The sequence below is a fragment of the Neolamprologus brichardi genome, chromosome 6 (assembly GCF_056152115.1).
Source record: "Neolamprologus brichardi isolate AB-2024 chromosome 6, ASM5615211v1, whole genome shotgun sequence".
Lineage (NCBI taxonomy): Eukaryota > Metazoa > Chordata > Actinopteri > Cichliformes > Cichlidae > Neolamprologus > Neolamprologus brichardi.
In genome coordinates, this window is record NC_142109.1 from 24384708 (window position 1) to 24528886 (window position 144179).

Genomic DNA, 144179 nt, shown 5'->3' on the forward strand with positions numbered 1-144179 from the left:
GAACACACTTCTAACAGCGAAAGTAAACTTCAATGCTTCATCCGAGGATGCTACCCTCGACACGGGTGCTTACTTCTCAGCTGTACGAGCAGATCTCATTCAAGTCATTGACTCCTACCCTGAAAACACAAGTTTGTGGAATGTTCCTGCAGTTAACCTCACCAATAATGCTCCTTGCATCCCTGAGGGTGTCACTTGGCTCAATATTGAATTCATGAACAAGAACTTTTACCAGCATTTTGCAATAATACCAGATTTGTCTAATCAATGGGAAGACTGAGAAGACAAATTTTATGGCAAGAGCTTCTGTGTCTATTCACATTCCCACTAGAACAGTCTACATTGAGGACACCCCCTTCTCCCTGCTAAGAAATGTGTGATTGAAGAACAGGTGCAACATCATAGAACCTTCCACAAGCCCTTGGGTGTCTCCTGTAGTCATTGTCAATAGAGCGGCCGCAGAACCAAGGTTTTGTGTGGACTTACGAGGGCTCAACCAAGTTACCCGAAAAGATTTTTACTCCTTGCCTAGTGTAGATGAGTCTTTGGACTTTCTGGCAAGGGGAAAGTTTGTTTCAACATTCTACTTAGCACGAGGCTATTGGCAGGTTGCTGTAGCAGAGGACTCAAAGCCTAAAACTGCATCTCTCACTTTGGTCTTTTCCAGTTTCAGGTGCAGTCCTTTGGGCTCTGCAATGCACCTTAAACTTTTCAGAGACTAATGAACTCTGTGCTGGCTGGCCTCATTTACAAAACATGCGCAGTCTACCTGGATGACATTGTTATCGCCTCAACTACCTTTGAACAGCCTCAATGAATTCACCTTCCTTCGGTACTGCATCACATCATCATGTTACTATGTTTGCTGACCACAACAGTCTCAGGTGGCTCATGTCTCATCAAAACCCAACACTCCGACTCAACCGCTGGTCACTTCGCCTGCAGGCCTTTGATTTCACAATAGTGCACAAACCTGGCGCACATAACAAAGTTCCAGATGCGCTGTTCCGTAATCCTTTACCTCTGACTTGTGAGAGGCCGACAGAACACGCTGTCATGGGCAGTCTGGACATTCGTGCTCTGCCCCCCGTCATTCTGGCTGATTGTACACAATTGCGACAGCTGTAGTTAGACGATCATCTCATCATCTCACAGGCCCACTCCTCAGAGACATTGAAGTGGACTTTCTGAACAGCTAAGACAGTGCTACCTTGTTACAGTATGTTGTGTATTGTAACAGTTGCTGTTGTAATGCAGTGTATCACCACATGGCAGCGCCTCCTGTCTCATGACTGGTGTGTCACCCCCTTTTTGTTCTTCTTCGCACTGTCCCTGTAATGGATGCTCTTGTGTGAGTGCTCTTGAGTAATGTGTGGTAGAGGTAGCACTTTTATTTTTGATATTTTAAATAAATCACTACTTGTGGAAAGTCAGAAGCTGTTGCTCATTCGCTATCCACCTGCACACCTCCGCGGCTGACTTCCTCTCCACCGCACGTTACAGTATGACTCTCTTTTGTATCACAGAGACCCCAAGTCCACATGTGCTTCGCACCCTTTGAAAGAGCTGAAACTGTTTGCCCCTACTTTACCCCACAACAGGTCACCTGGGTGTTTCTAGGACACTGGCTAGACTGCGCTTTAGGTTTTTCTGGCCCAAAATGGCAGCTGATGTGAAGCACCATGTGACTTCATGCTCAGTGTGCCAACTCACTAAGCAAAATCAGAAAAAAGCAGCAGGTCTTATGGTTCCCATTGTCCCCCAGAAACCCTGAGAGTATGTGGGTGTGGATTTTGTTGGGCCAGTGCCCTGCACCCCCGCTGGTAATGCATATTTGATCGTGTTTATTGACTATTTAAATAAGTGGGTTGAAGCCAGTGCTGTCAAAGAAGCTACATCTCAGGTAGCAGCTGGTAGATTTGTCACTGACATTTTTGCTAGACACGGTACACCCACTTACCTGATTTCTGACAGACGGTCTCTTTTTATGAGCGAGCTTTTTGAACAGGTTGTTTCTGCTTTTGACTCTGTGCACAGACTTACATCAGCATATCTCCCTCAGACAAATGCTACTGAACGTTTCAACTGGACTCTGAAGACTGCAGTCTGCGCTTATGTAGGTGATAAGTAGGGATGGGTATCGTTTAGGTTTTATCCAATACCAGTGCCAAACCAGTACTTTTGAAACGGTGCCGGTGCTTAAACGGTGCTCGAACCGGTGCTTAAAGAATAGAGAACACAAACTTTGTCCAAAAACCTCATGTTTAGCTGCTTTTTTGTAAAAAGATAACAATGCTAGCCTTTTCTGCAGCTATAGGGCATATATGGTATCGCTCTTGGCTGGAAACAGTGCTTAAACAATGGAAAAAACACAAACTTTGTCCAAAAACCTCTCATGTTTAGCTGTTTTCCACTTTTTCCACTTGTCATTTTATCCTTTTTGGCCAGGGTGAAGGGAGTATCTGCCATCAAACAAGAAGACAGCCGCATGTAACTACGACGGTGTTTGCTAGTTCACCTTACGTGCATTAATTTAATAACGTGGTTAGCCTACTCAACATAAATTACACACGAACAACATTATGCTACTCACGCAGAGAAGAACACCTGCTGCTGCCACATTTCGTGTTGGTGATCTTGTTAGAGTTAGGACACACGCAAGGTCAGACGCTCAGTCTAACTTTACTGTTAAACTTGTGTAGCCGGATGGGCTACTCGCCCTTCTTTTTCTCTCTTTCTCGCTCGCTCTACCACCCTCGCTCTCTTTCCGCTGCACTCGCTCCTTGTATCATGTGATTGGGTTAATTAGGAACCCACCTGCATATTGATTACAGGGTGGTGTTTACCTGTATAAAGGGAAGCCGGGTTTTTGTTGGATCATTCCTCCCGAGCTTCTGGTGCGATACAGCAGTAAATGCTGGCCTATTGGTTAATTTACCGATACGATCGGATTGTGTGACTGCTACAGGTAGGCCTCCTTTTGACCTCTGATTTCTCTCAAAAGTCAGTAACTAATAGTCATAATAGTGGAGAGACGCGTGAGTTGCGTCCACTGTACAGTACAGCGTCTCCAGTGTTGGGGTAAGCCGCTTATATTATAGCTGCTAGTATTTGTAAATTAGAGAAGATTTAGGTTATCTTTGCCCTTTTTTTTGTTTGTAGGGTTTGATTGCTGCCGCACCCTCTCAGGGACCAACTGCCTGATTTTAAGCAAAGAGTTGAGACGCCTGCCTAGCTGCTGTCTTGTCTTGCCCTGTTTTATCTTGTGTTCCGATCTGTTGGCCGTCCAGTTTTGTTCCTGTTGCTGGCCTCGCCCCGCCCCTGGGGGCTTTGGGTCTCACGCTAAGCCCCTTTTTGGACTATCGTTTCACTCCAGCTTTCGCGGCTGGTTGGGGCGATCTTCAGCTGCATATTGGGCTGGTGTTACAAAAACTGGTACTGCCTCTCCCTTTCCCTCTCCCAGTTGTGGAGAGCTGCGCGAGACTGAGTAGGGCTACGAACAATCGGAACCAGCACCAGCTGTGGGCTGGCTCGCAGAGTACGAGTATTTCCAATCTGTGCTCTGTGGTGTGTATGTGGGTGTGTTTTATTGCAGATCTCCGTTTTTCTTTTAATTTCTTTTTTTAGTATATAGAGAGCCTTTTTATGTCCCATGTTTTTATCCTTTTTAATGTGTATATCTTGTGCTTTTATTTCAGCGAACTGAGGATCTACCAGCGGCCGTGGGACCTTAGGTGGCGGGTCGTTTTCCACTTCTTTTGTTGTACAGCACCAGGTGAATAGACAATACTGGGTTTTGTGTGGTTTTCTTTTGGTCCACCGCTGCTGGTAAGTCCCAGTTGTATGTTTATTTTTTTGGTAATTTGGGACACCATTTTAGACATTTAGTGCGCTGTCCTTGTTGCTTTGTTTTGATTTTTTTTAATAAATAAAATTGTGTTAATATTTGAGCCGGACTCAGTGTGCATCCCTGAACCTGTGCAAACGTTGTTTTAATTACATTTCATTTCTAAAGTTCATATTTCCTGGGGGCTAGAATTCCCCCCCAGGTGGCGTTGTCATTTTATTATTTCTTTTATAACCCCGCCGACCACTTGGTCACACTTGCACCATTGTTTGAGGGACCATTGTGTGTATCTTAGAGACTCAGTTACGTTAACTACAGGCTCACTTGGGTGGACTCCGGTGTGGATGCAGGTATACCTGGGACTCTCTCACTTCCAAAGAACATTCTGTTTCATCTCCTGCTGAGAGAGAGACCACAAAGGATCTGGACACTGACCCTCAGGCCCACCCTGCCCCCAAAAGATGGACAATTGATTTTCACATGACAAGGCTTGATTTGAAGTGAAATATTTTGATTAAACCTATTTCATGTTGACCTGGTGCATTGCGATTTTGAGTCATGAAGGTGTAGAATTTTCTGTTCACTCTACTTAATCCAGTTGTATGGCTTTTTAGTGTGTTAAGGTTCCTCTTCTTTGACATTTAAAAAAAAAAAAGAAGAGAAAAACAAAGAAAACAGATTTTGCACTCTACATATTCATTTCATTTTATTTTTGCCAAATTCATTTTTAAATGGTCTTTTACCCTGTGTGTGTGGCGATCTTAGCTGTGACCCCTACTGTTAGGTGTGGTGTGTGGGACTATGTAACAGTTGCTGTTGTAATGCAGTGTATTGCTGCATGGGGGTGCCTCCTGTCTCATGACTGGTGGGTCACCCCCCTTTTGTTCTTCTTTGTAACATCTTTTTAATGGATTCTTCCATGTGTACGCGGACGAGTGCGTTCAAGTAATGTGTGGTAGAGGTAGCACTTTTATTTTTGATATTTAAAATAAATGAGTACTTGTGGAAGTTGTTGCTTATTCTCTAAACCACTTAAAAATAACGGAGCACACTCTTCTAACAAAGATTAAATTGTGTTTTTCTTTATTGCATATTTTTCTTTGTTGTATAATCTCAGTGCTTTCAGTTGCCAAGTAGTTCCTGGAAAGCCAAACTGCAGAAGCAAAAGTATCAAAGGGATAAACTCAACATAGTGCTTGAGGCAGGTTTAATCATGTGGCAAACTGAAACTGCAAGAAAAATATTAAATTCAGTCACCTCATACTGTAATAGCCTATAAGTATAGCACATGATGGTAATCTCTTTAGGAATGAGACAATAAAATGAGACAGTTATAAACTGATGAAATCACATTTATATATTGCTTAAACACATTAAAATTGTTTTGTGATTCTCCCAAAATTCTTATATATAAATTATATATTAATAGCCTGTTGTAAATCTTCAACAGTAGCATAAAAAGGCATCCAAGCTGTCTCACTCACCAGTCCAGACAAGTGATGTCTGGACTGGTGGCATTTCAGGATGTTCCAAATTGAGTTTTGTTTCTAAAAGTTCTCTAAATCATCATTCCCTTAGCAGATAATAGTTGCTGTTTACATTATACTGAAAAATGAAATGCAGCTTTGGAAACTAACAAATTGCTACTTTATGTGCACAGGTTAAAAGGAATCAAATACTTTACAATTTCATCAATGAAAAGATTAACTATAACTATGTAAGAGAGGATATTAATGTTGATTTAGTGAATTCAATATATATGTTTACTTGGATCTTTTTTTAGCAGGCAATGAAAAACTCAACAAACAAAATGTACGTTATTATACCACTTTCCCATTTTCACCCAATAAATAAAAAAAAAATAAAAATATGAGATGCTCAATTACACCTTTACAAAAATGCAGTGGCTCATATTTTATATTATAAGTATTTTTTTTCTGATTTTGATTCAGTTCTAGTTAAATTTCTGTTTATATACCTTACTTAAAAATCAGAGAAAAAGCAATGCTGATCCAGACATAATGTGTTACACTCATTGTATGACCTCTAGTGGATGCTGTGTTAGCTGCAGCAGTAGTCACCGAGGGAGTCACTGCAGTGGTTGTAGCGACAGGAGTAGTTGTAGGTACTGGTGTAGTTGTAGGTACTGGTGTAGTTGTAGTCAGAGAAGAAGTTGTAGGTACTGGTGTAGTTGTAGGTACTGGGGTAGTTGTAGTCAGAGAAGTAGTTGTAGGTATTGGGGTAGTTGTAGGTACTGGTGTAGTTGTAGTCAGAGAAGTAGTTGTAGATACTGGTGTCATTGTAGTCAGAGAAGTAGTTGTAGGTACTGGGGTAGTTGTAGTCAGAGAAGTAGTTGTAGGTACTGGTGTAGTTGTAGTCAGAGAAGTAGTTGTAGGTACTGGTATAGTTGTAGGTACTGGTGTAGTTGTAGTCAGAGAAGTAGTTGTAGGTACTGGTATAGTTGTAGGTACTGGTGTAGTTGTAGTCAGAGAAGTAGTTGTAGTCAGAGAAGTAGTTGTAGGTACTGGTGTAGTTGTAGGTACAGGTGTAGTTGTAGTCAGAGAAGTAGTTGTAGGTACTGGTGTAGTTGTAGGTACTGGTGTAGTTGTAGTCAGAGAAGTAGTTGTAGTCAGAGAAGTAGTTGTAGGTACTGGTGTAGTTGTAGGTACTGGGGTAGTTGTAGTCAGAGAAGTAGTTGTAGTCAGAGAAGTAGTTGTAGTCAGAGAAGTAGTTGTAGGTACTGGTGTAGTTGTAGGTACAGGTGTAGTTGTAGTCAGAGAAGTAGTTGTAGGTACTGGTGTAGTTGTAGTCAGAGAAGTAGTTGTAGGTACTGGTATAGTTGTAGGTACTGGTGTAGTTGTAGTCAGAGAAGTAGTTGTAGTCAGAGAAGTAGTTGTAGGTACTGGCGTAGTTGTAGTCAGAGAAGTAGTTGTAGGTACTGGTGTAGTTGTAGGTACAGGTGTAGTTGTAGTCAGAGAAGTAGTTGTAGGTACTGGTTTAGTTGTAGTCAGAGAAGTAGTTGTAGCTACTGGTATAGTTGTAGGTACTGGTGTAGTTGTAGTCAGAGAAGTAGTTGTAGGTACTGGTGTAGTTGTAGTCAAAGAAGTAGTTGTAGCTACTGGTATAGTTGTAGGTACTGGTGTAGTTGTAGTCAGAGAAGTAGTTGTAGTCAGAGAAGTAGTTGTAGGTACTGGTGTAGTTGTAGGAACTGGTGTAGTTGTAGTCAGAGAAGAAGTTGTAGTCAGAGAAGTAGTTGTAGGTACTGGTGTAGTTGTAGGTACAGGTGTAGTTGTAGTCAGAGAAGTAGTTGTAGGTACTGGTGTAGTTGTAGTCAGAGAAGTAGTTGTAGGTACTGGTGTAGTTGTAGTCAGAGAAGTAGTTGTAGTCAGAGAAGTAGTTGTAGGTACTGGTGTAGTTGTAGGTACTGGTGTAGTTGTAGTCAGAGAAGAAGTTGTAGTCAGAGAAGTAGTTGTAGGTACTGGTGTAGTTGTAGGTACAGGTGTAGTTGTAGTCAGAGAAGTAGTTGTAGGTACTGGTGTAGTTGTAGTCAGAGAAGTAGTTGTAGGTACTGGTGTAGTTGTAGGTACTGGGGTAGTTGTAGTCAGAGAAGTAGTTGTAGGCATTGGGGTAGTTGTAGGTACTGGTGTAGTTGTAGTTGTAGTCGGAGAAGTAGTTGTAGTTACTGGGGTAGTTGTAGTCGGAGAAGTAGTTGTAGGTACTGGTGTAGTTGTGGTCGGAGAAGTAGTTGTAGGTACTGGTGTAGTTGTAGTCGGAGAAGTAGTTGTAGTTACTGGGGTAGTTGTAGTCAGAGAAGTAGTTGTAGGTACTGGCGTAGTTGTAGGTACTGGTGTAGTTGTAGGTACTGGTGTAGTTGTAGTCAGAGAAGTAGTTGTAGGTACTGGCGTAGTTGTAGTCAGAGAAGTAGTTGTAGGTACTGGTGTAGTTGTAGTCAGAGAAGTAGTTGTAGGTACTGGGGTAGTTGTAGTCAGAGAAGTAGTTGTAGGTACTGGTGTAGTTGTAGTCAGAGAAGTAGTTGTAGGTACTGGTGTAGTTGTAGTCAGAGAAGTAGTTGTAGGTACTGGTGTAGTTGTAGGTACTGGGGTAGTTGTAGTCAGAGAAGTAGTTGTAGGTACTGGGGTAGTTGTAGTCAGAGAAGTAGTTGTAGGTACTGGGGTAGTTGTAGTCAGAGAAGTAGTTGTAGGTACTGGTGTAGTTGTAGGTACTGGTGTAGTTGTAGTCAGAGAAGTAGTTGTAGGTACTGGTGTAGTTGTAGGTACTGGGGTAGTTGTAGTCAGAGAAGTGGTTGTAGGTACTGGTGTAGTTGTAGTCAGAGAAGTAGTTGTAGGTACTGGTGTAGTTGTTGGCACTGGTGTAGTTGTAGTCAAAGAAGTAGTTGTAGGTACTGGTGTAGTTGTAGGTACTGGTGTAGTTGTAGTCAGAGAAGTAGTTGTAGGTACTGGTGTAGTTGTAATCAGAGAAGTAGTTGTAGGTACTGGGGTAGTTGTAGGTACTGGTGTAGTTGTAGTCAGAGAAGAAGTTGTAGTCAGAGAAGTAGTTGTAGGTACTGGTGTAGTTGTAGGTACAGGTGTAGTTGTAGTCAGAGAAGTAGTTGTAGGTACTGGTGTAGTTGTAGTCAGAGAAGTAGTTGTAGGTACTGGTGTAGTTGTAGTCAGAGAAGTAGTTGTAGTCAGAGAAGTAGTTGTAGGTACTGGTGTAGTTGTAGGTACTGGTGTAGTTGTAGTCAGAGAAGAAGTTGTAGTCAGAGAAGTATTTGTAGGTACTGGTGTAGTTGTAGGTACAGGTGTAGTTGTAGTCAGAGAAGTAGTTGTAGGTACTGGTGTAGTTGTAGTCAGAGAAGTAGTTGTAGGTACTGGTGTAGTTGTAGGTACTGGGGTAGTTGTAGTCAGAGAAGTAGTTGTAGGCATTGGGGTAGTTGTAGGTACTGGTGTAGTTGTAGTTGTAGTCGGAGAAGTAGTTGTAGTTACTGGGGTAGTTGTAGTCGGAGAAGTAGTTGTAGGTACTGGTGTAGTTGTGGTCAGAGAAGTAGTTGTAGGTACTGGTGTAGTTGTAGTCGGAGAAGTAGTTGTAGTTACTGGGGTAGTTGTAGTCAGAGAAGTAGTTGTAGGTACTGGCGTAGTTGTAGGTACTGGTGTAGTTGTAGGTACTGGTGTAGTTGTAGTCAGAGAAGTAGTTGTAGGTACTGGCGTAGTTGTAGTCAGAGAAGTAGTTGTAGGTACTGGTGTAGTTGTAGTCAGAGAAGTAGTTGTAGGTACTGGGGTAGTTGTAGTCAGAGAAGTAGTTGTAGGTACTGGTGTAGTTGTAGTCAGAGAAGTAGTTGTAGGTACTGGTGTAGTTGTAGTCAGAGAAGTAGTTGTAGGTACTGGTGTAGTTGTAGGTACTGGGGTAGTTGTAGTCAGAGAAGTAGTTGTAGGTACTGGGGTAGTTGTAGTCAGAGAAGTAGTTGTAGGTACTGGGGTAGTTGTAGTCAGAGAAGTAGTTGTAGGTACTGGTGTAGTTGTAGGTACTGGTGTAGTTGTAGTCAGAGAAGTAGTTGTAGGTACTGGTGTAGTTGTAGGTACTGGGGTAGTTGTAGTCAGAGAAGTGGTTGTAGGTACTGGTGTAGTTGTAGTCAGAGAAGTAGTTGTAGGTACTGGTGTAGTTGTTGGCACTGGTGTAGTTGTAGTCAAAGAAGTAGTTGTAGGTACTGGTGTAGTTGTAGGTACTGGTGTAGTTGTAGTCAGAGAAGTAGTTGTAGGTACTGGTGTAGTTGTAATCAGAGAAGTAGTTGTAGGTACTGGGGTAGTTGTAGGTACTGGTGTAGTTGTAGTCAGAGAAGTAGTTGTAGGTACTGGGGTAGTTGTAGTCAGAGAAGTAATTGTAGGTACTGGTGTAGTTGTAGTCAAAGAAGTAGTTGTAGGTACTGGTGTAGTTGTAGGTACTGGTGTAGTTGTTGTCAGAGAAGTAGTTGTAGGTACTGGGGTAGTTGTAGTCAGAGAAGTAGTTGTAGGTACTGGGGTAGTTGTAGTCAGAGAAGTGGTTGTAGGTACTGGTGTAGTTGTAGTCAGAGAAGTAGTTGCAGGTACTGGGGTAGTTGTAGTCAGAGAAGTAGTTGTAGGTACTGGTGTAGTTGTAGTCAGAGAAGTAGTTGCAGGTACTGGGGTAGTTGTAGTTATTGGAGCAGGCGTGGCAAGTACTCTAGCTTGCCCCATACATGTCCCCACGTTTCCTGCCCTGTCCACAGCAGCTAGAACCACATTCTGTGAACAGCAGGAGGCAGTGTAGGTCACCAGTGTGATATTCTCACCCCCTGCTCCAACCGCTGTGCTAGTATCAAGGGTACCATTCCCTTCGCGGAGGGTGATGCTTGCGATGCCAGTTCCATTGATGCCGTCAGTGAGATTAGCAATGAACTCCCACTGAGATGATGCACAGAGGATGGAAGAGACATTACAGATACCTGATATATTAACTACCTGGCACACTGGACTGGAGAAATCTGTTGCCTGAAAAAAGAGAGAGAAAGGAGATCAAGTAGTCAGAAAGGCAAAAGAACAGCAACAAAAAAAATCTGGTATAGATGCTACCTTATATCTCTGTTCTTTCATACTTTCAGAGCTTTCTTTTGTTTTTGAATATTACTTATTAAGAATGTGTATGAAACTAGTGACTACTGATGGGAATTCCGGCTCTTTTGAGAGAACCGGCTTATCGGGGGGGGGGGGGGGGGGGGAACCTTGGTTCAGGTGGTTGGGAAGCTCATTTGTAACTGGAAGGTTGCCGGTTTGATCCCCCAGCTCTCTCTGTCCTGGTCGTTGTGTCCTTGGGCAAGACAATTTACCCTACCGCCTACTGGTGTTGGCCAGAGGGGCCGATGGCCCGATATGGCAGCCTTGCTTCCGTCAGTCTGCCCCAGGGCAGCTGTGGCTACAAATGTGGCGGCAGCTCTATATGATAGTTTTTTCCTGCAGACTCTACACTCTGCCTTTGTATTGTCAATAAAATTGAAATGGTTCCAGATTTTGCTTTTTTCTTGGTGTCACTCATTTTCTTTACCATACCTTTCTAATGTGACGATGTTGTCTCTTGTTGTTGCCCCAGGTGTTCTGGGAATCCATCCTACCTGACAAACCATCCTACCCGTTGTTTCTGTGCATGCGCACAACACAAAATTAAGTGGCGAACCATCCTAACTTTGTGAATATTAGCTAGAAAAATACTCTGACGGGTAAAATTAAGTGCCAAACCATCCTACCTTTGTGAATATGAGCTAGAAGCATACTTTAACAGTTAAAATTAAGTGGAAAATCATCCTACCTTTGTTAATAAGATCTAGAATGTCATGGTCCTGGGTCGGTGACCCAGTGTTTTTGGTTGTGTACTTTTACTTTTGATAGTTGTTTTGTATTATGACTGTTGTTTTGGGTTTCCCAGGGTTTAGTTGTGTTCCCTCTGTTTGGTGTCATCCCTGCTTGTGTATCCTCTTTAGTGTCCGCGTCTCTGAGTCTGTGTCATTACGTGTATGTGTTTCCTGTTTTACTTTGAAGGTCTCTGTCTGATGTCAGTGTGTTCTGTTTACGTTTCCCCCGCCTCGTCAGCTGTTGTGTCTCCCAGGTGTGTTTCCCTCCTGTTTCAGATCCCCTGATTACTGGTGTGTGTATTTATAGTGTGTGTTCCCTTGTCCTCGTTGCTGGTTCGCCTGCTTCTCTCCGTCCGTCTTCCATGTATTTCCTCGTACCTACCTGCATATCTGTTTCTGGTTAGTTTCTGTTAGTTTTTCTCAGTTTAGGTTTCCTTAGTTTCATGTTCACCCTCGCCATCCCTTTTGTATGTTCTTTTGGTTTAATAAACTCACTTGCACCAGAGCTGCCGCATTTTGGGTCCTAAATAATTCTCACATGGCTTGCCCCGGCAACCCGTGACATAGAAGGATACTCTGTTGGGTAAAATGAAGTGCCAAACCATGCTACCTTTGTGAATGTTACCTACAAGCATACTCTGATGGGCAAAGTTAAGTGGCAAACCATCATTCCTACTTAAATTTGTGCTGGAATTACTCTGTGACAGCAAAAATGTGCATAAACTTCTTAAGGTAGGACATTTTGCCAAAGTAGGATGGTTTGTCAGAACACCGGCTCTCTTTCTCTCTCTCGCCCTTCTGCTCTTTTCGTGTGCTACTGCTTTTGTGAGTGTAACTACCGCCCCGCCCCCTCTGCTCAGGGGCGCAAACAGAGCCTTGCGTTTTGCCCCTCCCGTCTCTGCTCAGCGTAAACACAAAGGTGACGTGCAGCATGAAGCGAAAAAAAGTGAAAGAGAGGGCAAGACAAAGAAAAAAACCCCACGGCTCCCAATAAGGAGCCAGCTCGCATCGTTCACTTCAAATAGTCGGCTCTAAGAGCGACAGAAAGTTAACAGATTAATCAATGGATTTCTTGGATGAAATTTGTAGCATGACCCCTTACATTGTCCTCGCAGTGAATCATGTTTTTTTTTCTTATTTTGAACTAGGACATATGTAGTACTAATTCATCACTGAGCTGATTCTTTTAAAAGCTCTCCTCAGATCACAGTTGAAGTATTATATAAACTGAAACATTTGGCATTTGACAATACAGAACAGTGATACATTTAGTTTGGATTATTAGTTTTTTAAAATGTAAAACACTGTTTTTAGTCCCATTTCACCTAAAGTCTTTTTTCTTTTACCTTGGCAGCCACAGAAAATCGGAGGACAGCATAGTTGATGTCAGTGGCAGCAGCGTTTTGTGCCTGAATGGTGAGGGTCACGTCTGTTCCTGATTTAGTGCTGGCTGGAACACTTAAGGTTATTGTCCCATTGGCTTTGCCTCCATCGCTTGGACCAATATTGACATTTCCAGGTGAGGTGAAGCCAAAGCTGCGATCATTGCTGACTTGCACTGTGAATGTCCCAGTTACATCTGAAGACACTGTAAATGGAATGGTGATGCTAGTGCCTGGCTCTATGTTGATACTGTCAGCTTGTGCCTGGAAAAGTAGCGATAGAAGAGGGCAGGAAATTTGAAGTTAAACAATCACTCCTTTCTTTTATACAATGACATAGAAAATAACATGACAGTGGTTGTTGAGTTTATCCAGGCAGATAAGATGTTTATAAACTGGCTCTAGAAATTCAAAAAACAACATATGACTCTACTACTCACAGAAACAGAGAGACTAGCTGTTGTGATCCGGGTGGAGGCTTGTCTCTGGAAGGGATCTGAGGTAGACCGGGATGTGGTGCTGGTGTCCTCACCTTGCAGTCGAACTACATAGTCTCCTGCTGGGACTTCACTGAATGTTACCAGAAAGTTGCTGTTTTCTAATGACTGTGCAAAACAGAAAGATAGCAACTGAGAGCACCTTATGCATGTTTAAGTTAGTTGTTGCAACAGTCAGTAATCAGAGTAAACAAGCAGCCACCAAAGACCAATGTTATTTATGTATCTTTTACTTCTTGGTGTTTTCTTAAGCTGTTGTAGAACTACAAAAGTTATGTTTATAACACTATGTTTGACAGTGCAGTTAGCATTGAGTAAAACTGACTAATCTCTAGGAATGCTTGCTGTGGTCAGTTGTAATTTTGACCTTTTACATTTATCAGGTGTAAAATATGACATGCCTGTATTGATCCAATCAACTCCTTTGGCCCTGAACTGTCGAAGAGCGTGACCTTTGTGACTGTTACTGTATCACTTCCTGTCACAGTGACCAGGAGAGTGACATTACCACCTGAAAATGATAGCAAGCCACAAAAAGAGTATTATTACAACAGATCCTTAGACTGTACGTGAACATGTAAAAATGCTGTTATGTTGTTAGAAATGGATAGGGTAGATAACGTTGCCTTTATTGGATTTGATCGAGGGCTGTAATAATGCTAACAGTACAGAAATCATATCAATGTTTATGTATATGGATGGACACCAATTGCCTTTCTGCAGTTAGTCATTCGAAAGTACTGAAATTATGCCTGCACCACATGTGTTTTTAAGACCTCTGAGGGGAAATCTTCTTTAAACTTGAAAGTTTATGTTTATCTAAACAAAAAAGTTGGAAGTTTTCTACCCAGAAACATGAATCAATGTAATAATTTTTCATGACTATTTAGGTCATCTCAGTTTCCCACAAACCAAATGATACATTTTTGTTTAGTCAACCTGTAGCAGGACGGCCTTCCTTGGGTCTGATGCCACCTTCCTTTTGTAATTCCACAATGCTATAGATGAAGTTCACTGAACTTTGACCTTACGCACACAGAAACCACATCTAAGTCAGAAATATTATACCACTGAAAACATTTTCTACAGACTATTTCCTAATTATATTACAGACCTGTGACTTTAATAGAGTAGGGACTGTTAGAGTTGATGTGGATTTGCCAAAAAGCCGTTTGATTTCCAGCATTGAGTCTTATTCTGCGTAGGTTTCCCACTGTTGTTAAGGATGCCAGAGGACCACTAGTCTGACTTGACTCCTGAGACACTCCTGAAAAGAGGAAAGTGGCTGAATTATTTACCAGCATGACAATGAAATTTTCTTCCTCCTCCTAAATTTGTAATTATTATTGTGACTGTTGTTGTTTTTATTACTATTGTGCTATTACTGCAATTCATGGGTGTGAGACACTTGCAAATCACTCCACTTCTGTAATAGGCAAATGAATTCCAATCCACCTGCACAGTTACTACTAAATAAGAAAGTAAAATTATGACTAGTACCACTACTATACATTCTTAACCTTCACCTGACTGCCCAAACAACAGCATTGCACAGGAGAAATCAAAAGGCAAAAAGCAGAGACCAGAGATCAGGTCAGATGAGGAACTTCCAGAGAGCCAAAAAAATAAAGCAAAGCTGACACAAGGTGGGAAGTGCCTTGTCTTTGTGAAATATTATGTTTTAGAAAACTGATGTCCAAAAAATATCGTTGAACTGAACCTGCTGAGCTGGTGAGTGTGAAGGTGAGAGATGAAACTCCGGTGATGTAAATGATGACGTTGCTTACTGATGAATCAACAGTAAAATTAAAATTATCAGGTCGCCCCGGATCCATTACTACCTGGAAAACTGTCACCTGAAAGACAAAGAAACAGAAGCTCCAGTGAGAAAGCAATTTTGAAAGAAAATCTGTTAAATATCTGGCCCCAACTTATCAAAATGTAGTCCTTCACAATTTGCAAACATTTTAAGTAATTCCTGTTAATGCTCAGTGTCTCACCACAGCACCAGCTGATGAATCTTTTATAACAGTAGTGGCCAAGGAAAGATCTGACTTCCTGACTTCAATAGCCTGACCTCCAGAAGCTTGGGCCAGGTCTCTGTATAGCTGGACATTTGATAGCCTCACTGCACGAGGTGAAAAATTTTGACCATCAATACTGCGGCGCCGCCGACTGAAAAAAATGTTTGTCAACAGGAAAGACACCTGAAAGTGTAGGGATATAAAAATGCATCAGTATCACGCTCAGTGGAAACTGGATAAGTTCTATCTAAAGTATCAAAGAGACCTAAAATGACCATTCAGTACATGGATAAATGAAACTATTTACTGAGGTGTTTTGCTCTAGAATTGGACTAGCTTGAGTAAAACGGACTTTTTTGAAAAAAAAAAAAAAGCTTTTGTAAAATTTGATAATGGACTGGCATTTATGTTGCTATATTGCTATATTGACCCTTTTCACCAGTAATTATTTAGCAGCTATCTACGTTTCACTCATATCTACAGCCAATTCAAAAAATATTAATTAATTCACCATGCAGAATTTTGTATACAATTGTGCAAACACACAGGCGGTGAAAGAACATGTAAACTCCAAACAGGCCTGGATACCCAGTGTTTAAAACCTAGAACCTCCTTACTGTGATGCTACGGTAATAAACACGGCACCACTGCGCCACACTGTACTTTGCTCCGCCAGAGTATTAACCTTTTTTTCTGTTTTTGTTGTTTTTGGTTTTTTTTACACATTTTTGTAAGCTGGAATTACAATTCAGGATTTATTTATTTTTACATTTCAACATAGAATACTTTTTCCTTTCTGCATGTTTTTATTTGGCAATTTCTTCATCAGCTGAACTAACATCTAAAGTGCAACAATAATAAGAATGCAACTTATCCTCACACATACCTCAGTCTTGGTTCTCTCTATAAGGGCAATGTTGGTGCTTTTTAGATGGGAATCTTTGGCTGAAGCATCAGTGAAGACATAGATTTTAGAGGAAGGTGGAGCTGATGTCAGCGCAAGCTGTCAGTTATACAAATGACAGAAGAATTAAACATTATTTGTTGTGATTTACCAGATGTGCAAAACTGTAATTCAGAAAGTGATTAAAAAGTAACAAAAAAGCAAGTTCTGATAATGCATGCACACAGTCATTCTGTTATTACATAATAGGACACAATAAGTTCATATTAATTTCCATAATTTCCTAACGATGTCCTTTGCACTAACTGCAAATACCCCATTTCTTCATCCTAAAAGCTCATAATTCACATCACACAAATTACTGTGTAAGCAGATGCATGATATGATAGAACACAAGTACACTCACTCGCAGTCCAGACATGCTCATCTCTGGTTCATCCCCTCCTCCGAATGCAGTGAGCTTATTGATTTCCTTTTTGAAGTAGTTTTTGTCAGTTGTCTTTATCACAGGTCCAAATTCTTTTTGGGGGACAGAGAAATACATGAACTTGCAGATTTTTGTAGATGTGCTTTGTTTGTTGGCTCTCTTTGGCAACATGGGGAATATCCATAAAAGTGGAAGTACCTGGGTCATTGAAAGGTACCAGTATGTACTGAGAGGGTTCCTGTAGCGTTCCTGCGTTACTGTCAATTATGTTAAAGGCAACTTGTTTTGCTGCATTGATGTCATTAGCCATACTGCCTGTGGTGTCAATGACAAAACACAGCGCATAGGACTGGGAGAAGCCCATCAACCTGGAGGAACATAAGTGACAAAACAAAATCATCCCTTTGTTATTCTGTAAGGAACCCAATTTCTCTACATTCAGAATGATGCAGAGGTATCTTTGCAGAAACATGTGCATCATAAAAAGCATCACTTTTGTTACATAGTATCTTCTGTGAGGAAGGCTTTTTACTATTTTTTTCTAGAAAGCTGTGTCATGAAAATAAATATGAACTGTTTCAATTTCAAATTTATTAGAGTTCTAGTAACCATTTCATGAGTGCAAGAATGTCTCTGATCAATTTTTCCTGTACCGCAGGAAGTTCCTGTCTCCAGCAGCTAGTCTGATGTCCTCCAGCAGCTCCATGGTAGCATCCACTGCCAGATTAGCTGCTTTTTTGTGCAACGTGCCATGATCTGATGTTGAAGAATCCTTATTGATGCCCCCAACTGGGTCCCTTTTTCTTGTCTTGTCACGTAGACCACCATGGCTACATTTACCTGGCCAAAAAAATAACAAATTACATTTAATTATACCTAGATAAATAGCTGAATAAATGATCAATAAGACAAAAACATCCAAAGAGTTTTATAGTTGGGGTATGGCAATGAATAGGTGAGTTTAGGTAATCTTTAAATTAAATTCAAGGTGGGACAACACATCTATTTGTTGTAATATTTAAATTTGTAGCTTGTGGGCATTCATTACTGTGAGATGCTGTTTACATTTTCTAATCAAAAAACAAATACCAAAAACAAACAAAACTACAGTAGTCAATTTAGTTTCAGTGTTGATTACAATTTACCCATTCTGCTGGTTTGATAAGCAGTCCATTTGCTATGAAGCAAGCAAACAAAAGAAAATAATAATACAAATCCTAATAGTTTGCTGTTATACACAAATGAATGTGATTGTTACCAGTAGGCTTTAAAGTAGAGAATGTGCTAAAGTAGCCTGAGGTCAGGAGCCCCTGTGTCAGCACTTCAGGCAAAATGTTATCAGCACAGGCATCTCCTGTACAGCTCTTACAAGTTGGAGTAGATGGATCTGGAGCAAAGCAAGAGAAAAGTTAGCCATAAAACCATCTGGAAACAGGTTGTGACATACAGTATTTAAAGGTGGGCCATCTATGCTTTGGCGATATTCAAGACTTGGTTTGAACTGTGCTTTTGTAAAATGATTTTGGCTATTATTTCTTTCCTATTTATCCCCTTTATCTCCCTTATTGCAAGTGTGTGTGTGTACACGCCCCACCAGGTAAATTAATTAAAACAAGTTGAGACAAATGTGCTTTCTTACTGTGATTAAAGTTGCTGGAAGGCTTTTACCTGCTAGGTTCTGCAGTGGTTGATCTGGTCTGATCAGAGCGGAGTAAGGAGTGGTTTTCCCCAACTCCACCCAGTTACTGTGGCTGTAAAAGTCCTTAATGTTGGGAAAATCTAACATTATTTCCAATCCTATCACTGATTCCTCCTTCCAAAATCTTAACATCATCAGGTTTAAATAAAAACAATAATTATTACTCTCACCTGAATTATGTGACAAATTTGTCCAAGTACCTCTCTTGCAGCAACAAAATTCTCCGACTTCACACTAGCCTTCACGGCAGACATATCTCAAACAAAACATATAACCTTAAGAATCCAGTATAAGTGAAACCTAATGAAGCAAAATTCTGATTTTTGTTGCACTTATCATTTAAATGTTTTTTAATTGGTGTATAGGAATAGAAATTAATTAAAAAAATCAAAATAATCTACTATCTGTGTTGTACTGAACGTAAACACGTTTAATTTTGAGGACTTTAAAGTGTACCTCTTGTGATGATGTCCCGTCCTCTCAAGAAGGTCTCACTGTGAAAATGGTACTCTGGTAAGTTGTCCAATGAGAAATACACTTTTTCATTGCTACCGTAGATCTCATTAAGGGCAGTTTGGAAAATGTCAGTAGAGAGCGGAGCAGTGGAGGTAGATGAGGAGAAACAGGCCTTTTGCACCTCCTGAACTGACAAGTTGTCATCAATCTGGAGACAAAGAAATGCCAAGTGCTTAACTGGACATTTGGAAAAATCTCAAAAAGTTATACTTCACAGTTATGTTAGACTAAACATGAATGCATAAACAGTGACCCCATTTTAAATGATAATGAGCCCACTTTCAAGTTGAAGTCTCTTCCATCAACGGCGGCAAGGTCTCGGCAAACCTCAGCTGTCTTTCTGAGAACTGCCTTTCTGGTGATGTTACGATGAGTTTCATCAACAGAGAAGGATGGTTGAAATCCATGGGTTAGACCTGGTAGGTAGAGACAAACTGCCACCAGGAGCATGACTGTGTGTTTGACAGCCATGATGGACAGTGTTGTACTAAAGGAACAAGAGAAAGGTAAAGTCAAAAAATGTACAGAACAGAGGTTCATGTTTGACACAGCAAGCAAAATTATCATAGGAAAAAATACAAATGATTTAAGATAAAAACTAAATGGCAAAAGTATAATAAATAAAAAATAGAATAAAAAAATAAAAATGGCAAAAGACTAATAATAAGTAGAAAAATAAAAAGTAAAAATAATGATAGTAGTGAGGGTAAGAGAGAACGAAAGAAAGGCAGGAAGGAGGAATCAGCAGTTTGAGGACATATTTCCATGACCTAAGTTGCAGAAATGCAATTGTTGTACAACAGTCAATCAGTGGTTAAAAAATTATTTGATAAGCAAAAGAGGCCAAACGAATTGTCCTCAATTGAGTTAAAGGGCAAAGCTAAAGCTCAGCCTTTTTAATGTAAAGTTTATTTGATGAATTCTACCCAAATCCATACATAATTATATCCGGAAAATGATCTTAAGTGATCTAACAAATCCATTAAGGGATAGTAACATCATATAATTATATTATTCATCATTGCCAACAAGCTAGCTACATACTTCAGAAACATCAATATCATCATTAGTGTTTCTATTTTTCTTCCCATTGTTTTTCCTTTAAAAAAAAAATTAATTAAAAAAAATCATTATTATGTCTTTATCCTGTTTTCCTTCTCTCACCCCAACCGGTCCCGGCAGATGGCCGCCCCTCCCTGAGCCTGGTTCTGCCAGGCGTTTCTTCCTGTTAAAAGGCAGTTTTCCTTTCTACTGTCGCCAAAGTGCTTGCTCATAGGGGGTCATATGATTGTTGGGTTTTACTCTGTATCTATAAAGCGCCTTAAGGCAATTTTTGTTGTGATTTGGCGCTATATAAATAAAATTGAATTTAATTAAATTATACAATTGCTGTCACTTTACCCAACACATATGTACATGTAAATAGCATCATGTCTAACACTGATACCATTTCAATATTATTTTTTCTTTATTATTAAGATGCAGTTCTTTGTGTGGTGCTAATGTTACTGTATGGTAGTCCCAATGTACAGGTCATGGATCATAAATCATTAAGAACAATTTATGCCATAATATTGAGATAACACTATTTTTACGATAAGGTTACTTTCACATTGCTTTATATGCAAAAAGTAAGAAACAGGCATTTGCTGTCTTAAAATTAAAATAACTTTATATCCACACAGAGGATCTACTCAAGTTATCTAGTTACTGATAAAGTTAACATTGTCCACAGTATCATTGAAGTCGGTCCTCTGTGAAAATGCAACCAAGCAACGCTATATGTAACTGAAACAAAAGACAAACTGCATGCTCAAAGTTAACAAATATATATTTAAAATGTTCAATCTGAAACTGAGTGGCCGCTTAAACCAACATCTCACCTTAAAAGTCACTGCTAGCTGCTGGTTTAAAACTTTATGAGTAAAAAGTAAAAGTTAACCAAATTTAGGAACACTCTGATCTATTAAAAAACCAAACCAACAACATCTTTATAGTCACTAGCCTTTATTCATCTCAGCTAAGGAACCATTTTCTTTCTTATCTTATTCCATCCACCTATTCTCAGTTTTAATCTGCTCCCTCTCTTTCTATTTGCATGTACTAATTTGTGAAGTAACTGACTAATAGGTTAGTTAATTAATTAGTTTATTACCTTAATGAGTCACTGTCATGCATGAATGTATCATTGCCTTTTTTAAAATTAATTATCCATAAGGACAAAGAAAAATATTATAAAGTATATGTAATTGGAAGGCTTTAGGACCCAGGGGACCCAAGGGAGGGTATAAAAGAGGAAGTAGCAGCGGGTGCTCTTCTTCTCTCATTTGTACTGACAAGCAGCTGTGAACAATGGTTGTGTGAGTAGGTGAAAAGCCTGAGAAGCTTTGTCTTCTACACAAATGGTTGTTTTAAACTTCTACAGCAGAGGTTCGAGGTATAGGCTGTTTTTCTTTTAGTGCTTTTTTAAATTCGTTGAAATGTATTTGATGTTTATTGTATTTTATGTTTCTAGTAGTGATTTTAGAAGACAAGCCAGGTGTGCAGCAAACACAGTTGTCTGCTGGAGGTATGTTAACTTAATATATTTGACATTTAAAAATAATATATTTATGCACTACAATCTAATTTATATCGTATTGCCTCCTGCAGGAAAGGCTGCACATGTGAATTTGTCACAGTTTTTTCCTCCTTCTCATTGTCGTTGTGTTTTTCTCCCAAGTTGGTTTGAGACTAGGGTCACCTTTTAAAACTGTTTTTTTTATGCCGGGTTTGTTTTTATTTCAACTGGGCTGGTGCAATATTAGTCTGGCAATCCCTGAGCTGGGCTCTTACCTACGGGGAATTAGGTCGTTTAGAGGTGCTCCGTGTGGATTTGCAGTGAATAAGTTTTATTAAGAGTGATTTTAGTGCCACCGATTATTGCCTGAACTAAAACACTTAGTGCATAAGTGTTCTGTTGGGCTCGTATTTATTTGGGGTGGATTTGTTTCTTTTAAAGCAACGAGCATCTGGGACCGCTGAGGGAGGGCAAGCCCTCAGGTGATAGTTGCATTGCTGGCAGGTTGCACCAATAAGACTATATTGTGGTCGTTAATGACCTTTTCCATTTTGATGTTTTAGGCCTTTTGCAAACCCTTTGTTTTCTTTTAAAATAATAAATTTTAACGTATCTGACTGATATTGACCCTCTTGTCCCGTTTATTCTGGGCTCGTTCCTGTAAGAGCTTTGGGCCTGAAAGTTTGCACAAGTAGTATAGAGGCCCTTAGCGGTTACTCGGTGGCTTTTACTCGCTACATATAGTAACAAAAAAAGTCATGGAGGAACCAGGCAAAAAAAGGAAAAAGAAAAGGAAGACAAATGAAATAAAATAACCCAAGACACTGAATAGAGACACAGAAGACATATGCAAACAAATAGACAACAATAAAAAGAGAAAGAAGATCTTAAACTTAACCTTCACCAAGTTTTATCAGAAATCTAGTTTCCCAAATGTTCACCTAGAGCGCTTAAGGTTCAAACAACAGTTAGCCAGCAGTAATTGTGCCAGGTCTTTACTCTAAGACTACTCTAAGATGCCCAATACAAGTCAGTAATAGTTTGGCCAAATTCACCATTTTCCCACATTTAATCTCTTATTTACCATGGATTATTAATTATCATTTTTTTTAATATTACAGTACCAATAAATGTTTTTTATATACAAAAGAATACTGTTAAACACATACCACAGTGATTGTTTTGGTAGCAGCCAGTCCAGTTTCTTGAATAAGACTGTAGCAGACGTTTTAGTGTGCAGTGTGCATCAGTGTGTGTTTGTCTTTGATGGCTTTCTTTTATGAGGAACACTTCTATATCCTCATTCTTTCCCTAAAGTATTTGACTGTGTTTGATCATTTGCTTACGTGATGTAGAGGTTATTTACAGTTGACTGTGCTGATTGCATGTTTGGCATGTGTTTTTGCTGTAAATCACTGTAATTCCTTTGCTTATTTATGGGATGTGTCTATAGGGATGGGTATTGATAAGATTTTCACGATTCCGATTCCATTTTCGATTCTGTTTAACGATTCGATTCTTTATCAATTCTCTTATCGATTCTTTTTTTTTTTTTTTTTTTTTTAAAAGGAGAACACTAAGGTCGATTAGCTTAGAACTTTGTTTTATATCTTCTCTTTGAACAAGATTTAGGAGTAACATGGCCTTACAAACCCAACAGTGAGATCTTAAGAGATCCTTAAGAGATCCAGCCTATGGCTCTTCCATGGGGTGTCACAAGGTCCCCGGGGAAAAAAATTGTAAATGTAAAATAAATATTCTTCTGTAGCAATAACATAAATTATTCTGTAGCAATTACACAAGAATATCCAATAATGTCCCTGCCTACAATTAAACACATTCACTTACCGAAAATCGGGGGCATCTGCTGTGGCAAATGGGTGCAAGCCTTTTACCACAAACTTAGTCACTGCTCGGTGACATTCGTCTATCCTGGCCTGAAAGTAGATGCTACCGGTAGACTGCAGCGAGAACTGCCAGCATCTGAGCCAGACTCTGTCTCATCATGGTCACCTAAATGCACAGTAATGGCAGGTTTTGTAATAAGGCAGATCGCGCTACCATAATAAGCACTGTTAGTTGATTATTTACCTGCCGCATTAACGGGAGAGGACCGGAGCAGAATTAAAATCACGACATTCATTTAAGGTTATCGCGTGTTTTGTGAGCAAATGCTTTTGCATATTCGTAGTGTTTCTTCCCTTAAATGAAATATCTACTTTGCAAGTATTGCAAGTTGCCCTGTTATCCGTTCTCGTAAAGTATAACCAAACTTTTGAGCATTTGAGCCGCTTAGGCACCGTGTTTCCTGCCAGGTAAATGACGCTCCGCAACGTGGTGTCATCATTCGGGGTGACTGGAATCGATAAGGGAATCGTTTGCAAAAATGGCAAACAATTCCAAGGAATTGAAACCGTAGGAACCGGTTCTCAACAAGAACCGGTTTTCGATACCCATCCCTATGTGTCCATGTCCCCATTCTTCCCTTGAGGCTCTTTGACTCTTTAAACTCATGACATTGGCATAGTTGGAATGTTTTACTTCTGTGAATTAAAAAAAACTAAAAAACAAGAAACAAGAAAAGACTGTTCAAGTAGGAAGAATGCATTATTAGCATAATCTTTGGAAAAAGGCTCTCTGAATCATAAGACACGTTGCAGCTTCTCGAGGGCGATCGTGGCTCAAGAGTAGGCAGTTTGTCTTGTAATCGGAAGGTTGCCGGTTCAAGCCCCGGCTCGGACAGTCTCTGTTATTGTGTCCCTTGGCAAGACACTTCACCGGTTGCCTACTGGTGGTGGTCAGAGGGCCTGGTGGCGCCAGTGTCCGGCAGCCTCGCCTCTGTCAGTGCGCCCCAGGATGGCTGAGGCTACAATGTATCTTTCCATCACCAGTGTGTGAATGTGTGGATGACTGAGTGTGTGAAGCGCTTTGGGGTCCTTAGGGACTAACAGTTAAGTAAAGGAAATTATTTGTGTGAATTTTAGCAAGTGATTAAAACTATAACACCACTGCTGATGTAGACATTCTTCATATCCCTTGTTTCTGTTTGCAAGACCTTATGTCTACAGTCTTGATGTAGCACACCACAAACAATATCTTAAACTGCTACTACTCATTATTATTTACAACTTGATAAATTTAAGGAGCTTGGAAAGAAAGTATCATGCGCGCTAGAAAGATGCCTCTCGTTCTAAGATCCTTAAACTACAATGACCTGGTTGACTGAGAACCTTCACAGACAACTTGATAAATTAACACTAATGAAAGCGATTGTTCTTTTTTTTTTTTTTTTATTATTTCAGATTATTTTAGAAACTCAACATTTAAAAGGTAATCAAATTTGCTATGTTGAGACTGTATGGACACACTTCTATACGATTTAACTGACAATGCTTGCAGTGTAAACAAATAGTTTCATAACTGTCATTAGGCTGCTAAGGCAGTCAGCTAACTGCGAGACACACACCCAGGCCTGATCAACATGTGGTGGGCTGGCCTCAGCAGAGGGTGTCAAAAGGGTAGAAAAACTAACACCAGAATTTTTACAGTGAAAAACCAGAACCCTGGTTCACTGATACAGCTGTCTCAGGGTCTCCTGGGGACTGTGCAGCTAACCTCATGATAGTGAAACCTAACAGCAGAATGTAAAAATGCAACGGGGAGGTAGAGCTTACAGCCCGATCTGGTGGGGAGGTGTGGGATGCCAGATCAGATGCCCCCCTTCTGGCTCTCCTCTCTCTTGTCTCTTTTCTCTCTTGCTTCTGTCTATCACCTTTTCTATCGCTTTGAAGTAGAAAACAAAAGACAAATATAAAAGGAAATTAAAAAAGGAATAAGTTTAATACTAATACCTAAATTTCAAATTGTTTTATCACTAAAGTATGGATGGAAATTGATAAGAATATTTTACATATGCCAGAGACAAACTGCAGAGTCTGATCAACCTCGACAGGGTTATCTTTGGATGAGGGTGTCTAGTGATAATGGCCGAAACACCCAATGTGCAGGGGCTGGGTCTGTGACCCAGCATTTTGTGTTCATTTTTGTATTTGTGATTTCTTATGTGAAAGGATGTTAAGGCTAGAACTTGAGTTTAGTTTGTTTCCCCTAGGTCTTCTGTGTCAGGTCATAGATTTCCTATCGGTGTGTTTCCTGCGAAGTAGTCAGACTCGAACGTCAAGGAAGGTGGTAGGGAAGCAGACTATGCAGACATTTCAGATTTCCAGAGGTGAGCAATTTATTTACAGTGAACTTAATTTAATGTGTAACTTAACAAAACTCCCCCCAATCAACTCAATTAACAAACCTCAACAGAACATGGATCTGGTAACGGAGCTCACCTCTCCTCTCTGCTGCATCTGGTAGAGACTGGCTTTAAATAGGGCCATCAATTTCCCTCCAATTGCCCAGCCAGTACCACTCACTCAAACTGAGGGATCTAAAACTCTACACAGATGATCTAAAACCACAAAACCTCTACACACTTCTAATATGCACATTTACACAACTAAACGGTAGTATCAACGAAAGGAAAAACATTCAACAAATCCCTTTAAACCTTAACACAAACAAAAGGAAGCATCTCTATGGAAAAAACCCCTCCACTTGGTTTGACCTGCTGATGTCATATGTGAGATCATCAGGACTTTAAAATGAGGAAATGCTAGGCGGGCGTTTCCCCACACCTGACCCTCATGAAGACTGAAAAGACAAACAAAGTATGAACAAATGACTTAATCTGTAACATAATAAAATATAAAGAAACATGTAACTGAGTATTTGCCTTAATTTGCAGAATGTTTGATTTGCCGGCAACAAGACGCTTACACAAACAAACCTGGGATAGTGAGTGAAGCAATGTTACTTGACAAATAGCAAATCATAGCAAATACATAGAAAAAGAATGTGTACAATGTGCAAAAAAAAAAAAAAAGGTAAACACATGTCACATTTCCATGTTGTCAAACCTGGGTCATGTCTACGTCTCTCCTTGTTTCCTGCTTTATTTCGAAGAGGTCTTGTGTTCTATGTTTATTGTTTTAGTTTCCCGGTCCCCGTGGTGTCATGACATTCATTTGTGTCTGCTGTTTTCCCGTGTGTTTCCACTCCCCCTGATCACCTCCTGTGTGTGTGTATTTAGTATATGTGTTGTCACTCAGTCGTTGTCAGGAATTCTGTTCTTCTCACCCAGTTTTGGTACCTCTCGTCTTAGCTCTCATAGTTTCATAGTTATCGTCATAGCCTCATAGTTATCATGGCAATCTTACTTGTTTCACAGTCTCACTCTAGTCACTGCTTTGTCAGGTATTTGGTTTTGCCCAGCTTATGTTTAGTTTAGTTTCGCCCCACGGGTATCTCACATTGTTTTTGTTTGTTTCAGCCCAATAAAGGCTTGCTTTTTGTTTGTTCAAATTCTGTTCTCCTGTGTCTGCTTTCATTTCTTCAAATCACGCTCCATACAGTCTGGCTGTGACACAATGAATCCAAGGTCCACTACTGATGTGTCTTCAAAAGTTTTATATTTGTATTAAATATTATAATCTCGATCAGATTTCTAATCCCAAAACCTAACCAAGGAATTTAACAAGGGAAAAAAAAGAAAAGAAAAATTGGTAGAATAATTTGTGATAAAAGGCCAAAACACCCTGTGAAGTTTAGGCACACAACTGATGTGTCCTGCTGGTAAAGCTTCCGGGCTTCCTTTTCTCATTGTAGCCATCCCTCAAGACTTTCTCCATTTGATGCAATGCAATATCAGGGATTATAAAATCTAGTCCTTTTGTTGAATTCGATTCTGTTTTAATTGTGATCAATAAAGTGATCAATGAAATGATTGATGCATCATTAAGTAGGACAACGTGCGGTAGTGCCATTAAATTAAATTGTTTAGTTGTTCCAAAGTTCAGATAAGAACAAGCATCCAGTAAATTTCTAGGCATCTCAGAAAGAAAAACATGGCGTCAACTTTTATGACTGCATACCATTATAAACTAATAAGAAAATAGCAGAAAAACACTCCAATAAAATAACAACCTGTTTGGTAGAATGTTGAACACCTGTGCTAAACCACATCACAACAATAAGGTTACTGAGAAAATGGCCTCTAATAACCATAGGAGTATAAGTCAGGTTGAGAAGAAACAATGTACATAGTATTAAGCTAAATAAGTTAATCATAAAATATTTCATGTTTTGTGTTGGGAAAACACTGCAGAAACAGATGCAGAAAACATGCATATGGCTAAGGTGTGCAAAACCTTTGGCAGTTTTTGAAAGGTGCAATTATGAGCAAAACATGCCAACAGAAAAGAAACAATAAGCTTGGAATCACATGTCGTAAAGAACTGACAGTAAAATGTAAAGTAAATACCAGGGGAAAAAAGAAGCCATAATCACTGTTAAAAAAAGATGTATGTATCTTATGTAAGAAATTTTTACTTTTAATATCTGTTAATGTGTTTGGCCATTAATTTGAGTGAAATAGCATTTGAGTGACAATGCCACGACATTGGCATGTGCTGATTTTTCCTGTAAGGGTAAGCTGATCTTTTCTGGTAAAATTAAATGAAACTAAAGGAATATAACTAAAAAACAACAAAAAATAACTAAAAACCTGTTCAATGATGCCTTCTTGTTCAATATCTCTGTCTGACCTCACAAATGCACTTCTGGAAGAATGATCAAAAATTCCCACAGACACACCCCTAAACTTTGTGCAAGGCCTTTCCAGACGATCGGAAGCTGTGATAGATTAAAAGGCTGTGCCAATATCATTTTTCCACAATAAAATCGCCATTATCTTGTGAAACCATCAATATGTTCTCTTTTCCTTACCATTATATTGTAAAACAACCATTATATAATGGTTCCACAGTAAAAAAGAAAAAACACAAACAAAAAAATGGTATTTGTGATTAACAACAAAAGTTGTTTTTTTTTTTTTTAATTTAAAGTAATTTTATTGCTGTGTCTGGTTTTATTACTATGTGCATATTTGTATTGTACAGCACTTTGGTCTACCAGGTGTGTTTTTAAAGTGCTATATAAATAAATGATGATGATGATCTGGGCAATGATAATTGATTGTTAAAATCCATTTTTATGGTAGTGTTTTAAACACTAAAGTAACTATATAAAAATGGTTTAATGGATTTTCTATTCATCATGCTTTTTTTTATGTGCCTCCCATTTCTATTCATGGTACAAATATGCAGAAGAGTTGCATTGTTTGGTGTGTGATGTGCAGAACAGATGTCAGTTGTGGGAAGAAATGTTCAGTAGTAACACCTTTCTCATAAATGCTACAGGAAGTAATTAAAATGGCCAGGAATGCAGTTTCAAAAGTGAAACAACAATCTGAACTAGAAGGCTAACCTCCCAATTAACCTTTAATTTAAATTATAAAAAAGTAGAACTGAATTAATAACCAGAATTATACATATAATAGACATGTATGATCTTATTTAATAGCGAAACCACATCACAACAATAAGGTTACTGGCTGATCTGGGCAATGATAATTGATTGCTAAAATCCATTTTTATGGTAGTGTTTTAAACACTAAAGTAACTAGGGATGGGTACCGGTATCAGGTGCCATGATGGCACCGGTTCTGACATAAACGGTAGTAACCAGACTGAAAAGCAGCGCACATTTCGGTGCTTTATTTCGGTGCTTTTTTTTCCCTGAGATGTCATACACTTTGAATTCTAGCCAATCATTTTACGTTTCCGAGGATAGTAGGCGGGCCCAGGTACGTACGTACTTTTAGAGCAGAGCTACAGATTAAAAATGCCCAAGGCTAAGCGGTCAAAAGTCTGGCTGTACTTCACAGCAAAATATGCAAACTCAGCAGCCTGCAACAAGTGCTTTAAGCTGATACTGTGCAAAGGAGGTAACACCTCAAATCCGATGAAACACCTGGCGACCAGTGTTGCCAACTTAGCGACTTTGTCGCTATATTTAGCGAGTTTTCAGACCCCCTAGCGACTTTTTTTCTAAAAAAAAGTCGCTAAAAAAAGACGTGAAAGCGCATATCGCTTTTACTCTCAACAAGCAGCGGGTGCTGTAACGCAGTCAATTCTTCTTTTACTCTTTTACTCTTATGCTGTTTTGTGGATCACAAGGTTTTAAACTACTTATAAACACACACACACACACAAAGTAACTCCACCAGAGTGCCTATTTTGGGTCACTTTTGCCGGTCCAAGCCCGGGTAAAAGAGCAGGGTTGGAATTGTGACATTAAAAAAACAATAATTGCTAAAATAAATTTAATTTGTTGTTCTAAATAAATTCTAAATGCATTTAGGACGTTTTTTACTCACTTTGTCTCTTCCACGATGTTATTTCTCTCTCCAACAACATAGATTACAATTACATTAGCATGACCAATTATGCAAATTAGGTGATGACGTCAGTTAGCGACTTCTAGCGACTTTTAGGACAGCCAATGGCGATTTTCCTTACTGAGGAGTTGGCAACTGCTGGCGACGCATAGCGTTTTTTTTAAGAGCAGAAAAATGCGCCGTATTTGATAGCTTGCTGCGAGACCTCACACCGAGCGCATCTACTGCGGGTGTGGTGGTGACGGATGATGATGGCAGTGGCAGCCGTTCTTCTCTGCGTGAGTAGCTTCATGTTGTTTGTGTGTAATTTACGTTGAGTAGGCTAACCACGTTATTACATTAATGCATGTAAGGTGAACTAGCAAACACTGTCGTAGTTACATGCAGCTGTCTTCTTGTTTGATGGCAGATACTCCCGTCACCCTGGCCAAAAAGGCTAAAATGACCAAAGAAAAAGTGGAAAACAGTTAAACATGAGAGGTTTTTGGACAAAGTTTGTTCTTTCCATTGTTTAAGCACTGCTTCCAGCCAAGAGTGATATCATATATGCCCTATAGCTGCAGAAAAGGCTAACATTGTTATCTTTTTACAAAAAAAACAGCTGAACATGAGAGGTTTTTGGACCAATTTTGTGTTCTCCATTCTTTAAGCACCGGTTTGAGCACCGTTTAAGCACCGGCACCGTTTCAAAAGTACCAGTTTGGCACCTGTATCGGATAAAACCTAAACGATACCCATCCCTAAAAGTAACTATATAAAAATGGTTTAATGGATTTTCTATTCATCATATGCTTTTTTATGTGCCTCCCATTTCTATTCATGGTACAAATATGCAGAAGAGTTGCATTGTTTGGTGTGTGATGTGCAGAACGGATAAGATATGTCAGTTGTGGGAAAAAATGTTCAGTAGTAACACCTCTCTCATAAATGCTACAGGAAGTAATTAAAACTACGGTGGCCCCTAGAGACAAAGCGCTTGCAAATGCTCCAGGACGCTAGGGGCAGTGTTGAGCTCGACTTGCAAAATAAACGGCAAGTTTGTATGGGACAGTCTAGTCTCCGTTGCGCTTCCCAGGTTGCCTAGCAACCATGATACTAACCGCTGGAAACGTGTCGTACAACTTTGTTTGACAGAAATGAAGGAAAACATATTTTGTTCATTTGTTTGTTTGTTTCTACAAGAGCTTTGTGTGATTTAATAAGTATCTGAGGTTGAGACCACAGGACAGTAAAACATGATTTTTGGGCTTCATTTCTGTACTGAACAGTCATTTAAGATTAGTTAGTAAATAACAATTAGCTAATGTTGTTCATGAGACTAAAGTCATATCACTTTGGTAATGTAAATATAATATGGCCAATATTATAGTTATTATATTAATCATTATTAGCTATTACAGCAGTGAACATGAACTCTGTGTCAAATACTGAGCCTCAGTACAGATTCAAGTTGCAGTTATTTATGTCTTATCACCTTAAATCTTCACTCAAAGACAAGTATCTTTGACAGTGCATATATAGGTGTATCATATATAAGAGAGAAATGTTGTTCCTTCAGTATGTTGGCATTACTAAATTTGGCTCATTGCTTACATACATGTGTAAAAAGAAATTGTATGAGCTGTGATAACTGTTTCTGATCGAATAAAGAGTAGACTGATATATTGAATATTCCTTTATTGGGTGAGAAAATCAGATCAGACCATGTCATAACTGCTTTAAGGCATACAGAATAGATATCAGAGCCTTAAACAGGCTGACTTCTGCTAAATGGGTCAAACTGGGCAGAAAGTATACAAACACATAACATCACTATAGAATATGATGTAACACTATAGATCAACTTACCTCAGAATATATAAAGCATATAAACAATTACAGCAATATGATGCAACAAACACAGCAGTGCTACTAATCCAAAATACTCAAAGCTTCATAGAACTGAAACAAACATTTATTTTTAGCTCCATTCAGCTGCTGATACATACTTTAGATTTCTGAATATTAAACTTGTTTCTGCCTTTCATTGTTTTTAACTTAAAGGCCCTGAGTACTTTCTCCCACACTGAAAACACTGGAATGATAAAATTATTTGAACATTACCTAATAAGACTGATTCAGGACAATTAGTTATGTTAAACTTTCCTAGCAGTCCTTCACAAACAGGGAACAGTCTGTCTATTCTCTCCATCTGTCAGCTGCTGCTGGCTCTTCCTCCTCCTCTTCCTCACACACTGCTGAGTTTGTCCTGGTGGATCATCAGGGGTGCAAAGCCTCACAGATGATGTGCAGCAGTGGGTCCCTCAGTCTGTCCTCACTCTGAACACTTGCAGTTGTCACACATGGAAATCAAATGTGTGATAAGCTGCAGGATTCAAACACAAGTGTAACTTATAAATACATGTTCATCCTTTTATTCCACAATCGGAGAGAAAGAAACAGAGAGAGTGTGCAGGACAGACAGGTGACAGTCTCAGGTGTATACACTGCTACAAAACAGCACAAAAGAAAGAGGATTGTGTTATTACAAGAAGAGTTCCCAGATGGTACAGTGGACACATGTGTGACTGCTGTGATTAAAGCATCTTTCTTTCAGCTTAACGAGTGAACCGTCAGCTCGTTCAAACACACGTTAAAGTCCGTTTGGCTCGACACCACCGAACAAAGGCAGCAATATAACACAGCTAACATTAACAGTGCAGTGAATCCTGCTTGTGCCGTGATATTCAGGACTGCAAACCGAGCAGCATCACTGACTTTCAGCTTGTTGTGTTTGTGGATACATGACTGACTTTAATTATCCATAAAATCATCACATTCTCTGTAAGATTAAAGTCAACTATTGAACGGTGTATATTTTGAAGTAAAGGCTTTAAAACCAAGTTAGTACAAACATCACTAATGTCACATAACTTTCCTGACATGTGGCCAACAGTAATGTTTTAATGTTCTTCATTATAAAAACATTTGCGCATAAATAAGTGACATAATATTCAGTACTTACTTCTTTACTCTTCGGCGGCTCCGCTTCCCCCGTTTTTTTCGGCAAAATTATCCACACCTCCGCTGCGCTATGAAATCTAGGATATGTTGGGCCATGAAGGCTACACCGACCCATCCTTAAAATTCAGGGAAATTAAGGACGCATTTGAGGGCCGCATTTCGAGCAGCCTTTGAATTGGCAGCCTTCGTCGTGTCGCTGTGACGTAATCGGCCTTAAAATGCAGCGTTTAAGGCTGCAGACCCCAAATCCGGTCATTGGTACTTCCTGGCTTGTGTAGTTACTAGGTAACAAAAGCTCAACACTGCCCCTAGCGTCCTGGAGCACTTCCGTTGTGTTTTGGAGTTTGCAAGTGTTTTGGAGTTTGCAAGTGTTTTGGAGTTTGCAAGTGTTTTGGAGTTTGCAAGTGCTTTGTCTCTAGGGGCCACCGTATGAATTGGCCAGGAATGCAGTTTCAAAAGTGAAACAACAATCTGAACTAGAAGGCTAACCTCCCAATTAACCTTTAATTTCAACTATAAAATTGTATAACTGAACTAATAACCAGAATTATACATATAATAGACATGTATTATCTTATTTAATAGCCCTAACTGAGGGAAACAGAAAAAGCACGAGTTTCTTCAAAAAACGTAAGCATATGATTTAAAACAAAAACAATCTGAATTCATGTTGTGTCTCAAAATAAAATTAATACATTTCTAATGATGATAACGTAAACGGAGTAACGATAGCTATTATTGTTATTACAGGTATTTTTTCATTCAGCATTTAAAAGGTAAACAAATGACCTCAAGATTGTTTGAGGTCATGAGTTTACTGAAAGTGGGTTGCAGCATAACAAAATAGCTTCACAACTGTAATCAGACTCTGTTTTAAATGCTGCTACAGTGATCGATGAAATGACTGATGCATCCTTTTAATTATTTAGTTGTTCTGACCTTTATGTAAGAACAGCTGACATCTTAGGTATTTTCATATTTGGCATCTCAAAGGTGCAGAAAATTTACACAGAAAAACATAACATCAACTTTTTTAACAGCACCCCATTATAAACTAGAAAGACGTGAGGAGACACAAACAAATACAAAAATACTGGTGGCCGGCAGTGCTACACCTCAAAGATTCTACTTCTGCTGGCAGAAGAATCTTAATAGAGCATCTTTTCAAGAGCTTGAATCACATAACGAGACAGTATCGTCGTTTCAGAGAGTCGGGGCCTCGTTTGTATTTGGTCAGGTGACATTCTGAAGAACCATATGGGCCTTGACACAGGCTTCATGTGGACATGTCCCCTTTGCTTGACACTGAAGCCCCGACAGGACTTGGAGCTTCAGACGTAACATAACTAGCTGTGATATATTCTCTCTCAGTGCAGGTACCATACCTGCTCTTTCTCATTGTGTTGCTTCATAGCCTGTTCAACTTACTAATCAAAGTTAAGGTATTTGATTCATGTGTCACAGATTCATTATCATAATATAATTTCTGTTTGTTCTCTGTTACTTACAAGGTGCAGAAAACACAACACTGATCCAAAGAATGATTAATATGTACAAAGTGTACTCTCCAGTGGATGTTGTCTTAACTACAGAACTAGTAACAGGAGGTGGTTTAGTGACAGTGTCAAGCAATCTAGCCTGCTGCACAAATGTCCCCACATTTCCTACACCATCTAAAGCAGTCAGCTCCACTATGTGTGACCAGCAGGAGGCAGTGTAGGTAACCACTGTAATATTGTCACCCCCTGCCCCAATTGCTGTGGTGATATTCAGAGTACCATTCCCTTGGCGAATGGTGACCCTATCAATGCCAGTTCCATTGATGCCATCAGTGAAATTAGCGATTAACTCCCACTGGGAGGAAGCACAAAGAACTATTTTTAACAAAAATAATATGACGCAGTTGTTTTCTTATCAGTCCCTCATAGCTCCGTGAAGGAATTTTGCCTGTCTAAAGAATGTTGTTTGAGAAATCTTGTGGTTTGTTCAGATGCAACTTTGCAGATCTAATCTGTGCTGACATGTTCTTTTTAGAGATCAGATGCTTTCTCTGTCTTGAACTTTAGCATTTAACATGCATAATTAGGCCTGTAGAGTCTGAGGTTTAGAACTCGCATTATTTGCAGTTTTAGTCAGACCTTGAGGTGAATTTGCTTGTTTATTTGCTACTAGGAAGACTCTAATTGCACTGACACACAATTGAATGTTCCAGACCAGCCAACTGCCAAACCTTCCGCTTGTATAGATGGGGTTACAACTGCTGATTAATCTTGTGCATTTGTACAGTTGTACCTGGTTGGAATTTAATTCCTCTTAATTCCTTTGGAAGCAGTAAGGGTGTACTCAGTTTGTCACAGGACTGCATAGAGACCTGTGAAAACTTTGTTTTTCACATGATACATCATATACACAACAATGACAGTATTAATATAACAAATTCTCACTGTAACTTAATTTATTCATGTATTACTTTTGGCATACTTGCAACGATCCTTTGACCTCTGTGGAACCCGAGTTGTCAAGTGACAACTCAGTGACCTTTACTGTGTCACTTGCTGTCATAGTGATCAAGATGCTGGTATTACCATCTGAAAGAGCGGTGAAGTAAGAAAGGTAATCTACATGAATATCAGTGTGACATGTCCACTGCTAAATATAATTGTTTAAAATATGTCTGTGAGACCAAAGTAAGTGAGGAAAACTGATTACCACAAGAGAACTTTACAAACTATAAAAATGAACAAACAATCGCCATAAAAGTACCCTGACCTGAGAGAGGATGTCCTTCCTTAAGACTAAAGTCCCCATGGGCTCCGACAGACTCTTCAACAAGGTTATAAATGAAGTTCACTGAACTTTGACCTGAGTATGAAAGCACAACAGTAGACACAGACAAATAAAATCTTTGAAAAACATCTCATATAACTCAGTGGTTAAAAGTTAACAATAATAATACTGACCTGTGACCTTAACTAAGTAAGGGTTGTTTGAGCTAACACTGATTTGCCATAGCCCCGTTTGATTATCAGTGTAAATTATCAGCTTAAACGACACAAGTTTCCTGCTCTGGTGACAGATGCCAAAGGCCCACTGGACTGATTGGAAGTCTGAGAAACACCTGGAGGAGAGGGATAAACAATTACAAAGATATTTTCAATATGATGATATAAGAGGTAAAAAAAAAAAGAAACAAATGCATCAAAAATGCATCTAAGAATTATTAAGAGACATTTGTGATGACAAAACCTGTTGGGCTGGTGAGGCTGAAGGTGAGAGGTGAGTCTCCTGTGATGTAAGCTGTTACATTATTTAATGAACCATCAACAGTAAAAGTAAAATTGTCAGGCCTTCCAGGATTCCTTGCTGCCTGAAAAACTGTCACCTAAAAGAAGAAGGAGAGAAACATCACATTTACTCACACAGTGTGATCTTCAGTCAGATATGATTCTCTTGATTGATGTCTTACCACAGCACTGGCTGATGAGTCTACTATAACACTGGTAGCCAGAGAGAGTTCTGACTTAGTGACCTGAATGGCCTGACCTCCAGAAGCTTCAGCTAGGTCTTGGTATAACTGGACAGCGGATCGACTCATTACACGTGGAGCCACACCCTGAGAGGTTCAGATAACGTTTGAGAGTTACATGGAGACAAATACTGTAAAAATAATCTGATGTTACATGCCAAAATGTATTATATTTTTTATATTATATTTTTCAGAGCAAGGATGGTATAAAGTTCACTCTTACCTGAGATTTGGTGCTCTCTATAAGAGCAATAATGGTGTTTTTAAGATAGGCGTCTTTAGCTGGAGCATCAGTGAAGACAAAAATCCCAGAGAAAGGTGGAGCTGCCATCAGTGCCAGCTTTTGTTTATATGTAAGGCATACAAAGTATCAAAGATTAAAAATTAATAATTCAAAATGAAAAATACAATCAACCACTCCGACTAAAAAGAGACATTTCTATCCACTGCAAATACACGTGTTTAATAATAAAAGTCAATCTCCTGGGGAATTTAAATCTAACTGTATGATAACAATTTGATGATACTCCATCTCCACCTTACAAAATTTGAATATGACTGTGTAAAATGTATCTCTGTTTATATCACCTGTAGTCCAGACAAGACCATTTCTGGGATATCTCCTCCTCCACTTGCAGACAGACAGTTGATGCGCTCTTTGAAAACGTCTGCATTTGCTGTCATAACCAACGGCCCATAATATGCACATACAGTATAATGTAAAACATTTTAAAAGCTACTAAATTGTGCATTTGCCAAGCATTTAATTACAAACGGTGCTGCCATTTTATTCTTATTTATGTGAAAGTGAAAAAAAACAATTTTTTTTTTCACAAGCAGCATAACTTTACAAGATGCTTTTCAAACATGTTCCTATTTTATAAAGTACAAATTCACCCAGTAAATGATCTACCTGGGTCATTGAAAGGTACCAATATGTAACCGGAGGGTTCCTGTCCTGTTCCTCTTTTTCTGTCAATGATCTCAAAAGAAACCCTCTTTGCTTCATCAATTTCATTTCTCATACTTCCTGTTGTGTCTATGACAAAACACAACACAGGAGACTGGGAGAGGCCCATCAGTCTACAGAAACAAACATGAGAAAAATCAAACAAACAAATGAACAAAACAAAACAAAATAAATCTTGTTTCAAACAAATACACAGTTAATGTAATTCTGAATAAAGTCTAATTTTCTATAACAAGCGAAATAATTATTTGAATTTGTAAGTCTCTAATTTATAGCTTCACTTTAATAAAGTGAGAGAGAACATCAACCAATAATCACATTGCATTTAAAGTATAAATAGATTTTCATGTCACTGAGTGTAAGTTTTTGATCCCCTATGATGCAGTGAGAGTTTTTGCTTCTACATCGTGCTCATGTGGCACATAGATTACGATCCTTCAATCAATCACTCAATTTTTGATCTCAACTTGTTATGCGTAGAAAACACACATCTCCATAGAATAATCCTCTTCCATTCCAGCCTCTCCACCACCATGGGTAACCAGAGAGCTGCCGAAGGATGTCAGAGACAAGACTATAGGCCAAAACAAAGCTTGAATGGGCTGTTGGTTCACCAACCAAATGTTTAATGAGAGGGTGACTGGTGGTTGGATCATTCAGAAATGAAAAAAATAAATAAAATTACCATCAAACGCCCTCTGTCTGGAGCTCAATGGAAAACATCGCCTCATAGGGTGAAGATGATCATGAGAAAATGACATATGACCAGCTATGTAATATCTGAAGGGGGAGCACAGTCACCAGGAAATGTATTGGTGAAAGCAGGCAAATGTACAGGCCTGTCTTAGATTTGCCAGGAAACACTTAAATTATTCAGAGAAAATGCTAAGGTCAAAATCAAGATGAAACCAAAATTGAGTTTGATTTCCATTGACTCGACCCACCTTATTTAGAGGAAGAGAAATGCTTAGTATAACCCAAAGAACACCATCGTCACAGTCAAGCAGGTGGAAACATTGTTCTTTGATGCCGTTTTTCTGCTAAGGGTACAGGATGACAATGACAATGTTGAAGATGGGTTTTGAATTGGTTGTCCATCATGACCAATGCAACAAAAAAGAGGGTAAAGAAGAAACAAATCAAGATCATAGATTTCCAGATTGTTGGTTGACATTCTGTCTCTCTCCATTAAAATTAAAGTACTATAAAAAATTAGAGACGGTTCATTTCTTTGTGAATGAGCAAACAGAAGGGGATCAAATAATAATTCTCTCCACCATACTGTCTTAGAGAAATAAGAGGAGTGGAATATTACAAGGTCAGGCCCAGGATATCTGACTCACAGGGTGTACATGTACGTGTTGCTTGCTTGCTCAAGACAAGAGCAGATGGGGAGTGAGTTCATGAGAAAATATACAAATGCTATATCGGAAAAATTTCATTGTTAGTCTTTCCTTTCTCCATGGTGAGTAAGCACATCATCTACATTTAGGGTTTAAGTACAGAACACAGGATGACTAACCATCACTCAACAATAAAGATTCCGGTTTCTTCTCTGCCCACAAACCACATTGGACTTGAGATATTAAGGAAGTAAGGGGACTTTCTACTAAGTCACTGCTTTCACATCTGCTTCCTGTTAAGCATGGTTAGGGGTTAGGTGTGTCCCTGAAAACCTAAAAATATCACCCTATTTTACCTACTAAATTGTGATCATCACCGGTCCCAATTCGAGTCACAGAGCTTGAACCAGCATTCATCAAAAGAGATGAATTAGAATTATTATTAGAAATAATCTGACACCAACAACAACAACAACAACAACAAAACAGGCAAAACACTCTTGCTGTTGCTGGCTCAGGCCTCTCCTTCCTCCTATTGTTGTTTGTGCCAGTTTCTCTTTTTCTAATGCATTAGTGAAAGAGCTCAAAAGGATTTGCCTTGTCAGAGTCTTATGACAATCACATCTCACATTGTTCTACGACTTTGACTGATGAGGCAAAAACGAAAACAAGATTTCAAAGGTAATCTCTTCTCTATGGTGAGGTTAGTGAAATAACTAAGCTACCTTTTCTCATACACAAAGGTGCTGACACTCAATGGTGTAGAATTACATAATCAGAGATATCGCAAAAGAACAATACAGTATGTGCATGATTGTGCCAACTTGTAGAATTTTTCTTAGTTGAAGAAAAACCCGTTTTTGAACTTTTGCCTCTGCACACCACCAAAGCATATAATAAATCAAGCTATCAAACTGAAAGTTCAATACTACAAAAGCACAGGGAAGCTATGTTGTGTTTTATGGGGTGGGACAAACTACTAGCACATACTTCTAGTGCTAGCCCCAAGTTCAGATAAATAAGCAGGGTTGTGTCAGGAAGGGCACTTGTCATAAAATCTTTGGTAAATCAAACCTGCAAAACGTGGAATTTTCATACAGAATTGTTCTGGGCCTGGGTTAACAGTGACTGCTTCTGTTGCTTTTGGCCAAGAGGAAGGAGATGAGCCAGGCTCTGGGTGGTAGGGAAGAGTTCCTAGATTACTGGGACAGTGGAGCTTAGGTGGTGAGGGAAATTGTCAGAAAGGTGTTTGGTGTATTCTCTGGACAGAGTATAGGAGACTTGGAGGTGGAATGAGGAAGTAAAGGAAAGTATTCAAAAGAAGAGTTTAGCAAAGAAAAAGTGGGATAGTTAGATAGATGAAGAAAGTAGACAGGGCTAGTGGGAGGCTAGGTGAACAGCAATGAGATAGATGTCATAGGAAAAGGCTTGTAATTAGTAATATGTGAGGCTGGACTCTAAGGAAGGAGAAAAGGGTCATTAAGTATAGAAATTAAGTGCCATTTGCTCACTGTTTGAGCAGGAAACCATATGCCCATAGTGACCTTTAGATTTAATCTGATTTAGTGCTCAGTTCAGATCAAAAATATTATAATAGATAATTTTAACATTGATGTAGATGCTGAAAACAACAGCCTCAACTCTTCAGTTAATTTAGTGTAAGACTCAGTTGGTATCGAGCAAAATTTAAATCAGCTCACACACTGCTTTAGTCTCACTCTGGAGCTTGTCCTGATATACTGCATAGAAACTGATTCCTCCACTGTTATCCTTTTAAATATGTGCCAACACATTTTATTTTTATGCTAGATTATCTTATTAATAAAATAACATACTCATGTGTTCAAACCCGAAATCTGTGGCTCTTCTGAAAAAGAAGGCAACAAATAAGAGATGCTTGACTCACAACTCTTAAAGCAGATAATACATAGGTTAACGATCCTCTAACTAGAGGATCGTTGTTTGGCCTTGAAAAAGAGGTTGGTATTCTATAACCCCCTCTATAAGATTTTCACTGAGAGAGACATGAAGGGACAAAATTAGAATGGGTGTATCAGAGGGACAGCTCAGGTAGAGCACTTTGGGGGAAAAGTTAGAGGCAAGGCTGAGATGGTTTGTACATGTGCAGAGAAGGGATAGTGGATACAAGAAATTGGACAAAGGTGTGTTGATATGCAGTGCGATGTTGATGTAATGATAAGGTTAATCAGCAGGGGGCACTGTCTTTAAGAAAGCTAATGGATGGCAACAAGGGAGCACATAAAAGAAGACTGATCAGTGGTGTTGTATAATAAATTGTTTGGGGGAGTAGCTCACAAAGCACAAGTGGATGCTATGTTATTTTTAACAAGCACTAGGAGGATAACACAAAAGGGTGTTGAGCATTAGTTGCCAGGAGGAAGAAAAGAGGAAGACCACAGAGAGGATCAATACATTTAGTGAAGGAGGACGTGCAGAAGGCTGTTGTGACAGAAGATCCCAGAGATGGGATGAAATGGCAACGTTGCAAATGATGCACTGTGCTGTGCTGCCCCCTAAAGGGAGCAGTCAAAGAAGAAAAAGAGCATAATAAATAGAACAGGCTTGTTCAGTGATTTTTGGATGTGTTTGTGTGTCATAATTGAACTGGACACGATAAATGTAATCTATGATTATATATTATTTTACTAATTGTTATGAATATTTGTTCATGACAGAGTTGAAAGTAGAAGTTCATTACAGGCACAACTGAAATACATACTTCTGGTAGTTTCCTAAAAAATATATTATCAAAACAAAAATACTTTATTTGAAACAACAAGAGAACAAACCTCACCGGGTCATTAAATTGTTGCCATTCAACTGTGCAAGACAGTGGTTGTAATTCTTAAATAATTAAGGCAATTTTTTTCTGTGACTGTTGGATTAAAAGTCATTTTGGTGATGTAAAGAGGCAAAAAACTGCAAAAAAAGTGCCTACAAATTGTGGATATAACTGTGAGTGTCCTTCACTACCAGAGATGGGCAGTAACGCGTTACTTGTAACTGATTACTGATTACTTTTTTCAGGTAACGAGTAAAGTAAGAGATTACTATTGCAAAAACGGTAATTAGATTACCGTTACTTTCCCGTAGGAACACTGCGTTACTGCGTTACTAAAACCGTGATTTTTTTGCGAGAATGTCTCATGACAATGATGTAAGCGAGTGCGACGTTCGTGACAACAGCTGTGTGCAGACCAACAGTGGATCATATATCGAGCGCAGGAGAGAGTATGAGCGTGCAGCGTTTAAAGCTTGGAAGTACTGACCTTATTTTGAGTTTGATTCCATAAAAAGTGACAAAAACATTAGTGTCCGTTGTGCGTTGGAAGAAAACTTCTTTTTACAGCAAAAAAATCCCCCCTAAACTTCCAAGCAAGCACCGGGAGTGCGCTACCACGTAATGGGAAATTCCCAGAGAAACTCGCGGATTCTTCAACTGACCGCTGCGGCATACCTGCACCAGGGCAAACCTCCGCCTACCCTACTCCTGCTTTACAGGTGAAAATAGAGCATCAGGACCGCTAGTCTTTGATGTTATTTATTTTCTGCTGTGTTTCACTTGCATCTATTTAAAAGAGTGAGTGTAAACACACACACACAAAAAATATTTTTTGTGCTGGAATGTGCAGAAAATAAGTTTAAATGTTAAACAAATTTCTTCAGTCAGAGAATGTTGCATATAATTAAATTTTTGCTTAATGCATAAAGTTAAAAGATTAAAACTAATAAAACAAGTTTTAAAAAAGGACTTTTCCATTTGATTACATTTTGTATTGAATTGAATTGAATTGAATTGAATTGAATGAATGCTTTATTGGCCATATGCAGGTCCCCCCCCCGCCCCCCCGACTTACACACACAACAAAGACATCACATGGGAATACAGTCCGAGGTCGGCAGCGTTACAGAGGAAACACTGAAAAAGTACACAACAATGGGAAAAGTACAAGAGGGAAAAAAAAGACCTCTACTCATGCTGGGCACCTATGGGAGGACAGCATGAGAACAGGAAACCAAAAAAACTCCTCTGCACAGAGAGCACATAAATGTCCACATTACAACACTGGAGCACGTGACAAGCCACAGGGTTGGGTAGGGGGTGAGGAGTAATCCGAAGGAAACACAGCAGTCATCCTGCACAGCACTACCATTCCAGTGCGGCATCCAGACCCGCCGTCTTCCCCCACAGGAAACAAGCATCGAAGGCGTTTGGAAAGGGAGGGGGATGAGTGCGTGCTTATCAGTGTAAGTGTATGTGTGTGCGTGTCCAGAGTTCAGCTGAGACAGTGTCCTTCGCCCTATCAGGCTAAGTACACAGTCCGCTAGCCAACCCAGGTGGAATTATGCAGATGGATTATGCAGAAAAAGTAGAATTGGGCTGAAAGATCTATCGCTTTATCACCTATTCAGGTTGTAAATCGTGTTTTTAAAAAGTAACTAAGTAATTAATTACTTTTGAAAATAAGTAATCAGTAAAGTAGCTGGATTACTTTTTTGGGGAAGTAATCGGTAATTAGTTACTGATTACTTTTTTCAAGTAACTTGACCAACACTGTTCACTACACACAATTGTTTTTATTCTGCTTCTCCGCAAAAACAAAGGCAAAAGAACAATGTACATGATGTGACAAATTATTTTATTTTTTATGTATGTTCGCATGAATGCATGAAAAACGCAAAATGCAAAATGCAAATGCAAAGATCAGCCTAATGGAAAGGAAGAACCATAAACAGCATTGGTCTTATGGTACACTTTCACCAAAACAAAAGAGAAAAAAAGACAAATTAGAACAATACAAATAATAGTAAAAATGACCCAAAATCCATCTACTGCCAAAGCAGATATTGGATGCAACATATTGCTTTCTTTGCTATAAACACAGTTCATATTGCTTGTGAGTCTATAGCTGATTCTGCATTCCTTTGTTTCTGTCTGGATGTCAGTGACTTTGAAAATCTCATATGGGGGAATTAGCACCTGATTAGTTTTTTTCAGGGCAGAGTAATATGTTATGTCAGCGCCAAAGCACGTTTGCACCTCAAAACATGAGATGTTCCTTGCAAAGTCCCACTCATCAGAGCCTAACATGAAGGTGCTAAACCGAACCTGTTTGTTAGAGATGTTCAGGTGTAAAAGTGTCTCTGCTTGAAAATGTGTACTAACACATGCCACCTGGCTGTGTTTTAAAATCTGAATGCCTTCAGTTAGAAAAGAATAAAGTGAGCGTGACTCAAATGTCTCCTTTGGTTTTCCAGTTCTATTTGCAGACTTGAAGTTGAGGTTTACAGGTTGCAACATAGATTTTGTGTACATATATAAAGCAGCAGAATGATCTTTCTCCAGGTGCTTGTGTTGAGGCTTTCTGGTGTGTTGCTCTGCATTTCTCCAGGCTTCACTGAAGTTTTTTAAGCAGGATTCCCATTTTTGCATCATGGAATTATCATTTAAAACTGTAACTTCAAATATGCAGTCATAAAACATGGCATCACTGTGGTAAAAAGTCAAATTCTCAGTAGATGTCTGAAATTAGAAGGAACAGCTTGTTAAAAAAATATCCAGCAGATGGATGCATTAAATGCATCCATCTAATGCATCCATCTGCATTAAATCAACAGCCAGCATTCATCTTCTTTTAGTCTTTTTTAGATAATGGCTTCAAGAATCACATTAAAAGTGTAAAGATTTCAAAACACTGGTTATGAATATTATGATAAAGTGCCACAAAAGAAACCAAAACTTAGAAAACCCTTTATTTTACATCTAACTTTAGCTTGAATCAAAAACAAATAGTGTAAATTATGCAGTATTAAATAATTTAAAGTGGTATACCTTTTTAACAGTATCCTGCAGGCTGAATGGTAGATGTGTGACAACAAAAATAAGAGTAGTAATGGCACATATGATCGTTTTTCTCTGACACACTCGCGACACTGAAGAAGCCATAATTCATCTGAAAAAAAAAGAGAATTTAGTTTAAAGTGAATTATTTGTGTTTTCTTTTCTTTTGTGGAATTAATTGGAAAACCTGTAAAATGTCAGTGTATGTCATGTATCTTGGCACAAACCCCCCACCCCCCACATATTTCACAACATGACTGTGTACAGTTCATTTGCTTGCTCTACACAATAGAAGTGTAATAAAAGCCTGTTTCAGTCTATATGTCTATATATACACATATGTCTAGACATCTATTTGCCATATATATATTAGTTTAAGGCATGCTGGGCTGTGTGATAACACTATGGTGAATCAAAGTGCTACTATGTGAGAGAAAAAAGAGCTACTTGCATGAACTCAGCTTGTGTTGTGTGTCTTTGTAACTAAAATGTTTAGAAAATACGAATCTGTGAGATTTGCCAGTGTTAGACAAAACAAAACTTGAAATGTTTAATAAAATACACCACTGCCAGAGGATCACATCATTAAATGTTATATTCAAATTGATATTGTTGCAGCTTGTCACAATGAGAGAACTACATAGGTCCTAAATTCCTGACACAGTCTGTAAATACTTAATTCCTCTAACATCAATGTTTATAAACTATCATAGACAAACCAAAATGTAAATAGAAAATTAAATAAATAAAGTTTTTCTCTGTAAGATTTATCTGAACATATCACAGTAAACAGAGGGTGACAACATACTGTAATGTCTCTGTATATATGTGGAATGGTTAGAAAAGACATTTAAAATATGCATTTCAAAATTCTGTCTATTTTCTTTTTCTTTATTACTTACAGTATTATGAACAGCCCTACAGTTTAAGGTGGTCTTTTAATTCCAGAGTGAAAATGCTTTAGTTCCCTTTTTGTGTTTTACGGTTGAAAGACTTGCCTTGGTTTTCTGCTTGAGCTAGTCACCAAACAGGATTAGCTAGTATTACCACCTGTAGGACGTCCCTCTTTGAATGTAAACAGTGATACTGACAGAACAAGTGTGCAGGAAAGTTTTCACCCACACACAGTAAGTACATGTGAATGTGAATCTGCTGCAAACTGAGAAAACAGTTCAAAGTAAAAATAAAACAAATTGTAAAAAGCCATTCACTGAATGCGAAGAAGTTAATCAACAAACACAAAATACTGCGTAGCTATCTCATGCAATCTAAGATCCATTTTAGCTCTCCAACTTTTGTGAGAGTGTAGAAGAATTTGCACACAGCATCAGATTCCTTTCATACTTTTTTGCACGTGCTTGCACTTACTATTGTATAATATTTATCGATTTTCAAACCTCATATTACTTCAATAAGAGTTTCTGTCTTGATGCATGCTCAGTCATCCAGGCAAGGAAATCCCAAGAAGGGACGCAGCGTCATCCAAGTGACTTCTTCAGTCTTAGCTGACTGCAAGTTTCCCCACCCTTATAAACAGTACCTTTGCACAATGACTGAAACTAGCACCAGTGGCGAACAAGGGGCTGTGAGGTCATTACTTCAGCAAGAGTAAGAATAAAAGTAGATCCAGTGGGAGCTTGCCTTACATGATGGGCTTCCATCAGTTTACTGTGAAAGACCAGAGGTTTATCCATACTGTGCATGCATAAACAAGAAAAAAAGCTTCTGGCTTCTCAGCTTGCCAAGCTTAAGTCATTGTTAATTGGAGATGGAAACACCAACAAAGCAGAGACAGCTACACTCTCCTATAAAATAAGTAGAGCTTTCATCTTATCCTGTCAGAATGTCATTGTTTTATATGTGAAGCAGACTAAATAAGGGTTATGTTTATATGTGCAGATTGTGATCCTCTAGTTAGGGTGATGTTGAAGCCTGGAAAAAAAGAGCCATGCATCAGTGTACTGGCAGTTTAGAAACAGTGCCATCAAGTGGCCATAACACAAATATACTCCCATTTGTTTTTCATTTTTGTATGCCATTACATTAGAAACAGCAATTTTATTTTTAAAAAGCCACCAAAATACAACAGCAACAAAAACAAAACAATTTACTTCATACTGAAATATTTAGATCATTCACAGTCATGTGTATGATCTAAATGAATTTATGTTGTTAAAAATAATTAAAGCTCCTAAAACAGAAGAATTTTCCATTTCCGCAAATGTAGAGAAGGAGCTGTGGAAACCCAGTTATTAAAAATAAGCTTATGCAAATGTTAAAGGCACTAGGAACATCAGCAATGAAACAATGCAATGGGAAAGGAACAATTATAAAATTATAATAATCGGCATGATTTTCATCATTCATCTCTTCAGTGTATTATTGTTCTTCCTCTCTGAAGTGCTTTCATTTGGCCCAAAATGTTTCAGAGCCCTGATAGCTGTGAGGCGATAGAACAGCATTACAAAGAACAAAAACACATTTTGAAAGAAAAAAAAAAAACCACATAGACATGCAAAGGGTTTGAATATGTGTACATAGAGCACATGTAAGAAACAGAGGCAATCAGCCAAGCAAACAACTATGCACCACTCTGTACAAGCAACATAACAAGGCGGACAACGTTAACATAACACTCAATATAGATTAAGTCAGAAGACCAATGGGAAAATGAATGCTTTGAATCAGCCTAGTAATTTACAAATTACTAGTTTTACAAAAAGGATGTAGAATGAAGGAATAAAGACAAAATATATCTTAGCTATATCTTAGAAGAACATGGTGTCAAAGTGCCTCTGTCTCATTTTGATATTTGCCAAATAACATATACATTTTAAAGGAAGACCCAGGATATTGTTGACTGCATTGTATGCATTCAGACTATCTAATTTAATTTGTCATGTCTGCAGAAACCCACGACCACTTCATCCTGACCCAGGATTTGTAATGCACTTTTTTGTAAGGTTTTACACTGCAGCACACAATAAACATGTCATGCATACAATACTGCAATACTGTCTGCAGTTACTATAGCAGTTAAGTTTGTAATAAGACCACAAATATTATTAGATTAAATGTGTACAGTTTAGCATTTGATAACACTTCTAGAGTAGTGTGATGACTGATTGCCTCTAACGCTTGAACATTTGCATATGGGGATATGGCCGTGCTTCATGTCTGTTTTGTGGGAAACGTTCAAGGCAGTGTTGTACCTCTGGGTAATTTATCATTCAAATCATCTACGCAAATGGAATGCCTGTCCTATGACCCAAATTGTAAGTTAAAGGTAATAGCTTAAAATAATATATACAGTGAACAATAAAGGTAATCATTATTATTAAATGAGAAAGTTTATCTTTCTTTTTCCCCCCTGTTGATAATGTTCTCCTGCCACTAAGATCCTTGACCAGAAAAAGCCAAAGAGAGCATCAGAGAGAAAAGAGGAAAAAGAAATAGGCTTTTTGTTTACTGAATGTAAACCCTGTAAACCACATGAAAAAACAGCTGTAAGAGATGTTGTATGATGCAACATATGTTAATATGTTGCATCATACAACATCTCTTAATTTCCTCTCAAAACATTATTATTTATGTAATTAATGTTATCTAAGAGGACATTTACAAATGACTTTCATATTGTTCAAAATGAAAACAAATCGTTTCTAAAATGGTACTTCAGTTGTTAGCATCCTTTGATGCTAGATTAACTGGTTTGACTGGTTAGATTTACTGGAAAACAGAGAAAACAAAAGTGTCCATTTGAAATTCCATGAGCAGATGATAAATTATTATAAGAAGATATTAGAAAACAAACAAACAAACACACAGAAACAAAACAATAACAAAGACACAGCACTTTTGCCAACTATAATGTAAAATTGATTGTTTTTAAGTACAGCAATGAATACCAAATAATAATAAAGGCTGTTATAACATAAAATGTAGCACATGCTATGCTTAGGACACGTGTATCTGTCTTTTTTAATGACTGACAGACTGCCCCTAATATTAGCAAATTAGTTTTTTATTATTATCTAACCCTAGTATTTTTCTCTAAGCAAATATTTGTAGATTTATAGCATTTCTACATTTAATACATTAATTCTAGAAAGTTTTATCTTAAAACGCATTTATAATTCAGAGTAATTTAACATTCCCTGACCAGGGGTTCAATTTCTTACTTTGCAGGAGTGATTTTGAGATGTATCCACGACTCCAGTGATATCAGTTTACATGTGCAAAAGACCAGACTAAGCCAGAGGAAAGATTGTGGCTGGGTGTGGTCAGAGATAATTTGACCCCATTGCCCCAAACTTGGTCCACATTTGTTGTAAACAGGCAACTGTTTACTAAGAAGTTTTCCTGGTGTAAATTTTGTTGTTGTATCCTGTGTATTTTGCTAGTATAACTGGTAGTATATTGCATTTTGCAATGTATGTCATTATTATTTATATATTGTATCGGTGTAAATTCTTTACTGGTAATGGGTAATTTTTGCACTTTTTAGTTAATAAGGCTGTTTTAGCTGGCAGAGGGTAACTGAGGAACCTACACCAAAGCCAGCATACAAAGGCTCGGTAAACTGAGCTTTGAATCTATGGATAGGTGTCATAGTGCCTGACACTGAGTAAAAGGCCACTGTGTTTCCAGGATAATCTAGGTACACACCAATGCGTGTAGCCCTACCAGCACCAGGAAGGTCTCTGTCTACTTTGTTGTGCCAGGCAGAGTAACCAGAGTCTGAGCAAAGGAGACTCCAAGACTTGTCATTGTAGCCAAGCAGGCTGTGTGAATTCTTCCCTTTACGGCTGATGCTCCTGTAAGCCACCCCTATGGAAAATTCTCCACTCCATTCAGCTTCCCAGTAAAACCTGAAACCAGTGAGAGGCTCCTTGCACAGAACTTGGGAGTAGCCATCAAAGCGATCTGGATGATCTGGGTAAAACTGGGTTGTTTTCTTCCGGGTGACCTTCTGATTCCCATCTATCAAAACCAGCTCTTTATAAACTGTGTTAGGATCAAAGGACAGCTTGCAGGCATCTGAAAACACAGCCACAACATACATTTATAAATATCTTCTGTTTAGATAACATTAAAATGTTGCTTTTGAGTACTAATTCTGAACCATAAAATGTACTTACATCTTAAGAAGTCTGTTCTGTTTTTTGGCTCCTGAAAATCTACATTCGAAGGAACTGTTTGAATATAAAAACATAACATATGTTATAAAATGTGCAACAATATTATGTTTAAAAAATTGCAAGCCATGTACAAAATAGCACGAATGAAATTATTCAACTCACTTACCTTTGAGTCGTTTGCTTCCATTTCTTGGCAACAATATGTACACGGGAGTTTCACTCACTGTAAAAATATAAATTAATTTATATTTAGATTGCAGCAAAAACTAGTGAGCCAGTAAAAGGTAATTGAAGTGTTAACAATGACTACTGGAACAAACCTGTCTTGGAGAGTTTGCCCATTTCCTTTTTACAGATGTCATCCAGATTTTCTTTCATGTCACTGGCCGTTTTGCTCATCTCTCCAAAGGAGAACTGAGGGTTAATTAGCACTTTGGGGACCATGGCCTCAGGAGCAACACACAGGGTTGGGAAACTCTGTTTTTTATCGAGAAAAAGAAGTGTAATGATTTTTTTACTAAAAACATAAATACATACATAAAGAAGTCGTGGTCTTGTTTTGTGTTAGTCAGTGTAACAAGGTAGCAAGAAATACTGAGTATGCTATAGCAACAGGCGCTGGAAGTGATAATAATAATAATAATAATAATACATTTTATTTGAGGGCGCCTTTCAGAAACCCAAGGTCACCTTACAAAAAAACACAATTAATAAAAGGAACAATAGTCATAAAATACATAAAATAAGTTAAAATTACAAAACAGAGCGTGACAACAGATAAAAATCAGCATTAAAGCGAATAAGCCAGTCTAAACAGGTGTGTTTTGAGCTGTGTCTTAAATACGGAAAGGGTGTCAATATTTCTTAGTGCAGGAGGAAGAGATAAGTACATTAACTGTTTTTTTCTGTGCTACATTACAAAGCAAGAAAGACAGAGATGAATTATTGCAGCTCTGACTGATTTTCCAGTACCTGCAGGAAGTAAATGTTGTCCTCTGTCTCGAGGATCTGCCGCAATTCTGCATCTTGACGTTGTAGCTCCATTATCTCCTGCTCCAGACGATCCACATAGCCTTCAGCCTGTGACATTGCTGATTGCATGTTGGCCATTATCATCTGATTGATTTCAGACTTCCAGCGTTCAACTGCCTGCAGCATTTCATGGAAGGTCTTGTCACTTTCTGCCTGTGCTCGCTGGGCTGCACTCTGAAAGGTAAAGACAGTTTTTTCCAGGAGCTTTTAGTTACAATAGTCATCCTTGATATTACCACTGGATTCCTTTTTATAGTGGTATTAACATGTAACAGTTCTGTAAAAAAAAAATGAGACCATGTCAAATTTACTATGAAGAAAAGTAATTTGTGTTGGACCAGGCTATGATCTTACTTTTAGAACATCAATATTATGCTTAAGTTCCTGGAGCTCCTTCATCCTCTCTTGAATGATGTGCTGGACTTCAGTTTGGGTGACCACCAGGACTTTCTGATAAAAGACAAGAATACAGGATTTTATCACTCTAGAGCAGGGGTCTCAAACTTTTGGCCCGGGGGCCACTTGCGGCCCACGTCACCCCTACTTGTGGCCCGTATATTGACGTGAAGAAATATAATGCAATTTGGCCTTTGAAGTTGCTTTTATCGTTAGGGAGGATTTGTGTGTTGTTAAGTGTAATGTTAAAATAAGGTATTTAAAGGGCAAAAAATGATTTAATATGAAGGCAATATAAGCAGAGAGTGCAAACATGTTGAGGGATTGGCTGTGTTAGTTCAGTGAGAGAGTTATTTGTAAAGAAAACTATTTTCAAAAGCAGTTAAAAACTAAAGTGTACACTTGTGTCTGTATTTTTATTTTGTTAAATATGAACAAAATTATAGCAGAAATGCTGCCACGTGTCTGGCCAGAAAGAGGGTAAAAGTGTGTTTATTTGGTTGTTCAATGAAAGGCTTCAGTTAGTTAAGAGTGAGAAAACAATTTGCGGTCTTGTTTGCAGTTTTGTCTTGTTATACAATATTTGAAATTTTGGAAAAAAAAAACACTACATATTTGTCAGTGTTTTCTTCTTTGTTTTTTTGTACTTCTCAAACACTAAAGTGGCCCTCCAATGAGATGACAGTGACAGCAGTGACCCACAGCTCATTTGAGACTCCTGCTCTAGACTCCAGAGTGACTCTTTTCATCATCTAATGTATGCAAAAACTGATGAAAACTTCATATCAAAATAAAAAGAGTATTAAAAGATTTTGAGATAGACTCTGCGATAACAACAACAAAAAAACCCTCACTTGTTTCTCAATGCGTTCGTCTTCTGCCGAGGTAATGTTGTGGCTGCGGTGCTCTCTGACAGTACACAGCACACAAATACACATCTGGTCAGTGCGGCAGAACAGCTCCAAACCTTTCTCGTGTTGTGGGCAAATCTTCCTGTCCAGATGACCCATCTCATCTACGAGTTTGTGCCGCTTGAAGGTAGATGACTCATAATGAGGCTTGACGTGTGTTTCACAGTAGTAAGCCAAACACATCAGACAAGACTTGACGGCTTTGTTGCGACGGCCAATGCAGAAGTCACAGTAGACTTCACGATTCAAGTACGGGAAAGGAGTAAGCTCTGGAAGCTCTCGTTGTGGCTCATGGTATACATCTGGCAGGTTTCGCTTCAGGACAGGCCGAGGTGTGAATGTTGCACGGCACTGTGGGCAGCTGTACACACCAATGTGGTCGAACTGATCCCAGTAAATCTTGATGCACTCCAGGCAGAAAGTGTCACCACAAGGGATAGTGACTGGATCTCTCACTGTGTCCGCACATAGAAGACAGAAAGCCTCTGGTGGTAATGGGAACCCAGAATCAGCCATAATGCTCAATAAGACCAATATGGAAAATTATTAAGAATTCTTTGTGTTGACTAGAAGTCCATCAAATATTGGACTGGTAAGTCCAGTGTTGTCAGTCAGAATGATGTCCAGAAAACGTCCATCCAGATAACCTGCTGTGATCCTACCTCTCTTCAAACCAGATACTGCTGCTTTCTGCTGACATTTAAGGGGAAGGCTTTGTTTCTACAGTAAACAACCTGATAATGTCTTCCCACACAACACCTTTGCCAGCATGAGTGAAATCACTCTGGTCTTCACTATACACTGGAATTGGCCTACCAAGCAGGAATTTCAGGTCACACAGTGAGGTCAAGTTGTCAGCAAAATAAACTCTACCTTTGGCTATCTGTCACGGTTCTGGATCTTTCTGACCCAGCTTTTTGAGTTCTTGTGTTTTTTATATTATGGTTTATGTTTTGAGTCCTTTGTTGTACTGTTTCAGTTATGGTTATCATAGGTTTAGTTCTTAGGTTTTGTAATATGGCTTCCCTGTGTTCCATGTTGTGTCTACTGTGACTTTTTGCTGTTAACTTTACATGTCTAGAGTTCAGTCAGTGTGTTTCCTGTTTTACTTTGAAGGTCTGTGTATCATGTCAGTGTTTCTAGTTTTGCTTCCCTTGTCTCGTCCAGCCTGATTGCTCCCAGCTGTGCTCTCCTTCTGTCTTTCATTCCCTTGTTATCCCTCAGTGTATTTAAGTCCTGTGTTTCTCTTTTGTCAGTGTCGTAGCCTCCCTCATAGCTCGGTGATTTTCCCTGTGGCTCCTTGTGCTAAAAACGAGCCTTGGAAGTTCTAACATCCTCAATTAAAATGGTTTAATTAAATCAATAGACTTAGTCAAATTTCCAAATATTTACTGCTGCCCTAATTTCATTCTTTTGTCAAACTTACATGTTTCAGACCATTAAACTAATTTTAATATTAGAAAAAAACAACAACCAGATTACATGTAAAATTCAGTTTTCAATAGCTCTACATGAAAAATTTATTGCTTCTGAAACCTAATAACTGGTTATACCACCCTTGGCAGCAAGAAAGTGCAATCATGAGTTTGTGATAACTGGCAATGAGTCTTTCACTTTGGTGTGGAGGACAAAGAGAAGTTAAAGACAAAGCTAAAATAAAAATCACACATGTCAGGATCTGCAGAACCTCAACAACAGATGAGACAAAACTCATTGACAGCTGTTCATCTGGAAAGGTTTATCTAGGCCACTTCTAAACCTTGTGCATGGTGACGCATGGACAAATGTGTCACCGTGGAGAGACAGTGAGAGCCACAATCCACAAATGAAGAAAACAGTAGCAAAGCCCCCCAGGAGTGATTGGCCTACAAAAATTACTCCAAGAACACGTCAACGAATCATCTGACTGGACAAAAGAATTATCCATGGGAAAGTCTCCAATGACCAAAGAACTCATTTGAGACTTGAGACCTTTGTCTCAGATCATTAAACAAAACATGTAAAGTCCTTGCACCTTTTCCATTTGACTGAACACTGAGTTTCATGATGGTGTGTGATGTCAAAACAGCTTTCTCTGTTATTGCTGTAAACAAAATACAAAACGTGGGTTCCCACATGCCTCCATTAGCACGTCAACAAAAATAAAAGGTTAAAAGAAAACAAAAACAGTGCTGACATAACAATATATTAATCTTTAATTTTTACACCATTATTGTAAAAAATATATATAAATATGTAAGATTGGGGCCTTTTTATTTTAATTTGAATATGTTTTCTCCTCCCCCTATGTGTACGTTATGTTTGTGTACACTATCCTCCTCCCACAGTTTGTAGACATCCATACAAGCCAAATAGTAATTATAAATTTGCCAAGCATGTGAGAATGCAAAAAAGAAAGGAAAAGCAGACTGAACAAAGAACTAACTAGACTGGAATGCAAATAAACTAGCAGGCAGGCAAACAGAACACGGGTGGGTGGGTGGGCGGGCGGGGGGGGGGGGAGAGAGAGGATGAATAGCCGTTAACGACGCGACACTGACACAAAGACACACTGGGCTTAAATACACTGAGGCAGCAATCAAGGGACGAGAGACAGGAGGGGAACACACCTGGGGAAAATCACTACTGACGAGGCAGGGGAAACGTACACACACACTCACATAAGACAAGGACCTTCAGAATAAAACAGGAAACTAACAGACACAGAGGACTAGACAAGACACCATGGACAGACAGAGGGACATACGGGCAGAGAAGACTAAGCACAGGCAACCTAAACTAAAGATGAGGGCACGATAGCAAGACCTAAACCAGAAATAATCATCATCCTCGGATAGCTAAAGGAACAGAACATAATTATAATCAAATCAGTATCACCAGAGAATAAGAAATGATCCATAATGCAAAAAATAATTATTATTATTATAAAAACTAAAACATAAGAAACTCAAAATGCTGGGTCTAACCGACCCAGGACCGTGACAGACTGAAATAAAAAAATTAAACCCTGAAGTTATGGGATATCTCCAAGTGGCCAAAACAATCAAATGAGCTTTCACATAGTGAAAGCCAGCAGCCTCAAACAATTACTCATCTGCACATTTATTGTATTTTTGTGTCAAACTTTGGTGGCATACAGAGTAAAAATTGCTACTGTCCAAAAAATTTCCAGTCATAGGTATAGTTTTGAATCTTTAGGCACGTTATTATGCATTACATTTATTACAGAACCATTATTCTATGTGGTTGATATGATATTGCGAGAGAGAATAGTTATTATTGTAAAGTGTCAGATTTATGTTGTCACTGGTCTTTGTTCTGTCAAGGGGCACTCTCATCTTTGCTCAAACAAGAAGGCTATTGTGAAAATGACAGCAAGAGCACGACAGATATATATCTGTGAGTTGAATTAAATATTCCAGTCAGAAAAAGAGCATGGTAAAAAATCATTTTGGGTAAAGAACTGAACAGCAAAATTTATTTGTGTACAAGAGAATGTTGGTAAAGGTTTAACTCCACCAAATGTTGTATAGCATAACAAAGCCTTGAGCAAGTCTGTGAGAGAGGCAGGAAGCTAATAACAGTGAGCTGACAGAAGAGAGGCTGAGCACCCATGATGTCATTGCCTGTGCTTGTCGGTACTCTCTCCCCCTTCCATTCCCTCCCATTTCTCCTTGCCTCTCTGCATCCTTCCATCCTTTACGTAACTGTCAGACAGCCTGGGAGTGGCAGGAAGGAGGAGCGGCAGAAGCGGAGAAAGAGATCAAGCAGCTGTTAGCAATTCCGGATTTGGCTAACTATCCACACGGCATCCTTCCATTTAGCAGGTACATCTTATATTTTTGTGATTTAGTGCTTTACTGTTGTATCATCTAGAACCTGCAGTGCTGCAGTGAGAGGGCAGTAGAAATAATCTTGAAAAAAAATATGGAAAGATTACATGTAATAATAGTTTGATGTATATTTTTACACCCACCAGCACAGGTAATTATTATTATTATTATTATTATTATTATTATTATTAGGATTATTCATAAACTGAGATGACGCCATACTAAAATGCATTAGTTTTAAAGTGTTCATTAAAACATTTTCTGTGCTATTTGTTTTTATGGTTATTTTTATATGCAGTGAATATTTAATATAAAATTCATATCAGTGTAGCTCGATCAAAAGCCACATTTGGTAACACTTAACTCATGAATAAGTAAGTGTCAGTGAGTGTGATGGAGAGACGGGGCAGAAGAGAAGGAGAAGGAATGTGTTTGTTCATTCACTATAGACTGAACAGCAGAGAAGCCATTTGGAAATTGAGTTGATTGAATTAAATGGGCTTGAGTGCAGTTTTAGACACACTAGCATAATGATGGATACACAGTAAAAGTGTGTGTGTAAGACAGAGAGAAAATTAGATGCACTATCTTGGCAGCTATGTCTTGGCAGGCCAGCAGCCAGTTAACCTAGAGTTATTACTTTAATTCTTTTTTTTTACAAAATGTCTTCACAAAGGACATTTTATCCAAACTATTTAAGGTCCTTTTTTTTAGATTATTATTTTAATCAAGAGAACAAAGTGTTAAAATATTTTGTATTTGAATTGACTAAAAACTGCATGTGTTCATCTGTCAGCATGGCCGAGGGTTCGGTGTCACAAGAAGAGGTCAAGACTTCCTTCCAGAAGTTTGCAGTCCACGGAGACACAAAAGCTACAGGGAAGGAGATGAACGGCAAGAATTTTGCAAAGCTCTGCAAAGACTGCAACATCACTGATGGGAAGAATGTGACTACCACAGACGTGGACATCGTTTTCAGCAAAGTCAAGTAAGATTTCATTTTGACTTTGCACAGCAAAACCATAATGGTTTGAATGTGTGTCACAATGTGGTTATTGGTTTTCAGTAACTGTACAGTCAATTTTTAGTTAGTGACTCGCTCTCTGTTGTTTTGGGACTACCTTACAGAATAAACTTCATGATTCATGTAAATGCAAAGGTTTTAAGACATCTCATAATCACATTATAGCATTGTAGCATCTACTTATTGCTTGTCCCTTGACAGTATACACTGCTCAAAAAGAAAGGAACACTTTGAAAGTGCATCAAATTTCACAACATTTGGTGGATGTGTAAATGATCAACCCACAGAGGACTGAATTCAAAGACACCATGAAAGTCAAGGTTAAAAAAATGATGCAGTAGTTGAGTCCATTTTGCAAGTTCATTGCAGCAATTATTGTAAGAATGGTACTCACTAGTTTATTTGTCCCCCACGTGCTTGTATGCACATCTAACATTGTTGGGCTATACTCCTAATGAAACAACAAATGGTATCCTTGGGAAATATCCTACCAGATCTGTACCAAGGCATCACTGAGCTCTTGGACAGTGTGAGGTCCAACCAGAGAGCATTGGCTGGACAGAAACGTAATGTCCCAGAGGTGTTCTATTGGATGTAAGTCAGGAGAGTGTGAGGTCCAGTCAGTAGTATCGATTCCTTCATCCTCCAGGAACTGCCTGCATACCTTCGCCACATGAGACTGAGCATTGTGTGTGACAGTGGGTCCAAGGATTTCACCTCGATACCTAGTGGCAGTCAGGGTGCTGTTGACTGGTCTGTAGAAGTCAAGGTGAAGTTTATTTATATAGCACATTTCAAATAGCTCATGCTGCACAAGGCGCTTTAAAAACTAAAATGTAACTAAAATAAGTAAAATGCATGACAATGATGCAATAAAATATGAAAGAAAAGGAATAAAACAGTAAGACAATAAATGCAACTAAAACAACAACAGCTAAGGCGGTTAAAAAAAAAAATATATATATATATATATATATGGGTCAATGTGAGCTAAAAGCCAGTCCATAAAAATGGGTCTTTAAAGATTTAAAATGTTCCATTGTTTGTGGATATCTTATATTTAGAGGCAGACTATTACAAAGTCTGCGACGTGCCACAGAGAAGGCTATGTTGCCATGAGATTTATGTGTAGACTGTTGGATAACATTAGTTTTGAATTGGACTTCATGGTTCTTTCTGGACCATAAATAAATAGGAACTTAGGTAAGAGGTAGCTTGGCCGTTTAGTGATTTTAAAGCAAAAAGTATAATTTTAAATTGGATCCTGTAAGGAACAGGAAGCCAGCATGGAGAGGCCAACACTGGGGTTATATGCTCGAGGTCTTTGCGATCTCATGAACACTATTTCTGATTGTTTGGTCAGACAGGCAGGTATTAATGTGTGATCCTGGAGGAGTTGGAGTACGTGTGGAATCTCTGTAGGATCTAGATATCACCTCATGCTTCCAGTATTGACCCTGACCTTAGTCAAATGGAAAACTAGTGAAACAAAAATAAAAAAAGATGACGAGAGAAAAAATGTCAGAGGTGTCCACCTGAAAAGCCATTCCACTTTTGTGGGTTGTGTCATTGTTACCCATCTAGTGCACCTGTTGTTAATTTCATCAACACCAGAGCAGCTGAAACTAATTAACAACAACCTCTGCTGCTTAACTGACCAGATTAATAATGTAATTGACTTGATGCCATAAACTGATTAAAAGGTTTTCTGTTCATTATTTTGAGCAGTGTATATTATATTATTAATTTTGTTATTTCTCTCAAAATATAGTTGGCAACACTCTGTGTTTCCTCAGGGCAAAGTCAGTTCGTGTAATCACATTTGAGCAGTTTAATCAGGCCCTGACAGAGTTGGCTCCCAAACGTTTTAAAGGCAAGAACAAGGAAGAGGCACTTCAGCAGCTTTATGGTCTCGTTGTTGGTAAAGAACCTGCCAACATTGGTGTTACTGTGAGTATTAAGTCATAACCATAATAAACTCAAAATTCGCTGCTTAGAAGTCGGCAGCAACCAGGTACTACACTTATACATCCCTTTAAACTTATATATGTAGTAGTAGTTTGATTGACCCTCAACCATACAATTAAATTTAAACTTTAAAATAGATCATCTTAGGTAAAATTTGTTTAAGTGAGATTAATGTATTAACATGTTTTGTTCTTTTGTGTTGCACTTCCTATTACAGCTTGCTAATACAGTGGTAACAGTAGGGTAGCAAGGTGGAAACAAGACTGTAATAATGTGGTAATTTCTACCTTATTACAACTCAATTATCATCGTAATAACCACTTAAATTTCAAGTAATATCATGATAGCAGCAGTGGTTACAGTTGAGTAATATTACACTGAAATGTATGTAATTGGATAATAAGTGCCCAATACACCTCGGTAATAAGGTGATAATGATGCTACCATAATATTACTAGGATTGGTTATTACCATGGTAATTGGGTAGTAATAACGTAGAAATGACCACATTATTATGTTCTTGTTTCCACCTTATCACCCCACTGTTACCACTTTATTACTGAGCTGGAATAGAAAGTGCTACCTTTTTTTGTTTTTTGTTTTTGATGACCAAATCTTTGTGCAACTGTTTAGGTCACAAATCAGAAAAAATTGTTGACTGTCAGTGTGTTATTTTGGATATATACCTGGATTACCAAAGAAACTCTAGATACAACACACTGCATCTTTAAAGAGACACTACAATACAGAATTTTTGTTTTACTGAGTTAAAAGGGGAAAAAATAAAAAAAAGTTTACTATATCAGTATTCTGTCTTCCATTATTTTTAGAAAGCTACCAAGGCAGCAGCAGTGGACAGACTGACTGACACCTCCAAGTACACTGGTTCACACAAGGAGCGGTTTGATGATACAGGAAAAGGCAAAGGAAAGGCTGGACGTGAGGACATCCCAGACACCAGTGGTTATGTGGCAGCTTACAAGGGCAGCGGCACTTATGAAGACAAAGTGAAAGAGGCATAACACTGCTAGCCATTATTGTGTTTCACCAATAACTTAGTTAGGGGTACTAAACAGAAGTTAATGCCTGTTTTATTTAGTTAAACAAAACAAAGTGGGAATTTCATGATGTATACAAGTAAAAGTGTTCTGTGTATTTTCTGCTGGAACCAAAAAAGAAACTACATGCTTCATATTGTTACTCTGCTTTGCTATACACTGTGCCTTACTAACTATATAGCCGTTAGTGTGAATACTATGATACATTGCTATGCTCTGTTAATTATAATGCAAAGGATAAAAACATAGCTGGTATCAAGAATGACGCTATATCAGTAGCTGCTCTGCGAGCTTTTCATTTTATATTTCAGTGCCTTTGTTACATGACCAATCAGTGCCCATTATTTTCATCATAGTTTCATAGTATAAAATTAATAGTTTTTAACAGTTTATTTAGAAAAATGCAATAGGCATGAACGAACACAGTGCAACACTCTTTGATTATTAAGCACAGACATAAGGACTGGTCAGCAACATTCTGGCAAGTACCAGCTTCTAGGGAGAAATTGTTTTTTTTCTCAAACAGTTGGTGATTGGTTGCTGGAGGTTGTTGGTAGTCACCAAGCAATAGTGAAACTTCACTACCTCTCAGTACATGCAAAGTATGGGTGGCATGCATGCAAGCAACCAAAGCAACCAAGTTTTGTTCGCGAGGTTTGCAGTCCAGCAACCAATTTTACCTAGTAACTGCCAGCAACCACTTGTCAGCCCTTTGGGGTATGCACACTTTTCCCCAGTGGTTGCCAAGGTGTTGCTGACCAGTCTTTAGGCCTGTGTGAGTGAGGCCTTAGATACATACAGAACAACTGCAACAAAACTACTGACCTTTCTCCATGTTCTGTTTTTCTCTTTACACATTTCTATGTCAGTCCTCAAATAATCCAAAACAATTCAACTCAAGATTTGCATAATCCTCTGAAGGGTTTATTGTATGATTTATGCCTGTTATGCATTATCTGCACTAAATTTTGCTAAATGGAGTAGCGTTAAGCTGACTGAAATGAAGCCAGTAAGAGAAACATGGAATGTCTAAGATGAATCTCCTGGAGGAAATGCTGGTGTTGGGCTCTGCAATAACAAATCAATTGGTTTATGGGAACATGAAAGAGAAGAGTTAAGGTCAGATGTGCTGCTGCCAGAATTTGTGAACGTAAAGACTTTGACAGCCTGGAAGAGCAGGAGTGATTGGGAATAGCTGGAATAAATTGGAGGGATTCACTTGTAAAGGAGTAAAAAATATAATAAAATATATTCTTCATTGAACTTTCCTTCTCTCAATTTTAGTGCCATGTCCAGTGGGTGCATTTATACATTTCTGTTAAAATAACAGTTTTACATATTTTGTGTGGTTTTGTGTGTGTGTGTGTAAGAGAAATAAAAGGCTACTGACCAACTGTAAAACTGTGATTCATCCTAAAACATATTTTTTATGGTCCTGATCTATTTAAATTAAATATTATGCTGCAGACTAAAGTACATTCACAGTAATTGAATGCATTTTATGGCACAAGGCACAAGCCAGATAATGTCGTTCTCCTCCGCCCACAGCTGGCAGAGTAACAATATTCAGTTTTTAAACATAACCTCCCCCTTTACTCTGAGCATGTTCCACAAAGCACTGTACGAATTAAGCAAAATTTTGTGTATGCACTGAATGTTTCTGTTTTTATGCCCAAATAAGCTTGTTCTACATAACTGCCTTTAGTTTTGCACTTATAATGCATGCTCACTGTTTGTAAACTGTTCTGCACAAGCTCATTCTCACCTTTTAGTTTCTATATTTTTCGGAAAGATGATCAGAGAGCAATATTGTCTTTGTTTTCTATCCCATTTACATCTACATATAACCACATGTACAAATCACAGCTCTGTAAAGGCAATGAACCTATTTCAGTATCACCAAACGTGACACTTGTGAAGTAGCCTACATTAAAATAAATAAAAGTCTGTGCCGTTGTTTGTGATTGAACAAACAACGGCACAGACTTCTGTCTGTGCCATTTTAGGAGTGAAAAATCTCAAGTGGCTTGCTTCTAAAGACTGCCCCCTGTGAAACTTTATGTTCAAAATAGAGCTCTGCTATGACCGAACCTAATTTTTAGCCCTGCTGATGCCATTTAGAGATCCTATCTAAAGATATTTTCTATCCATAAAATGATGCACAGTGTTTCATATTTGCAGAAAACAGCATGCTGGTCCAGAAAACAACACAGCATGAGATCACTTAAAAAAGGAAAATGGAGAAGCTGATTTTGTAACTGTCTCAACATGTTATGGGAGTGAGTATAAAAAGCGTGCAGACACGTATCCTATGTCACGTCAGTGATCATTTTAAACTTTTCTCATGTTGTTAAAAAGAAAATCGTTACATGTTTTGTGTTAACATGAAAGTAAGGTTTAGTGTGTCATTCATCAAGACTACATGGCGTGAAATGACGTATGAAAAGCCAAAATTGAGTAGTGATAACCCAACAAAAGGATTTGTCACTTGCAACTACACAAATAAATATTTGGGAGAAACATAATAACACCCAGGTTTGTATTTTTTATATAATACTTGCAATACTGTGCAAAAGTCTTGAGCCATCCCCCATTTTTTTTACATTTTGGCAGGAAAACGGAAATAGTGTCATGGTCCGGGTGAGTGCGGGGTTTTTCCACTCTGCTGGGCTCCACCTTCAGGCAGAGACTCCAATCAGCTTTCACACCTGATTCCAATCAAGTCACCAGCATATAAGACCAGCACTCACAACAGACCTCTGCCAGATTTACTGCTAACTCATGTTAGTGCTAGGCCGCCAAGCCCTTGTGAGAGCCCTTAATAATTGCATTTCTCCTCACTGTGTTTTCTTTGTCATAGGACCCACCTGACAGTCACGCTTCCCAAGCTGAACTACTCACATCTCTGCCTGGATGCTAGTTCTGTCATCTGGCTGTCCACCTGCCTGCCTACCTGCCAAGTCCCTTTGCTCCAAGTATATTCTGGACCCTCTCTGGACACTCCTCACCCGGACCCCTTTGGACACCCCCTCCTCGCATGACACTTTCACCTGCAACGCGTAAGCCCTAACCACCACAGTCAAATCCTTTGGCTATGATTCACTAGACTGCCACTGACTGCTTGTCTTCTCTCATTATAGTGACTGCATACCTCCATCCAAGCCGCTGCCCCTTTTTCCATTCCCAGGATCCGTCCATGAAATCTTGCACCTAGTCATAACACTCAGTCAGAGTTTCATGCTCATAGTTTGGCCTCATAGTTCTCAGTTTGTAGCTTCCACAGTTCATAGCATTCTCCGTTCATAGCATTCATAGTTTCCTGCTTTGTAAGTTAACTAGGCACTGTAAATAAAGCACTGTGTTCGCGCCCGTTTTGCCTCCCTCTATGTCTGCATTTGAGTCCACACCCACAGCCTGGCCCTCTCGGCCGTAACAAATAGATGCAAAAATATGTGGAAATACAGCATATCAATCAATCAATCAATCAATCAATCAATCAATCAATCAATCAAGGCTTTATTCGCCACGTGCAGGTTGCCCTGCAGTGAAATAGGACCCCCCCCCCACTTTACACACACAACACAGACATCACATGGGGATACAGGTCGGAGATCAGCATATGAGACAAAAACAGAGTTTGTACAGTCTATTGAGCTTGAAAGCCAGTATTTGGTATGACCCTCTTTATTCTTTAGAAATCCTTTTAGAAAAGCTTTCTCGTCATTTCTTTAAGTAGTCTTCAGGAATAGTTCTCCAGGCTTCTTGAAGGACTTTCAAAACTGTTCTCTGGATGATGATAAAACAGCAGTTTTTGCTTAAATTCATCTACAATCTTTTGCAGGTTTTGTCTTTAACTTTCATCAACCTGAAATACCTGACTTCCAAATAAATTAGTGTAAGGAGCAAATATAAGAGTGAATCTTATTTATTCTCACAAAATTATTAGTTACGTAATCTAAAGGAAAAATTAATATTTTTATTACTAATGCAAAGTTAGTTAATTTTGCACATTTTATAAATGAAAAATACAAATTACAGTTTTTAACTATTTGATTCTAATGTAAAACAATCAATTTCACCACAATAAACATCAGAGATATATTCTCTCCCATGTCCCAGGTTTGCTCCTGCACCTCCTGCGTGTAGGTTATGTCCGAAACACCTCCTCTAGGAAGCATTCCTGTTGGTACAACCTCAACTGTCTACTTTCGATGAAGCAGCTCTAGTCTGACTCCCTTCCGAAAAACCAACTTTTAACGGGTATCACGGTTTCAAGGGTAGCGCGTTTTCATGAGCAGCGCAGTTTCACAGGCAGCACGGTTTCACGGGTAGCGCGGTTTGTCACACCCGTCACACTGCGCTGCTTGACATAACACTGCACTGTGTTGTTCGTGTGAACTGACTGACGGTCACACCCGTCATACCACTCAGCCTGACAAGGTGCTGCTGTCTGCGAAGGTTGCATGACGTCACATCGGTCATACAGATTAGAAACACCCTGCTGTCACACCCGTCACACTGTCCGTCACACTGTCCGTCACACCCATCACACCGTGCTGCCTGCACGGTTTGACTGGAAACGCGGTTTAAGGGAGAACAGACGCTTTTTGAGGAAAACAAATTTCTAGTGCTTGTGTTCACAATCTACATACAACATACAACTTTGACTCGTGCTTCGCTCGAGGCATGTTGGCATATGACAGGAGAGGCAAACAGTTGCTACCTTCCTGTCTTAGTTCCCATAGCAAAGGTAACACCTTTTTCAAGTAGGTGTTGGACAGTCACATCAGCCGGTGGGGTTTTCCTCACTCTTGGAAGTCTCATTGCTGCTCAGTTTTGGGCTTTCACTGTAGTATAAGCTCTCTCTTTTACGTATAGCATAACCCCAGAGGTCTCAGTTAGATCTAGTGAAGTCTCCAAAGTTTGGATAACTTCCAGGCTGGGAAGCTTCCCATCGACATGACAAATATAATCTTTTTTCTTAAAGATGACTGACAGTGGCCCAACTCCCTTTGATGCTGTATGATGTATGAGCGCGTTTTCACGGGTAGCTCAGTTTAACGGGTATCACAGTTTCACGGGTAGCGCATTTTCACGGGCAGCGCGGTTTCACGGGCAGCACGGTTTCACGGGTAGCGCGGTTTCGCGGGTAGCGCGGTTTCACGGGTAGCGTGGTTTCACGGGAACCACAGTGTCATGGGTAGCGCGGTTTGTCACACCCGTCAAACTGCGTAGTCTATGAAGGGGTATGTTGTTCGTGTGAACTGACCATGTGAGATCCTCCGCCAGATGTACAGCTAGGAAACGGAAGTTGTTCAATCTTTCCACAGCAGCGCCGTTGATGGTGTTCGGGGTTATGCTTTACTACACCTCTAGAAGTCCACTACCATCTCTTCTGTTTTTGTGACATTGAGGGTGAGATGGTACACCCCTGACGTAACACCGCACTGCCGTCTGCTAAGGCTGAATGACTTAACACCGCGCAGCCTTCTGTGAAGGCTGCGTGACTTCGCACCGGTCACACCGCACTGCCGTCACACCCGTCACACCACTCAGCGTGACGTAACAAGGTGCTGCTGTCTGCGAAGGTTGCATGACTTCACATCGGTCATACAGATTAGAAACACCCTGCCGTCACACCCATCACACTGTGCTGCCTGTGCGGTTTGACTGGCAGCGCGGTTTAAGGGAGAACAGGAAAACTAACTTTTTGAGGAAAACAAATTTCTAGTGCTTGTGTTCACAATCTCATTCTTTGAGTCACTACCCACTAGTTGAGTGTAGGACCAAAACAGACCCGTTAAGCATCTGGACTAATCTGTCAATCTCATGCTCCACTCTTGCCTGATCCAGAAAGAAACATGGCCTAAGATTTGTAGGTGCTAATTATCATCCTCTGCAGTCATCAGCTACAAACAGCAGACATAAGACCCACTGACAGTAACAGCTGCCACCCCTTGGCTGCACGTACAAATTCTATCCATGAAAGTTTTGAACATAATCTTTGACAAAGGACAGCCCTGGTGGAGACTAACACAAGGAACGAGTTTTGCTGGCAATATTAATCAACCTCTCACTGTGGTTGTACATTGAATGGAAACAATTAAAAGCAACTACAGATAAACACACCACCAGCAGATACAACATACAAATTTGACTTGTGCTTCGCTCGAGGCATGTTGGCATATGACAGGAGGGGCAAACAGTTGCTACCTTCCTGTCTTAGTTCCCATAGCAAAGGTAACACCTTTTTCAAGTAGGTGTTGGACAGTCACATCAGCCGGTGGGGTTTTCCTCACTCTTGGAAGTCTCATTGCTGCTCAGTTTGGGGCTTTCACTGTAGTATACCGCGCTGCCATCTGCAAAGGCTGCGTAACGTCACACCAGTGAAATCGGATACACAGGTCACACCTCGCTGCGGTCATACCTGTCACAATGCGCTGCATGACGTAACACTGTGCTGTCTGTGAAGGTGTATGCTGTTTGTGTGAACTTACCATGTGAGATCCTGCGCCAGATGTAAACCTAGGAAACGGAAGCTGTTCCCTCTTTACACAGCAGTGCCGTTGATGGTGATTGGGGTATGTGCTCTTCTACACCTCCAGAAGTCCACCATCATTTCTTCTGGTTTTGTAATATTGAGGGTGAGTTGTAGTCTTAGCACTGGAGTAAAAAGGCACTGACATCCTCCTTGTAAACTGTCACCCACCATTGCTGTGTCATTCGCAAACTTGAGAATGAAATTGTAGATTCTAGTGGCCGTGTAGGCGTAGGTGTAGAGTGAGGACAGGAGAGAGTTCAGTATACGCCCAGTTCACACTGCGCTGCCGTCATACCCGTCACACCAGTTGCACCTTGCTGCTGTCTGCGAAGGTTGTATGACATCACATCAGTCACACAGATTAGAAATGCGATGCCGTCACACCGGTCACACTGCCCGTCATGCAGTGCTGCCTGCGCGGTTTAGTTGGCAGCGCGGCTTAACGGGTATCACGGTTTCATGGGTAGAGCGTTTTCATGGGCAGCATGGTTTCACAGGTACCGCAGTGTCAAGGGTAGCGCAGTGTCACTCCCGTCAAACTGTGCTGTCTATGAAGGGGTATGTTGTTCGTGTGAACTGACCATGTGAGATCCTCCGCCAGATGTACAGCTAGGAAACGGAAGCTGTTCTCTCGTTCCACAGCACATCGGGGTATGTGCTTTACAACACCTCTAGAAGTCCACGATCATCTCTTCTGTTTTTGTGACATTGAGGGTGAGATGGTTCTCTTAGCAATAAAGTTTAAAGGCACTGAGATCCTCCTTGTAACCGTCACCAACCACTGTTGTGTCATCCGCAAACTTCACAATGAATTAGGAGATATTAGTGGCCGTGCAGTCGTGGGTGTAGAGTGAGTACATGAGAGTTCAGTATCCACCCCTGACGTAACACCAAGCTACCATCTGCGAAGGGTGCATGACATTGCTGCTGTCACACCAGTCACATCCGGGATTAACCTTTGGTGATAAGACCTACCATTGTTGTATGGTCCGCAAACTTGACAATGAAATTGGAGATACTAGTGGCCGTGCAGTCGTAGGTGTAGAGTGAGGAAAGGAGAGACTGCGCACTGCCCTCTGCGAAAGCTTCTTGACATCACACCAGTCACACCGCGCTGCCATTACCCCGGTTACACCCATCACACTGCGCTCCGTGACGTAACACTGTGCTGTCTATGAAGGCGTATGCTATTTGTGTGAACTGACCATGTGTTCACACCGTTCACACCAGTGACCCAGTTCACACCGCGCTGCCGTTACACCCGTCACACCAGTCACACCAGTCACACCTTGATGCCGTCTGCGAAAATTGTATGACATCACATCAGTCACACAGATTATAAATGTGCTGCCGTCACACCGGTCACACTGCCCGTCACGCAGAACGCAATGAATGAATAATGGCATTGTAAAGCGCTTTGGGTGCCTTGAAAAGCGCTATATAAATCCAATCCATTATTATTATTATTATTGGCAGCGTAGATTAACGGGTATCACGGTTTCATGGGTAGAGCGTTTTCATGGGCAGCATGGTTTCACGGGTAGCGCAGTTTGTCACTCCCGTCAAACTGTGCTGTCTATGAAGGGGTATGTTGTTCGTGTGAACTGACCATGTGAGATCCTCCACCAGATGTACAGCTAGGAAACGGAAGCTGTTCACTCTTTCCACAGCAACGCCATTGATGGTGATCGGGGTATCTGCTTTAATACACCTCTAGAAGTCCACTATCATCTCTTCTGTTTTTGTAACATTGAGGTTGAGATGGTTCTCTTAGCAATAAAGTTTAATAAAAACAAAAAAATTAATAAATTACTAACATTTTTTTTAAACTTTCTTTGTAATCATAATAGGACCATAAATCCTCCTATTACATCTCTTTTCACTATGTTTTGTCTTTTTAAGTTTAATGAATAAAGAATGCCCATTTTCACCATGAATGGAAATGTAATTTAAAAGAACTGATTGCAAATATCTAAATAAATATCTAAAATGCAAAATTTGATCATACATGGGAAAGTAGTTCCTTGTTTTACATGTCCTGTAATGTAACATTAGAAAACAAACAAACAAAAAGTCTGTAGGATCCTTTAAATCACAATTGGAACATATAGTACTCAGGAAGTTATAATACGTACACTACAAATGCAATATAAGCGATATGTAAAATATGTATATTTTACAGCATGTTTCTAGAAGAGTATGCCTGTGTGTTAAATAAAAGCAATATTGAGTAATGTGCTAGTCATTTAAATGTTTGAATAGCAAACAAATACAAATCCATACAAATGCAACACATTCCAAACACACACACACACACACACACACACACACACACACACACACACACACACACACACACACACACACACACACACAGGTGATATGGCCCTAAAAAAATTGTAGAGAGGCTGTTAACTACCCAATGTCTTGCATATTAACAGAGGAAAAAGTGTACACTGAAAAAAGGAGACTGGCCATCTCTTGGATTTATATTAGCATCTTGCGTGTATTTAACACAAGTGCCTCATGTTTTAAGGTTAGGTGTAACTATTTAGTGTAGAAACTACACGATATGCAGAGAAGGTACATTAATTTGTTCAAATCACGTTCAAGTGAAGTAAGACAATAATGAAGCAATGTCAAATCTCGCGATATCCCACGTGATTTCATCTTGCGTTCTTTTGATCGTGGGTAAGGACTGCCGCCATCTCAGTAACGTTGTGCTGCCCGCCACTACTTTTTTCGGTAAGTTGCTGCCTGCCACTACTTTTTTTTTTTTTGGTATATATATGTTGATTTTCTGAATGAGTATTTTCAAAATTACAGCCAAATGTGGTTTAATGTTACGGAAGCGTAGAGCTGCCACCCAGGCAAAAGAAAAATACAAGTGTATCACGTTATAACGTGAAACGTTTATTGTTCTAACAAGATACTTTTCACGTTTGTACAATATACTATCACGTTTGTACAATATACTATCACGTTTGTACAATATACCTTTCACGTTTGTACAATATACCTTTCACGTTTGTACAATATACCTTTCACGTTTGAACAACATAATATCACGTTATTACAATATACATAATTATCACGTTCGTACAATATAAATATCACGTTCGTACAATATAATTATCACGTTCGTACAATATAATATTTATATTGTACGAACGTGATAATTATATTGTACGAACGTGATAATTATATTGTACGAACGTGATATTTATATTGTACGAACGTGATAATTATATTGTACGAACGTGATAATTATATTGTACGAACGTGATAATTATGTATATTGTAATAACGTGATATTATGTTGTTCAAACGTGAAAGGTATATTGTACAAACGTGAAAAGTATCTTGTTAGAACAATAAACGTTTCACGTTATAACGTGATACACTTGTATTTTTCTTTTGCCTGGGTGGCAGCTCTACGCTTCCGTAGTACACTAGACATTAAACCACATTTGGCTGTAATTTTGAAAATACTCATTATCGGTATCATAATTAATTACGAAAACTTTGACAAAATACAATGTCACGTTCTTACCACAACAACTCAAACCCCCAATCCAGCAGCTTACTTCAAGTGAAATGCAATAGACTTTGTCTCTCAATCTGCAGCAAAAAAAAAAAAAAAAAAAAAAGGCATTGAGGGGCGTAAGCTAACTTAATGCCGCCGATTACATTAGCAGAGGTGGTTTGATAGTCAAAATCTCACCACTACGGAAGCGTAGAGCTGCCACCCAGGCAAAAGAAAAATACAAGTGTATCACGTTATAACGTGAAACGTTTATTGTTCTAACAAGATACTTTTCACGTTTGTACAATATACTATCACGTTTGTACAATATACTATCACGTTTGTACAATATACCTTTCACGTTTGTACAATATACCTTTCACGTTTGAACAACATAATATCACGTTATTACAATATACATAATTATCACGTTCGTACAATATAAATATCACGTTCGTACAATATAATTATCACGTTCGTACAATATAATATTTATATTGTACGAACGTGATAATTATATTGTACGAACATGATAATTATGTATATTGTAATAACGTGATATTATGTTGTTCAAACGTGAAAGGTATATTGTACAAACGTGAAAAGTATCTTGTTAGAACAATAAACGTTTCACGTTATAACGTGATACACTTGTATTTTTCTTTTGCCTGGGTGGCAGCTCTACGCTTCCGTAAGTGTACGGAAGCGTAGAGCTGCCACCCAGGCAAAAGAAAAATACAAGTGTATCACGTTATAACGTGAAACGTTTATTGTTCTAACAAGATACTTTTCCTGTTTGTACAATATACTATCATGTTTGTACAATATACCTTTCATGTTTGAACAACATAATATCACGTTCGTACAATATACATAATTATCACGTTCGTACAATATAATTATCACGTTCGTACAATATAATTATCACGTTCGTACAATATAAATATATTGTACGAACGTGATAATTATGTATATTGTAATAACGTGATATTATGTTGTTCAAACGTGAAAAGTATATTGTACAAACATGATAGTATATTGTACAAACAGGAAAAGTATCTTGTTAGAACAATAAACTTTTCACGTTATAACGTGATACACTTGTATTTTTCTTTTGCCTGGGTGGCAGCTCTACGCTTCCGTACTAGTGTGTCACCATGTAACGTTAACTAAAGAAGTGGCGCGTTTTCATTTGAATTATTTTTTTTTTTGACAAGGAGCCGTTAAGTTGCAATTAACTTTACTCTAACATTTTGTCAAAGTTTTCGTAATTAATTAATCGGTATTAATGATACCGATAATATGCAAAAATATGCAGTACAGTACACTCAAGCACTATTAAATATATGAATTCTAAGTACAGCTATCATTTATGCAATCTCTTTGCAATCAGTAATTTGTTTAACTCTGTCCAAAAATTGGGTTATCAATATTACACTTTGTGAATTACTTGTCATAAGTAATTTAGAGAATCATCATTAGATTTAAAGGTTCATCCTTTTACTGTTGTGTATACCTTCCCATTGTTGTTCTCTTCATTCAATAATGCATCCTTGAAATATCAAACACCATTTTGTCCTCACTACACCTCACCCCTTCTTTATTTTCTCTTTTACAGTGAATGGTGCTAGAAGTGTTGCAGTGACATGGTAAATGTGGCAATGTAAGACCTGCCCTTCAGTTTTTCCAAGTAGGTCCCATATTCTGAAACATTATCGAGTGAGACATAGGCACTTTGGAAATAATAATCGTATTCCATGTGTTCATGCAAGCTGTCCATGCACTTTTAAAACATGGAATGCACTATTAATTCATTTGAATAGATGCCACGTTGTTAAAAATAGTCATCATCAGTCACAGGGATGTGCATTTAGCTGTCATTTGTGTTCTTGTAAGGATCTTGTGTCTGAGAGAGATTACTGGACTCACATTAATGCACACTTGAAGAAAAATGATGTTGTAACTTGTATGTTTTTGGACTGCAAATTCAAAACAAACGTCTTCGGATCTTTTAGATCCCACAAGAGTAGGAAACACAGGTGTTATTCAGTAAAAAATCTTAAACCAGGAATAGTAGTATCAGACACAGTTGCTTATCCAGAATCTGCCTCCAGTACCTTTGATGAACACATTGGTGAGGATGCTCAGCCAGGTAGCAGTGCTGATGCTTCACATGACCTCCCCAATGTAATTGAGCACAGTTTGGCAGCAGCTTTATTAAAATTGGAACATTTTTCTAATGTACCAAGCAGAGCAATTAATGATTTTTTGGTAGAACTTCATCACTTAACTGACTGTCTCTCAAAATCTCATGCTGAAGGTGTTCTAGTGGACATTTTTAAGAAGAACAACCTTCAAGTTGACAGAGCTGTCATAGAGGAAATCACTTCTTCTCTGTGGTTAGCAAATCCTCTAAATAAAGCCATAGAAAAGGGTGGGCCATTGAGTTCTTCATATCAACGTAATCAATATTACAAGGAAAATTTTAATGTTGTTGAACCAGTTGAATATATTTTAGATGTGAAAGAAAACAAAACATTGCAGTATATTCCCATCCTAGAATCCCTGCGAGTGCTGCTGAGTAGGAAAGATATTGTGGACAAGATAGTTAGAATTCATGAAACACGAAGGGAGACTTTGATAGGAAAAGAAATTTTGTACAGGTCTTATAAGGATGGTCTGCATTGTAAGGAAAATACTTTGTTTTCAGGGGAAGAGCTAAGTTTATCCATAACTTTGTATGCTGATGACTTTGAGGTCTGTAACCCTTTGGGCACCTCCCGCAAAACTCACAAACTTTGTGCTGTGTACTGGGTACTGAATAATCTACCCCCAGATTCTCATTCTAATTTATCCTCAATTTTCCTGTGCATTTTGTGCAAAACTGACAACGTAAAATCATTTGGGTATGACAAGGTATTAGAGCCCCTATTACACGACCTAAGGTCTTTGGAAGTTGATGGAATTTTTGTCCCTCAACTGGACAAATCTCTGAAGGGGACAGTGCAGATTATTGCTGCTGACAATTTAGGAGCACATGGAATAGCAGGCTTTGTTGAGAACTTTACAGGCCCCTTCATTTGTCGTTTTTGTACAGCAACTGCTTCAGACATTCAATCACATGAGGTCAGGTCAGGAATTTTCATTCTCAGAACAAAAGAAACACATGAAACCCATGTCAGAGCAGCCATAGATAGTGGCACTAGCTATTTTGGAGTTAAAAGAGGCTGTCCTTTTACTGGAGCACTTTCTTATTTTCATGTTGTTAGTGGCTACCCTCCTGACATTGCCCATGATCTCTTTGAAGGCATTGTGCCTGTTGAAATAGCACATTGCCTCAAGTTACTGATATCAAAGAAGTATATCTCCTTGGATGATATAAACAATTCCATATTGCATTTCCCATACAAGTGGACAGACAAAACCAATAAGCCTCATACTTTGCCACAAAATCTTTCAAGCAGGAAAACCATAGGGGGCAATGCCCATGAAAACTGGTGCTTGTTAAGACTACTTCCATTTCTGATAGGCCCCAAAATCCCTGAACATGAGCCAGTATGGCAGGTCTTGTTGGATCTAAAACAGATTGTTGAGCTAGTGGTTTCTCCAGTTCACAGTGAAGAGTCTATTGCTTTCCTTGAGAGCAAAATTTCAGATCATCGACAAAGGTATCAAGAGGTGTTTCCTAACAACAAATTGCTGCCTAAACACCACTACATAGAGCATTACCCACAACTAATTCAGCTTTTTGGGCCTCTCGTGGGACTTTGGACCATCAGATTTGAGGCTAAGCACAGTTTCTTTAAAAAGATTATGAAACACACCAGTTGCTTTAAAAACGTCCCTCGGTCTTTGGCTGTGAAGCATCAGTTTATGATTGGTTATCACCTGTCCTCTCCAAGTATTGATAAACCACTGCTGGATGTGTCAGAAGCATCCACTGTCCCATTAGATGTTTTAAAGGAAGAGCTAGCTCAAGCTTTCAAACAGAGAAATCCTTTTGTATCTGAAATACACATTGCAAAAAATGTTTGTAGTAAGGGAATACAATACAGGCCTGGTATGATAGTGGCATATGGTTCTTGTGGTGGCTTGCCTGAATTTGGGGAAATCCATCAAATATGCATTTTGCAGCAGGGACTATTTTTTGTGTTAAAACTGCTGTGTGGATGGTATTGTGAGCATTATGGAGCCTTTCAGCTGACTCCATCTCCGGCACGAGAACTTGCTCTTGTGGAAGTCTCTGAACTGGCTGATGAATACCCACTGGCTGCCTATGCAGTTGGAGGTATGCAGATGGTGACCTTGAAGAGATCAATCTGTGTATTTGGGTAAGATCATTTAAAAATAATTGTGCTGGGTGATAAGTATGTTGTACTCCATGTTTAACCTTGTTTGCATGGGAAATGGTGATGGAATTGGCAACATCATGCACTGGTGGATGTGATTAAAGAAAAGGAAGGACTGTTGAAAAAGTGTGCACGGTGTAAAAAACGGTCTCTGCTGTCACATATAAATGTGTATGGGATTCCTTGGGCACAGTAACTGGTGTTTTTTTGTGTGTTATTAACTTAATGTCTTTACAATTTTGACAAGTTGATGTTAAGTTGTATTCGTGTTATAATGGTAAAATATGATGTTTGTTATAAAACTGATTGTAATTACATTTTCCTATTCTTTCCTAACAGACAGTGAAGAATGACCATGACAGCTCCAGCTATTCTCAGAGTTATCCTTGGACCAGACAGTAGTCAGAGGGTCATGATTTCTGCTGGTCTGCCTTCAACTGTTGCTGAACTGGAAGCTGAAATAAAGACTCAGTGCAAAATAATGGAACCCTTCCGATTGCAGTTCATGGACACACTTTTTGACAACGAATTTGTGAACTTAACTTCAATGGAAGAAATCCAAGACAAAGCGACAATCAAAATTGTATACACATCCTTCCAACCTCAAGACCAAGGTGAAGACACATTTTCTTTTCCATCAACCAGTGCTCTTGATGACACATCTACTTCTGGTGACAGCACCGTGATTCTTTCATCTCCAGAGTCTACATCATCACGGTCTTTGTGGCCAGATTTGTTCTGCATTCCCCGTTTCACATATGATGCTGAAATTAAGCTTGCGCAGGCCCATGTAGCTTTCAAAGAAAATGGGATGCTGCTGATCCCTGATCCAAAGCTGAAGTCCGACATTTTGGAGGGTTTAATACAGGAGGTAGTCAAGCACACAGTCTACCTCACAGACAGTAAGTTTGACCAAGTTGCAGAGGCACTCATCCTGAAGCATCCATGTTTAAAAGAAAAAGGCTCACACAGTGGCTATGCGGGATGGAAGTTAAGCCTCAAATACAAGTTATCAAACTACCGCACACATCTCCGCAAAATAGGATGTCCTGAAGTATGTGTGAATTCCTTTAAAAATAAGCCAGCTGAGAAATGTTCCCCTGCTTCTGCCGTTAAGCGACCAAAGAGGGGTGAAGTGGATTACTGCCCTTCTTTTCCACTTGGAGAAAGTGAACAGTCCCTTGAGAAGATGAGGGTTGAACTCCTTTCCGATGTGAAGAGGCGCAACAACAGAGAGACGGTCATGGATAAAATGAACAGAACATATGCATTGAGAAGACAAGAAGTCATTATTGATGCTCCCATGATCAGAAATGTACAAGAGAGATGGCCGGCTCTTTTCTTCCCAGCAGAGGTAATTTAAGTGCGGAAAAGAGGACAGCAAAAAAAAAAAAAAAATGCATTAACCCTCTCAGGCTCAAATTAAGTTTTTGTTGCTAATGCACAACCAAGTCCCGCAGTGGTACTTCTGAGTAAAAAAAACCTCATAAAATATGTATGTGGGGTAATCAGGTTGTTAGTTTTTAACTGTTGCAAATCGGCAACGCCTGCCTCGAGAGGGTTAACTAGTTGTGTCATAGATGTGTTGATGTGTAAAGGTAGTCCATATGGAAAAGATATATATAAATATTCTAAAGTTTGTATCTGTCTTGTGTGAAACTTGTATGAAAAGCATACAAGAGAGAAAACAGATATAAGATCCCTTGAAAAATTATATAAATGAAACTTGTATGTTTTGGATACTTACTAAAATAATATATGAAAGTGGCCACTTTCATGAGTAAATCATATAAGCCTTATGTGATTTACTATATCAAGCAAGCCAAATCTGATGCAAGTCTTTAATAAGTTTTTTCTATTTCTTTTTCATATGGGAGTGCTTGACTTTATTAGGCTGTGTGTCGATATATTGCATAGCAGAGTCCAGATGAAGAACTTTGCTCTATACCAGCCATTATTTTAAAATAATTTCATGTTGTTTCAGATAAACGCAGAGTTCAAGCGCATCACAACCATGACTTTACAGTCAAGGTTTATGTCACAGCTTGACTATCTCTCCGAAAGTCTCCTGAAAGTGTTTGCAACGCGATCAGGGGAGCAGGGCAGGAAGATAAAGGATGTAACTGCCATGATGACAGTAAGAACTTTTAAATTATTTAACTACAAAGTGTATATGCATTGCATTAGGTCAGTAAAAGATTTATACGTTGCATCCATTGGAAAGCTCAACTTTTACTTGTGAGTACCAATTCTACTGAAAGAACCCTGTCATTTTCGTCATGCATTTAGTGTCCCACTGTGAAAAATTGATCTTTTTTATATGATCTGGAAACTATTTAGTCCACTCCCTAAAAATCATGTCACACTTTTGAAAATTGTTTTGCTGGTGTTGCATGTTGATGACTGGTTCAAAAACTCTATATTATTTGTCTTTGATCACTTTCTTCTATGCTACTGAAAATTTATCTTTTTTTTTTCTTTGTTATAATTCTTAAGGATGACATTGATGCTCGAAGGGAGTCCCTCATCAGAGGACTGTGCTTCTATCTGAATGAAAATCCTGACATCTTGGTGCAGGAGTACATGGTGAGTGTTTTATGAGTAGATTGTGGCTTTGCAACATTTCAAAATGTATTCAGATAGCCATTTAATTCTCCTTGGACTAGGCAGGCCTAGTAGTCCTCTTTAATAATATGGCAAAGAGATTCTAACACTGAGATTAAAACAAAAGGTTAAACTTGTTCGCTACATCCCCTTTGTTTGAAAAAAAATTGCCCAACTGTGAGGCTGAAAGAAAATCTAAATTCTTCTGAGTGACATAACCTGGCTTGCTGGTGGCCCAATGTCTTTCTAACAAAAGACTAATGTAGACCTTGAATGCCCTTCATTTGAAATAAAAAACAAACAAACCTGTGTGTGTGTGTGTGTGTGTGTGTTCTATTTGTTGTTGTCTTTTTCTTTTAGAAACAGATCATGAATGGCAGCATGACAGGGCACTGCATATAAAAAAGAGGATTTGTCTAAAAAAGGAATCTTAAAGAAATGTTTTATCTTTAACCAGGACATGACCGAGGCCACTGCACTGACTGCTATAGAGAAAACAACGGTGGGCATTTATGTCTCCAGAGATACGCCAGGCAATGACTGTCCTGATGTTGGCATCATCATCGAGGGTGTGGTGGTTCTTCAGGATTTGGATAGTGTGGCCCTTGCAGTTGCCATGCTTTTTGGACTGTTTTACTCGTTGAACATGAGTTACCCATCACAGCTCCGCTACACCTTTGAGGTCATTCAGAAGGTGGTAATGGAATTGGATGCAACTCAGCTCTCAAGAAAAGCCCAAAATTTAAAGACAAAACTGCTCATGTAAAGAAAGTTCACTGTTGCTCTGCATGTGAGGTGGTTTGCTCTCTCACTTGTTCTTGTTCGCATTTTGGAGGTTCGATATCAACGACAAATCAGTGTTCACTATTGTGTGCTTTGTAAATGCCATATAGATGGGGCCTGGCTTGGTTTTGCTCTCTGTTCAAGTTTTCTAATTGACAGCATTTTTAGATTTTTGTTTATTTGTTTTTAAAAGTGAAGAAATGTAGGGTTATTCCCCCCCAAATAGTCCCATCATGGCTGTGTGAAACAACATTTTAGGTTTAATTCAGTTGGTGTAAGATTGCTTTGATGGTTTTGTTTTAAACCAAGATGTTGCAGTATGATCATTGCTAGAATTTTTGAAACTTTTTTTCGTATTTGTTAATTTTCTTTTAAGTCACTCTATCAATGTTATTTCTGTGGCTCTTTAATAAAGGTTTTGACTTGCAAGTGGTATTTTTTTCTTTTTTTAGTAATTAGGGCAAAATGCATAATGTTAATGATAAGGTTAATAGGTAGGTGTTTCCCAATCCAGTAATTTTAGAGTTAATGGTAACTAACATTATGTTAAATTATTTACAATTGTAATTGTTCATTTAATCTTAAAACCTTAAGCAGAATTTTTTTGTATTACTGTTCTCTTTCAAAAAGGTAACCTGTGTTTTTCTGTGTTTTGTCAAGTCAATCATGGCATAGACATTAGACCTTTTGGTTTAGTTTTTTTTTTCTCTCCACTCAGGTTACATTCTTGAAAGAGAACAGTGCGATATGTTATAAAGCTTACATTAAAAAATGTGTACTTGATACTAGAATATAATAACAAATTGTTAAACGAAGATAACGTGTAGTATTTAAGTGACCAATTAGTGTTGGGTAAAAGTTACTCAATAGTGTTGGATTAAAGTGAGAAAATTATGAAAGAATAAAATATTCCAAGACCTCAAATTACTTCAGCAGAACATGTCTCATTCACATTTTATTAACACAAAATTTATAGGTTTATTGAAAGCGAATAACTTGTGTTAATTTAACGCAATTTTTTCATTTGCTGCCAAAGCAAAGCATCTGTGTGCAACAAATGTCCACCATTGAATTAAGTAAATCTAACATGCTCTTTTTTTCAGTGTAGTGTAGTTACACTCAAAAGCACTTTGTGAGTTTTCCAGCTCTGTGGAGGTAGAAGACAGGATAAGAGTCTCCAAACCAAATCATTAGAACATAACTTAAGGGCTTCCAGATACACAGTGTATCCCAAACAATGTTCCAAGACATGTAGGATATAGTAATCAGTGGTAAATGACCAATAACTGTAATCACCTGAAGAATCAAGATTATATTATTATTATAACTATATATATATAACTATATATATAACTATATATTATAATTATGTATAGCCCTTCTTTTGACTTGGATCTCTCCTCCCCACCATCCCCTGGTGAGGGCTGCTTCAGTGCTTTAAGAACTGATACATAGCAGAAAAAGCTGATACTAAAAACTACAAAGACACACTATACATGAATGCGCATCACTATACGATTGCAAAAGAACATTTGAACCACAGCAATAAAGATGCTATTTAGCCAGAAAAAACAATTAAAGCTCATCCTGTATCTCAAGGGTTTATACCTAAGATACAACACAGGATGCACCACTGCAAAATAGCACTCTATACAGACACCACTCGTGGTGTCCAGCAAGTCAAGATGCTGCAGAGATGCAACAGTACTGTGTAATTATAATTTTGTGCATGTTTTCCCACTTAACTTAAGACATGCATTCAGAATTACGATGTGTTAAAAGTGATATGTAAATATTAGTTTTTCTGACTTGGTAAACTTGCCATAGTGACTTTTACAGAAAAGTGACCAAGATTGGCAACCACACATGAAGTTGACACATTAAGATGCCATCAGGTAAATAGAAAAGAGTGCAGGTCTGAAGAGGTCTACTTCATATAATTACAAAGCAATTATTTATCCTCGTTTTCCTTTTGAAGAAATGTACCATGTGGTACATAATTCTATACAGTATAACTGGTATAATTACAGTCTCAGGGGTCATTATATGTGAAAAACAATGTGCAACAATTTTATTTTTTTTCTTGAGTTTTTGAGTTCTGATGAGATTGTGGAGAAGACTAACACATGCAAGCCAAATCATTACAGAATTCCCCTGGTGTTTCCGGGCTTTAACACTGTTGAACTGTAACCAAATTAATGGCCAAGGGTAATCTAAAACCTGTATGCAGATAATTTGAATAAAGATGATGTTTCTTAGCTTTTGTAGTGCCAAGATTTAAATTATAGTTTCCATGGAAAGTTTTAGAAGCATGGGGATAAAAATGCAGAAGAATATAATGAAAATAAATTTAAGTGAAATTTATATTCTTGAATGTATATTTTTGTCTTCCCTGTCTATACGCCCTCTCAGATGAGTGGCCATATTAGAAGAAAAACTCCTAAAAACATGGACAATCAAGAAAAGACCATTTTAGAAGTGTTTTAAGTTTCTGTTACAAGAAGAAGAGAATGTAGGGGTTTATGAAGATGATGATAAATGGTGTCATGATTGAACATATCCGTTGGGATACAAGAAACTGTTTGTCTTTTTGGCGCATAGATGATGTTTTAAATTAAGTCACTTCTCATCAAGTCCTCTTTTGCTTTATTTCCACTCCTAACCCTGTTATGCCTAATTTACCACCACAGTATGGTAGATTTCACATATTGTATCTCAGTATTAGGGCTGTTCGATATAACGATATATATCGGATGCCGATACAAAAACATCTATCGTTTCATTTTACGCTATCGATTGTTTCGTGGCGTCGCAAAATAAACTGTTTACGGCAATATTTTTTCATCGTTTTGATGGTCGCTGTAGTGGCTATATTCATTTCCTAAAGTTCTCTCTTTCTCTTATATTTAATATAACCACACTACAGACGGACAAGCACCTATATTTATAAGTTTTCGTTAGCAGCAACGACGGTGAAACCATCGGGTGTCCGCTTGTTTATTTTCCACATAAACCTTTCACCATAAAGCTCAAGATTCTGTTGAGACTTTTCAAGATAAACTGAATCACGTGAAACAGTAGGCGGAGCAATTACGGATGAGAAGCAAAAAATAGCCGTCAGGTGCTAAAAAATAAACCTTAGAGTCAAACGTTAGAACAGTCTTTTCCCCGCAGCACGCCGTGTAATAAATACTCACAAAAAAAACGGCGGCCGTTACAACTTATGACTAAAAATGTATAGTTTCATCTGTAAAAACACTCGACTGTAGGTACACGACGCCCAGCTGGACACGCTTCACGAAAGTCGAGCTGCCCTAGATTCACAGAATTTACAGAAAATGTTAAAATTTGGTGATTTATATCCTTATTGGGATGGTAGATGTTTTATATCGGCATATGAGATTTTGGTCATATTGCACAGCCCTACTCAGTATCATATCACACTGGCCCAATAAGTTTACCTTTCGAGATCTGTGAAACACTTCTTCTGCCTCAAATCATTTGGCTACATAGCTGCTCGGCTGCAACTCGTTGTAGCATTCTTTTTCGTATTTGCACAATAATGTATATAAATGTATAAATGTATAATGTATAATAAATGTATAATAAATTATATATCTGAATGTACTTATTATTGCTTTGGATTCCATCATAGTAGCCCAGTATCCACATACATATCAATCTATTGTAGTTATTTATTCTATTTTTCTAGTAGTAATAATACAGAATACAGACTACTATGTAGTTTTTGTATTAATTTTTTAATCAACATATCACTATGTCACAATCACATCTACTTGAATACATTTCTTTGGAGTATAAAATCTTGGTTTGTATAAGTAAAACAAAATGCAACAGACCTCAGAATTTTTAATTACAAAACACCAATGGAAGCTCACCTAACATTAAATAACTAAAATACAACGTTGCTGATTTTTCCACACAGCACCCAATTTTTAATGCAACATAGAGGCTGGCTATTCTTGGGTCAAGTTTTTACTTTAAAAACTAAATGCCAAACAAATAGTACCAAGAATACTAACTATTCAATGCCATGTATTTCTAAAACAAAGGAATGGAAATGCAAATTTTACAAATAAAAGAAAAGCAGTTTCAAGTGTAGCTATGCTGAAAACAATTTGCAAATAAATAATTTCTTGTGAGTTTCCCAGCTCTGCGGAGATAGAAGAGAGCATAGAAACCACCAAGCCAAATCATTAGAGCATAGGTCAAGGGCTGCCAAATACATAGTGTGTTCCTGTCCAATTTCCCAGCTAAGTAGAACACAGTGATCAAAGGTACACAGCCAACAATTGTAGTCATCTGGAATATCAGGACTATATTGAAAGCCCTTCTCTTTACCAAATTGGATCTCTCCCTCTCTCCCTCGCCTGGTGATGGCTGTTTCAGTGCTCTAAGAACTGATATGGAGCAGAACGAGTTGATGATGACGATAAACACAACACAAGTGGTATAAATGCCCATTGTTATGCGACTGCACAAGTATATTTCTGCTAAAACAGGCAGGATGGATTGCAACCACATTACACAACAAAAGCTCATCCTGTACCTTAAAGGTTTATACCTGAGATACAACAAGGGATGAACCACTGCAATATAGCGTTCTATGCAGACACTGCACTGAAACTGAACCCTAGCTGTAAATATTGTGTTGATGACTTTAGACGCCGTTTGTATTATTTCGGTATTGAAATAAAAACTTATAATCAATAAGGGTGGCCCCAGGAATCCAAAAAGTAGCTCTGTAAGGACCAAGTGGAACTCAGAGACTTCCATCCGATCTGTCCAGAAGACAGGAGATGATTTCATGAGCCATAGCACCCAGCTGTTAGCAGGCAGAGAGATCAAGATATAAGGAATGACTGCAGAATTAAATAGAAGAGGGTCCAAACAGAAACCACACTCAAAATCTGTGACGTTTTTTTCGCCCAGTGGTAGGTTTTTCATGGTTCCTGTAAATTGTGGTGGAAAAAACAATACATGTAGTGCAGAGGAGTTCTTTTTAATCATGAGACTGATTTGACAAATGTATAAAGCCAGTCATTATGTTTTTGACTATATCACTAAATTTAGTTAAAAGAAATCTACAATAAAACACTCAAAGTATCAAGTATGATTTTAATTACACACTGATAAGAAAACACAATTAAACAAAGAATTTCATAATGTGACAATTGTCTGTTTATTATGTAAACAAAAAGTTACACTGTTAAAAAAAAGCTACTTAAGAGAACAATTTCATAATTTGTTATTGCTTTACTGAGTAGATTTCAAAAGATATAGCATAAAAATAAGAAAAACTTTGTCCTACCTAGCATTTATTTGAAGTTTATTATCAAATGTATAGTAGGAGGTCCATCAATGACTTTAGATGTGTTGAACTCTAACCAGATAATGCGCACGAGTTCTTAACAGGCATGCAAAACCTATAGATATGCCGTACAATTTGAATAAAGAGGGATGGGTCCGTTTACCTCACATGCTAAGTAAATTGGGAATGGAACTATGCAAAATTATGTCTCAAAAACATATATTCAGACAATTTAATTTATAAAACAAGGCTATACGTATTCAGTTTTCTCTGCTTGTTGAAAAAACAAACTTCTGTGACGTAAAATACCAAACACCAATACACCTACTGTGGGTCTATAAAATCACATATGTGTGTATATATATATATATATATATATATATATCTATACACACACATGTGTGTGTATATACGGAACGGAGCAGTTGTCAGCCACCTCCTGTACATGGATGACATCAAGCTGTATGCCAAGAGTGAACGAGACATCGATTCACTGATCCACACTACCAGGCTATACAGCAATGACATTGGAATGTCGTTCGGGCTGGAGAAGTGTAGTCGGATGGTAACAAAGAGAGGGAAGGTAGTCAGAACTGAGGGGATTGAACTACCAGAATGCAACATTGCAGACATAGAGGACAGTTACAAGTACCTGGCGATCCCGCAGGCGAATGGGAACCATGAAGAGGCCGCTAGGAAAGCTGCAACCACCAAGTACCTGCAGAGGGTCAGGCAAGTCCTGAGGAGTCAGTTGAACGGTAATAACAAGATCCGGGCCATCAACACGTACGCCCTGCCCGTGATCAGGTACCCTGCTGGGGTAATAGGCTGGCCAAATGAGGAGATAGAAGCCACTGACATAAAGACAAGAAAGCTCCTTACCATGCATGGAGGGTTTCACCCCAAGTCCAGCACCCTGAGGCTGTACGCTAAGCGGAAGGAAGGGGGCCGGGGACTGGTGAGTGTCAGCACCACAGTCCAGGATGAGACAACAAACATCCAAGAATACATCACGAAGATGGCCCCAACTGACAGCGTGCTCAGTAAATACCTCAGGCAGCAGAAACCCAAGAAAGAGGAGGGAGACGAGGAACCATCATGGAAGGACAGGCCCCTGCACGGTATGTACCACCGGCAGATAGAGGAGGTGGCTGATATCCAGAAATCCTACCAGTGGCTGGACAAAGCTGGACTGAAAGATAGCACAGAGGCACTAATCATGGCAGCACAAGAACAAGCTCTGAGTACAAGATCCATAGAGGCTGGGGTCTAACACACCAGGCAAGACCCCAGGTGCAGGCTGTGCAAAGATGCCCCAGAGACAATCCAGCACATAACAGCAGGGTGCAAGATGCTAGCAGGCAAGGCATACATGGAACGCCATAACCAAGTGGCCGGCATAGTGTACAGGAACATCTGTGCCGAGTATAACCTGGAAGTCCCGAGGTCAAAATGGGAAATGCCCCCAAGGGTGGTGGAGAATGACCGAGCTAAGATCCTGTGGGACTTCCAGATACAGACGGACAAAATGGTGGTGGCTAACCAACCGGACATAGTGGTGGTAGACAAACAGAAGAAGACGGCCGTAGTGATCGATGTAGCGGTTCCGAATGACAGCAATATCAGGAAGAAGGAACACGAGAAGCTGGAGAAATACCAAGGGCTCAGAGAAGAGCTCGAGAGGATGTGGAGGGTGAAGGTAACGGTGGTCCCCGTGGTAATCGGAGCACTAGGTGCAGTGACTCCCAAGCTAGGCGAGTGGCTCCAGCAGATCCCGGGACTAACATCGGAGATCTCTGTCCAGAAGAGCGCAGTCCTGGGAACAGCTAAGATACTGCGCAGGACCCTCAAGCTCCCAGGCCTCTGGTAGAGGACCCGAGCTTGAAGGATAAACCGCCCGCAGGGGTGTGCTGGTTGTTTATATATATATATATATATATATATATATATGAAATTACAATTGCACAGGACAGACCCTTTAAACTGGACAACATCCTGGGTTTTTTAGACCAGGTTTACTGGGAAGAGAGACAAACGTGACTAGGATCTTAAAATTAAAAAAAAATAAAATAAAATCTATGGACAGTGAAGTCAGTTTTTCCTTTAGCACCATCCATCTGATGGTAATATCAAGAATGGCATTTATTTATACACAATTGTCTGTAGGTTTATACTTAAGTTCATATCCAGTCAGAAAAGTTGAGTTTTTAGAACTACTCTTGTATTTTTTTTTAGGAAGGTCAAATACCATCTTACTAGCTATCTGATAATAAAGCTGGCATTGTTTTCCATCTTGTCAGGGATTGTGCCACAGCCCATTCCTCAAAACAGATTGATTACACTTAATGTTTACAAGGTCATTAGGATTCTCTCTCTGCCTGTGGGAGAAGTGCAGAGTTACTTCACCTCTGCAGAAATTCTCCAGGACTGATTTTGACTTAAGGAAGTTACTTTTTAGACAAACAAATTTTTTTATTTTGCCACCTAAAGCTTAAATTGCTAGCAGTTTAAACATACATAAATTTTATCTCCAGATTATCTCTTAAAATTAACATGATCAACCCATGCTAATATAGGTGAATGCATGTTAATATATTAATATTAATATAGGTTAATAAAAAAACAACAAAACAAAACAAATCAAAAAAGCTTGTGACACAAAAATACACTTTTTTTTGTTGTACATAATAATTTCAATGCTGACAGAAGCAACATGAATGCAATAAAACTCAGTGGATGGCATTTTATTATTCAGAGAGACATAAACCTACAACAAAAGCAACCAAAGAGATTTTCATGGTGGTAGAGTACCCTTGACTCTCCCATTCAGTCGTTTGATCTCAGCCAACCTGAGCTGTGTTCTGCTGGTTTAACACCAGACTAAGAGCCTGATAAAAGAGAACGAGACAGTGAATAGGTAGGCGTGAGAAGATAGCATTTAGTGCAAACTGCCAAGGTATTTCCATAAAATATAAAATGCAATGTAAATAACATCAATGGCCAAAGAAAGAGAATAGCTTTAGAAAACATTATTTGTGAAAGGGAGCAGTTAATATATATATAATATTTATATATAATATATATAAATACTATATCATTAATTACCAGTGGATCGATAGTGAATAGCTGAAGAGGAAAGTATACATGCGTGTGTGTTAATATGCTGCAACTGTGATAACTGAAGGCTGTGTGTGATACTTTTGTTGAAAAAAAGGAAAATGGAAGAAGGCGTTTGCATGTTCTCCCCATGTTTGCTTGGGTTCTCTCTGGGTGCTTCAGCTTCCTCCCACATTTCAAAGACTCATTGGAGTTAGGTTAATTGGAAACTTTAAAGTGCCCATAGCTTTGAATGCAGGAGTGAATGTGATTGTGAATAGTTTTCTGTGTCTACGTGTAAAACCTGTGACAAACTGGCGACTTGTCCAGGATGTACCCTGCCTCGCCCTAAGACAGCTGGGATAGGTTCCAGCGACCCTGAAGAGGATAAGCGGAAGCGAATGGATGGACGGATGGATGGATGGATGGATGGATGGGTGGAATGTTGTGTTTTGAGGCAGTTGTGGCTTTGGAGCCAAAGCACGCCATCTGTCATGGTCCGGGTGAGTGGCATGTTGGTTTGCTGTGCTCTAGGTCTCCTCCCCTGGGCGGAGACCTTCATTCCACGTAGGAGTCACACCTGAGGCTGATTATGTTGGCAGTATAAGACCAGCGTTTGAAACCACTTGTCACCTGAATGTCTGCTAATCACCATTAGTACTAATCTGTTCATGTCTTTTGCTGTTGTTTGTATTTGTGCTAGCCTGACTCTCTGTCTTCAGTTAAATCCATGGACTATGCCTGCAAACTGTCACTGTTAATTCAGTCTGGTCGCTAGTCGCTTCTGCCAACCCACTCCACTGCTGCCCAGGTACAGATCTCTCTACTTTTCCTCACCTGCCTGCTCCCCCCGCCTCAGCGCTCGACCCCATTTGGATTCAAGACGTCGCAAACTCACCTGGACCTAGCCTCCCTCCGAAGCATTCTCCACCTGCTCACAAGTAAGCCTGAACACACTCACTACAGAAAAATCCTATCTTCAAAATCCACCCAGCTACCTTTAACTCTCCTTTTCTGTGATTACAGAGGCCCAGCGCCCTCCGTCTCGTCTTCCATTGGTTTTTTAGATCCCCGATCATGTCTTAAGAACCCCTCCAAGCCTTAGTGTCATAGTTCCAGTGTTGGGAAGGTTACTTTTAAAATGTATTTGTAACGTTGGACCCAAGAAGCATATGCTGGAGCGAATATGTTGACAGCAGAACTTTTATTTGATACTGTGGTTTTATTGACTGGGACACAGACACTCCCTCTCTCTCTGCTGTCACGACTGTCACTGCCAACATATAAAGAGACACAATCACTGTCAGATCCCAGCACACCTGTTCACCCCGCCCCTGCGCCACCCCGGGAGCTCACTGCGTCACCCCTCCTCTGCAGCTGGCCAGAGACCACACCCACGCCACAGTATTCCACTACAGATTACAGAATACATGCCCCAAAATATATTTTGTAACGTATTCCGTTACGTTACTCAGTGAAAGTAACGTATTCTGAATACTTTGGATTACCTCCTATATTATCATGCTTTTTACAACTACATGAATGTACTATTGCTGTGTGAATTATTAGTTTTACTGAAGGTTACTCGCCATAGCAATACCAACTAGATTTTTAAATCTTAATATAAAATGAATAACAGTAGGGTGGACATTAGGTAAGGCTGCACTTTTTGCAGCGATCTCGAATAGAAAACTATTCCGCGAGTATATAAAACAGGTCCGCGGCTCTGAACCGTAGTAAAGGGATCTCTGGCTAATACGTCGGGTTCTGTGTCGGGTTGTAGCCAAAAACTAGCTTTACTTTGTTGTCTGGGTCAACTTTGCTAGTGAGAGACAGAGAGAGGCGTTGAAAGGCTGCTCCAACAGAACTTATTGTTTCAGAGGAAAACACGAACACAGTGTACAGTCCAGACTTAATAGCGTACTTACAACTGGGCTCGTCAGGCACTCTTTTTGGCTGCAGTGGTTATTATTATATTTACATGCTTCCAGCTCCCGCTTCTGGTCGGTGATGACTTTTCGACTCCTTTTTCTTCCTCCCTCGCTCACAGACACATAACGGGTATGGCAGTCCATTCTCCCTGCAGCACGGACTACACTGCCCACGAGGCTACATTCTTTAGGGCTATGCCTGTAACACTCTGCCTATTGCCTTCATATTAAATAATTTTTGTGAATAATTTTTAAAAAATATTTCTTCACGTCATGCGGGCCACAAGTAGGGGTGACATGGGCCGTGAGATTGAGACGCAGGCATTAGAGCCTCTTAATGCCTGTTTTGTTTGGAGCGTGGAAACCAAAAATAAAGAGGGCAGAGCCGAACATATGAAACAGGAAAAGACTGTCGTGTAATCCCTTTATTTCCACAAAGTAACTGTATTCTAAATACCACCTTTTTAAACGGTAACTGTAACGGAATACAGTTACTCATATTTTGTATTTTAAATGCGTAACGGTGGTACGTGTATTCCGTTACTCCCCAACACTGCATAGTTCCCACAGTCATAGTCTCCCAGCCCCTGTTCATAGTCACAGTCTACTGCTAGTGAATTTTATAGCCCTCCATTGCCTGTTTCCTTTCCAGGTGTCAGTCATAGCAGTTTCAGGACACAGTGTGTGTATATCAGCCTTAACCTTTGTATCTCCCCAGCCCAAGTGTACTCCTGTAGTGTCCCCACGTTTCGCTGTCCACACTGCGATGCGAAAGCACCGTCTTCGAATGTATTCTTTTTCGAGAGCGTTTTGAAAACGCTGCGTTTTCCTTCGGGGAAAACGCTGTCTCAGTGTGGACGGGAGGCCGATACGGAGAGAAAACGATGCGTTTTCAAATGAAAACGAATTAGTGTGGATGTAGCCCAAAAATCCACATTAGTGTGTATTCATGTTTTTGTCACTTGATGTAAAAAATTCTTGTCACGTTCACCCGGTGTCTGTGTTGAATCAGTTCGCCCTATACGGCCCGCGCCGTGACATCATCTACCAATCACAAAGTTTGTGTTTTGATTTCTGACTCCTCTAGTCTGCATATCTAAGTGTCTTTAATGCATCTGGCAATTTGAACCACAATTGTCCAAATGCATGAGCATGTGACAGTGGAGATTTTCAGTTTGTTTGTTTTTAACTTAAAAGACTGAATGGATCAGTGCTTTTCTATGTTCAAAAACACAAAAACTGGACCCTGATATTACAACAGCTAAATGGAACTGATCAATCACTATTTGATTATGTAACGCAGTGCAGTGATATATCAAATAATCTTCTGTGAGAACTATTGACTTCTTAAGATATGTTCTATCAACAAATTCCAGTGGATGGCAGCATTGCCAATGATTTGGCCTCAAATCACTGGGCAATGCTGAGATGTTCTCAACACCTACCGCTTTTTTGTTAGTGCCTAGATTCAAGTTTCTCTGTGTGCATTTGTTGGTATATCTTGGTCCTACTGCATTTTGATAACATTTCATTATTCTCAGCAGAAAATAGATAGTAAGAGGTGGTTGGAGAAATGTGGAGAGCAGAGAGAAAGAGAAATTGCAAAGCCAATAGGAGGGAGAAGGGATGTAAGATGCTCTGAGTGCTGATGTAAGGCAAAACACAGAAATACTGCAAGTGAGGGAGTTTTTTTTATTTTGGAAGAGAAATGATAAGTCATGAAAGCTAGAGAGAGATATTCAACAGGTATCAGAAAAACTATGAGTGTTACATACAAGGCCCAGTAGAGACAGAAGCGCAAAGTCAGGAAGACCAGGTATGAAGACTGAGCTGAAATCAAGCTAACAATGAAGGTAATCCTTGTGAGAAGATTGGAGGGATTGGTGAAGAGATTTTTTTATCTGTAGTGTTTATGTGATTGAGCTGCTTCATACCTAAGAGAGAAGCAGGGAAACATAGTAATATAGCAAAGGGGAAGTGGAAAAATAAAAACAAAAATAGAGAACAGAGAACAGGACAATGAGTACAAACAAAGGTAAGAGTATATGTGTGGGTGCGAAGGGTGTAGTGTTAAGTGAATTACTCAAACATTCCCAACGGAGAAAGGGGTTAGTATGGATGGGAAGGAAGTGAGTGGAGAAAGAAAATGCAGAGTACATACTGAGTTAGCTTTGACAGTAAGAGAGAAAATTGATGCTTAGGAAAAGGGACAGCAGCAAAACAGAGATCAAGAAAACTCAAATGGGCAGAAAGAGACATAAATATGTGAGAATATGAGTGAATGAACAGAAATGAAAGAAATAAAGATAACAAGGAAAGGAAAAGTTTGAGGACAAAAAGTAGGGATTGGTGGGAGAATAGGAGGACAATAGGTAAAGGTATAGCTATAAGAAATGAGAAATCATCAAGAATGATGGAAAAAATGGGATAAGAACCATGATTTTGTAAAAAAGGACAGGGGCTCAAAGAATAAAAATAAACAAGACAAAGGAGGGAAGATATGAAAAAACAAGAAAGGGATGAAGGTGAAAGTAAAATAAGAAATGCTGACTGTTAAAGCAATAGTAGAAGGGTGCATTACAGATGATGAGGAAGGTTTACAGTACTGGCATCATTTATGTGGAATTAACCCAAGATGATAAGGAAAATGAGACTATGTCAGAATATCCATTCACTTTTGGTAAACTGCTATGATGTATTGTTTCTTTCACGCAATATTTGCTACATAGTCTCCCCATTTATGACCCTGGAGAGAATAACTTTGTGTAGATAAGTTTCGACAGTATATGGAAATTGTGATATGATGAAAGAGTGGTTAAGGTCTGACATCTTGAAAAGTTTATTAGTTCTATATAACAATCAATTACAAAAAGGCAAATCGCATGAATTCATTTCAAGCTCATAACTTGTGTGATTGTCAGTAAATGAATTATCAAATGACCATTGCACAAGTCTAGAAATGTCACATACGAACAGAAACTCCCAGGACACAATTTAGTTCTAGTCCAGGTAGTAAGGAACATAAGACGCCTTCAAATGAACTTTTGGTGAAAAAAGAAGATGAAAGTGCAAAAATTGGAATCAAGGCTATCTCATATTATGTAACTAAAGCCAGATAAGCAATCCATGAAATATTCATCGTGACAGAAAACAAACAGATTTACCTCATGTTTTGATCTCAAGCTCCACTTGGAGAGGATAGATGGCTGTAGAGGCACATGAAATGGACAGAGTTTAGAAATGGATTTTAGTTTCAGCAAAGGAAGGTTGAGGAGGAGGGATGGAGATGATGTGGACAGATGCAGGGTTGGGTGGATAAAAAGGCAACACGTTACAGAGTGGAGGAGGTGTACATAAAAGAGATAACAGTGATTTACCACCATCTGAGAAGCATGACGATGGATATTTTTTTATGTATTTTTGGTGGATTTGCTCCAGCTGATAGCAGCAAAGATGAAAGGGAAGATGGACAGGGAGAGAGAAACTGGGGAAAGAAAGAGACTGGCATGTCAAGGCAATATGATGCAGTCTATAGATATATTAAATCAGCTTTTCCACAGAGAAAATACATATAGGGAATATATATTTTTATACAGATCCTTTTCTTTAAGGTTTTGTCAGTACTTTCTTTCACACATTTAGTATAAATACACACAAAGGGGGACTTTTCAGGGATTTACCTCAAACTAACACAGTTATACTGCAATGATAGACTGATCTAAAAGGTTAAACCAAAAAAATGAATAAAATAAAAATTCAGGGAGATGTGAAAGCCTGAAAGGGACTGGTTTGGAAAACCGATGATGAAGACTGCAAAAAGCAAACTGAATGAACATTTGCACTTTATGTGAATCTGACCGTGGCAGATGCACTGAAAATAGAAGAAGCAAGTGGAAAGGGATAGATGGCAAAGGCAACAAAAGAGGCAGGAAAGGACATGGATAAGTGATATGGTGTGTTGAGTAAGTCCTTGTTGAAACGGAAGAAGATATCTTCTTCAGGAGAGTCACAGAGACTGCAGAAAGATACATTTATCATACAAAATTGGTGTACTGTCGTGTGTGTAAACATGTATCCTCTATTCCTATTTTACCTCTACTTCATAGTAGTGTATGAATCCATATAATACTAAGTCTAACAGCTTTGAGAGGGCAAATTGAGACAAGACTGTTCCCTTTTGTCTTTTCATTTTCTATTTTTTTTCTGCTTTGGGATTTAATTTTGCTTAATTTTTGTCCCTATTTTATATTTTCTCTCCCCTTATATTTTCAAAAGTAAAAAAAACAAACAAAAAAAAAATATATATATATGTGTGTGTGTGTGTGTGTGTGTGTGTGTGTGTGTGTGTGTATGTGTGTGTATATATATGTGTGTATATATGTGTATATATATATATACATATACAAGTTGTCCTTATCTCAGAATAACACAAATAACAGTAAACTCCATTATTAAAATATCGTTTTCAGTCAATGATGTGATCGTAGAACATTTATTCACAATGTTAACTTTATATTTTGTTTACAAGTCAGCAGGACACAGCCTGAAATGTTAAGATGGTTGTTAAGTTGTAACATTACTACAGGTATAGAACAATAGCCAATGCCTGCTGTGTCATACAAAATAGTAACAAATATTTCAAGAGAACATAAGAAGGACTAAACTTTTGATATTATTGGACATTGAACTTAAACTCACCTTGAATTTGTTGAATGGTTTTGTGAACCTATCTTTTAGGTCTATCACAAGTTGTTACTCCTTAGATCTGACATCTAAAGAGTTAAACATGGCAAGATAATTAGGATATTTCCTATTGCTTTTTTAATTGCTGAGAAAAGGTCTAAGGCAGATCTATATTGATAACTGTACTAGTTGCCATTTTCCACACATAGCTTGAACACATGTCCCATTTGTTTTAAAGGTAAGATGTCGGAGCTGGAAGTGACATCACTCCTGAATTGAACGTGTTCTAGCAGTAAAGTCAAAAAAGCAAGGAAAAACTGGATTTGTTTTGATCGATAGCAAGGCCGAGTGATTCATGCATCACTGGTATTACAGCCCAGTGCTTGGTTTTTGCACTTTAAAACACAGCTGCAGCACATTCAGTGATAGGGCCTGGTCAGTGTTATGCATGTGGCTTATTTAGCGAGTCACAAATAAAGAACACAACACAAAGCTTTACAGGTGCACTAATGTTTACATACATTACTTCCATTACACAGGGAGAATGCAAGAGTCTGTGTTTGCTACTCGGAATAACCAGATGGCTAATATAAACTGCGAAACATTGCAATGAAATATTTTCATACACAATATATTGTACTTATGTTAGGCAACAATTTCCAGCTACAATCATACCCCCCCCCAAAACAAACAAACAAACAAATAAACAAACAAAGAAAACCAAAACAAAACAAAGGAAGGCACATCAGACTTTTGTAAACGACATGTTTTCAAGGAGCCTAGTGCAACATTTTGGCTGTGGAGTATTGCCATATCTTCCATGTTGAGCCAGTTTTAAAGACAACTTTTTCAGACTCATTAAAAATCAGTGAATGTCCCAAGGTAATGTTTGTCCCGAGTGACTGGGACATTTGGTACCACATTAATGCTCTCTCTCTTCCCCTTTTTGTCTCCTCTGGTTTTAGACTTCTTTCTTCTTTCTATTTCTCTTTACTTTACTATCAGGTAGCATACAATGACAACAGCAGTAGTCCCCAGAGCAGTGCTATCACTCTCACTTCCTGCTGTACTTCAAATGAACTCCGCTGAAAGTAACAGCGGTCAGGAGTCAGGAGTCAGGAGTCACAGTGAAGTTTCGGGAAATAACAATAATCACACTGTGTGTGCATGTGTAACTTGTGTGCGTGCTTGTTCTCTTCTTCTTCAAAACAGACTGACAAAGATTGATAGAACAGCATGTGGCAACAGAGGTATAGGCTCTGCAGCTGATGAAAATGAACATGAGGACATGCTACAGTCTGGCCCTTGAAAACATGGATGATGACTGACATACAAATCAAATGGGACAAACTTTCAAAACAGACGGCTTCTAAAAAAATATGCTGTACCTGCAGTCTAAATGCAAAAGTTAAATTATTTCTTTGTTTAAAAAGTGTTTTTGTCAATAAGCCCTTTATAACTGGAAAGCTTGTTTATTTCCCCTTAAATGGTGTCACATTTGTAAGCAAAAGGAATTTGTGTGTAGAGCAACACAGTTGAGTATGTGGGCTATGCCCACATAAAAACTTGTCAAATCTTGACTTTTGTTTTGAGCTTCTGGTACCCCAGGTGCTGACAGTCAGGTGCCTGAATTATGTCCGATTAGCGGCATCTATGAGCATGGACCCTGCTACATTGGTCAATTTTGTCTGCGCCAAGCATGCCACGTTTAACTGATCTTGACAGGGCCTGTGTCATAGGGCAACTTCAAGCTGGTATCCTGCAAAACCAAATTGCAGTAGTATTTGAAATGAGCACTGGTACATCTTCAAATTAGAAGCCAAGTTGCATATAACGGGGGACGTGAGAGACGCAAAGTCATCCTAAGATGACACCACAGAAGGACCATTCCCTCACCTTGTTAGCACTTAGGAACTGTAGCCAGTCTTTTACAGATTTGTTGTGCATGTGAAGGTTTGCAGGTTGATATGGCCAACGGCTCTCTTCCAAGACAATTTGAAACAGTCTGCAAGAAGCCGATCTTGTGTCTTATAGGGGTGCTAGGAGGCTTGCTAGAATTGCACTTCACCGTCAGGCCTTTTTGTGCAGGTGTTAGCCGCATGTGCACTGGAACCTGAAAATGTGGAGGAACGTTATGTTCAGTGATAGTCGAGATTTTGAATATGGCAACTGGATTGCAGGGTCAAACTGTGGAGAAGATGTGGATAATGCTATGCTGATTGCTGCACTGATAGGTAATGCTTTCCAACCCAATGTCACAGTATGTATTAGATACAGCCCACTGTGTCCATTTCACGCATGTGGAAGTTGCACTACACTGCAGTAACAGCAGAGGGAGCTATTTTATTTCAACCCAACATGAAAATAATCATTGGAAACCATTTAAACAGACATAATTAACAGATTTACATGTACTGTATTGCCAAGAATCATTGTCACAACAAAAAAATAAGTGACCAAACACAAATGCCCTTACTCTTATGCCCCAGCAAGAGTTTTATATAAAGATACCTTCATCCTACCATTTAAATTTGTGATTCAGGAGACAATGGCACCTCATCTGCACCACCAGAGACCCAACAGAGTTCCACTGTTTACCTACAATAGATTTCACTGCTGTTCACAGACTGTAAAAAAAATGTTCTAAAACAGTAGGGTGTGACAAATCAAAATTTAACAGTCATGCTACATAAGATGTTGTGCAAGCACTCTGCCCAAAGAAATCAGGGGCTCAATCAAGTCATGTCTTCATGTAGCACCTTTTGATATTTCCATAATCATCCCTACTTGACCATGCAAGTATAGATGTGGGTTTGAAAAGAACTCACACTGCCATGACATCTTTTGATGTTGGAAACATCACTGACTAAAACTTGCAACCAAACTTATTTGAACAAAATTCCTATATTCTGTGATTTCACCTACATTATGTGAATAATCCTTTCCCATTACTATTCTTACACTTACTTTCTGTGTTTATGGACAATCATTAAAATGCCACCATACTTGCTTACTGGCTCGTAATCTGTTTTCTGTCACAATGTTTTTTTTGGTAACAATTCTATTTGATTACAGAATAACTACCTTTTGCTATTGCTGTTCTTTGTAATATTTTCTTCAAACAGCAAAACTGATACATGCCACTGAACATCAATCATGAATGTGAGTGGGTCAGAATATTGCTGAAACTGTGTTTGTGTGGATGTTACCATAATTCAGTGTCATTGTGGGTTTACTGGAAACATGGCATTGTGCAAAGAATAGAAAAAAATCTTTTCTAAGTATCCTTGGCTCGTGGTAAGGATCTGTGGGTTTCAGAAACCTCTAACTGCTGTCATCAAATCCAAGAACAAAACCAAAGATGAAAAGGACACATAGGTGGAAAATGGAACAAGATAGAAACCAAAGAGGAAATTAAAGGAAACAGAGAGTGACGACAGAAATGATCATGTCACCATATGAGGGTAATACTCAACAATCAGAGTAGAGTTTTTGACACAACTTTATACTTCCAAGATACACAGAGGAGAAAAAAAAGTTAGAATAAGTCAGAACTTGAAGCATCTATAAAATAAATTGGCCAGGTTAAAACAGTTCAATCTGTGGCTCTATTCGTGGTCATTACTGAATTAGTGATCTTTGGTTTCTGTTTTTTTTATACAGTACAAATACAGATGTTAATGTCTGTATTTGTCATGTCTTGGTTTTTTTCTGCCTTCTTATATTCTTAGCCACTCTTAGTTAGTTTCACTGGTTTGGTTTATTTACCACTTCCCCGATATGCTCACTGGACACTTGTTTAACTGGTATCTGTTATCAATCACATGGCATCAACTCAAACCATTTAGAGTCATGGTCAAGAGTCTTGGTCAAGGTGACCTTCTTTAGTTCAAATCAGCCATCAGAATATGGAAAAACGTTGATTTAAGTAGTTATGGGTGCTTGATGAGCAGGTCTGAGGATTATACAGACTGCTGATCTGCAAGAATTTTCCCACACAACCATCTCTACAGTTTATAGAGAATGGTCTGAAAAAGTGCAAGTATCTGGTAACCGATAGCAACATGAAAACATGGATCCATTCTGCCTATCAAAAGTTCAGCATACTGGTGGTGATGTAATTATGCTATTTTGTCACACTTTGGGCCCCTTAGTATCACTTTATGATCGTGGCTCAAGAGTTGGGAGTTCGCCTCGTAATCGGAAGGTTGCCGGGTTCGAGCCCCGGCTCGGACATTCTCTGTCGTTGTGTCCTTGGGCAAGACACTTCACCTACCGCCTACTGGTGTTGGCCAGAAGGGCCGATGGCGCAATATGGCAGCCTCGCTTCTGTCAGTCTGTCCCAGGGCAGCTGTGGCTACAACTGTAGCTTGCCTCCACCAGTGTGTGAATGTGTGTGTGAATAGGTGGATGACTGGGTGTGTAAAGCGCTTTGGGGTCCCTAGAGGGGACTAGTAAAAGCGCTATACAAATACAGGCCATTTACCATTTACTTTAGGGTTGGACAGAGAAGTAATGTTGAAAATATTGGACAAAGGATGTTAAATGTGGAGATGCCAGACAGGACAAAATGAGGAAGTCCAAGAAGAAGATTCATGGATGTTGTGAAGGAAGACATGTAGAAAGTTGGTGAGACAGAAGAGGTTTTTTTTTTTAACTGATATTGATTTATTGTTTTTATGACCTTTTATAATTTTAACTACCTATTTACAATTCTGTAGTGTTTTAATTTGCATTAATCTAAAAGTTTCTCTCGTTGACTCTCTTTTGTGTGGCACTTTGAATTGCATTTGATTTGTTTCCAGTGCTAAATAAGCAAAACTTGATTACTTAATTGGCTTCTATGGATTCCGTTGAGGTGACTAAATCACTCAAACAATTTAGTTGAGTACACATAAATTGGAAAACATTCTTCAGAAAAACATGTAAAGAAAAACAATTGAAACAATCAGTTTAAAGGTAAATAACTGCAGAATCATAGCACTGCAGTCAACTGTACATTGTTTCATGTAAATTCAGGGAACAAGTAGTGCAGAGATACTTTGAATAAAATGACCAGAAATCTTTGACTCTGACATGATAAGTTGATTAAATATACATTGCAAGTTAAACACAAAGTTGAAAGAACACATCTCAGGGAATCATATGTAAAAGTGTATCTATTTCATCTATATTTACTGCTTTGGCCTTTGAAATATGCTCCCTGCAAATCCTCTGACCACTTGAAATCAATATATGATGCAAATTTTAATTATAAATCTACACTATCTAGTCACTGCTACTTATAGCCCTTGCTCATATAATACTGTTCTGCCTCTGACACCTAACTTCTTGAGAGTTTCATTGCAGCTCAATAAAACATGTTCATATTGTTGTTTGGTTTGATTTGGAATGTAATTCTGTTGGATTCTGAAAGTTGTTTGCAGTGCAACACAGTAGGAGGAACGGAGCATGCTGAGCGTTGGTGTGTCTAGAGTATTGAAAGAAATTTTGCTTTCAAGAGATGAAGTATTTTATCTGGATGTATTGACTCTTTTTTACTTCAAAATGTGTGCCCCACAGTCACACTTTTTGTGACTTCCACTGCGTGCTGCAGTTTCATGAAGCCCACGAACCCCATATTTTCCACTGGACTGTGTGGCTGCCACAGGTTTGATTTGTAATCAGTGTGATGAGAGATAGTGGATGTGAGTAATGTAATTCATTCAAGGTTAAAAGGAGTTTTATCTAAAGCAGATGAATGGTGAAAATCAATGTAATTTCTTTGTTTCTTTCTTGAGTAAACTCAACTGTACAGTCATTGACCCTGGCAGTAAACTCTGAGTTGAAGATTCCATCTTATTCTTTGTGCCCTGCAGCTGATTATCAACTGGGTAAACAGAAAGAAAATGTGTATTTTAAATATGACACTTTAATTACAAAATCTAACATTGCACATGTTAATCCAATCCAGGGACTACAGGTAAAAATATCTGAACCATTATGAACCATTTTCTAGTGTCCAAGCACTTCTGAACAATGTCTTTTGGAGAGAAAAGACCAAAGTAGATTCATCTGGCTAAAATACACAGCATATCAGCAGAAACACTTCATACCAACTGTCACACAAAGTGGTAGAAAAGTGACTATTTGGGGTTATGAGCAGATACAGGACCTGGGCACCTTGCAGATATCGAGTGGAACATGAACTCCTTTGTATACCAGAGTATGCTAGAGCGATTTGTCCAACACCTAAAGCTTGACTGAAACTAAGCCATGCAACAGGACAATGATTACCAAGCACATCAGGAAATGACTGAAAAAGTAAAGAATTATGGGGTTGCAATGGCCCAGTCAAAGTCCTGACCTCAATCCAGCTGCTGTGGCAGGACATTAAAAGAGCTTTGAATAAAGAAATGCATGCAAACATGAATGAACTGAAGCAACACTGTAAAGTCGAGTGGGCCACAGTTCTTCAAGTTATCACCTATAAAAGTGATTATATAAACTGCTCAATCATGGCATGTGCTTAGTTTATTACACACTGTTTCTGCATTTCAGCTTAATTTTTTAAACTATTAGCAACACTGTAAAATATGTCATGTACTTTTATTCATCTAAGGCAGTCATTATGTAATTGTAGACCTGGTAAAGACCAGATGACTTTTCATGTCTTGAAAAGTAGAACCTTAGAATTGAAAGGGGCTGTACTTTTTCACACGACTAATGGGATGATTTTCCATTTGTCATCAAGACCATTCCAAATGATTTCACAAAAAGAGGGGCTATTTAGAAGCTGTTAAATTCACTGTACTTGTGGATGACATGGGAGTTTTGTTTTTGTTTATGGTTTTGTTTATGGCTATGGCATTTAACATTCACCTGACCGTCTAGTTAGGAATACAGTGGGGCAAAAAAGTATTTAGTCAGCCACCGATTGTGCAAGTTCCCCCACTTAAAATGATGACAGAGGTCTTTAATTTGCACCAGAGGTACACTTCAACTGTGAGAGACAGAATGTGAAAAAAAAATCCATGAATTCACATGGTAGGATTTGTAAAGAATTTATTCGTAAATCAGGGTGGAAAATAAGTATTTGGTCACCTCAAACAAGGAAAATCCCTGGCTCTCACAGACCTGTAACATCTTCTGTAAGAAGCCTTTCTGTCCCCCACTTGTTACCTGTATGAATGGCACCTGTTTGACCTCATCATCTGTATAAAAGACACCTGTCCACAGCCTCAACCAGTCAGACTCCAAACTCCGCCATGGCCAAGACCAAAGAGCTTTCGAAGGACACCAGGAAAAGAATTGTAGACCTGCACCAGACTGGGAAGAGTGAATCTACAATAGGCAAGCAGCTTGGTGTGAAAAAATCAACTGTGGGAGCAATCATCAGAAAATGGAAGACATACAAGACCACTGATAATCTCCCTCGATCTGGGGCTCCACGCAAGATCTCATCCCGTAGGGTCAAAATGATCATGAGAACGGTGAGCAAAGATCCCAGAACCACACGGGGGGACCTGGTGAATGACCTGCAGAGAGCTGGGACCAAAGTAACAAAGGTCACCATCAGTAACACACTACAACGGCAGGGAATCAAATCCCGCAGTGCCAGACGTGTTCCGCTGCTGAAGCCAGTGCATGTCCAGGCCCGTCTGAAGTTTGCCAGAGAGCACATGGATGATACAGCAGAGGATTGGGAGAATGTCATGTGGTCAGATGAAACCAAAGTAGAACTTTTTGGTATAAACTCAACTCGTCGTGTTTGGAGGAAGAAGAATACTGAGTTGCATCCCAAGAACACCATACCTACTGTGAAGCATGGGGGTGGAAACATCATGCTATGGGGCTGTTTTTCTGCCAAGGGGACAGGACGACTGATCCGTGTTAAGGACAGAATGAATGGGGCCAAGTATCGTGAGATTTTGAGCCAAAACCTCCTTCCATCAGTGAGAACTTTGAAGATGAAACGAGGCTGGGTCTTCCAACATGACAATGATCCAAAACACACCGCCCGGGCAACAAAGGAGTGGCTCCGTAAGAAGCATTTGAAAGTCCTGGAGTGGCCTAGCCAGTCTCCAGACCTCAACCCCATAGAAAATCTGTGGCGGGAGTTGAAAGTCCGTGTTGCTCGGCGACAGCCCCAAAACATCACTGCTCTTGAGAAGATCTGCATGGAGGAATGGGCCAAAATACCAGCTACTGTGTGTGCAAACCTGGTAAAGACCTATAGTAAACGTTTGACCTCTGTTATTGCCAACAAAGGTTATGTTACAAAGTACTGAGTTGTATTTTTGTTATTGACCAAATACATATTTTCCACCCTGATTTACGAATAAATTCTTTACAAATCCTACCATGTGAATTCATGGATTTTTTTTTCACATTCTGTCTCTCACAGTTGAAGTGTACCTCTGGTGCAAATTACTGACCTCTGTCATCATTTGAAGTGGGGGAACTTGCACAATCGGTGGCTGACTAAATACTTTTTTGCCCCACTGTACATGACCTCATGTGGTTTCTTTTGATTATTATAGAGGTATTAAATTATTGCCAGAATAATTTAATGCAAATGCTTGATCCATGCAAAGGAAAGATTTATTATGGCGTATACATTTGGAAAATGATCTGTTAAGTCCGTAGTGTCCTCCCTCAAGAGACTGGATGCTAGGTTTGGATCGTGTCCCAGTGTGTAAAAATTTGCTGACTGACATTCTGCAGAGTGCTGAAGCTTCCAGCAAAATCCCTAACGTCACCTTTAATCTCTCTCATCCTCCTCATTTTTCTCTATTTTCTAAACTGATTTTCTCCCTGCCCATCTCACTTTTTCCCACACGGCCTTTTTTCCATTTTATTTCTACTTTCTTTCTTACACATAGTCTCTTTTTCCATGAGAAATGAATCCACTGTCAGCTGAGTTGCTCCATCTTGAGTGGTGCAAAAGGATTTAAATCAAGCACAAGAAATAGCAAAAATAGTCCCGATAATCTTACTACTTGTACTTGTTACTTGTAGCATAACTAGCATGAAAAAAATATTTAAAATCAACAGATCCATCTATCTAGCCAACCATTTTCTTAACTGAGTTACCAGTTTCATGGTCATAGGGGTGTTGGAGCCTATCAGTGTTTCACTGGGCTTGGTCTGGCTGCTGCAATTATGCTCACTTACTACATGTATGTTAGATAAATAATTAATTTGTTACTCAATTGTGCCCATACATACATTGCATGCATATATACACACCAAAAGCTCAAAGCTGCAATAGCACACACTTTGATATTACCCATTGCAATCTGAAGGTTATTAGGCATCAGGTGCCTAATCTTTAATAACTTAAATCAGATGTAATGTGATATGGTGACAACATCCAGAGGGAAATATTGTATACAGTATTGTCCGTGTGTGTGGGACAAGCTTGTAAAGACGCCTTGTGAAGTGGTGTGATTACAGGTGTAGTCAAAGCAATCACCTCCTACACTTTTGCAGTGTGTGTTAAAGGAGCGTGTGTGTGTGTACATGTATGTGTGTGTTCTCTCTCAGATTATAGCACTTTGTGGACTGTGAAATGGTAGGTTAATGGGAGCTGCTGTTCTCACGTCATCTATTCACATAAAGAAATGCACAAGCAAAAAGACGAAGAAAAAAGATTTCTTCATTGTATTCACAAAAAATGACTTCGTCTAATCTTCTAAGTCATGATTATAGCAAAAAACTAAACAAAAAAAACCATCTGACTATGCTATTAACACACAAACAGTTGTACATTAAATGTCTTAATTGAAGAGATTTACTCATTTTTGGGGGAAGGCTGAAAAACTAAGTAAACCTTTGCGCTAATAGCTTCTCTGAAAACTCCTTCGAGACAATTAAGGAGAGAAGAATTAAAGTGTGGGTTACTGAGGCACCCATTACAAAAAAGGCATACAGAATATGATAAATCACAAAGTGGAGTGTTTTCAAAAAAGCGTTTGGTCTGAGCTGTCTCTTCATCGAAACATTTTTCACAGGACCTTTAGGTGAAGATGCAATATAAAGATGAATTAAGCTAGAATAGGCTACTAAAGTATTTCTAAAGACCTGGGTGATCATCAGTCAATAATGAGAAAAGCTGTCTGAAAAGGGGGAAATTCTGGAATGTTTTTATTCTTCTACCTTCGAAAGGGGATCCTGCCAAGATCTTGCTAAAAAAGGGGGGAATCTTGAAATCCGGTCGTTAAGTCTGACGTCACTAGCCGTGTCTGGGCCTAAACTCCGATGCGGGTCCATAAATCAAACGATCACTGTGGCATCACTGAGAGTTGAAAAACTGTCTAAAGTCTTTCATCTTTAATAAAATGATCAGCATTCTGTGCTACCATGTGTAACAATTGAGTTTAACATCCAGGCATCCATAAAAACGGAATTTATGACATTTAACGGAGTTAGAAATTAGCTGGAAGTTAGCTCGCTAGCTTCCATCTAAATACAATATTGCATGTACTGACTGATTTTGGAAACAAATTAAAACGTACAGCTCTGCTATCACTTCCAACATAAATGAAGACAGAAAACTAAACAGCAGTGACGTTTGTAGGGTTACTGAAGTTTGGCTAGCTGGTATATAACGATGTGCTACGTGACTGCTAGCGACACAGCTATGTGAGCATAATATGAACACGCTAACTTTTTTCCACTCGATAAAAGTTAATGTGAAGATTCTCGGTGGTTAGGAACAAATGTAATCTCATGGCAGGATGCTTTAAACGGACCAAACTTCATTTAGGAGAACAACTGAGATAATCCATCCACAATATGAGGTTAGTCATTCATATACTGCTGCATGGGCTGGGCTGTAGTTACATTGTAAGGTTTTAAAAACTGAGCTTAAATAAATGATTAGCGGTAATAAAAGCCGAGGGAGGTCAACAGTGGTCACTGACTGTTTTTAGGAGCTTGAGACTAAATAGAAGAAAATACAAAACATTAAACATGTTAACAACACAAAAGCCATATTAAACGCAGACTACTTTAGGCCCGGAAGTAGGATTCGTCATGTCATCACTTAAAGACCGGATAGGTAAAAAAAAAAAAAAAAAAGAAGCCACACCAAAAGCAAGATTTCTGCAGGTGTTTACCTGCAAAAATCTCCAAAATGTGTTAAAATTTTTGGTAATGCATTGACTATGAAATGGATTAATTTGATATTGTTAAATGGGAAGGCATCAACAACTCAGAATCTAAAACAAACAAAGCAAAAACAAACAAAAAACAACCCTGCAATATGTCCCAAGTTTGCAAAATATAAGCTAAGATGAAAAGAATGTTATATGAGATCATGAAGTGAGATTAATGAAAGTTCATACATATACATTCATAGATATATATGAAATAATGAAACCATCTCACTATTAGACACTAATTTTCAAACATGTTCTAAATTAACTTTCTTTTCTTTTCCTTTAAAAGTTTTACAATTAGTATTTCAAAGGTAAGACCTTAAACCAATCAAGATGTTATGGACTCACATGAAGGAGGCTGTTCAAGCAAGAATCCTAAAAATATTGACTGAACTGAATCATTTTTGTAAGGAGTAATTGTCTAAAAATGTCCCATCTCTTCTTCAGTTTTTAAACTGTCCATGGCTTGTTTCTCAGAAACGTAAAAAACTAGCATGTAAATGATAAAGGCTGACATGCATTTAATGTTGTAATGCTGTCCTCTACTTAGTTAGACAGAACCCTTACTCACTGTTGTCTAACTATCCAGAGTGTGACGTGATCAGTAAAGCGAAGCTGTCCTTCTATGCCGTGCCTCTGTGTGTATCTGTCTTTTGTCCTGTATATGCCTCAGTGTGTGGGCAGACAGCAGCAGTGTGAAGTATGCTGATGGTAATGAAGGCAGCAGGACCAGGGAAGAGGTGGAGAGGAGGTCAAGTAGTCCACAGTGAAACACACAAGCGAGCGTGCACACACACACAAGCGCACACAAACACACACACAGACACAGATATATATACATATATTATGCCACCCTGCTGACTTAGAGGACAATGTAAATTTAGTCAAGTATGAGTAATAACATTGCACACATACAGCTTTTCCTACACATACACACAACCATAATTTCCTTGGTTGTAATTTCTGACAAAGCAACACCAGTGTAGACCTCAGGCTCATAATAAGCGGAGGGTAAAAATAGAAGCACTGGGTATGCACAAAGCCCAGATGCTCTGCTTCCAGAAAATGCAAATTCTGTTACAGAGCTGTGCAGGAATGATGGGGTGTAGCTTTTTTCTTGAAAAGCAGAAAACAGACATGTAAGCAAGTCAGTAGCATTTACCAGCAATTAACTGCCACTAAGTTGTATTATTATTATTATTATTATTATTATTATTATTATTATTATTACAGAAGTTAGACAATACAATTCATATGGTATAAAGTATTAGTGCTATCTCTCAATATTGACTCAATATTGAGTCGGTGTTTAAATAATTTCTTTGAATTTACCATCCCAGTGGTGTAAATACCAGAAATAGCTTAGTGAAGTCAGTATATAAATAGCGGAAATACCTAGAGATTGATATTGAGTTGTGTGTGAGAATACATTAATAAATAGGAAAAGAAAAGATTTTTCAGTGGCTTGAGAAGAATTCAAAACAATATGCCTTGTTAAAAACCCATGAAATAGAGATTGAAACTGACTTTATGACAAGTGGACCTGATAAAGAGGAAACAGGTAGGAGGTTTGAAAGCTGATGAACAATAGAGCGCCTCACATCAGAACTTCACAATATGTTTACCAAACACTTCAGAAAATATTAGTTTGGGTCTTTTTTCAGTGCAAATTTCTAACAAGTAAAGTTCAGTGAAACTTTGGCCTGTATGTCTTTGGATAACTTTTGGGTGAGGTGGATTGTTGAACACCTTCAGAAGTCATTTTTCACTTCACAGGTTCTTCACTAGTCAATGCTCATCATATTCTAACAACATTAGAGCTGGCTGTTTTCTCTGCCCCAGATTTGCCTGTGTGTGGGAGTGTGGGACTGCAGGAAATTTTGTCCAGGGGAGAAAAGCGCAAACTTCTAACTAGGTTTCTCAGGAATATAATGATGCACCTGTCCATTAAAACCAAATCAGAATACCAGGTCATGCATTAGCTAAATGCACACACATGAAAATGGTCATGTTCTAATGTACACTATACTTTACCATATTTCCTGTTCCTGTTTTCAGTTAGGCATAAAACTTGGTAGAGCCTGAGATAGAATATATATATATATATATATATATATATATCTATATATATATATATATATATATACACAAGATTCAAGATATCGTTTTTAAATTGTGTGTGATGATAGACACCAATACCAGCTCAAGCAGATTTAATTTAGGAGAAGGTCCAGCCAAGGTCAACAACAACAATATATTAGGCCTTGTACATGTGCCTAAGTATTTGACCTTGACCTTCACTTCACTGCGCCCAATATGACGCCCAAGCGTCGTCATATTGTTATATAAATTTGTAAAAAAGTCATGGATCTTATATGAATTTATTATACGGTCTGTGTAATATGTGATGACTGAAAAAATAATATTAAATATCAAATCAAAGCATGATGACATTAGCACGTTGTAATAAAAACATCATAAAACGTAAATACTTTAGTATAGCCTTTGCACACCGGGGGGAGTTGCGCTGTCTGAGTGCTGTTGTATTGCACTGTGATTTTTAGTTTTTAAAGGTAAAAAAACCCCCAAAGTCATAATTATGTACTCTTAAAATAGAGTCCTATGTATTGATTAGGATGATACTTAAGTACCTAGAAAATAAGTCTTTAATTAAGAAACCAAAGTTTAGCTATACAATGACATAGATATTTTGACCAGGAAGTGCCACAGCTCTCTGGCTGATCATCAATCATATTTACTCTTTTTAATAGCCCTAGGAAATGGTGTCTGGATTGGTTGTCTATACATCTTTTTTCACTGTTGCCACCAGCTTTTGAACAGACTTTTTTGGTTTGCTGTGGCTCGGGAGATAGAGCAAGTCATCTAAATAGTTTGATCCCTGGCTCCAGGCTGTCTCCAGTCTGCATGCCTAAGTATCCTTGGGCAAGATACTGAACATAAAGTTCCCCTTAAATGCTTTAATTGGAGTATGAATGTGTGTGAATGTTAGAAAGCACTTAAGTGTAGAAAAAACTGCTTGGGTGAATGAGATATGTTGTATAAAGTGGTATGAGTGCATGATTAGCAAAGTGCTATATAAGAACCATTTCTTTTCTTGAAGGGCTTCAAAACAGGCAACCAGCTGTCATCCAACTTTGTTTTTCATGTGACCTTAGCATACTACTCAACTGTATTATTGGAGTTTAAAAGTGTATATATATATATATATATATATATATATATATATATATATATATATATATATATATATATATATATATTTTTTTTTTTTTTTACTTTGTATTGCTTTATACAATAGCAGTGTTAGCCCTGTTGATAACCATCTGTGTCCAGAAAATGACTGCTGTTTTAAAAATAAGCAAGTAACAGCCACCAATGACCTGTGACTTCAGTTTGAAGAATAGAAGCATTTGCCTGTTAGAATTAGACAACTGACTAACAACAGAACAAGTAGGATCCACTCAGGGATTGTTGTATGAAAAAAGCATAAGGAACATGCTTTTTTCCATCCTCCTCTTTGTAAAATAAGGAGTGTTGGAGGAGTTATGGCAATGAAAGGCTGAATTTCCAATGAATTCTCAATGTAGTTAACATAGTTATTTTTTTTCTGTTTGTCATTCCATGTGCTGTTTTGATGGTGACTACATTATGAGGAAAAGAAGTGATGGTGTGGTGCAACAGTTTTGTCTTTATACCAGTGCCTGCTGGAATACCATTCAGAATCATTAGAAGGCAGAAGGTTATCTATTCTAGGTTCAATGAGAAGGACTATGAAGGGGCCTAAAAAATCTGGATATAAACATGATTTTTTTTCTGTCTCTTCTTCATTTTCCTAGAACTGCCAAACAAAGGCTCAAAGCTCTGGCCACTAGGTTGAAGAGATATACCAGAGAAGCAGAGGCGAAGAGAATAAACCTGTTCTCCAAAGATTCACCCTAGATGTACTCTCAGCTATTAGGGAATAATAGCTGAGTGTTGAAACTGATCAACATTTAATGAACATATGGGAGAAAGACCCGTCACCCAACAAGAAGCAAAAGCCAGTTAACATTACAACAGTAGACTTCCAATAATGAATCTGTGGAATGAAGAACTGAACAGCACCGAGGTCTGATATGATCTACTTGTACTGAATGAAGAAGTTTGGCAGCTCAAATAAGGGGGCTGCTAACAGCAGGCAGTCATCAAACTTTTAGTACAGGGCTGAAAAATTCTGATCATAAAAGGTCCCCACAAGAAACAACACAAGTGAAAGTTACAAAGGATTTTCTTACGGCCTTTGACAGTGAAGTAGTCTATGCTTGTCCTGCTAGATCTCAGTGCAGTGTTGACCACAATATTTTACTAGTGAGATTAAAACTTAACGTCATAAGTATTAAATGTACTGTGGTATAGTGGTTTTGAATCATATCTGTTCATGTAAATGGAACATGGGGGAGGTCTTGTTCTTCTTCACAGGATTCAGGTGCCATGCAGATGATGTCCAGCTTTATCTGTCCAGGAAACCAGATCACACACACCAATTAGTAAATGGAGGTGGCAAGGAAAAGAAGAAAACCCCAGAAGAGGTTCACGGCTGTATTGAAGGAGGGCATGCAGAGGGGTTTGTGTGAGAAAAGAGGATAGTGTCACTACAGCAGCTCATATATAATATATATTCCTTAATCTAGGCCCAGATAAGCACATTCATGCCATACTCTGATTTCAAACTGTGGCACACCCAAAATGTGTCCATGTTTGTGTTAATCTTTTAATTTAATTGATTTAATTTGTTTATTGGCTATTTTCTGTGACTATGAGGACTTAAAACGACTTTGGAAATGACTAATATCTGTAATATATTATGTTGTCACATGGACTCTACAGAATAACAGAAAAATGGAGCAACACCACAGGTGGAATTATTGATTTCAAGGCAGGTGTGCCCCAATTGCTGACTTCCGGCCACTACTACTACTACTAGCCAAACCGAGTGCACCGTCTTTATTGCTCCTGAACTTTATCTGCAATTGCAGGAATTTTATCTTTATTATTGTGGCACCACTCCTGAGTCCCGTAACAGGACTTTTTTTTTACTCTTCTTTCACATCAAAAAAGCTTGATCTTCATACGATACTTAATTCCACATACATGTAGCTTCTCTTAGTCAAATGGTTTGTGTAAACACTTGTCACAGAGGTGAAAAGGCTTCCTTGTCCAAAATGGATGAATAGACTGATGATGTTTTTCAATTTCATTTTCAAATGATTTTTAACTGTATTTGTTTTGATAGAAGCAAATGCAGTGGCCTAAGAATCCTATCTATTGGCTGCCAGTGCCAGGAAGAAATTGGAAGTCCCAATTGGGTAAATAAGTGCTGCATGCATTATTCTTGGTGTTGATCCACAGAGAATAGTAGGGGAAACCTATTAAAGGGTGTAACTTGTGTGAAATAGTATTTGGAATGACAAAGTTCAGAAAATGAAGCTGCATTGATTTTCATAGTTGAGCACAACCATGTTCCATAGCTCTCAGTCTGGAGTATGCGCTTATGGAGAACACGAAGTCTAAAGGTATAATTTTTTTTTATCAAAGTCTAAGATAGATGATATAAAACTCCAGAGCACTAACAATCTGCTGGCTGTTGCCGTTATGGCTCAACATCTATTCATGAACACTCAAGCACATATCATCAGCTCATAGATACTAATAAAGAGACAATAACACACTGTGAAAAACACTAATGCCTTAGAACAGAGCACAGGCTCATGCCATGCAAAAGCTTTCTGATTGTCTTTGAGAAGACTCTGCCACTCTGAGCTCAAATCTCAAGGTAGATAGGTGATGATTACCAGCCTGCAGATCATCATTTCTGCAAAGAGAAACTCGCACATGAGTGCATTTATTTATACACATTCACCAGTGATCACTTGCAAATGCCCTTGTACACCAACATGACTTTCAAACACACAAACACACACCATCAGGCAAACACTGTACACCTTTGCAGACACAGTATAGATTTGCCATTCATGTGAAAGAATGCTGATTGACTCATAAGATTATATACAATAGTGTAAACTGAACTCTTATGCTGTCATACCCTTTTCCACATTTAATTAGGGAATAAAGGGTGTTTGTAGTCCAACACTGTAATTACCACTCCATACTAAAAGTTCATATAAAATCAATGAATTTAATTGAATCATCATGTTATACATTAAGCATTGGTTCTTGAGATAAGCTTCTACTGGAAAAGACTGAAAAATAATGTGAACTATCCTCTTGTGCTTGAAACTGGCAACAAGAAGGAGAAAAAAAAAAGTCAGCAGGCAACTGCTCTAAAAAATGTCAGGTTTTGATGACATTTTGGCTCACATCTGAGAGGTTTCTTCAGTTATAAATCAACTGGTGATCTAGGTCAGTGGTCCCCAACCCCCGGGCCTCGGACCGGTACCGGTCCGTGAGTCATTTGGTACTGGGCCACGAGAGTTGAGGCTCAGGTGTGAAATGTATGGTTTTCAGGGTTTTTATCCGTTTTCAGCGTTATTTTGTTATCGTTTTTATCGTTTACTCGGTTTTCCTGGGTCTTTTCAGGTGTGTTATGAATAAATCTTCTTTTTTTCGGTACCGGTACTAGTTCTATTTTGTTGTAGTTATCCGTGACACCTTAAGGCCGGTCCGTGAAAATAATGTCGGGCTTAAACCGGTCCGTGGCACAAAAAAGGTTGGGGACCGCTGATCTAGGTAATAGAAATGAACATGACCGTGATCATGTGAGTTGTCACACAAGCCAAGGTGTGAAAAAAAGGCATGGGCCATTACGATCACCTGGTCTGACAGTTGAAACCTCTGTGAGATGCTGCCCCATCCCATCACCATGTGAGCTATTGAGGCCACATGTGGCAAGGTGTACACGTGTACTTAAAACATATCATTATCCTAACTGGGCTTTCATGACAGAATTAGAAAAAGACTAAAAACAGCTTGCTTGTAAGGGTTTCCAGGATGGGCTTATTTTTTGCCAAAAAGAATATTGCAGCATTGCTAAACTTTGAAAAATTGCATCTCAGCAAACTGCAAGACGTGTAAAATAATGTGCTTTGGACCAACAAGGCCAAATTGGAGATGCAAGACTCAGTTTTGCAAGGATAAGTCCAGACCTCAACCAAACTGAAATGCTGTGACCAGTTCTTTAAAGAGGTTTGCACAAACCTCAGTGAACTCAAGCAATGCTGTAACACCACAATGATATAAGAGCTTGACAAATGCATGCAGAAAACAATTACTTCAACTTATTGCTGCTAGAGGTGGTGCTATAGGCTATTGAATCATAGGGTGTAGTTAGTTTTTAACAGGAAAGCATTGATTCCTGTTCAAATGTTCTTTTCCAGACTGCTGTATTCATATGAGTCATCTAAGTAACTGAGCAAACAAACAAAAAAATGTTGTGATATGCAGATGAATGCTCTGGAAAAGGTAAGGCAGTTGGATTGAATCTAATGAGAATTTTGTCATTATTGGCTGCATTTATATTTTTAAAGTATATATTTTTAAATTTATGTCAACAGTCCAGAGTAAGAATGGTAGTATGAACTAGCAGAAAGTGTTTTCTAAAAAAAAAGTCAGTCATTTTTTTAAATGGTGAAAATCTAATTTAGTAAGAGGGATGGAGGAGGAGATAAAGAGGAGGGAATGAAGTAGTTGTTCATGGGATATGTGCAATAGAGACAGTACTAAAGGGGTGACATAAACTACAAGTGTTTCTAATAGACTTTCTGTGTGTGTGTGTGTGTGTATGTGTGCATTATTTAATAAATGTGTTTACTGCGATTGTTCATTTCAGATAAGTATGCAGGACCAGAAGTGTGATATTACTATATTTATCCATATGATGGTCTCATACATATTAATCTGCATACTTTAGTGTGACTCGATACTGTGCTCCCTACACTGCCTCTTGTACCCTCTTTTTGCACACTATGCATGAACATAAAAAGACACACTGACAGTATTTCTCATCTGTCCTGATAAATGTTGTTACCTGCTGCATTTCTTTCCTCTCATCATCTTCTCACCCCTGCTAGTCAATCTTGTTTTATGTCTGACATACAGGTTTTATGCACATATCTGTACTTATATATGTGTGAGGACCTGTCACTAACATAATACTTTGACGAGCTTCTTGCCATAAATGCCTCAACCCACTAACTCAAATCCCAGACTCTTGAAGTTCTTTCTGACAACAAACAATGGAAACATTCTCATGTTCCAAAAATACTCAGTTTAATGTTCAGTTTTATTTTATAGCACCAAATCACAACAACAATTGCCACAAGTTGCTTTATACTAAGGTAAAGACCCTACAATAACACAGAGAAAACTGAAAAAAAAAAAAATCAAACAATCCCCCTAAGCAAGCTCTTGGGAAAAGTGGGAAGGAAAAACTCTCTTTTAACAGGAAAAAAAAACCTCTGGTTGAACATGGCTTGGGAAAGGGAAGCCATTTGCTGTGTGACTGGTTGGGAGTTAGACAGGACAAAAGAAAAATCCACACAGTGAAAATATCTTTCAATTGAAGACTTTCAGGGTCTAACATTTAAATAGGACCTCACAAAGATAACGTGCATGCACATCCATGCACGCGTGCATGCACACGCACTCACGCACACACACACTCACACGCACAAACATCTCAATATGAAAGATCACCCTGGTCCTTCTGCTGACAATGCACTATTGTGAAGTTTTCCCTTTTTTGTCCTCCCCCATTCTCTCACTCTTTTTTTTGGTTTCTCATCTTCTTCTGTTCCTTCTAAGTTTAATGCATTTTCACACACGGTGAGGTTCAAAAGTGCAGGAGATTCATAATACATTTTTATCACCTTGCTTATAAGAATTGCATTAATTTGCTGCTTCAAAAACTGCAAGAAGATAATGGAAACCAGAGAAGAAAAGAAAAAAAGAAAAGAACGAGGGAAAAACCTGACATAGAGCAAAACAGAAACTTTTCAAAATGGGATTTTCATGAATTAAACAAGTGTTAGATTAGCACTATAGCAAATTAAGAAACGAGTTTCAAGGCATTTAAGTGCCATTATCCATGAGTCCAATATTTTCTGTATAATTTTCATATAAATTACAAAAGATCTACATAAAATATAACTTTAATAAATGCTTTTTCCTATCAAGTGTGAAGTCAGTGATTTTGCTTTGAATGCTCTTTGGTTCTTGATCAATTCATTTCATATGCATTACATTTTCTGTATCAAGTATTCATCAAATTGATACCAATTTAGAAAATTTCTCAAGCAGCTAGGGCTCACATTTATTTTTCAAAGGTTGTAAATTGACACTGATATAACGTATAAAGGGTTTCCTTGACACTCAGTTGAGGTTGGGACCAAAATATCATAAAATAGTTTAAGAAGCGTTTTAAATTTAAGTTCAGTCTCACTTCACTTGTTATTAGCCTAAGCCTGTAATGTCATTCATGGAGTTACTTACATTCCCTTTTTCCCTGTATATTCTGTTCATAGAACTCATGATTGCACAAATGACTTCTTATAAAACACTGGCTTCCTAGGCAGGGATGTCCACCAGTCAGATGTCCTTACTTTGGCTGTGCTGCACAGAGCTCCATTCTGTCATAAAGGTAATGCATTAAGAGCTGCATGTTTAGAATGCCGCATTCTAGACATCTCTGAACTCTCGAGCAATGTCATTCATGGGTTAGCGTGTTCCAGAAAAAGTGAGGAAAAATGGATTTATTTAGCATCGTAGCAAGGTAGAGCCATTCAGTTATCACAGGGAATACAGCATACAGCAAAAAATGCCACTGCAGCACATTGCTCTGTTTATAGATTATTTAGCGAGTCAAACAACAGTGGCTTTACAGATGACTGTGTGACTACTGCTTAGGTTCACTGTGGCCAACTCGGGTTGCTGCTCCTACTTTGCAAGTAGGAAATCCGAGTTGAGGTGGTGTTCCAGATTTTATTGAGATATGAAATTTCAACTTTGATTTATTCAGGAACACGCCAGAAGTCATGACAGGATGGGAACAGGATGTATTAAAAAACAGAAACATTACAATACTAGATTGTAAAGTTATTCTCAGTGAAAAACAGATACAGTGGCTTGCAAAAGTATTGAAAAGAACAAGCCTTTCACTTTGTATCAAAGTTTATCGCCTAGCATATTGAAATGTTGATTTGCATTATATTTACAGTGGCTTGCAAAAGTATTCGGCCCCCTCGAACTTTTCCACATTTTGTCACATTACAGCCACAAACATGAATCAATTTTATTGGAATTCCACGTGAAAGACCGATACAAAGTGGTGTACACGTGAGAAGTGGAACAAAAATCATACATGATTCCAAACATTTTTTACAAATAAATAACTGAAAAGTGGGGTGTGCGTAATTATTCAGCCCCCTTTGGTCTGAGTGCAGTCAGTTGCCCATAGACATTGCCTGATGAGTGCTAATGACTAAATAGAGTGTACCTGTGTGTAATCTAATGTCAGTACAAGTACAGCTGCTCTGTGACGGCCTCAGAAGTTGTCTAAGAGAATATTGGGAGCAACAACACCATGAAGTCCAAAGAACACACCAGACTGGTCAGGGATAAAGTTATTGAGAAATTTAAAGCAGGCTTAGGCTACAAAAAGATTTCCCAAGCCTTGAACATCCCACGGAGCACTGTTCAAGTGATCATTCAGAAATGGAAGAACTGTAAACCTACCAAGACAAGGCCGTCCACCTAAACTCACAGGCCGAACAAGGAGAGTGCTGATCAGAAATGCAGCCAAGAGGCCCATGGTGGCTCTGGACGAGCTGCAGAGATCTACAGCTCAGGTGGGGAAATCTGTCCATAGGACAACTATTAGTCGTGCACTGCACAAAGTTGGCCTTTATGGAAGAGTGGCAAGAAGAAAGCCACTGATTTATGTTCCACTTCTCACGTGTACACCACTTTGTATTGGTCTTTTACGTGGAATTCCAATAAAATTGATTCATGTTTGTGGCTGTAATGTGACAAAATGTGGAAAAGTTCAAGGGGGCCGAATACTTTTGCAAGCCACTGTAAATATAATGCAAATCAACATTTCAATATGCTAGGCGATAAACTTTGATACAAAGTGAAAGGCTTGTTCATGGTTTTTTTTTCAAATTTGTAAATAATATTGCAACAATTCCCAAAAAACTGGGATATTTTTTTTATAGAATTTTTAAAAAATTAAATTCTATTTTGTCTATGAAGGCTCTCAGTCATCCAGGTCATGGTAATCTAAAGAGCTTGGAAAGAAAAGTGACTGGTCTTCTTTAATTTTCTTGAAGACAGACTACCCAACATCTTGGGTCATTTGAGCTCATTAAGTCACATATAAAGGTGGGGCAAGGTCTCACAATGGGTTCACCTGAAACCTTGGCTGATAGTGACCAATGCTGGGGAGTAACCGAATACATGTACCGCCGTTACGTATTTAAAATACAAAATATGACTTATGATGATTAAACGACGGTCTTTTCCTGTTTGATATGTTAGGCTATGCCCTCTCTATTTTTGGTAATTCCACGCGGGTGGAAACCCAAATAAAACACGCATTAAGAGGCTCAAATGCCTGTGTCTCAATCTCACGTCTCATAATGACGTAAAGAAATATTTAAAAAAATGATTTAATATGAAGGCAATAGGCAGAGTGTTACAGGCATCGCCCTAAAGAATGTAGCCTCATGGGCAGTGTTGTCCGTGCTGCAGGGAGACTGGACTGCCATACCCGTTATGTGTTTGTGAGCGTGAGGGAGGGAGAAAAAGGAAGTGGAAAAGTACGAGCTGTCACCGAGCAGAAACGGGAGCTGGAAGCATGTAAATATCATAATAACCACTGCAGCCAAAAAGAGTGCCTGACGAGCCCAGTTGTAAGTAAGTTATTAAGACTCGACTGTACACTGTGTTCTTGTTTTTCTCCGAAACAATAAGTTCCGTTGGAGCAGCCTTTCAACTCCTCTCTCTGTCTCTCGCTAGCAAAGTTGACCCAGACAACAAAGTAAAGCTAGTTTTCGGCTACGAGCCCGACACGAACCCACCGTATTAGCCAGAGGTCCCTTTACTACGGTTCAGAGCCGTGGACCTGTTTTATATACGCGCGGAATAGTTTTCTATATGAGATCACTGCAAAAAGTGCAGCCTTACCTAATGTCCACCTACTGTTATTTTATATCAAGATTTAAAAATCTAGTTGGTATTGGTATGGCGAATAACCTTCAGTAATAGTAATAAATCACACAGCAATAGTACTGTGTGTATTCATGTAGTTGTAAAAAAGCATGATAATATATTAAGTAATCCAAAGTATTCTGTTACGTTACTCAATGAGAGTAACGTAACAGAATGCAGAATACATTACAAAATACATTTTGAGGCATGGATTCTGTAATCTGTAGTGGAATACATTTTAAAAGTAGCCTTCCCAACACTGATAGTGACCCACACCCGTTTTCACACCTTTGCTCATGTGAATAGGTAGAGGATCAATAGGGGTCCCCGACCCTCTAGGGGACCCTCTCAATAGGGCTTAAAATCTGGGACTCTCCACCAATTGCTCTTAGAACTGAGGAAGCTTCTCGGATGAGAGGTGAAACGTCTTCAAGAAACTTAAAGAAGTCCAATCACTTTTCTTTCCAAACTCCTTAGATTGGGATATTTTCAAATTTAGGGAATACAATATCAGTCAAAAGTTTGGACATTGGTACCATACGTAAATGCTTAAAAAAAAACCAAAGGTTTGCAACAATGCATAGAAACGACTGGCGATGAAAAGAGAAAGGAAAAAAAAAAAAAAAACAGATACAGCTGAGCATACTCACACCTGAGTCATGTACATTGTGATTCTGCTGATATAGCAAGCCTTAGAAAGGTCAGCTCACCTGTTGATGGGACTGATCATATTGCTATAGGTTCCTGTGTTTTAAGGGAATATCAGGTGTTTTTCTGTGTGTTTAAAGCTTATTACAAAATCAAAGCACTTCTACTACTCTGAATGCATATTTTATATACAATACCAATATGTGAAGCTCTCATTATGTATGTTAAAGATTAGAACTGCTATAAGGACTTTACATAGCTTATGTCTGGCACCTTGGACATTTCTGTAAAAACAACTAGATAATCTAATGTGTTATAGTTGAGCCAGGGCTAATTATAAAAACTGTATAAAGTTTCTAATTGTGACAAAGATAACGCAGATGAACATAAAAAAAAGATAATTACTTTAAACCCAATAAGAAATTACTATAATTCACAAGGGGCAATTACAATCTGAGACAACCAGCACAAATGAGTTATATTAATAGAATTGCACCACTGTCACAATGGTGTTTGTGATCATAATCAGGCCATAAAAATACACCACCGAAGAAGCATTTCTAAAAGGTAATTTGAAAGATTTGTTTGGCTTTAATTTATGCTATACAATCAGCTCCTTTATTCATTCATTGTGGTTTGCACACACCAGAACATCTTTGTGCCTGATTGGCTTGCAAGCATAAAAACCCCCCACTTTATATACAGTTTATCAACTGCTCTATGTCAACAAAGATAGTATGTTTAATGGGATGGAACCTCCACAAAAATTACTCACTGTATTGGCATAGCACAGCAAGGGCTCATATTGATTTATATTTCAACTGAATTCAGCAAACTTTAATTATGACATTCTCACTCTGTTCGAGTGCATCTTGACAGTTAGCTCCATAAGTTTTTGAACAATGACATAACTGTCAGTCACTGGTGCAATTACTTTTATGCATCTGAAAATGGGACACTATGTATAAAAATGGCTGCAATTCCTAAACAGTTAAACCTCTTGAATTAAAGTCGACCATTTGCACATATTGCAAGTCACATATTGTTCGATTAAACCCATCCCGTTTCTTTTCTTGTATGTCATTTTACCCCACAGCCTCAATAAGGACTCTTGGTATTGAACATGTTGAAATGATACCTCAAGCTGTGTTGTATTCTCCATCACACGATATCATGCAGTATAAATGCAGTAATATAGGCCTACACATTCTCTGTCTCTGTAGAAAGAGAGATAAAAGTGAGATAATGGCAGAAGCAGAGGACTGACTTTACTGCAAATGATGCAGCAGTGTAGTTGAATGGGAAGCAGGGAGAGCTGGTGGTGGGTGATGAGGATAAGATGGCTGTGGCAGAGGTGTTGGCAGGCAGACTGCAAGGATGAGTATGAAACCGAGCCCCAGGCCAGAAGTGGCCGGAAGGAAACAAAGAGCAAAAAATAGAGAGAGAGAGAGAGAGAGAGAGATCTGGTGACAATTAGGCACAGGCTCGTTCGATTTTATGAAAATGCAGTGTGAACAGACAGTAATTAAATACAATGAGCAAAAAACAAAACAAACACAAAACAATAAACAAACAAAAGCCAACAACAAAAACAAAGAAACAAAGTAAGAAAACTATCAGCTCATACTTATGACTGTAAGTATGAGCTGAACCCAAATACTTTGGCTTAACTGCTATTACGTATCCTTTGTTACATTAATTACACAATACAGCACATAGAAAGAAATGTAAGCATAGCAACAAAAAAGACGATAGAGGTTGAAAAATTCTGAGGATAGTTACAATCATTGAGCACTAGTATATATTTGACATATATCAAATACCTATTTCTTAAAAAAACAAACAAATTCTGCTTCAGGTCTTGTAACGCTACTGTGAGGACTTAAATTTCTACATTTCAGTTAGCAGGACATCATAAGGAAATGTGGAACCAAATAGACACAGACTACAAACTCCTGATCACACAGAAAACACAGAAATCCAAAATAATTAAAACATTTAACATCCCCCCATCATAGACTTTAAGTTGCAATTTCAATATCTCTCCACCATACACACCAACATTTATCTTTCACCATCTAATATTTTCTCCTAATTATTAAAAGTTGCACACCTTTCTGGATTTTATTTACAAAATCGTAAAGCCCCAACAAATAATGCCATGGATGAATGTTACCGACTTGCCAACCAACTCAATTTTCACCAATTTCCCCAATGTTTGGTTGTTTGTCCTGCTCACACTCCCTCGGTCCACTCTACGGTCCATTTATTATTCTAAAAAAGTCAATTTAAAGATCACACAGTGGAAATTAAAAAAAAAAAAAAGAAATCATGGAAATCGCTTCTGATTTAGTTTAGAAATCAAAATGACTCATGCACACAAAACACAAGTTTTAAGAGGTTATACCACTTATTGTGATGGTAGATTTGGCCAGTGGAGTGTTTGACCTTGAAAGTTGTGCCATTATTCACGTCTACCAATCAATAAAACACTGCTGCCCTAAATGTAAGGCATTACCTCAATTAGATTATTCCCAACACAAATTAGAATTTTATTAAGACTGACTGCATCTACCACTACAGTGATGCACATTCTTTATTTTTTACTTTCAGTGTCTCTCTTCTTCTGATCTATGAGACATATTTTTCTTTAAACTGAAAGAAATATACATCTAGAGTCACTACTATTCTAAAACTACTTATCTAGCTAGTTTTCTGGCTCATATATTTTAAATTATTTTAAAGGTTTTATCTACATTTTGCCCTACAGCTGCTATTACCTGATGGCTGCATGTGGGTTCTGTAATGACCAAAATGACCGACTTGTTTCGTGGGTTGAACAGCTGAACAGAAAGAATAACTTGTTGTGAAGTTCTCAGGTGTCCATACCGCCTATTCTACAAAACCTTTTGCTCTGGGTGTCATGTGAAGGCTGTGTGTAGGTGGAGTGGTGGTAAGGAGGACCCAATGTGCAGACACTCGGAGGCAGAAAGTAAACTCAAACTCAGATTTATTGCTAGATGGCAAGCAGCGAACTAGCAAAACTGAGAATACAAATTAGTGGAACCCCGACTTACGAATACCCCATTTAACGAAAAATTCAAGTTACGAAGGCACTTAGCGGCAATATTTTTGCCCGTGTTACGGCAAAATGCCCGCGTAACAAAATCCGCTGGCTCTGATTGGCTGAGCCCAGAATGCCTACAATGCCTTCTGAATCATGTGACAACCCCCTTGGCTTTCGTACTTGCGCTTCGCTGTTCCACTTGAACGACGTATTGTTGTTGCAGTTAGCAATTAGCCTATTGTCTGTGAAGGTTCTCAGTCATCCAGGTCATCGTAGTCAAAGGAGCTTGCAAAGAAAAGCGTCTGGACTTCTTTAAGTTACTTGAAGACGTTTCACCTCTCAATTAGCCTATTGTTCACTCAAAAGGCGCGATGGGTGCTTCGAATAACAAAAATTCTCTACTTACGCAAGACCCTCGGGAACGAATTAATTTCATAAGTCAGGGTTCTATTGTACTAAACTGAAAATAACAATAACCTGAACTGGCATGCAGACAGCACACACAGCAAGGTGAAGGTAGATCACGACAGGGACACAGGAAAACACAGGGCTTAAATACACAGAGGGAGCAATCAGGGAATGAGAGGCAGGAGGGAAACGCAGCTGGGAAAAATCAGGGCTGACGAGACAAAGGAAGCAAAAGCAGATGCATTAACATGAGACACGGACTTTCAAAGTAAAACAGTAAACATAACACAGAGACGCAGGCTTGACATGGGGATACAGCAGACAGGGGAGAAGAATAAAGAAAGAATAAAGAAAGAATAAAGAATAACCTATAAAAACATGATTCCTGTAATAAAACAAACACACAAAAAGAAACGAAAAGAAAAATTCCAAAACAATTCCAAGGCTGTCATCATTAGAAATTCAGTTTTGAAAATGACCCAAACTACCAGTCATCTGAATGGCAAAATTTTAGCAACAACAAAATAACTGTCTCACATTTATTATAGAAGCTTAATTAGTGTTTGGAAGCTATCTCTGGAAAAAACATCTGAGTTTTAGAAATCATTCATAAGTATGAAAATGAATGCCCCTGGATCCATTTCCCCAGAAATCAGTTATGAAATCAGGTAATATAGACCACATCAATTATTTTTGAGGTTTTTAATATTGAAATATCATTTCATCTGAGAACCTGTTTAATAATCAGTTCTCTACCACTGCCATTTGCTTGTAGGTTGAGCTGTACCAAACAGCTCAAACAATAGTTTCTAAAGAGTACAAGTTCATTAGTACTGGTGGTCCACATTAATCTATTCTTGGATATCTTTCATTAACATTTTACCCTCAAAAGAAGTTACTGCGGTGGTGTAGACTATTAGATAATTTGACCCTTGATACCATGTGTTCCTAAACACTGTAACATCACATTCTTACCCTATTTACACAGTAAATTTAAAGTCATTATTTTGCAATTTTTTGTCTCTCCTGCACTCCTGAAGTCAGGCAAACTGTAACTGCAGACTATTGCATTACAAGCCAATATAATGTGCAATACAGTGTATGTAGTTCAAAGTGTTACACTCAACACTGGTATAGAGACCTCTCAGGAGTAGGAAGACCACAACACATTAGTAACACAGAAAACACACATGCACAAACACATGCAACTCAAAAGGCACAAGATACCAAGTCAAGTGCGATGAAAACAATGAGAGGAAGCTGTGACGGCAAAGCCAGACATCCAGACATCAGGATAATCAGTAATGGCAGCACGAGTCATCAGGAAAAACAACTTGTAACATGTAGAAACAGTCAGTGACATGAAGGATCAGAGAGGTGAAAAAGTGAGTACATCAGATAATCACACATCACTGCCTTGTTTTCAGTGTAATTAGTACAGGTAATAGTCAGCTGATACTGCTCAGCTGATTAGGTGCAAGGGTGTTCTAATTGAAGTGGCTGTTTTGTACCATTCATGATGAGTGGAAAATACCTCCATGGTGCATGGGCAAGTCACATACACTTAGTGTTTCTTTGTGTGTAGCTTTTTAATGCAAATAAGCAAATTTATTCAGTCATATTCACTCTAAAATTTCAAATGAGAGGAGAAAATGAAAGATGAGTGTCTCTGTTTGTCTATCCATGTAAATCCATCGTTGTAGGGAACAATTTTACACCTGAGGAAATTAGCACATCTGCAGGAAGTCAGAACATGTTCTCACGTTCTGATTAAAATTCAAGGAAGTGTACATAAGGCATTTTTTTTAGGGATAGGGTTAAGGTTTAAGTCAGTGGTTAAGGGTAGCTGTGATTGTTAGGGTCTGGATAATTGTCTTAGGGAGTGATTTATTAGGAAGTCAGTTAATCATCACAAAGAGAGCCATAGGTTTGTAAAAATAAATTTGAGTGTGTTGTTAGTGTTAGTGCTAGAGCTTATTGCATATTAATTACAGTTATGTTAGTCAGTGTTCTTTTTAGAATCAATAATGAAGGATCACAGACACAAACACAGAAATCCACCAGGGGATTTGCCACACATATGAATCAGAGAGAGGATTTGCACACTGCAGAGTAATGAATCAATATGGGAAATTACGTTTACATATTTATGTGCATGTTCTCAAGTGAGTACATACCAGTATTTAACCTCCCTACAAATTCTTTTCATAGCAACAGTTACTATGCCTACAAGGCTGCCAAAGATTTATCAAAGTCCTGCAGATTCACTAGTTATGCACAACTTGAAGAAGAGGCAGCTGCTGAGCTCAAATTGAGGAGAGTAATCCAAAGTCAATGACAGATCTACCTGAATCACTGACAGAGATGAAATTAAAAGAAGAAATGGAAAGAAGGGGAATATTCTGAACACCCACCCATCTAAGTCCAGATACTGCAACTAGATTCAGGGCAGAAAAGGATGTTCTGGCTGTCTGTCTGTTTGCATCATGTTGTGGTGTCCTGTGTGGTTACATTATGACTGTGTGATTCAACTCACTTTGGTGTGTGTGTGTGTGTGTGTGTGTGTGTGTGTGTGTGTGTGTGTGTGTGTGTGTGTGTGTGTGTGTGTGTCTGCTGCAAGTCAGAGGAGCGAGAAGGAGAGTTAGCCATATGCCAGGCCATATGGGTCTGCAGGGGTTCTGCTCTGTCTGCCTGGGGGAAAGTAAACATATCTGAAACACACACAAACACACAAGTTAACATCGGGCCAAAATGCTGCTGTTGATGACACCATTTGATAAATACTCTCAACCCCCATGGAGACCAGAAGGCGAAGAACGACCCAAGGCTAACAATGTATTGTTTTGCACTTAATATGCCTTATAGCATTTTACAGGACATAAAAACTAATAATCATCACACTGTGTGCACATACATATGTATAATAACACATAAAATCACACAATAGCTGCAAGCAGGTTGAGATTTAATCACAAGGAAATACTATTATATACAATATTTATTCTGTGATGGACTGAAAAGCTGTCCAGGGTGTGTGCTTTCTTTTGTCCTGTGGCAGCTGGGATAGGCTTCAGCACCCCATGTGACCCTGAACTGAATAAGCAGAAGAAAGCGGATGGATGGATACTTTTAATATTGTTTCAATATGTTTCTTAAACAGTAATTTTCAGATGCTGAAAAGGAATCAGATCATTCTCTATGCCGATTAATGACTTTTACTTATGAAATTCCTAATTTACTAAATATTTCATAATAACTGACCTTTCTGGACTTTAACACTTCGGTATCGCCTGCTAAATTTCCTAAATTTTGCATGTTAGTAAACTGTTGCCTATTGAATCTATCTAATTATTTTCAAAATAAACATAGGTCAGATTAAGTTTTAGAGATTGTTGTTATTCTTAAAAAGAGCTGTGTCCAAAAACACTATTAATGAGAGCAGTGAACGTGGATCACAATGGTGGGGTTTTTTTTGTCTGAAAATGCTGTTCATAAGGTTTTGAATAGCCCAAACGAACTGCTGGGTTCAACCTTTCTTATTACATCACTAATACTAGATGTGACCTATTATTTATGTGAAAAGAAAGCATTGGCTTAGTTTTGATACTATGTTTTTCATAGCTTTTGGGAGAGCAACTTTGTTTAACTTCATCCATCACAACCACAGCCAATTCACAGTGTGGCAAACACAATACTCCCACCCAACAGAAGGCACCAAAACCCAACACACTACACCACAGAATCATCCTTCATTACCTAATGTTTTACTCTTTTTCTTTGTGTAATTTTGTGTTTATGTGCTTACTGAAGAGGAATTTCTACAAGAATTCTGGCTGGCTACCGCACTTCTGCGAGGGCACGATAGGGTGCAGATTCCGTCATGGCTGTTTTATAACCATTTGTGTGGTGGACTGCCAGCTAACATCTGTTGCTTGGCACAGATTGTGCCAGCTTCGTTTTGCCTCCTTCATCAGTGGGTTGTTTTCATTCTTTGGCTTGTTAATGTCCACTTGGGGAGCAGGGTGGGGGGTGATTCTTAACAAAAATATGTAGCCCTTGTGACACTCCAGCATTCTTTACCAATTTATTATAACTTTATGTCACAGTTGCCATCTGTGACAATGATCTGGCAGCACAGAGGATGTGGGCTGATACATGTTGGCCCTATCATTAATGGCTGGTATCTTTAAACAATAAGCCACCCTGCCAAGCCTTTAATGAGCTCTAAAATGTACTTATCTAATTGGCTCTATCATTCATACTTAATGACTATTGTTTCAAAATGTAGCAAGTTAAACACACTGCAGGTAATTTTCCTTCATTTCCTTCTCTAAAATTCTTACTTTCCATGTACATTTTGTCCTAAGATTCACACCCTCCCATCCTGTCATCCTGTAATTTCCTCTTATTCATATCCTTCAATGTAGCAAATCATTTTTCTCCAGTCTCGGGGAGAAAATGAACGAGTATGCGATAATTCAAATATTGCTGGGGCCCAAGGTCATAACACATCATGAAGTAAATTGCAACTCAGAGAAATAACATTATTATAACCAATCAAAGTCTTCCATTCAAGATCATGTGCTAATATTGGTTTGGAGACTGGCATGCCACAACAAGCTGATTGATCATGTTTTTATGTTTGAGGTGAGTCTGTCTACCACTGCAGAGATACATATTCACTTTTGCATGATTTCAAAATAAATCTTCCTCATTCAATGTACAGCTTTAAACATAGGCTCTCAGTTTTAGTGTGGAGACTTTTGCTGTAGCTGTCAAAGCACATGTGTGGGGGTTCGCACACCCACATGCATTCAACCACACATAACCAGTATGCCTGTGTGTCTGAGTGTTTGCTGCAAATGCAGATATTTTCCTAGTGTGTTACCTTGGCGTTTGTGAATGAATGATTGCATTTTACAAAGCAAGATCAGATCAGAAGTTTTCCATAGAATGAATATGTGTGTGACAGAGAGAGAGAGAGAGAGAGAGAGAGAGAGAGAGAGAGAGGGAGAGAGAGAGAGAAAAAGTGTGTAAGAGACTGGGTGTCAGTGTATTTAGTATTTTACAGTCTTTTCCTGTACCTGCTGTAAGCACTCTGGGATTTGAGTGGTACCATGTCCAATACGTGTATGTGTGTGTGTGTGTGTGTGTGTGTGTGTGTATGTGTGTGTGTGTGTGAGTGAGCTTGTGATACTTGGATTTCATGACAAAAACGTAGGATGAAAGGTTCTTATTTTAAACTTACTTCTCACCCCACAGCAGTTTGCACTTTAGCACGCCAGTCTTCAAACCTTTCGTTTCTCCAGGCAGATAGCATCCAATCATTTTTATCAGTTCTCTTCACATATCACCACAGTTTTCTTACTCTTTTTGCATGTTTACTATATATCCCACCACTTGTCCATTCACATTTAGAAATACCTTACTACTGAACCCTTTATTCATATTTGACACATAATTTCACACCATTTCCCCACTCATTTTGGTGAATACATTGTACATTTTGCTAGTGGTGTTTCAGCGCAACTTTGAGTTGACTTAAGAATTACATTTTACAAAAGCAGAGCTATTCTGGAGAGAATTCATTTCAGTCACTGGATTTAGTTTCATTTCAACAGGCTGAAACAGAAAAAAACGAACCATTGACATTCATTGTTGTAAATGGCAAAAACACTTCACTACAACCTCTATCCTGTAATGTGAAGCCAGCTTAACCTATCAAGGATACCTGTCACAAAAGTCATTGTTAGATTTGTATTGTTCATTGTCATTTATGCTCATTCTTAGATTGAAAGAATGTCTCATCCTAGGAGGTCTGTAACAACTGTGTAGCATGAAGAGGGGGGGGCGTTCACTCCTCTACAGAGTGTTCTGGCATAGATCACACACCTCCTAGGAGAGGTCGTATCGTCTCTTGCTGATATATGGTATAGCAAACACACGTATATCTGTTTGAGTGTAAGAGCCTTTTGTTTAGATGGACCGCTAGACTCCTGGCACCAGCTTTGGGGAGCCTTCATGGGGTCACACTCTGACCTCACACACACACATATTTACACAACGCACAAGCAAGGTACTCTTTGTGTGTAGACGTTGTATGTTAATGAACCTATGTATATTCATGTAACCTCAATAAAAGAGCAGTGTTACGGGGGAGCGGACGAGAGCGACTGGGGTCAAGCGAAGGAACGGCGCTTGTCGTGGTTCTCTCCCTCATGCATGAGTAACACGAAGAACTTTGCCTACTTGGTGTTCAATGCTTTTGCTGTGTAGTTAAATTGTCTCGTTCCAGCGGTGGGCCTGTGCTAGACAGACCCAACAGTCATTAACTTGATAGGTCAACCAAAGGTTTATTAAACTAGCCTTGAGCATCTTCACATAAAAGGGACTGTTGGCAGGACTTGAAAAACTATTATTTTGGAGGCATTTTACAAAAACAATGCAATGTCTTCAAATCAAACTCCAGGAGCACTCATTTAACTGGAAGTGTTTATATGAGTGACTCAACAAGACTGTGGCCTTGCTATTAGACTAAGTCTTGAATAGCCCTAACTAGACAACTACTGATGTTTAACTAATTAATTCAACATCATCATGCTTACTAAGATGATACAGAATACACGATTAAGACTTGTTTAGTACACTAAGTTTAGAAAGAACATAATTGTAGTCCTGTCCAAGATTATTTATTCACTGAGGTCATCTGGAAATATCTTACTTAAGTCTTATTCTAACTATTATTATGATTATGATTATGATTTTTTTTTCTCAAATTGTTAAAATTTTATTTTTGAAGAAATTCAGAAGTCATTACTAGTTCTGACTGTTTGTAAGCCTGGCTACAGTGCTAAAAAAAAAAGAACCTGAGGGTTCTCCGTGATGAAACAGTGACAAATAGTAAAATGTCCTTGCCTTACAGAGGGATTTCTTATAGTGCAACAACTTTTTTTTTTCAGGCTAAATGAAGTGCTTCTTAATTAGTGAGAGATCATTTCCTCTCCAGTTTACAGGTTATCTGCTTTAGGGTAGGTGTTTAAGAGTTATTCCATGGAGTCAAGTACTTCTGATTTGAGGCTTTCTTTATCAGAGGAGCCAGAGTATCTAGAGTCGTACGCAGTGAGGATGTAACACTATTTGTAAGATAAGCGACCTCAGTGGGAGTAGAGTTTAGGTAACTGCTCTGCACTGTTTTAGCACATAGCACTGAAGAAGATAACAGTGGAGGAATTATATCCTTAAATTTAGTTACCACAATTTCAGAAAGACATCTATTATAATGAAATGTATTCCCAATTGCTGTGTATTTCATTATTCTCAATTTAAATATTATAAAGAAATGGTCTGACAAGAGAGTTTACAGCAAACACTATTAAACGTTTATTTCCTATATGATTTCATATGTCAGAACAAGAGTCAGAGTATGATTAGACTTGTTGTTGGGATCTTTAACATTTTGAGAGATGCCATTCTAATAACAGATAAAATTCTGGGTTAAGGGTGTCATTTTCAGCATCTATATGGATAAATATTTTATCTGAACTGAGCATTAAATGAGATAAAAAGATAAATCTGAGTGGACAATAGATGACAACATACTGTTTTTTGAGTTTTCCAGTTCGGCAAGGGTAAGAGTTAGGCTTTTAAATTGACTAAAGGTCTGTATGCATCTGTGGTTGATTAAAAAGCTAGGGTGGAAGCTGCCATTCCCCCTCCTTGACCTGTGACTTGAGCAGACTGATAGTTATTATGACTTGTTGACTTATTTAAACTAACATAATCCTCCTGCTGTAAACATGTTTCTAAATAAATATGTTAATAATATATTAAATAATTTCATAACAGGGATATATTTATAGGCGTCGTAGCAGCTAAGATGAACAGACATATGGCTCAATACATGAGCGGAACACAGAAAGGAATTTGCAGGATTACCAGAGGACACCAGCTACTGGTAGACAGAGACTGCAATACTAGGCTGACCAACCTGTACGCTGCCTGGATTGCCTACAAGATTGGATTGACTTGATGCCCCACATCCGGATCCTGGAATGCCTAAACCACAGGTGTCAAACTCCAGGCCTCAATGGCTGGTGTCCTGCAGGCTATAGATGTGTCCTTGATCCAACACAGTTGATTTAAATAGCAAAATTGCCTCCTCAACATGTCTTGCAGTTCTCCAGAAACCTGGTAATAAACTAATCATTTGATTCAGGTGTGTTGGCCCAGGGTGTTATCTAAAACTTGCAAGACACCGGCCCCCGAGGCCTGGAGTTCGACAACCCTAGCCTAGACCTATAAAGGCTCAACAAGACCCTAAGAGCCTTCATCAGGAACTCAGTGAGGATGTGGTATACAACACTAGAAGCCAACTTCAAGCCCATAGCACTGTTCGCCATCAGGCATCAGGCAGGTTCCAAGGAGTCAGCTGAATGGTTAGAACAAGATGAAGTTGCCGGTTGTGATAATAAGCTGGCCAAAGGAGGAGATAGAAGCTGCTGACCTCAAGATAAGGAAGCTCCTGACAATGCATGGAGGGTTTCACCCTAAGCCCAACAGTGTTGGGAAGGTTACTTTTAAAATGTATTCCATTACAGAATACAGAATACATGCCCCGAAATGTATTCTGTAACGTGTTACGTTACTCAATGAGAGTTACGTATTCTGAATACATTGGATTACTTAATATATTATCATGCTGTTTACAACTACGTGAATGTACTATTGCTGTGATTTATTACTGTTACTGAAGGTCCGCGGCTCCGAACCGTAGTAAAGGGACCTCTGGCTAATACGGTGGGTTCTGTGTCGGGCTCATAGCCGAGAAATAGCTTTACTTTGTTGTCTGGGTCAACTTTGCTTGCGAGAGACAAAAAGAGGCGTTGAACGGCTGCTCCAAAGGAACTTATTGTTTTTGGAGGAAAACACGAACACGGTGTACAGTCGAGTCTTAATAGCTTACTTACAACTGGGCACGTCAGGCACTCTTCTTGGCTGCAGTGGTTATTATTATATTTACATGCTTCCAGCTCCCGTTTTTGCTCGATGACAGCTGTACTTTTCCTTTTTCTCCCTCCCTCGCTCACAGACACATAACAGCTATGGCAGTCCATTCTCCCTGCAGCACGGACTACACTGCCTATGATGCTACATTCTTTAGAGCTATACCAATAGCATTCTGCCTATTAGCTTAGCACAACAACAACAAAAAGGCGCTCTCTCACCCAGGAAACAAGCAGAGAGAGAGTGTCACCCTGTAACCATGGCAACCGTAACGCTGCCACCTGGAACAACAGAACGTAGCTGTCAAACAAAACCCAAACAGTCCTGACCCGCCACAATATGAAACAGGGAAGTACCGCCGTGTAATCCATTTATTTCAACAAAGTAACTGTATTCTAAATACCACCTTTTTAAACGGTAACTGTAACGGAATACAGTTACTCATATTTTGTATTTTAAATACGTAACGGCGGTACATGTATTCCGTTACTCCCCAACACTGAAGCCCAACACCCTGAGACTGTAGGCTAAGCAGAAAGAAGGAGGCCAGGGACTAGTTAGTGTCAGTACCACAGTCCAGGAGAAGACAACGAACATCCACAAGTTGTAACAACCCCTTATTGTGTTATAGCACCACTTGGGGGGGTTGCCCTACTATTGTAGTAGTTGGATGAGTCTCCTAGTGGGTGTGTGAGTATATTGTGGCAACCATTACATGCGGCTCATGTGTCTGTTCCAAGAGAGACCTTACCATTGTAACAGCTTGCACCGGTGACTACCCATCCCCGCACATGTATGTATGGACCGAGTAGAGCTGTGGAGACCTGGCTTGTATGGTCTTATGTTGCTAACGTCAAATAAAGGTCTGTTGTTTGATTTAACTGACTGGCTTGAGTTATCCCACTAACCTTCACACCATATGCCGTTCCGACCTGCTACCAGCTCCTTCCTTGCCAGACTGCTGTTACAAAGTACATCAGAAGGATGGCCACGACCAGCCGCATGCTCAGTGAATACTTCAGGCAGCAGAAACCCAAGAAAGAGAAGCAAGAGGAGCCATCATGGAAGGATAGGCCCCACCACCAGCAGATAGAGGAAGTGTCTGTCATCCAGAAATCCTACCTGTGGCTGGACAAAGCTAGACTGGAAGAAAGCACAAAGGTATTAATCATGGCAGCACAGGAACAAGCTTTCAGCACAAAATCCATAGATGCTGAGATCTACCACACCAGGCAAGACCCCAGGTACAGGCTATGTAAAGATGCCACTGAGACAATTCACAGGGTGCAAGATGCTAGCAGGCAGGGCACAAATGAAACACCATAATCAAGTGGCTGGCAGTTCCCCCCTTGAATGATTTGAATTGCAATAAATAACTGGAAAAATTGGCGTAATCGGAGAGAGAGAGAGAGAGAGAGAGAGAGAGAGAGAGAGAGAGAGAGAGAGAGAGAGATGGATATCTATTGCACTCACACAGCTGACCATTAGTCTTCTACAGTAGCAATGTTATATTTAATTATATTTTGGCAATTTGTACTCAGCAAAATGAAAATGGAAAGAAGATTTTATTCATCCCCTTAAGTTCATCCCTTAGACATTTCTCAAAAACACTGAAGTCCTGGTGCAACAAACAAGATACTTGCCCTCTTCATATGCCGGTGCCGTCCAAACATAACCTCATGACCTTATCATTAGCAAACCTATAGAGAGCATGCTATCCAGTCAACATCAGAGGAGAGGCTGAATAACAAGCCGAGGCTTTGAAGTACTACACTGCACTGCAATACCACAACCTCTGTTTCAACCACTGCATTCCACATGTCCAAGGAATACATCAATACAATTGTAATGCTTCCTCATGAGTTAAATTTTGTCATTCCTATTGACTAAAAATAAAAATATTCAAATCTTAGATCAAAAATAAATGTATGCAATGGATAGAATTATATATACAAAATAGCAGCCTTCAAAAACTATTTTTCAGAAAAAAGTTGTGTGATACCACAATCATTTCCTAGGCCTGTGGAATCAATGCTAAAGTTATTATAACCATATTGTTTTTAAACAGCTCTTATCTGCAGCACAAGCTATATTATTAGTTTTTCTGTCAATTAGTCCTGGGATTGTTGTCTAAGCCCTCACAAGCAAAAAGAACAAAATCATACAGTGACTGACTGAAACACTCAGACTGGCAGAAACAGAAACAGAGGAAAGCACAGGGAGATTTTATAGCTTGTTACAAAGTGGAGTCCTGGAGTTTCCTATATAACACCCTGTCCATGTTTCTGTTGCTCTATTTATGCATATCTTGTTTGGAAGAAAATCTAAAACAGAGAAAAACAAAAAAAAGAAATATGTTCCAAATGCACTGAAAACAACGATGATTCATCAACCCAATTAAACTCGCTTTCCCCCCCCAGATCTTTTATTTATTCCATAACTACTTTTTTAACCAACATTTTTTCTGCTTTGATTTACCCGTTTACCCTTTGAAACTCCATTAAAAGGAAAAGAAAAGAAAGTAACTTGTTTGTAGCTCATTGCCCTGACTGCACGCAGCAGAGAGTGGCTTAAAATCAATGAAATCCTGTTAAGACTCTCACCATGACGCTTTGGAGGGAAAAGGCTGTTCTTTGCTTTGGATTTCTACATTTACTCAGACATACATCTCTTTTATCCCCTTTGGTTGCAATAAAGCAGTATATATTTTTTTCTTCTTACTTGATGAATTAAAACGTTATGTAAGACTCGGAAAGGGGTAGTGCTGGGCACAACTTATTGCCCCAGGAGTCTTGTAACAGCCTTTGCAAAATGATGTTACAATTGGTAGCATGCCCACTTAGGGTTCGTCTGACACTTTTCTAACCAACCATAATAGTGTAACTGGTATATTTTTCTTCTTGTGAGTCATTTTGTAAGTATGCCACAAATTATTTGCGAGCAGGAGATTTGACAGTTGTCTGTTTATGATCAGATTTTGTCAGTTCAATACCATTCCAACATTCAACATGCAGTCCTAAAAGTTTATATAGTTGTAGTCAGAGGTTTACACATAATAATCATGGGGATTGATATCATGGTAATGTTGGGCTTTTAATGATATTTTTTTTAAAATGTTCTTTTTCCAGTCTGAAATGACTGTACATCATACATCTTAAATAACTTAAATATTTTTTTTTTGGTGTTGGATTTACATACATAAATGACCCTTACCTAGTTGCACCTCTACTAGACACTTTTGGCATAGTTCTGGATGAATATTTGACCACTCTCACTAAGAGGACTGCTGATATAAGATTAGCTAAGTGTGTGTATATGAGGAGTATGCTGTATGTGTGTTTGTATGGATTGGGGGGGGTCCCAGTCCTTTGTGGGTCTTAAAGTCTGGCTGTGTGAGTGGCTGTGTGAATGGGGAGGGGGCACAGTCCATTTATCAGCCTCATAGCTTGTGCAAAGAACCCTTCCAGCATCCTGCTGGTTCTGCAGCTGATGCTCATGTACCTCTTGCCAGATGGCAGGAGGGAGAACAGGCCATGGGAGGGGTGGGTAGATTCCCTGATGATGTTGACATCAGCATCCAATGTGAGAGCAGAGTCAAAATTAGCCGAATGTTCCTGATAGATGATTTAGCAAATGTAGCAAGGGGACCAAGAGCTTACATTACCCCAGGCTCAAATCAGTCAGGGAGCAAAGAGGTGGTTTAAGTTTTTTCTTCATCAATTTGGAGAAAGCTGTCAGTCATCCAACATTTAATGGAGTCAAAGCACCTATGCAGCTTAGAAACATCTTGGGATGTAAAAGAGATATATAACCAAATATCATCTGCATAGCAAATGTCCTCATAGCTCAATGTTTTTCATATCTGACCATTAAATCCTTTCTCTTGAAGTCTTGGCTCGTCAATGTAAGCAACTGCATATACAGTACAACTTTATTTATATAGCACATTTAAAAACCAAAGGTACACCAAAGTACTTCTCAATAATACAATAAATTGAAATTGCATATAGGGGCAATAGCAAAGTACAAAATACACTGACAGGTGGAAGGCTCTAATTACCCAGGAATGCAAGTTAAATAAATAAGTATCAGAACATAATTTAAAAATTAAATCAATACATACATATGAGTATCAACTGGAAGGTTATTCCAGCGATACAATAGCATGAATTAAGATTACCTAGAGGTGCAAATTTCATATTTCAGTCAAGCTTGAAAGTTCCATTTTTGGAGCAGGGTCTTCTTTCTTGGTCACCTTCTCAGTCCATAGCAATGGAAAACTCATTTCAATGTGGACGGTAATGCTGTGGACAGTAATGCAGGTCACCCTTGTTAATACCTGGGTTTTTCCTGAATCATAACCAATTTTTTCTCATCTGAGAAAGCAATTTAGGTGTTGTCTGTGAAGGTTCTCAGTCATACAGAGCATCGTAGTCTAAGGAGAAAAGCATCTGCATCTGCATCTAAAGGACAAAGGTCACTCTTTCGAGGATGCCAATGTTCACATTTTGGACAGAGAAGAGAGATGGTTTGAAAGAGGAGTGAAAGAAGCCATCTGTGTCCACTGTGAATGACCATCTTTGAACAGAAGTGGTGCCTTACCACAGCAACTGTCTGCCCTCTATAATCCAGTTTTGAGATCCCTTCCCAGATGCCTTAACGCTCATTCACGTTCTGGAGCATTTGACCTCAGTAAATCACGTGATAGGGTAGGGCTAGATTTCACCATGGGTCCACCCAAAACCTTGGCTGATTGTCATCCACACCGTTTTCACACCTTGGCTTGTGTGATTAGGTAGAGGATCAGTAGGGAGTCCATGACCCTTTTGGGGACACTCCCATAGGGCTTAAAACCTGGGACTCTTCACCAATTGGTATTAGAACTGAAGAAGCTTCTCGGATGAGAGTTGAAACTCTCTCCAGGAGGCATTCACAACTTCTGTAAATCTATAGTTGTCCTTTTAAGAACTACACCAAGACCTTGACACTGTTTTTTTAATTGGTAAATGGTAAATGGACTGTTTCTTATATAGCAGCGGTCCCCAACCTTTTTTGCGCCACAGACCGGTTTATGTCCGACAATATTTTTACTGACCATCCTTTAAGGTGTCGTGGATAAATACAACAGAATAAAACCAGTACCAAAAAAAAAAAAATTATTCATAACACAGAGGAAAAGACCCAGGGAAACCGAGTAAAAAAAAATAACGATAAAAACTGATAAGCCTCAACTCTCGTGGCCCGGTACCAAACAACTCACGGACCGGTACCGGTCTGTGGCCTGGGGGTTGGGGACCTCTGTTATAAAGCACTTTTCTACTATATCTGACCACTCAAAGCACTTTACACAACTTACCTCACTAACCTATTCACACCCATTAGCACAAACACTTTTTTCTATCCTTTTTTTTATGCAAGCGCTTTCTTTCTAACATCGCAGATGGATGCATCAGAGAGCATCTTGGGGTTAGTATCTTGCACAAGCAGACCGGAGCAGATGGGGATCAAACCACAAACCTTCTGGTTAGTAGGTGACCTGCTCTACCACCTTAGCTAATAAATGCTGTCAAACAAATACTATTTATGATGACAAAGAGCAACTACTAGTTGTATTAAATCATGATCACTAATGAGAAGTTAATAGGCCTCGGCCGTGCCAATTTAAAAGACACTCTAAAACCTTCAGCATCACTTATTAAATAATGGATTGCATTTATATAGCGCTTTTCAAGGCACCCAAAGTGCTTTACAATGCCACTATTCATTCACTCTCGCATTCACACACTGGTGGAGGCAAGCTACGGTTGTAGCCACAGCTGCCCTGGGGCAGACTGACAGAAGCGAGGCTGCCATATCGCGCCATCGGCCCCTCTGGCCAACACCAGTAGGCGGTAGGTGATATCGATAAAATATCAAAGTGATTTTAAGACTAGATATTTGAGCCTGCATGTATACTTTAGCCAATTCTTGTTGTTTTAGAGTCATTAGAGATGCTGGACCATCATTTCCTCCTTGCAAAAGAGGAGTTCAGATAAAGCATTAAAGCCCTCAAGTTACCATGACGTTCATGCCCATGTTCAGTGTATGTAAACTTATGATCACAGCTGTAGGTCTGTAGTTAAAATTAAAATAAATGAAGAGTTTAAAGAAGGCTGTGGTGTGTGTTGAGTACTCACTCGCAGCTAGTTTGATCCCATTTCAATATAACTTCTAGTTTGATCATATATTAAAATCTGTCAAGTTTTTTCTCTTTTCCCCGTTTACATTTCTTTCACTTTGCTCGCTGGCATCTACAGCCTAATTTCTCAGTGAAACGTCTTGCTAATAAATTATTGGGAGAAAAACAAACAAAGGAAATGACTCAAACAATTCCTCTTTCACTTTGCATTAACCCAAGATGCGAATACCATTTACCCAGGAGAATTAAAGAACCACCACCTCATTTAGCATGGCATTGGAAGACATCTATTAGGATGGGCTGAATAAACTCCAGTGATAAATGAGAGGTTTATAAACATTCAGTTCTGCTTGGTTTAAGTCATTAAGCTTAAAAGGCCATTAGTTGAGCACCCCTGTGTGCACTGGCCAGGCCTCAACGTGATACACATGAGTTAGCATTGAGTTTGGCTTGCTGAGTTCTAAAAAGCCATAAGGGATTTTGTTTTAAAGAAACTTCACAAAGCTTTATGAAATAATGTTTAAAGAGTAACTAAATTTTTAGTATTTTTAATTTCTGTGTTGTTTTCAAAATCAGGACAATTATTACGACTGATGTTTTTTATTTACCAGTTAGCTCTGTATAGCATACAGTGAACACAAAAGATACACAAAATCTACAGAATCTATATTTGCAATGGCCATTCTTTTTATCCACTTGCACATATATTATAAGTATATTAGAATAGGCATTTAAGAAAATATGCCAGCGTCCTTCTGCAGATTTACACATTAACATATCCTATGACATCATAGAAATGCCCTATGATTTATTGATGCTCTGTTTGTGCATCCAGGGAAGCAGCACCAAGTCTTTGCCAGGTAAAATTTACAACTCCTTTCCAGTGATATCAGGGCTTTCTTTGCTTTTTTATTAAAAAGTAAAAAGGTTGTTGTTCTTGCAGTTTCTCTCTAAATGCTATTCCTTTCAGGAAATTGTAAGGTGGAAGTTTGCTGATTTGTTCTAATTATAGCTTTCCCCTGCTTTGCAATTAGTTTTTATTTAGATCTTCAGCGAGTTGCCTAAGCCCAGTGTTGTTGAGAAGGTTATAAGAGTCAAAGAATTTATAAAGTTAAGACTGTCATCAGCTCTGTGATTTTGCTTGTTGACGTTTGCACTCAAGCTGGGGACATTTTAAATATGCATTTGTAATTAGCATAATGATTTCATTTGCTATCTTCTGCACCACTGGTTCAGAATACAGAAACACAATAGGGCCTCAAAGCATTCACTGCTTGTGTCGAAAGAGTTTGTCTCGTGGTATGCGGTAATTTTGTGTGCGTTACTGGGAATGGTGTCAGCTGAGAACACAAGGTAAATTTAGTTATAGGTATTAAAGTAAGTGGATTAGGAAACCGTTGAAAAGAAAGCATGCGCTTCTGTCTGCTTTTATTTTGATTTGCAGAAGACTGCAAAAAAGTTGTATTACACTGAAATATGCAAACTGAAAATTTTAACATAATAACTAAAGTGTAATTTGGTCATTTAGGCACGCTCTGGTTTGACTATGCATATTATAAAGGAAATTTTAGACTAGGTCAGCTCCCTCAGCAAGGATATTTAGTGGACTAGGTTGTCTTACGCAGAAGTATTTAATTAAGTTTGGCCATACAAAACAGCCTTATGCATAGACAGCCTCCACCTTGATAGCAGAGCACATTTAACCAAAAACGGGCTATTCATGTATATTGCACATTCTTCTCCAGGATCACTGGAGCGGCAGATCTTGAACAGACAGTTTTTCCCTGGCTTTATACAATCTTTTGATTTACGCCAACACCACTGCCCAATCTCTTCTTATACTTTCTTTAACACCAATGTGTATTAACTTTAATTACAAATCTACAATAGCCATCCAAATACAGCCATTTATGAATGCAAAACAGTTGCTTGTGACACATTCTAAAATTTGTACTTCTTCCACACAAAAACCCCCATGTTTTATAATCTTTTAATCTAAATTAGAGTATTTACTCAAACATATATTTACTACATTTACTTCAGAAGAAAGCAGCAGGCCTTCATTTGATTATTTATAAAACAAATTGTTATTTTTCACTGTAGCAATTCTATAGTTTAAACTCTCATTTGTCATATTAAAGTTGCCACATTATTGTTTTAATACAACGTCAAACCTTTATGTTTTAATTTCAAATTAAAAGTCATCCAGTGTGAGATAGCCTTCATTTTTATAACATGGGCTCTTGTAAAATGTAAAAGGTGTAAAACCTTTGAAGGGAAACCATATGGAAAAACAGCTGGATTGAATATTGAACTTATCAAAAATAGTGCTACATGCTTAACTTTTCCTGCACATTATATGATAGGCTTGTGTTTTATGTGGTTTTGTTTGTGATGATTATACCCTATGAAATGATCAAAGAACTGGCTTTTATATGATATTATGAATTTATAGTCCAACCAAAATTACATTTAACGCACCTTTAATGCCTTTTCTCGATGTCGATGGAGGTAAAAGCCAGTGTCAATGAGCCCTAACAAGCATTAAAGATTCTTGACAATTCAAGAAACCCTTGATAAGAAGTTGATTATCAGGATGGCAGGCCAGTATAAGTAGTTTTTTACTACTGGCCTTTGGCTATTTATGTGAAAGACAGGTAGAGAGACAGTGTGTCCTAGTGTCCTAGAAAGTTTGGAAAAGAGTAAAGTGAATTTTTGTGTGTAAGTATTTTCTTTCTTTCTTTCTTTCTTTCTTTCTTTCTTATTCTTTTCTTGACAGGCATTTCTGTGCATGGCTTGTGTGTGAGTGAGTGCTTGTATAGGAGCCTTCGGGGAGTTGAAGACTCTTGGGTTAAAATGTATTTCCAATCCACCAGGCTTAGAGCAGGAAACAAAGGGGGAATTGCAGTCACCCATGAAACAAAACAGACACTTTCTTTCTCTCCATTCCCCCACCTTGCTGCTATTTGTTAGAGACAGTGAGCCATTGCCTAGCCTGAGATTAGAGTGCATTGGTTCAGTAAATGTAAATGGTTCTACCGGTCAATTCAACAAGTGCTGAAAGAATGAGTCACTGAGAGATGATTTGAATTTTTGACACTTTAGAAGGACATCCCATTCATATGACACATTTAAAATTGTAAATTCAAATATTGTAATTTATATACAGTGGGGCAAAAAAGTATTTAGTCAGCCACCGATTGTGCAAGTTCCCCCACTTAAAATGATGACAGAGGTCAGTAATTTGCACCAGAGGTACACTTCAACTGTGAGAGACAGAATGTGAAAAAAAAATCCATGAATTCACATGGTAGGATTTGTAAAGAATTTATTCGTAAATCAGGGTGGAAAATAAGTATTTGGTCACCTCAAACAAGGAAAATCCCTGGCTCTCACAGACCTGTAACGTCTTCTGTAAGAAGCTTTTCTGTCCCCCACTCGTTACCTGTATGAATGCCACCTGTTTGACCTCATCATCTGTATAAAAGACACCTGTCCACAGCCTCAACCAGTCAGACTCCAAACGCCGCCATGGCCAAGACCAAAGAGCTTTCGAAGGACACCAGGAAAAGAATTGTAGACCTGCACCAGACTGGGAAGAGTGAATCTACAATAGGCAAGCAGCTTGGTGTGAAAAAATCAACTGTGGGAGCAATCATCAGAAAATGGAAGACATACAAGACCACTGATAATCTCCCTCGATCTGGGGCTCCACGCAAGATCTCATCCCGTGGGGTCAAAATGATCATGAGAACGGTGAGCAAAGATCGCAGAACCACACGGGGGGACCTGGTGAATGACCTGCAGAGAGCTGGGACCAAAGTAACAAAGGTCACCATCAGTAACACACTACAACGGCAGGGAATCAAATCCCGCAGTGCCAGACGTGTTCCGCTGCTGAAGCCAGTGCATGTCCAGGCCCGTCTGAAGTTTGCCAGAGAGCACATGGATGATACAGCAGAGGATTGGGAGAATGTCATGTGGTCAGATGAAACCAAAGTAGAACTTTTTGGTATAAACTCAACTCGTCGTGTTTGGAGGAAGAAGAATACTGAGTTGCATCCCAAGAACACCATACCTACTGTGAAGCATGGGGGTGGAAACATCATGCTATGGGGCTGTTTTTCTGCCAAGGGGACAGGACGACTGATCCGTGTTAAGGACAGAATGAATGGGGCCAAGTATCGTGAGATTTTGAGCCAAAACCTCCTTCTATCAGTGAGAACTTTGAAGATGAAACGAGGCTGGGTCTTCCAACATGACAATGATCCAAAACACACCGCCCGGGCAACAAAGGAGTGGCTCCGTACGAAGCATTTGAAAGTCCTGGAGTGGCCTAGCCAGTCTCCAGACCTCAACCCCATAGAAAATCTGTGGCAGGAGTTGAAAGTCCGTGTTGCTCGGCGACAGCCCCAAAACATCACTGCTCTTGAGAAGATCTGCATGGAGGAATGGGCCAAAATACCAGCTACTGTGTGTGCAAACCTGGTAAAGACCTATAGTAAACGTTTGACCTCTGTTATTGCCAGCAAAGGTTATGTTACAAAGTACTGAGTTGTATTTTTGTTATTGACCAAATACTTATTTTCCACCCTGATTTACGAATAAATTCTTTACAAATCCTACCATGTGAATTCATGGATTTTTTTTTCACATTCTGTCTCTCACAGTTGAAGTGTACCTCTGGTGCAAATTACTGACCTCTGTCATCATTTTAAGTGGGGGAACTTGCACAATCGGTGGCTGACTAAATACTTTTTTGCCCCACTGTAAGTTTGACTTGTGCCTGGAAAAAGTAATGTGACACATTACAGAGAACCATTTGCGTTGTTGTCCATGGAAGCACATAACTGAAAAAAACAAACAAACAGACTCTAAAACATTTGTCTATGTGTCTACCACAAGTTAAGAGCAAGCTGGGCAAGCACTCTGAAGAGCTTTAAACAGTACAAGCAATCGGTATAGCTAGAAATGTAGTTAGCATATTAAACTACTCTTGTCTCTCTGACAAAAAGTATGTGTAAAAATCCTGCACAAGTTATTAATCTTAGTAAATAGTTAAAAATACAGTTGTGCATTCATAAATGGGTGTATTTGGATGGCTATTGTAGATTTGTAGTTAAAGTTAATACACATTAGTGTTAAAGAAAGTATAAGATGAGATTCGGCAGTGGTGTTGGCGTAAATCAAAAGACTGTATAAAGCCAGGGAAAAAATTATTTGAACCACTTCAACTACTAACAAAGAAATGATCAGTCTATAATTTCAATGGTAGGTTTGTTTGAACAGTGAGAGACAGTGAAAAAACAAACAAATCCAGAAAAATGTCTTTCAAAAACGTTATAAATTAATTCACAATTCTCATGAAGGAAATAAGTATTTGATCAATTTGAAAAACTTGTTTAGTGCTTGATGGCAAAACCTTTGTGTGCAGTCATAGCTATCAGCTATGTCTGGTAGTTAGCTACAAGTTTTGCACACATATCAAGGGGGATATTGTCCCACTCCTCTTTGCAGATCTTCTCCAAGTCATTAAAGTTGTGGCTGATGTTTGGCAACTCAAACCTTCAGCTCCCTCCACATATTTTCTATGGGATTAAGGTCTGGAGACTGACTAGTCCACTCCAAGACCTTAATGCACTTCTTTTTGAGCCAGTCCTTGGTTGCCTTGGCCGTGTGTTTTGGATCATTGTCGAGCTGGAATACCCACCCGTGACCCATTTTCTTGGGTCACCCAAGATTTGATGGTTCTTGGCCCCATCCATCCTCCCTTTGATGCAGTGCAGCTGTCCTGTCCCCTTGGCAAAAAAAAACCACCCCAAAGCATAATATTTCCACCTAACTGTTTGGCAGTGGGGACGGTGTTCTTGGAGCTATAGGCAGCATTCCTCCCCCTCCAAACATGATGAACTGAGATCATTGACAAGTTCCTCCTGAGTAGTCCTGGGCTGGTTCCACATTGTCCTCATTATCATTGAAACTCCATGAGGTGAAATCTTGCATGGAGCTCTGGAACGAGGGAGATTGACAGTTATTTTATGGTTCTTCCATTTGCGAATAATCACACCAACTAATGTCACCTTCTCCCGCAGCTGGTTGGCTATGGTCTTGTAGCCCATTCCAGCCTTGTGTGGGTCCACAATCTTGTCCCTGACATCCTTGGAAAGCTCTTTGGTCTTGGCCATTATGCAAGTTTGAAATTTGGATACTCCTCCGTGAATCGCAACCTTATCGTGGTGGAGGGGTTTGTGTGTCCCAGGGATCCCAGGGGCTATGTTGTCTGGGGGCTTTTGCCCCCTGGTAGGGTCTCCCATGGCAAATTGGTCCTGGGTGAGGGACCAGACAAAGAGCGATTCAGAAGACCCCTATGAAAAAAACACCGAGGGAACAGTTTACCCTGCCCGGGATAGGGTTACCGGGGCCCCGCCCTGGAGCCAGGCCCGGGGAGGGTGCCCGAGGGCGAGCGTCTGGTGGCCGGGCCTTAGTCCATGGGGCCCGGCCGGGCACAGCCCGAAGAGGAGACATGGGCCCATCCTCCCGCAGGCCCACCACCCGCAGGAGGCGCCATAGGGGTCGGGTGCATTGTGTGCCGGGTGGCGGCCAGGAGCGGAGGCCCTGGCGGACTGACCCCCGGCTGCCAAGACTGGCAATAGGGACATGGAATGTCACCTCTCTGGTGGGGAAGGAGCCTGAGTTAGTGCGTGAGGTTGAGAGGTACCGGCTAGATATAGTCGGGCTCACCTCTACGCACGGCTTGGGCTCTGGAACCAGTCTCCTGGAGAGGGGCTGGACTCTGTCTCAGTCTGGAGTTGCCCCTGGTGAGAGGCGGCGGGCTGGGGTGGGTATTCTAATATCCCCTCGGCTTGCTGCCGGTACGTTGGGGTTTTTCCCGGTGGACGAGAGGGTTTGTTCCCTGCGCCTTAGGGTCGGGGAACGGGTCCTGACTGTCATCTGCGCTTATGCGCCGAGTGGCAGTTCGGAGTACCCAGCCTTCTTAGAGTCCCTGGGGGGGGTGCTGGAAGGTGCTCCACCTGGAGACTCTGTTGTCCTGCTGGGAGACTTCAATGCTCACGTGGGTAACGACAGCGAGACCTGGAGGGGCGTGATTGGGAGGAACGGCCTCCCTGATCTGAACCCGAGCGGTGCTTTGTTATTGGACTTCTGTGCTAATCACAGTTTGGCCATAACGAACACCTTGTTCGAACATAAGAGTGTCCATAAGTGCACGTGGCACCAGGACGCTCTAGGCCGTAGGTCGATGATCGATTTTGTAATCGTATCACCAGACCTGCGACCATATGTTCTGGACACTCGGGTAAAGAGAGGGGCTGAGCTGTCAACTGATCACCACCTGGTGGTGAGTTGGATCAGGTGGCGGGGGAGGACGCTGGACAGACCTGGTGCACCTAAATGCGTAGTGAGGGTGTGCTGGGAACGACTAGCAGAGGCCCCAGTCCGCGAGATCTTCAACGCACACCTCCGGCAGAGCTTCAACAGCATTCCGAGGGAGGCGGGGGACATCGAGTCCGAATGGACCATGTTCAGCGCCTCCATTGCCGAAGCTGCTGCATTGAGCTGCGGCCGCAAGGTGGTTGGTGCCTGCCGTGGTGGTAATCCCCGAACCAAATGGTGGACACCAGAGGTGAAGGGAGCCACCAGGCTGAAGAAGGAGTCCTATCGGGCTTGGTTAGCCTGTGGGACGCCGGAGGCAGCCGACAGGTATCGACAGGTCAAGCGGAATGCGGCTCGGGCAGTGGCTGAAGCAAAAACTCGGGTGTGGGAGGAGTTCGGAGAGGCCATGGAAAAAGACTTTCGGACTGCCTCGAAGAGGTTCTGGCAAACCGTCAGGCGTCTCAGGAGGGGAAAGCGGTGCTCTACCTGCACTGTGTATAGTGCTGGCGGAGCGCTGCTGACGTCGACTGAGAAAATTGTCAGGCGGTGGAAGGAATACTTCGAGGACCTCCTTAATCCCACTGACGCGTCTTTCAAGGAGGAAGCAGAGTCTGGGGATGGGGGGAATGACCCGCCAATTTCTGGGGGCGAGGTCACTGAGGCAGTTAAACAACTCCTTGGTGGCAGAGCCCCTGGTGTTGATGAGGTCCGCCCCGAGTTCCTGAAGGCTCTGGACGTTGTAGGGCTGTCCTGGCTGACACGCCTCTGCAATGTTGCGTGGAGATCAGGGGCAGTACCCGTGGATTGGCAGACCGGGGTGGTGGTCCCCATCTTTAAGAAGGGGGACCGGAGGGTGTGTTCCAACTACAGGGGGATCACACTCCTCAGCCTCCCCGGGAAAGTCTATGCCAGGGTGCTGGAAAGGAGAGTTTGTCCGCTAGTCGAACCTCTGATGCAGGAGGAACAATGCGGTTTTCGTCCTGGTCGCGGAACACTGGACCAGCTCTTCATCCTCTCGAGGATACTTGAGGGTGCATGGGAGTTTGCCCAACCAGTCTACATGTGTTTTGTGGACTTGGAGAAGGCATTCGACCGTGTCCCTCGGGGTGTCCTGTGGGAGGTGTTGCGGGAGTATGGGGTGTCTGGCCCATTGCTACGGGCCATTCGATCCCTATACAACCGTTGCAAGAGCTTGGTTCGCATTGCCGACAATAAGTCGGACTTGTTCCCGGTGGGTGATGGGCTCCGCCAGGGCTGCCCTTTGTCACCGGTTCTGTTCATAATTTTTATGGACAGGATTTCTAGGCGCAGCCAAGTGGCGGAGGGCTTTCGCTTTGGTGGCCTCAGGATCTCATCTCTGATCTTTGCGGATGATGTGGTTCTGTTGGCTTCATCGGGTGAGGGCCTCCAGCTCGCACTGGAGCGGTTCGCAGTCGAGTGTGAAGCAGCGGGAATGAGGATCAGCACCTCCAAATCTGAGGCCATGGTTCTCAGCCGGAAAAGGGTGGAGTGCCCACTCCGGGTCGGGGATGAGGTCCTGCCCCAAGTGGAGGAGTTCAAGTATCTCGGGGTCTTGTTCGCGAGTGATGGGAGAAGGGAGCCGGAGATCGACAGACGGATTGGGGCTGCAGCTGCAGTAAT

At 39.2% G+C, this 144179-nt stretch overlaps 6 protein-coding genes across 15 annotated transcripts; 2 read left to right on the plus strand and 4 right to left on the minus strand.

The window, feature by feature from the left end:
- Positions 1 to 5826: 5826 nt before the first annotated feature.
- Positions 5827 to 19124, minus strand: LOC102779436 (von Willebrand factor A domain-containing protein 7-like). Of its 8 annotated transcripts, none has more exons than XM_087842566.1 (18): positions 18933 to 19124; positions 18594 to 18801; positions 18308 to 18393; positions 18107 to 18200; positions 17697 to 17825; positions 17092 to 17278; positions 16637 to 16806; positions 16418 to 16530; positions 15994 to 16110; positions 15084 to 15290; positions 14804 to 14939; positions 14198 to 14350; positions 14023 to 14109; positions 13485 to 13594; positions 13027 to 13191; positions 12551 to 12850; positions 10047 to 10350; positions 5827 to 6014 (listed from the first exon to the last, which is right to left on the minus strand). In XM_087842566.1, exons 1-18 carry the CDS (start codon positions 19122 to 19124, stop codon positions 5827 to 5829), a joined length of 2946 nt encoding a protein of 981 aa, XP_087698692.1. The 8 variants fall into 8 exon arrangements, with proteins under 8 accessions (XP_087698692.1, XP_087698693.1, XP_087698691.1 ...); XM_087842567.1 differs by having other exon boundaries at positions 5827 to 6004; positions 10037 to 10350; XM_087842565.1 differs by having other exon boundaries at positions 5827 to 6010; positions 10022 to 10350.
- Positions 19125 to 35601: 16477 nt separating this feature from the next.
- LOC148102553 (von Willebrand factor A domain-containing protein 7-like) lies at positions 35602 to 36420 on the minus strand. The gene is made up of 4 exons (XM_087842573.1): positions 36313 to 36420; positions 36030 to 36176; positions 35810 to 35945; positions 35602 to 35681 (listed from the first exon to the last, which is right to left on the minus strand). The coding sequence occupies exons 1-4, from the start codon at positions 36418 to 36420 to the stop codon at positions 35602 to 35604; spliced, it is 471 nt and encodes a 156-aa protein (XP_087698699.1).
- A 6708-nt stretch (positions 36421 to 43128) lies between these two features.
- On the minus strand, positions 43129 to 45246 carry LOC102779725 (ecto-ADP-ribosyltransferase 4-like). The gene is made up of 3 exons (XM_035906335.2): positions 45168 to 45246; positions 44257 to 44377; positions 43129 to 43947 (listed from the first exon to the last, which is right to left on the minus strand). Exons 2-3 carry the CDS (start codon positions 44368 to 44370, stop codon positions 43129 to 43131), a joined length of 933 nt encoding a protein of 310 aa, XP_035762228.2. The 5' UTR covers positions 44371 to 44377; positions 45168 to 45246.
- A 3526-nt stretch (positions 45247 to 48772) lies between these two features.
- On the minus strand, positions 48773 to 52261 carry ftr84 (finTRIM family, member 84). The gene is made up of 7 exons (XM_035906412.2): positions 51689 to 52261; positions 50793 to 50888; positions 50379 to 50612; positions 49727 to 49883; positions 49573 to 49629; positions 49407 to 49460; positions 48773 to 49305 (listed from the first exon to the last, which is right to left on the minus strand). The coding sequence occupies exons 1-7, from the start codon at positions 52259 to 52261 to the stop codon at positions 48773 to 48775; spliced, it is 1704 nt and encodes a 567-aa protein (XP_035762305.2).
- A 3171-nt stretch (positions 52262 to 55432) lies between these two features.
- tppp2 (tubulin polymerization-promoting protein family member 2) lies at positions 55433 to 62992 on the plus strand. Of its 2 annotated transcripts, XM_035906209.2 has the most exons (6): positions 55433 to 55572; positions 56375 to 56566; positions 58399 to 58552; positions 59401 to 59586; positions 62489 to 62687; positions 62769 to 62992. In XM_035906209.2, exons 2-5 carry the CDS (start codon positions 56376 to 56378, stop codon positions 62546 to 62548), a joined length of 591 nt encoding a protein of 196 aa, XP_035762102.2. In that variant the 5' UTR covers positions 55433 to 55572; position 56375; the 3' UTR covers positions 62549 to 62687; positions 62769 to 62992. The 2 variants fall into 2 exon arrangements, with proteins under 2 accessions (XP_035762102.2, XP_087698016.1); XM_087841890.1 differs by lacking the exons at positions 62489 to 62687; positions 62769 to 62992 and having other exon boundaries at positions 59401 to 59750.
- An 8250-nt stretch (positions 62993 to 71242) lies between these two features.
- Positions 71243 to 77854, plus strand: LOC148102554 (uncharacterized). 2 transcript variants are annotated; one of them, XM_087842574.1, is made up of 5 exons: positions 71243 to 71385; positions 74384 to 75398; positions 76029 to 76181; positions 76541 to 76630; positions 77106 to 77854. In XM_087842574.1, the coding sequence occupies exons 2-5, from the start codon at positions 74394 to 74396 to the stop codon at positions 77412 to 77414; spliced, it is 1557 nt and encodes a 518-aa protein (XP_087698700.1). In that variant the 5' UTR covers positions 71243 to 71385; positions 74384 to 74393; the 3' UTR covers positions 77415 to 77854. The 2 variants fall into 2 exon arrangements, with proteins under 2 accessions (XP_087698700.1, XP_087698701.1); XM_087842575.1 differs by lacking the exon at positions 71243 to 71385 and adding an exon at positions 73914 to 74026.
- The last annotated feature ends 66325 nt before the right edge of the window (positions 77855 to 144179 follow it).

Excerpts from the sequence above, each read along its gene's own strand:
- LOC102779436 (XM_087842564.1), bottom strand. The coding sequence starts at position 19,124 with ATGGCTGTCAAACACACAGTCATGCTCCTGGTGGCAGTTTGTCTCTAC. Across the intron at positions 17,279-17,696 it reads CTCTACTTTAAAGCCTACTG|GTAAATGTAGCCATGGTGGT; the intron begins GTAACAATCACA and ends TTTTTTGGCCAG. Across the intron at positions 14,110-14,197 it reads CTACTCTATTAAAGTCACAG|GTCAAAGTTCAGTGAACTTC; the intron begins GTCTGTAATATA and ends TGTGTGCGTAAG.
- LOC102779725 (XM_035906335.2), bottom strand. The coding sequence starts at position 44,370 with ATGGCTTCTTCAGTGTCGCGAGTGTGTCAGAGAAAAACGATCATATGT. Across the intron at positions 43,948-44,256 it reads TGCAGGATACTGTTAAAAAG|ACATCTACTGAGAATTTGAC; the intron begins GTATACCACTTT and ends TTCTAATTTCAG.
- ftr84 (XM_035906412.2), bottom strand. The coding sequence starts at position 52,261 with ATGGCTGATTCTGGGTTCCCATTACCACCAGAGGCTTTCTGTCTTCTA. Across the intron at positions 50,889-51,688 it reads ACGAACGCATTGAGAAACAA|AAAGTCCTGGTGGTCACCCA; the intron begins GTGAGGGTTTTT and ends GTCTTTTATCAG. Across the intron at positions 49,306-49,406 it reads CAGAACAGACTTCTTAAGAT|ATGCCTGCAAGCTGTCCTTT; the intron begins GTAAGTACATTT and ends CTGTGTTTTCAG.
- tppp2 (XM_035906209.2), top strand. The coding sequence starts at position 56,376 with ATGGCCGAGGGTTCGGTGTCACAAGAAGAGGTCAAGACTTCCTTCCAG. Across the intron at positions 56,567-58,398 it reads ATCGTTTTCAGCAAAGTCAA|GGCAAAGTCAGTTCGTGTAA; the intron begins GTAAGATTTCAT and ends GTGTTTCCTCAG. Across the intron at positions 58,553-59,400 it reads CTGCCAACATTGGTGTTACT|AAAGCTACCAAGGCAGCAGC; the intron begins GTGAGTATTAAG and ends CATTATTTTTAG.
- LOC148102554 (XM_087842574.1), top strand. The coding sequence starts at position 74,394 with ATGACCATGACAGCTCCAGCTATTCTCAGAGTTATCCTTGGACCAGAC. Across the intron at positions 75,399-76,028 it reads CTCTTTTCTTCCCAGCAGAG|ATAAACGCAGAGTTCAAGCG; the intron begins GTAATTTAAGTG and ends ATGTTGTTTCAG. Across the intron at positions 76,182-76,540 it reads ATGTAACTGCCATGATGACA|GATGACATTGATGCTCGAAG; the intron begins GTAAGAACTTTT and ends ATAATTCTTAAG.
- LOC148102553 (XM_087842573.1), bottom strand. The coding sequence starts at position 36,420 with ATGGCAGCTCCACCTTTCTCTGGGATTTTTGTCTTCACTGATGCTCCA. Across the intron at positions 35,946-36,029 it reads ACTCATCAGCCAGTGCTGTG|GTGACAGTTTTTCAGGCAGC; the intron begins GTAAGACATCAA and ends TTCTTCTTTTAG. Across the intron at positions 35,682-35,809 it reads CAGCCTCACCAGCCCAACAG|GTGTTTCTCAGACTTCCAAT; the intron begins GTTTTGTCATCA and ends CCTCTCCTCCAG.